At 48.7% G+C, this 124,326-nt stretch overlaps 8 protein-coding genes across 22 annotated transcripts; 3 read left to right on the top strand and 5 right to left on the bottom strand.

Annotated features, from left to right (window-relative positions):
- Window positions 1-4,592: 4,592 nt before the first annotated feature.
- LOC132078702 (oxidative stress-responsive serine-rich protein 1-like) lies at window positions 4,593-9,616 on the bottom strand. Of its 3 annotated transcripts, none has more exons than XM_059480995.1 (4): window positions 9,567-9,616; window positions 8,623-8,743; window positions 6,854-6,964; window positions 4,593-6,211 (listed from the first exon to the last, which is right to left on the bottom strand). In XM_059480995.1, exons 2-4 carry the CDS (start codon window positions 8,697-8,699, stop codon window positions 5,536-5,538), a joined length of 864 nt encoding a protein of 287 aa, XP_059336978.1. In that variant the 5' UTR covers window positions 8,700-8,743; window positions 9,567-9,616; the 3' UTR covers window positions 4,593-5,535. The 3 variants fall into 3 exon arrangements, with proteins under 3 accessions (XP_059336978.1, XP_059336979.1, XP_059336977.1); XM_059480996.1 differs by lacking the exon at window positions 9,567-9,616 and adding an exon at window positions 9,320-9,531; XM_059480994.1 differs by lacking the exon at window positions 9,567-9,616 and having other exon boundaries at window positions 8,623-8,843.
- A 50-nt stretch (window positions 9,617-9,666) lies between these two features.
- Window positions 9,667-15,557, top strand: OSER1 (oxidative stress responsive serine rich 1). Of its 10 annotated transcripts, none has more exons than XM_059480719.1 (4): window positions 9,667-9,728; window positions 11,992-12,108; window positions 13,886-13,999; window positions 14,748-15,557. In XM_059480719.1, exons 2-4 carry the CDS (start codon window positions 12,032-12,034, stop codon window positions 15,433-15,435), a joined length of 879 nt encoding a protein of 292 aa, XP_059336702.1. In that variant the 5' UTR covers window positions 9,667-9,728; window positions 11,992-12,031; the 3' UTR covers window positions 15,436-15,557. The 10 variants fall into 10 exon arrangements, with proteins under 10 accessions (XP_059336702.1, XP_059336711.1, XP_059336706.1 ...); XM_059480723.1 differs by having other exon boundaries at window positions 9,712-9,728; window positions 11,995-12,108; XM_059480724.1 differs by lacking the exon at window positions 9,667-9,728 and adding an exon at window positions 9,763-9,777.
- Window positions 15,558-18,907: 3,350 nt separating this feature from the next.
- Window positions 18,908-48,939, top strand: JPH2 (junctophilin 2). 2 transcript variants are annotated; one of them, XM_059480933.1, is made up of 6 exons: window positions 18,908-19,496; window positions 27,022-27,805; window positions 41,784-41,902; window positions 45,315-46,111; window positions 47,313-47,410; window positions 48,311-48,939. In XM_059480933.1, the coding sequence occupies exons 1-5, from the start codon at window positions 19,118-19,120 to the stop codon at window positions 47,391-47,393; spliced, it is 2,160 nt and encodes a 719-aa protein (XP_059336916.1). In that variant the 5' UTR covers window positions 18,908-19,117; the 3' UTR covers window positions 47,394-47,410; window positions 48,311-48,939. The 2 variants fall into 2 exon arrangements, with proteins under 2 accessions (XP_059336916.1, XP_059336917.1); XM_059480934.1 differs by lacking the exons at window positions 27,022-27,805; window positions 41,784-41,902; window positions 45,315-46,111; window positions 47,313-47,410; window positions 48,311-48,939 and adding an exon at window positions 21,395-21,612.
- An 8,235-nt stretch (window positions 48,940-57,174) lies between these two features.
- On the bottom strand, window positions 57,175-61,417 carry LOC132078804 (thyrotropin-releasing hormone receptor-like). Its single transcript, XM_059481132.1, has 2 exons — window positions 60,632-61,417; window positions 57,175-57,561 (listed from the first exon to the last, which is right to left on the bottom strand). Exons 1-2 carry the CDS (start codon window positions 61,415-61,417, stop codon window positions 57,175-57,177), a joined length of 1,173 nt encoding a protein of 390 aa, XP_059337115.1.
- Window positions 61,418-69,163: 7,746 nt separating this feature from the next.
- OCSTAMP (osteoclast stimulatory transmembrane protein) lies at window positions 69,164-74,214 on the bottom strand. Its single transcript, XM_059481002.1, has 3 exons — window positions 74,049-74,214; window positions 72,119-73,157; window positions 69,164-70,473 (listed from the first exon to the last, which is right to left on the bottom strand). The coding sequence occupies exons 1-3, from the start codon at window positions 74,090-74,092 to the stop codon at window positions 69,991-69,993; spliced, it is 1,566 nt and encodes a 521-aa protein (XP_059336985.1). The 5' UTR covers window positions 74,093-74,214; the 3' UTR covers window positions 69,164-69,990.
- A 5,046-nt stretch (window positions 74,215-79,260) lies between these two features.
- On the bottom strand, window positions 79,261-105,238 carry SLC13A3 (solute carrier family 13 member 3). Of its 2 annotated transcripts, none has more exons than XM_059480929.1 (13): window positions 105,127-105,238; window positions 95,898-96,163; window positions 95,427-95,590; window positions 90,870-90,936; window positions 89,964-90,149; window positions 89,001-89,126; window positions 86,499-86,594; window positions 84,730-84,834; window positions 83,680-83,777; window positions 82,345-82,457; window positions 81,919-82,080; window positions 81,483-81,620; window positions 79,261-80,895 (listed from the first exon to the last, which is right to left on the bottom strand). In XM_059480929.1, the coding sequence occupies exons 1-13, from the start codon at window positions 105,235-105,237 to the stop codon at window positions 80,710-80,712; spliced, it is 1,818 nt and encodes a 605-aa protein (XP_059336912.1). In that variant the 5' UTR covers window position 105,238; the 3' UTR covers window positions 79,261-80,709. The 2 variants fall into 2 exon arrangements, with proteins under 2 accessions (XP_059336912.1, XP_059336913.1); XM_059480930.1 differs by lacking the exon at window positions 105,127-105,238 and adding an exon at window positions 99,434-99,524.
- A 5,731-nt stretch (window positions 105,239-110,969) lies between these two features.
- On the bottom strand, window positions 110,970-112,864 carry TP53RK (TP53 regulating kinase). The gene is made up of 2 exons (XM_059480816.1): window positions 112,468-112,864; window positions 110,970-111,968 (listed from the first exon to the last, which is right to left on the bottom strand). Exons 1-2 carry the CDS (start codon window positions 112,847-112,849, stop codon window positions 111,490-111,492), a joined length of 861 nt encoding a protein of 286 aa, XP_059336799.1. The 5' UTR covers window positions 112,850-112,864; the 3' UTR covers window positions 110,970-111,489.
- Window positions 112,865-117,712: 4,848 nt separating this feature from the next.
- Window positions 117,713-124,077, top strand: SLC2A10 (solute carrier family 2 member 10). Of its 2 annotated transcripts, none has more exons than XM_059480844.1 (5): window positions 117,713-117,728; window positions 119,810-121,207; window positions 122,254-122,376; window positions 122,891-123,026; window positions 123,683-124,077. In XM_059480844.1, the coding sequence occupies exons 1-5, from the start codon at window positions 117,725-117,727 to the stop codon at window positions 123,777-123,779; spliced, it is 1,758 nt and encodes a 585-aa protein (XP_059336827.1). In that variant the 5' UTR covers window positions 117,713-117,724; the 3' UTR covers window positions 123,780-124,077. The 2 variants fall into 2 exon arrangements, with proteins under 2 accessions (XP_059336827.1, XP_059336826.1); XM_059480843.1 differs by having other exon boundaries at window positions 123,680-124,077.
- The last annotated feature ends 249 nt before the right edge of the window (window positions 124,078-124,326 follow it).

The following is a 124,326-nucleotide window of genomic DNA, read 5'->3' as shown; positions in this document are numbered from 1 at the left end:
TTAAGATTTTTTTTTTTTTTTTGAGTGCTTTAGATATGGCGGATGTGTAAAGAATAGCCACAGTGATGGACACTGGCTTTAAAATGCCTAGAAGGTGTCGTTGCAGCTTTCAGGGAAAGAAGCAGCAATGGCTCTTTAAAGGTATTCAATTATTTTTGGAAAGCACAAATTAATTTTTGCCTATTGGGTGTTATGTAGCCCATACAAAAAGCCCAGGAGCCTTTGGTGTGTGCCAGCTGGGGGTCACTTCCAGAATTAGCAAGGTGTGTCACAATTCCAAACCGGCCAGGACACTCAGAGGGCACTGGGGCTTCTGGAGATGCTGCTGCTCTCCAAGCCCTGTGAGCATCCCACAGAGGTTTGCAGGCACAGGTGTGTAGGCATAGGGCAGCTCCAATCCCTGTAGCTTCCTAAGAACATTTTTCAGCAGAGATTAAGATTAGGTGTTTTTTTTGTTTTGTTTTGTTTTTTGTTTTGTTTTGTTTTTTTTGTTTTTTTTTTTTTTTTTTTTTTTTTTTTTTTTTTTTGAGTGCTTTAGATATGGCAGATGTGTAATAAATGGCCACAGTGATGGACGCTGGCTTTAAAATGCCTAGAAGGTGTCTGCCTTGCAACCTTCACACAAAGAATGGCTCTTTAAAGGTATTCAATTATTTTTGGAGAGCACAAATTAATTGCTGCCTATTGGGTGTTAAGTAGCCCGTACAAAAGCAAGTTGTGTCACAATTCCAAACCGGCCAGGAGACTCAGAGGGCACTGGGGCTTCTGCAGCTGCTGCTGCTCTCCAAGCCCTGTGAGCATCACACAGGGGTTTGCAGGCACAGGTGTGTAGGCAGCTGGATACACAGACCTGGATATCTGGATTGTGCTTTATGACACTTGGCTTTGTTATGCCCCATCTCCAGCAATCTGGGAGCCTGGAGATATTTTCCCACCCTTGGAACTATTGCCAGTGCCAGAGCATAACGCCAATCCAGTCAGGGGCAGGTTCTGGTGAGGATGGGGGACAGGCCCTGCAGGCACAGGGAGCCAGCCTGTGTCTCAGGGCTGTGTGAGGGCTCTCATGTGAACCACTGGGGCTGGTGAGGATAGAGACAGGATGGTTTGGAAGAGCTGGTTTGAGTGGGGAAACTGAGGCACGCTTCACCCAGGAGCACTGGGAGGGAGCAGGGCCAAACTGGTGCCCAGCTGCATGAATATAGTGCAAGGAGCAATTTTCTAGGGACTGGGAGATGAAATTAATTATTTGGTTGTTGTGATGTTCTGCTCCTCAGGGTGTGCAGAAGGTGATGAGAGGGGAGAGGTTGGGAAGTGCTGTGCTCTGCCCTGGCTCCTCCCTGTCCCCCATAGGCAACAGCCCCCAATTACAACCTCTCTCCCAAGTCCCTGAACTGGCCTCGGGGTCACCTATGGGGACAGGCTCTTGCTTGGCCTCTCCTTGGGGCGGCAAAACCGAGGGAAAACTGAGCTTTGAAGAGCTGGGCACACCATGTAGCACCATCCTGCCCCTGCTCCGCAGCCTCCCCTCGCTGCAGGCGTTTTTGGGGGCTCCCTGCACTGAAGGGGACACGGTGGGGCAGGAAAGGCAGGGATGGGTTGGCCAGGCGGCGGCTGCTCTCCCTGGATCGCTGTCCAGACGGCCCCATCTAGTGGTACAGCTTGTGATGGATTCGTGCTGCGCCGTGGGGAGCAAAACACGACAGGGTTTATTTACTGCATCCCTCCGGGTCCTGCAGGCACACGGAGCCTCTCTAGGGGACTGTTCATTTAGCTGGGGTTCGGCTTGCTAAACCCGGCAAGGCTTGGAGGGCACGAGGGGTGCCAGCCCCCGACCTTGTGTGACCTTGAGATCATGCCCAGCATCCAGCAGAGCCTCCCTGAGTGCCAGAGGGGCCGGTGTGGGGCTGCCCCATGGGATCTGTGCACAGCCCTGGCAGAAGGTGCCACGGGAGCAGATTGTGGCTGCTGGCAGTTGGGGAATACTGAATCCAGGGGAGGAATTTCAGAGCTGATGCAAAGATTCCAAAGATGAGAGAACAGGAGGATGGAGTCGGTCACGGGACTTTGCAGGCACAGAAGAGCCCTCCCTGTTTTAGAAGGAGAGGGTGGAAAACAGGCTCCAGAAACGGCTCCATTGATTTTTTTTTCCCCCCAGTGGCCTGATTCAGTGTCTGCCAATGTAAAGCTCAGCTTGGATTCGATTTGGCTTCTGTGAGGCAGGAAAGAAATGTCATTGATCCAGGGTGTCCTTCTGCTTCCTGCTTCAGTTTAACTAGTCCTGAAAGCAGAGAGACAAGGACTCGTGCTATGGAAAACACCCAGCTGGGTCTGCTGAGATAGGAAGCAGAGTTGGGATCAGGTAAGAGGAAAGTCCTGGGAGCACTGCAAGTCCACTGGTGTGTGACAGTGTTCACAGGGGTTTCAGATTGGGGAAGAGACGAGGATCTGACTCCATGTTTCAGAAGGCTGATTTATTATTTTATGATATATATTACATTAAAAATGTACTAAAAGAATAGAAGGAAAGGTTTCATCAGAAGGCTAGCTAAGAATAGAATAAGAAAGAATGACAACAAAGGTTTGTGGCTCGGGGTCTCTGTCCGAGCCAGCTGACTGTGATTGGCCATTAATTAGAAACAACCACATGAGACCAATCACAGATGCACCTGTTGCATTCCACAGCAGCAGATAATCATTGTTTACATTTTGTTCCTGAGGCTTCTCAGCTTCTCAGGAGGAAAAATCCTAAGGAAAGGATTTTCTATAAAAGATTTCTGCCACACTGGTGCTTTCTCAGAGTATTTCAGACATATTCTGTAGATTGACTGGGAACAGATCCTGGAGCATCCACGCACAGAAAAGTTCCCCCAGGCTTGTTGGGGCAGGTAGAGCAGAGCTGGGAGCAATAGGGCTGCATTCAGCACTGTTTGTACCAGGGCATCTCTACTCATCAATCAAGCTAAAGGTGCTGTGCAGGCATTCCCAGAGAAGATGCAGTTTTCCAATAAATCCTGAGGTTTCAGGCAGGCAGCAAAAATAACTCACTGCATTATCAGAGTGACATGGATAAGCTGAACTGAGAAGGGTTTGATGGAAACAGTAAGTTTGGGCCTCTCTTAGGGCCCATCATCCACCCCCAGGGGTTGGTCTGTGCTGTGCAAATGTCACCAGCAATGTTCCAGTACATTTGCTGCAAACATCACAATTGCAGTCAAGAACCAAAATATCTGTCCTTGCTCTGCCACAGGCAGCACTAGATGTGCTTAAACACTGGCAAAACCAGGGGTTCAGGAAGGAAACAAAATGAGTTGCTGTCTTTTTTCCCCTTTTCCTTCCTCCTTCACTAGCAGTTGCTCCAGTCCTCCACAGGACACTGTGTGCCCTCAGAACCTGCGCTCAGACTGCTCCCTCCTACCTGGTGTTCTGGCAACTTAAATTCATTTCTCATCCCTCAGTTTCAGGTTATATGTTGGACTTTTTTAACCTCCATGATTTCCCCAATTCCTCCTCTTGGAAGGAAGAGCAGGTGTGTGGCACATTGTCCTGCTCCACAGCTGAAAACATGCCCTCCAATGCTGTCCATCCTTACTGGGTTTATGTAACAGCAGCCCAGACACTTCCCGGGGTTCTGCACACTTTATTCCAGAGCAGCACAGCAGAAACTGCCCCAAGGTGACCTTGAGCAGGCTGCCACTCCACATTTCTACAGAAGGGCCTTGCTGTGCCCCTTCATTAGGCTCCAGATGCAGAAAGGAGTGGGGACAACCAATACCAGGCTTAAATAAGCATTTTTGTGCCTGTGGAAGAGCTGTGCCTCAGTTTCACACACATGGACTGTGGATCAGGGCTCACCAAGAGGCAGGGAAACAACCTTCTGTCTAGCAACAATTCCCATGGTGTTAAAGAGGGCACAGAACCAAAATATGAATAAAAATAGGAGCAGACACCCTCTGCTGAAGCAGAAACACCCTCCACCAGCAGCAAAGATAGCTGGTACTAAATATTTACGTTTACAAGCAAAGTACATATGACACCAGATTTTCTGTAGGGAGAAAGAAGGGAAAGTGGAGAAAACCCAAAGAGTATGTGGGTATTGCAGGAGGGAGCTGGAAGAGGGAGGTGACAGGAGGAAATGTAGGAATCAGTTACATTTAATTTGAGTAAGAGCAAATACTGCATGCTAAATATATACATGAAACTTAAGAGCAAAATTAGTTTTAGTTGTATTCTTATTGATTTTGATTTATTTGGATTTTAAATCTCAGCTTCCTGGACTTGTAAATTTTTGGGATGGTGAGAAGAAAATCTATAGTGATTATCATCTAGAATGTCTGAGCCTTCTCCAGCACAGAATACAAGGCCAACTGTCCACATCTGCTCTTCATCTATTTTTACACAACTGCTTGTGACTCCTTGGCTTGCTGACCACTCATTTTTCAGCATGTAAGTAAAAATTACAGTACTTTACTCAGACATGGTTGTTGAGCATGTACAGCTGACGCTGAAACCAGAGTTTTGTTAGGTTTTTTTTTAAACTAAAAAGGTCTTGAGGGAAGAGGAATATGTGCCAAATTAGTCAGACTTTAAGTTGCTGGGTTTTGACAAACATTTATTAATGCAAGTCTCGGCAACAGAATTTTTTATTGCAGTTATTTTCAACCAGCAGGAATGTCATAGCTCTACAGCACAAAGCCAGGATGATACACACAGCTTGCTCACCCCCTTTCCACACCACTCTGTGTATCAGATGTGCTCAGAAACATCCTGTATAGATGGTTCCATCCTTTCCACTTCTGAGACTGCACAGCCCAAAAAAAAGGTAGCCTGCTCCACTCCCCCCTAAATTATTCCATCTGTAAAGCACAAATAACAAAATATATTTTTACTTCTAAGAGCTTCACTTATCTGCAGAAAAATAGAACTGCTTAAGAGTGAGCGAGTTTGATTAAGGAAGGATCCAAGTACACACGCTCTGGACCTCCCAAAAAAATTGTAAGGAAGAAGCATTCACAACTTGATCCAACTAAAAAAGGAGCCAGCCAGTGCTCAAGGAAAGGAGACTCATCCTATCCAAAATGCTGAATGCCTTCTCATCCTTCTCTGTAGAGCAGGATAAAGAAGATGGAGCTGTAGCTGTGACACTTTTCTCTAAGTATGGAGATACATTAAGAATGAACATTCCAAACACATCAAAATATCAGAAAAAAAATATAAGTTTTTTTGGTTTTGTTTGGTTTTTTTCCAAAACATAGTGAAAACAGCATACAGAGCTTCAATATCCACAGCACAAACCAAAAACCAAACAGAGCTCATTTGATCTAGAGTGCTTTTGTTAAGGTATTTAGAGACTTTAGTGCATTCTTTTTAGAACTAAGCTCAGAAACTATATTTAATTTTTCATTTTATTAGAAAACTAAACTGTATGAGGCAAAGAAACATTTAATCAAACACACAACAGTGAAAACATGGCACTGACAAGGCAATTAGCCCAACCATTGTATCCAACTCTGCTTCAGGATTCTCTATTGCTTACAGTCAAGTATACATCATCTCTGCCATGTGAGACATTTTCTTGGGAATATATAAGTAGTATTCCATGTATCCCGAAAGATCTTCAATAGTCACATCATCCACAAAGGCTCGAGCTTGCTCAGAACAAGACCTGGGAGAGCTTGCTGAGGCTGTCCCAGACGGAGATCTGTTCTGGAGGGAGTGGGCATGGACTCCCAGGACAGCCTTCTCGCACTCGGACAGGACGCTGCGCAGCCCGGAGAAGGAGTACACCTCCATGGTGCGCCACTGCTGGCACTGGCACTTCCTGTCCCTACAGGGGCACTGCCTGCCCTTGCTGAGCATGGATAAGGACTGGAAATCTGAGGTTTGCAAGCTGTTCTCAAAGGATGAGGAGAGAGCAGGGCAATTCTCCCCCAGCTGCTGCAAAGGCTCTTCGGCGGTGAAAGCTTCCAACGGTTCAGTTCTGTCGTTACTGGCCTCGAGGTGAGAATCCTGCCCGTCCTTCGTACCATGTTCTGCTGGGATAAAAACATCTGAGCTGATGACACCCTTCGAGGTGTCTGCCTGGGCTTTGTGTTTCAGCTGGCTGTTGGCTTTCATGTTGCAATAGGTGAACTTGGGAGGGTGCAGGACCGGAGACTTGGAGCGCCGGCGCCGCGGGAGCCTGGCCGATCCTCGGGAGGGCTTTCTCACACACCTGCAGGGTTCAATAGGGGAACAAGTGGGTAACTCCAGATCTACTACAGCTCAGGAAGCTCTAAAATGTCATTAAAAACATTCTACAAGTTATTTTTCTGCTCAGAAATACCAGATGATTGGACACTTACAATCTCTGACACAAAGTGTGGAGGACTCTGAAGAAATTCGGGTTCCCCCAAAGGAAAGATATACACAAGGAACCCTTACTCAAGGTGCTTCCCCCCAGCTCTTCTTACTCAAGGTGCTTTCCCCCAAGTCTTCTGCCTTAAGCAGATGATACTCTGTCATCCCAAATTCAACTGTAGTGCAGAATCTGGGTCAGCTGGAGCTGCTGGCAGAGTCACACTGAACATCCAGGTACTTCAAAAGCAACAAAAGAACCCAAGAGTGAGGTGAAAAGGGGATGCAAAGGTTTAAGACTTGCAGAAAAGTATTATTGATGATATCAATAGAAAAGAAAGTTTTGGGAACCCTCTCTAAGAGAAGATGCAATATTGTTTTTAAAGACTGATGAAATCAAAGAACAACATATCGGTTATGGAAACATTTTGCGATAGAAAGGAAAGATATCTTGAAGCAAGTAATTAACAACAAGTGGCAGTGAAAGCAGCCTGCAACTGTTCAATGTGTCATGTTTTACCCATGCCATGCTTCCTTGGAGCTGACAGGCTGCTGCTTGGCTCCATCCATGGCTGCTCTTGTCACAGTTCTGAGAATGGTCCCGTCGCCCACGGACAGAGCTGCAATACATCTGGGTGAAAAGGGAAATGCCACATCACACAAATGCCTGAACACGCAGCTCCAGAGGCCCACAGCCACCCTCTGTGCTCTGATTGCTCAGCTAAGCCCATCAAATTTGCTCCCTCTGTAGTCAGTGGGTAGAAACAGGGCCTTAGAGGGATTTATACAACCCCTCTTACTATACTGGCCTGGTCAAGTGGCTAAAGATAGGTGAGATGAAATGAAAGGCAGCCAAAATGCCCAGAGGTTGATGTCATGCCCTATTTGTACTAAAATGACACATTAAAGGAATGTAAACTCGGGTTCCAAACGTTCTTGTCAGACAATAGTCATTAAAGACAGTCTCCTACTCCTCTGAAAGCAAAGCCAGGCACTTGGAGCAGCAGGCTGAGGGGAGAGTTGGTGGAGAAGTGGAGGAGGTACAACAGGCAAGGACAGATTGCTGATTTATATAGTTCTCATTAAATTTTTGAGATAAGCATGGAATGATAAAAGCATCTGACCCTAGAGGTCTAGATGACAAACATAAATGCCTCAGCATAAATGCCTCAAACTATAAATACAAATGAATTTATATTTATAGTTATGATGGCTGCAGGTGTGATTTGGAACACAGGAAATTTTAAGAAATGAGGCTGAAATTCAGCAAAGAGCCCAAATACTCTGCCCAAAGTTGATCTTAGCAGATTAGTCACAAGATTTGAGCTGTTCACAACACATGCCTGCAAAACAAGATCTCTTTATGCCTAAGATGTCATCAGGAATCAACCAGAAGCCCACACAGTCTGTCAGTGATACTACATCAAAAGTGTTATGATTAATAACCATAGTTCCTTGATAGAGAACAGCTATTTTTTCCACACTGCTCAGAAGACATCCCAAAGAAGAGGGAGAGAGTAGCAAAGCAAAATAGATTTCCCCATGCAGAGGAAATCCTGAATTCACAGTGTTGATGGCTGTGGGGATGAATTCACAAGGTAACAATGTCAACACAAAACTTCCTCTCATGTTTGTAAATTCCCAAAAGACTTCAAGTGAACTGTCTCAGAGTATTAGACTGCAGAATTTTATCAGCTCTTACACTACATATTACCAGCACACCCAGTATCTTTTATAGTAAGAGTAACTTTTTATGGTAAGAATGTTTGCAGACTCCACCAAATCCCCCTGAAATCAGAAATGCTCAGAGTTCATATTTAGCCTGAACCTTCCCAGTGACACTGGGCTCCCCAGCACACTCTGAGGTGTTGGTGCTGCTTTCCAGACACCTTCCAAGCAAAATTTTGTGTACTAAATAAAGGTTTACATTGTGGCTGCAGACACCAGTGTTTACAGGGACAGACAAACAAATTCTGTGTCACACCAGGTGACTACAGCTATGACAGTTTGAAGTGGATTCACTGCTTTTGGTGAGTCTTTTCATGCTTCCATGCAGTCACTGAGTGATTTCAGTTGAATATTAGTCAAAATTACTCTGTAATAAAGTACTGCTTTGTATATTAGACAGTTATAATGACTGTATTTCATCTGAAGTGATGCAGTTCAGAGAGAGCAAAGAACCTTTCACCAAATGACTTTTTCTTTTTGAAATGTAAAAGAATAGGAAAAAATTACAAATATATAATAAAAACCTGACAAATTACATTGCCTTTTTTGTTGCTCACTTACCCTGCTGCATCCACTCTCAGCTTTTTGAATGCTGTTTGTAGACTCTCCTCCTCTTCATCTTTAGCTTCCAAGTCCATTGATGTGCTCTCAGTGGGTAACCAACCGTGCCATATAGAATAAACTGAAACACAGACATTGGGATATGATACAAGGTTTGAACACAGATACTCTGTACAAAACTGACTGACACCGTGATGGGTGCTCATTCTTCTGTGGGCAGTGTTACTGACCAGACCCACCCTGGGCTTTTCACTGTGAACCCTATGTCAAAAATATCAAAGTGTCTTTTTATCAATGGGTGAATACAGATCCTGGCAACCTGTGTAACTCTGAGCTGTGAGCATGGCACCTGCAGCAAAGCTTCAGAAAGGTTTCAGGAGTCACAGGATGGTTTAGGTGGGCAGGGATCCCTGGAGGTCCCATTCTCTTGCTCATGCAAGAGAAACCCCACGCTGGCTTCCCAGGACCATGTCCAGGTAGCCTCTGAATAACCCCAAGGAGGAAGACTCCAGAGCCTCCCTGGTGCTCAGCCACCCTCAGAGCAAAGCGTTCGCTTTGGCTCAGACAGCGTTTCAGTGCGTGCCCATGGTGCCCGGTCCGGTCCGCAGGCACAGCGAGCAGAGCCTGGCTGTCCCCTCCGTGCCCACCCTTCAAGCATCTCACACCCCGCTGAGATCCCTCCCGAACCCTTCCTCACCGCCAGCACCGCGGGGCCGGCGGGCACTGCCCGGTGTGACAGCCCCGCTGGCCCGGGCGCGGGACCGGGACCGGCGCCAGGCCCGAGCCAGGCCCGCGCTGCCCGTGCCCGCCGGAGCCTCCCCAGCCGCCCAGCGCCGGCCCCGCTCCGCCCCCTGCCCCGGGGCCTGCCCTCTCCGCCCCGCCGGAAGGCCCGCGGCAGCCCCTCCGCTCCGCTCCGTTCCCGGGGTGCCGGGGCCGCCACTCACCCTCACCCACCGCCGCCTGCCCGGGGCGCGCAGCACAACAGGACGTGACGTCACCGCCCGCGGGGGCGCGCCCGGGCCCGCCCGCCCCGCCGGGTGCGCGTGCGCGAGCGGCGGCGGTTCCGGGGGGCGGCGGGAGGCGGCGGGCCCGGCCCGCGGAGCGCGGTGAGTGCCGCTCCCGTCCCTGCCTCCATCCTCCTCCTCATCTCCTCCGGTCCTCATCCCGCTCCCCTGCGCGGGTCCCCCTTGCTCCCCCCGAGACCGGTGAGCGCCGTCCGGTCCCCGCGGCGGGACCTTCCCGCGCTGTTCCCGCCGGCGCCGGTTCCCTGGTGAGGGCGGAGGGCGCCGGGGCAGCCCCGGCGGGCGCGGGCGGTGCTGAGTCACGGCCCGGGGTAGCGGCGGGGGCTGCTGGGGCTGCCCGGAGTGCGGGCGGGAAGGGCTGGGCAGGGAGCTCCGGGCGGTTCAAAATGCAGAATGAAAAGATAGAAAATAAAATTAAACATACACGAGTTGCTGTCCCGCGGCCCGGGGTGTGACCGTCCCTTCCCGTGGCCGTGGGTACCCGCGGGGGATGGAGGTGCCCGAGCCTTGTCACTGCGCTCGGTGGGCTGGTGGTACTGGGAAACAGACGAAAATAAAATGAAAAAGGAACGGTGCGTGTTTTCCTGGGAGGTAAAAACAGTAAGTTTCAGTGTGGTTTTTGATACAGTAAACTTTTAAATGGTTTTCACAGTAATTGATTTTTTTTTAATGTGTGTGCTCGTTGGCTGGTGCATTTGAAATACTTGAGCTTATACTTTGTTATCTTTCAGTGAGACTTCTATTTAAATAAATTCTGCATTGTTTTGAGTGTTTGCCGTGTTGGTGATGAAGGGCAGCACGATAAAATAGTCTAAAAACTGGTAGTCTATTATGAGTAATGTACAGTGATTTTAAAACTCTCATCTTTCTGCTAAGGCTATGTAATACAGGAGTTTGTTGTAAAAAACCCCAAACTTATGTAGCCTGATTTTTTCTTAATTTCAAAGAATCATCTGAGGATGACTTGGGTGCCAAAGAATAAAAGTGAAGTGAAGGCCATCTGTTTTACCATAGCAGTAATATTTGGCTAAGAGAAAATATGAAATAGTAACTTGCTCAGATGAGCATCATGTTGTCAGTGTTTAAGCTTCTTCCTCTCCTGTTTACTCCCTGTCTGACTCATTGGACACCATGTGCCTTGAAATTGTTGTGCTGCATTATCCTCGTGTGAGTGTGTGTCATAATAGCTGTGTGCAATCCAGGTGGAATCACAGCACAGTGAGCAGCCAGAGCAGCAGTGGGGAGGGAGGGAGGGAGAGCTGCCTCTCCAACTGCAGTGAGAGGGAACAGAGATTTCCCCCATCCCTCTGCATGAGTAACTGAGCTGCAGAGCTTCTAACAGAAAAGATCTCAGTGAAGAGAGAGTTCTTTTCCTTGCTACAAAAACAGCTTGTGCAGGGCTTTGCACTTGCCTTTGCTGACGCTCATGAGGTTCCTGTTGAGGTCCCACTGGTGTTTCTGCCATTCATCCCGGTTTGGTGGCATCAGCAGACGTGGTGAGGGGACCCTGCCACATCACCCAGGTCATTAATGAAGATCTTAAACAAGACTGGACAGTCCTGACCCTGGGGTACACCACTGGGGCCTGACCTCCAGCAAACCCAAAGAGCATCACATTTAGAAAGATCTGAGGTCCTTTCTAGCTAGATTAAATGATGTCCAGGATAGATCAAAAATAAAGCAACAAACCAGCCTTTTTTATTATTTTAATTTAAAGCAAGGCTTTCAAATTGCTTTTTGTATTTGTTTGCATTCGTACTTGTTCACAAGTTGATACCAGTAAATTTTAACAACGATTTGTAACAATAATACCATGTTCTAATAGGACTGTGTAACTGTTGCTGGGACCTAGACATAAGGTCAAAAAGTTTTGTTTGGATTAAATCTTTATCGTGTTTTAAGAAAAATCTCTTGGTTTGGATTTTTTAAAGTGTATGTGTAACACTGAGTCCCAGATTTAGAAAGAAGAGCTGTAGAAGGTTGACTATTTCTAATATTGTTGTTCCATCTCTCTTCCACCTCTTCTACAATTATTCTGATATCACTGTAAGACAAGTGGAAGAGTCTGGCTGGGCTGTAATGTATGTGCAAGATGCTGTTGACACTAAATTTGACTTTGAATTGTTAATTCACCTGCAGTTGTACAAGAGACTGTTCATTTCATTCTTGGGTACCATAAAGCTTGTTCTGAGTCAGCTTTCAGAAATGTTCTACTAGAATGACCTCAGCTTTGTGTGCTCAGTGTGCTATTTTGAGCATATTTTCACATATTATGGTGCTGCTGGGCAACTAATGTTTTTAACAAGGATTTGGCCCTTATTTTCTTGTGTCTTTTTTCTGATTGTAGCAGTACATGGTAATTCCATCACCTCCTGGCCATCCCAAGGATGAAATCAGAAGCTAAGGATGGAGAAGAGGAAAGCCTGCAGACAGCATTCAAAAAGCTGAGGGTTGACACAGCTGGGTGAGTAACAACACAGGAAGGGACAGACATAACATCTTACAAATGGACTCAAAGGGAACACCCTTGCTGTGAAATTTGAGGGAATGAGGTAATTGCAAAAGGTTAGGCACAGAAAGCTTTCATTGTAGTTAAACAGACTGAAATAAATTCACTACCTGCAGACTGCACTTCTTAAGGAGTTGTAAATTGTTTGATTGCTGTCAGCTTGCAGCAGGTTTGAAAGAAAACTCACAATCATGATCAGCTCCCAATGGGCTTGAAATGAATTTTGGCATGAATCTGGCTGCCAAAGGTTACCAGTCCATAGGACTAGAACTCTGCTGTTGAAGTTAGCATTTTACCATGGTTCTGAAGGCCTGTCATGAGAATAAAATCACATCTTTTCCCAGGAGAGAAACTTTCTTTCCATGTCAGTAAGGGAGAGCGTTAGATTCAGTGCATGATTCCCACACAAACTATTTTCATTGCTGTCACAAAATTTCTATTAATAACCAGAATCACTAAATGGGAAAGAATGCTTTTTGTGTTGTCTTGCTTTGTGGAGCTCTGACACGTGGCACTTACCTTCCCTGTCCCAGGTGCAGAATACAAGCACCACATGTCTTCTCTTGGTAGTGATAATTTTTACCTGAAATTAAATAAAGGAAGGCTTACCTATGTTTTTTTCTGCTGACAAATGTGCACCATTGCATATTACCTGTAGAATCTGGGATCCCATAAGCTGTTGTCAGTGATGCAATTACACTGTCACTGAAATGAAAGGGCAGGTAAGGCAGCATCAACATGGTAACTAGAATTAGCACAGAGCTGAGATTGTGAGTAGCTGGGCTTCTAAAGTTATCTTTTAAGTAATTAAACTCATTAGTAATGAGTTACCTCTCATTTCTTCAGTATCTCTAGTACCATCCTCCAGCTGGGCATATTTGATTACTTTGGAGCTTTTACTGGTGCCTTTTGATCTTGTGTTCTGTATTTGTTGTCCTTTACATGGAAATTAGTTTGATTAACAGTTTGGATTCTCTTAACCCCATCCTAGATCAGTGTGTGGGGACTCATTTTCACTTTTCAGGGAATCTGTCCTGTTTGCAAACTGATTTAGCATAGGGTTTGGAAAATAATTTTCTTGGGATGTCCAGTGTAATACATGAAGTCACAATTTGAAAGAATTGTTCAGGGATTATTGTGAGTCCTTCAAAATGGGAGTGTGGAATGAATTCATAGCACCAGAAAATTTAGTAAATCTACTAAGGCCCCTGCCTTGAATAGAAGCTGAAGGTCTGACACAACTCTGTGGCTCAAATGATTCAACTTGCAGGAGTATGAGGAGTTTTATGTTGACAGGCTATGTTAGACAGACGCTTAAGTGTTCTTCAGCTAAACAAAGTCTATTTATGTCCAAAGAACATTTATTTTTAGGAAAGAATGGCTTATTTGTCTGTGGAAAAAGAGACGTGTTTCTTCAGTGCTGGTGTTTCTGCCTTCCCCTCTCCTGGGAAGCTGAAATTTGGCCATTGTGTGTGTTTGTCACTGACACGTGGGGTGAACGGCATCTCTTGGTCAGAGGGTCTGTTACACAAACCTTGGAGATGGGAACATGTCAACACTCATCCTTCAACACTCATCCTTCTGATTTGGGTCTTTGTGGGCAGGTCTTTGGAGATGTATTCTAGATGATTTGGAGCAGTATTTTCTGGGAAAGAAGATGGACAAGGGTTTATTTTCATATTCATAGCGTTAACCAGTGTAGGCTGTTAACTCTTCATTCTGTCTCTCACAGATGTGCCACTTCTCTCTCTGTGGGTGATGGGACAAGTCCCAGAGCAATAGTTAGAACAGTGGCAGATGAAACCAAACCTAAGAATGTGTGTGCTTCTAAGGAAACCTGGCATGGGTAAGAGAAGCTTGGCATTATGAAACTATTTCCAATGATACTGCATTGAAAAGGAATATTAAGTAGACAGTTTCTGGTTGGTGCCCCTCTAAACAAGAGACTTGAATTGTCTTTACCAGAGAACTTTATAAAATACTCACAGCAGCTTTTTCTCTTCCTATATGACTGCTGTTCTTCACAGTTATGTGAAGTGAAAGGAAATGCTGGTCACCTGTAGGTGGCTAAACATTGTAGATATTTCTCAATGCAAGTGTGAGCTGCTGGTTTTGAATCAGACAATTATGAATGCATCTCTTTCAATCATTGTTTGACACTGCAGAAGCTGTCATTGTACCTTGGGAACTAGATTAAAATCAAGAATTGGTTTCTAGAGTATCTCTGCAGAACTTCATGCTCATCTGAAACAAAACTATCCTTTGCCCTTGATTCATTAGTTTTGTGCTCTTGTCTTGTGCTTTGTCCTTCTTTTAGCAATTATTTTGTCATGTCTCACATGCTTTACTCGTTTTCTGGCCTTTAAAGCCCACTCTCTAAGATGCATTTCCATGGTGTTCCTTTTATATTGTATTCAACTGCTTGTCTAGAACTGAGTCAAATTCCAAGACAGCAGACTACCCTGAGCAAATACTCCAAACCTAAAGCTTGTGCATGCAATACAAATGCAGGAGAGATTTTGCTCAGTGTTACTTATAACCCAACAATAATTATTTTTGTGAATCTTCATTCCCTTTGTGCCTTTCCCTGGCAGGTCTGTGAAGAAGCCCTCGAGAGGAGTTGTGAGAACCCAGCGCCGCAGGCGTTCCAAGTCTCCAATTCTTCACCCTCCCAAGTTTATCCATTGCAGCACAAAATCACATTCCACATGCAGCCAGCTGGTGCAGAAGAGCCAGGCTGATGCCCAGGAGGACAGCAGTGGGTTTGGGGTGCCAGTCCCAAAGGAAACCCGTGCACATGAACACTGCAGCGTCACTCTGGACGTTGGCCACAAGGGAGCTGAGGAGCCTTTGGGAGTTTCTGTTGCACGGCTGACATCAGAGAACACACAGGAGAACTCTCCAGCTGCAGCTTCTCCAGCATCCAAAACAAGACTAAAGACTACAGAGCTTTCTGACTTCCAGTCTATGTGCAAGCTGAACACGAGTGAGCCATGTGCATGTGCAGATAAAGCCTGCCAGTGCAAACTGTGGCAAGATATGGAAGTGTACAAATTCTCTGGCTTGCAGAACACCCTCCCTCTGGCACCTGATAGAACAGTTTGTGAGGATCGCTCCCAGCCTTTGCCATCAAGAACTCCCTCAAGTTCTCCACGCTCTTGCTCTGAGCAAGCCAGGGCCTTTGTGGATGATGTGACAATTGAAGATCTTTCAGGGTACATGGAGTATTACTTGTATATTCCAAAGAAAATGTCTCACATGGCAGAAATGATGTACACCTGACAGCAAGGAGAACTAAAAACAGAAGTGTGGCTGGTTGAAATCTGTCCTCAGGCACATCATGTGAATATGCAATCCACTCCCTGCTCACTGTGCTTGCAATAAAAACACTTATGTGCATCTCAGCTGATGTTGATTATTTAAGCTGGACAAACAGTTCAGTTTCAGCATTATAATTTAAGCTTGGAATAGATAATGTGGTAAATGAAGTTAGAGCGTACTTAGAGTACTTAAGAGACCCAAACTTAATTCTACTTTGTTTCCAGAATCCTCTTTTTCTTTGTTGGAGAGGAGTCCCTAGATTGCTTGGTGATTAGAGCTCTTGTGAGACACCTGGTGTCATTCAGCTCCTTTGAAATCACTTTGACCTCAGGTTGTAAGGCTCAGGCTTGTGGTTTTGATGCTTGTGCCTCTGATTTTATTTCATAAGGAGTGTAACCATCTCATACTCTCCCCTAGGTACTTTTACTGGAAAAGTGGAAAGCAAACCTTTCACTGAATTTCTGTCAGGCCTTAGAGATTTGTGTGCATTCTCCAGGGAAGTTGCTGCTGTGGTTAACCAAAGGAAAAGTGAGGGCAAGGACTCTGCTCACTGTATTTGTTATGGTGAGCAAACCAGAATTTGCTCATGTCAGTGGTCTTAATTCATACACTGTCTGTCACTTTTGGGTTTTTTTTAGCTTCTTTTTTATTGTACTCTATAGGACCCAATATTACCCTTCCTTCAGGCATTAAAACCCATTGACTGGAGTGAACAGTTGTCAGTTTTAGGGGAATCTTGAGCACTCTCTCCACTCCAGTCCTGCTAAACCATCATCACTTTAGCTGCCCTGTCCAGCTTTGCATTCTCCTGGAATTTACTGCTTCAGAAGCAAGCAGCTCTCCATACATAGTGTGCACAGTGTCTCTTTTATGAGTGTGTAGCAAAGGAGCATCCCATCAAATATTATAATTTGTTGAGGGTAAGAAAAATTGTGTTTGGTTTGTCTTTACTATTTGTGGTACCTCAACTTTCTGAGGTGTAAGATGTGGAGAAGGAATGGAGACAAACATTTTCCTGCAAAATCATTTGGTGTTTCTCTTGGGGGTTTTTTGCAGTTCCTGTGGCAGCACCTGGTATCTCAGAACAAGTGGCTGTGTAAGTTTACCTGTTTTGCCAGTTCTGAACTGTCACCTGCACCATGCAGAATGTACCTGTGTCCCACATCTCCTTCTGTGCTCTGCAATAGCTGCATTTCTGCCACTTTTGTTCTGAAGTCAAGGCAACTTTTTGGTGACTGTTGTCTACAAAACGGGGCTACAAAGTGCAGAATGACTTTATTTCTCAAATAATTATTCTTAACTGCTCTCAGATGCAAATTCCAACCACAGCACTGTCATGGGGCTGAAAGTGCCTTTCAAGAGTGCACTGCTTTTAGCACTTCATTCATTAGTGACCACAGACCTGTGCTGCAGGGTTTAGGATTGCACTGTCCACTGCTCAGTACTGTGTTAAAGTGGATTGAAATCCAGGAGATGTAAAAATAGTAGAAAAATGTGAGCTGGTGCTGACTGAGAAGGTATGAGCAGTGCCACTAGAGGTCAGCCCCAGGCTGGGGCTGGCTGCTGCAGCAGGCTCAGTCTTCAGGGAAAATGGGAATTTTTCTGCCAAAACGAAGAAATAAGAGCAGCTCTTATTTCCTTGGTGCCTCTTATTTCTGTGTGGTGCCTTTGTGCACACAGACTGTCAGTGCTTTCTGAAGTTTGTGTGCATTTGTTGGTGGTCAACAAAAGCTCTTTAAATACCAAAATCTGCATAAGTTATTAATGTTTAAACAAAGTGTGCAATCAGTTCACAACTGTGCTGTGCAATTAGGAAAAGTTGCTAAGTAAATAATTACATAGTCCTGAACTTGGCATCCTCTTGGGACAGTTACGACATCTTTGGGCTTGTGAGTGCTGGAACACCGTGGAATAGAAGCCCATGAGTTGCTGCAACCGCTGCCTTAACACTTTCTCTTCTGTTACCACAAGTTGTTTTCAGATGTTTTGGTCTTCACAGAAACCATAAAGCAAAACCTTCTGGTTTTGCTTTGAGAAAATGTGAATTTATCGCCTTTAATCATGTAGCAAGAACCTTGAAAACTTGCCTAAGCAGTCTAAAAACTTAGTTTAAAACAACAAAAAAATTTTACTTGAGCCAATTTCAAAATCTGACCTTTTTTTAAAGACGACTTTAGAGGGCTGGTTCTGCCAAGTGGCGCTTTTGAGTCATGTTGGAATCCGTTACCAAAGAGCTCATTCCTTCCTGTGGCTGAATAAAAGTGAAGCCCTTTGTAATTAACTTTCTAACTTGGTCCTTCTCACCTGTGCCTGCAGGTGTTCTGTGTTTATGTGCTGTCCATACACAGTTTCTCTTGCAGTTATATATTGTGTGCTTCCTCTGTGCCTTTTCTTCCTAGAAATGCCAATGTGGAGATTGAAAGTGGAAAAACTGAGCCTGAACCCCCCACTGTCTGTGGCAGCTTTGGTGGGATTTTGGGATCTCCCCTGGCAAGGGCTGATAACACCCCACAGCTCCTGCAGCTTCTCAGCTTGGGGGTCAGTAAGGGAGGGTAATTTCTCCATGTTTTTTCTGGGACTGTCTTTTTAGGAGTGGGATGGGTGTGCTGGAAGAAGAGAGGGCTTGGATTAGCCTGTTAGCTGGTCTTTCAGTTCTTGTCCTCTGCCATCTATTTGATGACATTATTATACATCAGGTGTCCTGTCACTACTCCCTGTGTCTGCAGTTGTCTGCCATCTTTTCCACACACAGACTGAATTATGCTGCTGGCTGTTAAACCAAAGGAAATTTGGGAATTTTGTTGTTTGGGAGAGAGGGGTAAATGACTACTGCTGAACGTCTTTCGCTGCTCTAAAGCAGTTCTGGAAGGTCACTCTGGGAGTAGCAGAGGGGCTGCTCTCGGTGATGGCTGTGCTCTCTGTTCCACCTGTGCTCAGGTACACCGGTGTGAGTGTCCCGGCCCCGGGCGCTCCGTCCCCGCATCCCGCGGGGCTCCGGCGGAGCGGGACCGCGGCTGTCGGCCCGGGGGAGCGGCGGCCCCTTCCCAGGCTCTATTTTAAGCAGACATTTACTTTCCCAGCCTCTTCTCCGCCTGGATCCCTGCCCGGGGCGGGGGACGGCGGGGGGGTGGGATGTGTCTCTCCCCTCCTTCATAAAAGGGCCCCGAGGCGGGGGCCGGGCTCCAGGGGGGTTATTTTTGGGAGCAGCTCCTGGGATCCGATGGCCTTGTTAGGGCAGCGCTGACCTTTCTCCCGCCGGGGGAGGAGAGCGGGACGGGCGGGCGGCGGCGGCCGGGCGGGGGAGAGCGGCGGGTTCGGGACCCCCATCCCTTCTCGGCCGCGGGGATCGGGACCCCCATCCCTGCCTCTAGGCGGGGCGGCTCCCCGGGCGGCCCATGCCCGTGCCCGCGGGGCAGGTACCGGCGCGGAGCCGCTGCCCCTCCGGGGGGGCTGGAGCTCGGCCCGCCCTTCTCCCCTCCCTCTCGTCCAGTTTCTCTCTCCTGCCGTGCCCCAGCCCCTCGGCCGGGCCAGGCGAGGCAGGAGCGGCCGCTGTCGGCGCCCAGCCCGTTCCCTCCGGGGATGCGGGAGCCCCGGAGCGCTGCCCCTGGGAACGCTGCCCGGCTGAGGGGCACCGCAGGGCACCATGAGCGGCGGCAGGTTTGATTTCGATGATGGAGGCGCCTATTGCGGGGGCTGGGAGGGGGGCAAAGCCCACGGGCACGGCATCTGCACCGGCCCCAAGGGCCAGGGCGAGTACTCGGGCTCCTGGAACTACGGCTTCGAGGTGGTGGGCATCTACACGTGGCCCAGCGGCAACACCTACGAAGGCTACTGGTCCCAAGGCAAGAGGCACGGGCTGGGAATCGAGACCAAAGGACGGTGGGTTTACAGAGGAGAGTGGACCCATGGCTTTAAGGGACGGTACGGCGCCAGGCAGAGCATGAGCAGCGGAGCCAAGTACGAGGGCACATGGAACAATGGCCTGCAGGATGGCTACGGCACCGAGACCTACGCTGACGGAGGTAAGGTGGCTCCAGAGGGAACGGGAGGGGGATGAACAGTGTCACACCTAGCCCGGGACAACAGAGGCTGCATGTTGGCTCTGCCAAAGGGATGACCTGGTCCTGTTCTCACTAGACAGGCACAGTGTTCTACAGTGAGCCATTGGGGTGCTTCAGTCAAAAGGGGAGCTTGGGCTGAAGCCATCTCATCCATGTGTGCGTGCCCTGATTTTCCCAGTTGGGCACAGAATGCGCAGCTCGCTGTGGACGTGAGGGAGGAGCAGCAGCAGCATTGCCCCAAGCTGCCCTTAAGTGTCTGTTTTGGCAGTTAACACCAACCAACTTGATTGTGTGTAGTCTTTGACTCCTGGTTCCACAGGGAATGGTTATTGCAGCTTCTGGCTGAACCAGCCCAGAAATCCCCAGCTGGTGCAGCACAGCAGCGAGTTGTGAATGTTCTCCTGTCGGATATGAGCCACCCACAGCATCCCAGCACGCCTTCCCTATGCATCAACACTGCCTGCATGCCTCTGACGGGCTGCCTGCACATCTGCTTTGCCAAAGAGTTTTGGTTGAGTCTGTCTAAGCTGTTTAGATTATGTAGCCACACATATTGCCCAAAATCCCTTTGGTTATTTGGGAGGTTTCAACCTCCACTACTATACAGCTGCACCGTGTAGTCACATATTTGTTGTGCTCTGTAAATGCTCAGTCTAATTGTGTTCTTGCATTAGTGGCAATTCTGGGGTTAGAAACATTGCAAGAATTTCTGTGAAAGTCATTTAGTAGCTCTTCAGCACTGTAATGTTCCGGGCTGCCACATTTAGGATAGCTAAATAGATAGGGCGATTTGAAAGAAATACCTTTTAAAATATGGATCAGAATTGCATCTATAATTATCTAGGACAGGCATTGGAGTTTGTTTATAAACCAAATTTAATATGAATCCTCAGAATGAAAAGCATCACATTTATAGATATTAGAAAAATGGACTAATTCAAGACTGGCTTTCAGGGCTACGTTTTTCATAAATATTTCTCAATGAGTTGTCTGGGCTTGTGGCTAACTTTAAGATTGAGAATTTAGTCTTGAAGTTCACCCATTTTCCTTATGCCCTTGGATGTTGTAGGTACAGACACGAACTGACGCATCCCTCCAGCTCCTTAAATTTTTCCCCCGTTCTCTCCTGTGGCCATGGAATGGTTTAATGGGTGCAGATTGTGTGCACAGAACCTTCATGTGAGGCCATAAGAGGAGTAGGTGACATGGGAGGTGTGCTGTGATGAGTAAAGAGCAGCAATCAGGTAACTGTCAGCAGCAGCTGCCATTGGGAATTTCATTCTGGAGATGTCAAGGTCTCCTGTGAATTTATTTCCTTGATGCTTCCTAAAATGCAAATCCTTCTAAGGGTGAAGGGCTACTGGAATTCCAGTTAATGTTCTGGGGGAGAATTTTGAGGGGTAAGACTTGACATAGGGGTTTGGTTGGATATGGGACAGAAGAGTGGGAGAGATGAGCCAGTGCTCTCTCCTGCAGGGATATAGAATATCCTGCTTCTGTCAGCACAGTGCTCCCCGGGGTGTTGTCCCTCACCCAAGAACGTGCCAGCTGCTTGGCCCCTGGTGCCACTGGGGGCTGGCACTTCAGCCCTGATCCGTGGAGATGTGCCCTGCCAAAGCACTGAGCTCAGCCCCACGAGGGTTGTGCTGGGGTGCCCAGTGCTGCTCCGTGTGCTGGGTCATCACACCCGGGCTGATCTGAGCTGTTCATTCAACACAAGAGCTTCTCTGATGGCACAGCAACATGGATAAAACTGCAGTCAGGGATCACCATCCAGCACCACACCTGAAGGACAGGGGTGGAATGGTCCCACTGACCTGCAAGACCTTTTCCTGTTTTTTCTTCTCACCTGCACACAGAAACCACCTGCAAGATCCAAATGTGGCCAGACTGCTAATGGGACCTGTTAATGTTTGAATTTGAGGTTGCCAAGATAAACATCTGGAAAGGCTCTGGATATCTGCTGTCCCTGGAGTAGGGGACATGATTCCCAAGTCCCTTGGAAGCCAGCCACACGAGGAAAAGGGCTCTGGGAATGTGCAGCCCTTGCCAGGTCGTCAGAAACTTTAGGTCATGGTTGGACTGTTTGCAGATTTCAGGGAAATGTAGCTGATTCTGATGTTTTAAAATAGACTTTAACTTTTTATATATACATATATATATATAGACATACATAAAAATTTACATTTCAAAATACACTTAAAATATACTTATAGGGCTGTCTGTGTTTGAATCTTGTGTCTGGCCAAGATTTTAAAAAAGCCCAAATCTGGAGCGAAGCTTTCTGAAATCCCATGTAGATTTTTGGTTTCCAATAAGAACCAGGGTCATGGTATAGTTTAGCCCAGGCACTGTGTGAATTATTTGCTTTTCTCTCCACTACCAAAAGCCCATTTTTGTGGAAGCTATGGGAGACTGATGGCTTTAAAGAGGCTGAAATCAGCCAAGGGGTTCAGAGCTCCTGGTGTGGCTGTGCAGACACAGTGACATTCTGATATATCTCTGTGTGTCCAAGCTGGATATACTGTGTGCTGCTGTCACCAGGGGAGAGCTCAGAGCCCTTTAGAGGAGCAGAATGCTCTGGCTGAAGCAGTGAGTGGGGCTGTGGAAGGCATAGCATGAAGGAACTCATTGTTCTGCAACATAAGCTGTGAGTAAACATGTAGTTATTTGGCTTTGCCCTGTGAGTTGTCCATGCTGCAAGGAAGACCTCAGTTTTTGGATACTTTTGTGCATTTGACTGTGAGTCAAAACCCTGAGTCAAATCTTACTGCAGAAAAACTGCTCACTGAATCATGCTGCATACCCATGGTCCAGCCCAAAGCCTGTCTTTGCTGCACAAATAACTGCTTATATCTATGGAGGGGAAAAAAACATCATTTGCAATCAGTGCAGCCTAAAACCAACTTATTTTTGATGCTGCAATTTGTTCTCTAGGGTGCTGAGGAAAACAGTGGTGTCAATTCACCACGAGGAAACAATTAGACCAGTCAGTGATCACAAGACCACAGAAGAGGAGAAAAGAAATGCAGAAGTGCTTTACTGGGGAGATGAAATGAAATGGGTGATAGGGAGCAGCACAACTCTTCCCTGTAGCAGGGCAAGTGCAGTGGAAAGAGGCCTGGACCAGGACAGAAGGAGCATCCATGGGATTGTGGCTGGGAAAGGAGGAAAGGGGCTTGGGAGAGCCACCATGGTGCTGGCTTTTGTCTGCTGCCTTTGTAGCAAAGCTCCTGCCCAGCCGAGTGTGATTCATGAGTTAATATAGTAATATTAATTAATTAATATAGGAGTTATATATTAATTATAATAGATATTATTTATTGTTATTAATATATTATATTTTAATACATAGTCTATCTATATTATTAATATATATATAAAATATTAATTAATATAGGATTTTTTTTACCCCTCTATGTGATTTTCTTTGCTTTTCTTCTCCAGCAGAACCCATCAGACACTACTGCTGGCACCACAAGGCAGCACTCTCTTTTTGCTGGCCTGTCCTGCACATGGTGCTGTGCATCATTTAAATGTCCCTGGCCACTCACACCGAGTTCCACCCTGCCTGTCATCGCAGTATCTGGGTGACAGCAGGGGACTGTAGGGCAGAGAAGTGATTTGAGCTGTTTGCATTATTTACATGGTTGTTTGTATTATTTACATTCATCACTAATTATATGGGAGCCTTGAGACGGGCTGGGAAGGGGAATTGTGTCACTGCTGGTGATGGGATGGTGCTGCTGGGCTGGAGGGCTCTGGCAGCTGAAGCTTTTGCTTTGGATGGAGCTGTGCACAGTCCCATCCTGCTGCTGGGGTGAAGCAGGGGCTGCTCCCACCCCTTGGGAGTGTTTGGGGGTGAAGGCTGCAGGAATGTAATTTCTATTGATCCCACAATTTAGTCCTTCCCATCCTATGAAGTTACCCAGGCAGCATCACCTGCTGTGCAGAGGTGATGAATTGTATTCCTGGGGGTTGCACAGGAGCCAGTGGTTTTTGTATTAGGACAAATAAAAATGCAGCCAACAAAGGATTATTTGGGCTCTGTCCCCCACTAATCACACCCTGATGAGATGAGGTGTCTGTCCCAGTGCCCTGATGAATCACCAGGGATGGGGAGGCAGGGAAGTGGGTTCCCTATCCTAAACAGAGATTTATTCCACATCCATTGCTTTTAAATTATTTTTACAGAACCTCAGACATGTGTGAGCCCGTGGCACCCTGGCTGACAGCTCTGTGTGCTGCTGTGCCCCCTTGCCTGGGCAGTGTTGGATCTGGGCTGTGCTGGGTCTGGTCTGGGGAGGTGCAGCCCAGCTGCAGGGGGATTTTGCAGAGCCCATGTTCAGTGAGGTGCCTGCCCTGGGCTGTGTTGGATCTGGGCTGTGCTGGATCTGGCCTGGGGATGTGCAGCTCTGCTGCAGGGGGATTTTGCAGAGCCCACGTTCAGTGAGGTGCCTGCCCTGGGCTGTGCTGGATCTGGGCTGTGCTGGATCTGGCTGGAGAATGTGTGGCTCTGCTGCAGGGGGATTTTGCAGAGCCCACGTTCAGTGAGGTGCCTGCCCTGGGCTGTGCTGGATCTGGCTGGAGAATGTGTGGCTCTGCTGCAGGGCATTTTGCAGAGCCCACGTTCAGTGAGGTGCCTGCCCTGGGCTGTGCTGGATCTGGCTGGAGAATGTGTGGCTCTGCTGCAGGGCATTTTGCAGAGCCCATGTTCAGTGAGGTGCCTGCCCTGGGCTGTGTTGGATCTGGGCTGTGCTGGATCTGGCCTGGGGATGTGCAGCCCTGCTGCAGGGGTTTTGCAGAGCCCACGTTCAGTGAGGTGCCTGCCCTGGGCCGTGCTGGCCAGGCAGGCCTTGGCTGTGCTCGCACCCTGCGTGCCCTGACGCACGGCTGCCGGCGCCTCCAGCCGCTCCCTGCCGCCTCTGGCTCCTCTCCAGGGCTGCTTTATGGCCCTGCCCTGGCACACAGCCTCAGCTGGGCAGGAATGGCAGCACGACAGGGACATGGCAGTGCCTGCTTGCCTTGGCTGGGCAGCCGTGGGCAGCACTGTGTCCGTGCCCTGCGTTCGTCCAGGCAGGGTTGGCAGCTCTGGTCACAGGGGCAGTGTTGGTGCTGTGCAGGCTGAAATCAGGGAGCAGAGAGCAGCCTGCAGAGCTGAACCCTGCACTGAGGGTGGCACTCCATCCCTGCTCCCTGGAGACCCATTGGTGGCTCTCCCACCCAGCTGCCTCTGGTGCTGTTGAGGGGGACAGAGGGGGATTTGCTGGAGTGCAGCAGCTGCTCTGACCTGACCCCCGAGGAGTAAGTGAACCCCCTTAACCTGCAAGATTTTCCAGAGTTCCTTTTCCAGAGAATTAACATGGAGGCATTACCAGCTGCAGCCTGATACGTGTGAAGTTGTTCCCATCCTAGGAGAAGGTCTCCAATGTCACCCTGATCATGTATCAGCCCTGCTCGCTGGCTGGGTGGCTGGGGTGGAGCACTGACCTCACCAGGGAGGGACATGGGGGCACTCTGGGGTCTCTAGAACTTCAGCTTGCACTAGGAACACTCATCACCATTTTATGGAGAGGGATTTGGGAGCATGGTGAGGAACATGCCCAGATGCCTGGCATCTCCAGTCATGGTCCTTGACTCCTGACTCGTGCCCAAACCCATGCTTATTTCTCCTTATTTTTCCCTAGAAGATCTTCAAACTCATCCAAGAAAATGGAAGATGGCCCCTTGCTCTGGCAGATGGCTCCCCATGGCTGGCTGCAGCCTGCAAATACCATTTACTACCTGAACCCCCACATTTTTGTAGGGGAGACCAACTGTTTACAGGGACCCCATAATCCCCCGTGTCACAGGGTGGGCAGGGGCTGGCTGGGGGCAGCTCACCCAGGGCAGCAGCTGCTGCTCACTCGGGCACTTCTTGTCTTTCCTGGCCCTCAGCACTGTAAGTTAACACTCCACAGGCAGGTCCAAAGAGGATTTCAACGAAACCTGAAGCTTGGGAGGAGAGATTATGCTGCAGAAGTGGCCTGGGAGACTGTAAAATATGCACTCCCACGATCGCCAAAGAAGGAACTGGATTTGCTCCTTGGGGAGCAGGGTCATCCCTGGGCTCAGTAATAGTGTCTGAGGGGGGAGATTCATGCCTTGAAGATGGGTCACCCCCTTCCATCTCAGCCCAGCCCTGGCTGAGCCTCCCCAGGACCGTGGGAGTGCCTGCTCTCCCAAAATCATGTGTGTTCTGGTGGGTCACTGCTTTTTGCAAACCAGGTTTAGGACAGATGTCTGTGAAAATAGAGTGGCCTTTCCAAAGGCATTTGTGCTCCCCCATCACTCTCTGCCTGTGCCCCAGGCTGAGGGAGCTGCTGGCAGCCTCTGTTCCACAGGGGGCTGCTCTGGGGTGGCCCATTCCAGGTTCTGTAATGCCAGGAGCAGGGTGGAATGCTGCCTTTGTTTTGGGTGGTTTGCTGGTTTCTGAGGCAATTGCATCTATAGACTGATGAGAGTCAGGATGGGAAGCCATCCCAATCCACTGGGCTCAGGGATGCTCTGACCTCTCCTGTGCATGGTGGGTGCTGTGGGTGCTGGTGCCCCACCAGCCCCTGCCCTTCTCAGGAGCTCTTTTTGTGGGGCTTCTGATGCACCTCATTTAAGTCTCTTGACATCCTAGTGAGAAAAATCAGAGTGGGGTCTCCACTCTGCTGGGAGCCTGCAAATGTGCTCACCATTGGGATCAGGGCATCTGGAAAGGAGCAGTGTCCCAGTCCTTCAAGGTGTCACTGCCAAAGTCCTGGTGGTTCCCAGCAGGATCCTGTACCCAAGGTGCAGCCCTGGCCATGGTGAACACAATCCTTTCTGTGTCTCCCATCAAGTGACACCATCTGCCCTCTCGAGTTGGGTCTGGAGGAGTGGGGTTGTGCTTTCTGGGGCAGAGCTGAAGGAACCCCACACAGAGCTGCTTCTCTCCTCCCTTTTTTGCCCATCTCTTTGTGCAGTATGGCACAAACCTTGGGAACTCAGAGAAGCCATATGTCACCACCAAGGAGATGTCGCTTCGGGATTAGGGCAGTCAGTGGACATGTGGGATCCTGACTCAGGGGTCTAGAAGTGGTCCTGGCAGCCTGCAAGGGACAGGCTCAAAGGGACTGTCACCAAGCCAAGGGCAGATGTGCCAGTGCAGCTCACATGCCCACTTGGGACTGCTGCCACCCTCTGCACAGCCCAAACTCCACCCCTGGGGGCTGCCTCCCTCTGCCTTCTCCGGATGAAAATCCAGATCCCGTACAGTAAGTGGGTCTGCAAAGTGTCCCCCGGTGCCTCAGTCCCTTTGCAATGAGCTGCCACCCACCAGCAGAGCCTCTTGTGCTGCCGTCCCCTGCTCCCTGGGCACTGATGCTTTGCATGCCTGGGCTCAGCACAGCCCCGCATCTCATCTCCCTTGGCTGTGCCAGGCCCGAGGCGCTTTCTCACGCTGTCTTGTCTCCCTCAGGCACGTACCAGGGCCAGTTCACCAACGGCATGCGGCACGGCTACGGCGTGCGCCAGAGCGTGCCCTACGGCATGGCCTCGGTGGTGCGCTCCCCTCTGCGCACCTCGCTGTCCTCCCTGCGCAGCGAGCACAGCAACGGCACCCTGCCGCAGCAGGACTCGCCCGCCGCCAACGCCGAGAGCCTGCCCCTCTCGCCCACCATCACCCGCGGCGGCTTCGCCCTCAGCCTCTACGCGGACGCCGAGGCCGCCAAGGCCAAGAAGGGCGGGCTCTTCCGCAGGGGCTCCTTGCTGGGCAAGCTGAAGAAGTCCGAGTCCAAGTCGTCCCTGGCCAGCCAGAAGAGCCGAGTCAGCTTCCTCAAGAGCGAGAGCGGGATCAGCTCGGCCGCCAGCGATGCCACCTCCACCGTCAGCCTGGGCGAGGGCGCCGAGGGCGAGGAGTACACCCCGTTCGAGTCCGACATCGACGCCACCACCACCGAGACCTACATGGGCGAGTGGAAGAACGACAAACGCGCCGGCTTCGGCGTCAGCGAGCGCTCCAGCGGGCTCAAGTACGAGGGCGAGTGGCTGGACAACCTGCGGCACGGCTACGGCTGCACCACGCTGCCCGACGGCAAGAAGGAGGAGGGCAAGTACCGCCACAACGTCCTGGTCAAGGGCATGAAGAAGCGGGTGATACCCCTCAAGAGCGCCAAGATCCGGCAGAAGGTGGACAGGAGCGTGGAGGGGGCTCAGAGGGCAGCGGCCATTGCCCGGCAGAAGTCGGAGATTGCGGCATCCAGGTGGGTGCTTGGAGCTCCAGTACGCAGGTTCCTGTGGGGATGGTCCCATCCCATGTGTTCAGGAGCTGTCCTTTTTCTCATCCCCTCTCCTGTTCCCCTGCAGCCCTGGTCCAGAGGGGAGGTGCTGGACTGCAGGAGTTGTTACCAGCCCTGGCACTCAGCAGGATGGGGAGCATCCAGGCTGCTCCTTGATGCTGCTGTCAGAGCTGCTGGGCATTGATGGGGCAGCCTGAGAAATAGAGGGTTTGGTGGTGATAAATCCAACAGGCTCATGAGCAGCCAGACAAACTGGGGCTGCAGCAGAACACAGTTTGGCCCTGGAGCCCCCAGTGTGGCTCTCGGGGAAGTTTGTGGGATGCACGAGTGTTGTCAATTTTAGCAGCTGAGTGTAATTGCTCCACTGTCCCTCCTGGGATGGAGGAGAGAGGAAATAAGAGTGGCTTCAGGGTCTGCTTGAAAAGGGCACGGGAAATTCTCCTCCTCCAGCTCACATCCCTGCCTGTGTCCGAGCTGTGTTGGCAGCACATTCCCCCTGCAGCATTCCTGCCAGTCTCAGAGCTGACCTGGCAGAGATCAGAGATCTGGGAGCCTTCGCTCCTTTCCTCTTCCTTGGGGAAATGTGGTTGTAACAGTGCTTGAGGTTTCACCTGACCTCACCAAGAAAACCTCACCCTGCACAGGCTTTGCTTAGCTGCTGGGCAGTGGCTGAGACTTCATGGCTGTCCTGTCTCACTCCTTTTAATTCCTGTTTAATTATCAGTTACTTCATTATCAACCAGAGGAAGGAGGACACCTATTCCCAAACTCCATTCCACTCCTTGCAGACACTCCTTGCACTTTACTCTCCTGGCAGACATTACTTCTTCAAACTTTAGTGGGGAGCACAGTTGATTTTTTTTTTTTTTTAATCGAAACCCAGTTGCTTCAGGGACTGGTGGAGAAAACCCAGCAGGATTGCAAGTGAAGCTCCATGCAGGGCCAGCTAGGATAAAAATAACAGGCTGGGGTGGCGTGGGGCCCTGGATCCTTCTGGCAGGGCAGGCTCAGCCCAACACCAGCTTTGCCGTGCCCGGGGAAGAGCGTGTGCCTGTGGTGTGAATAAGGAGGCTGGAGCTGCAAACACTGCTCCTCAAGAGCTTGGCTGGTTTACACAAACCTCTTTTTATTATACACTATTTACACTTTGGATCAAAAGCAGCTCTGCAGTGTTTTCAGTCAGGGGTTGGAATGCGCCCGCTGCCCTGGCCAGGGACTGCATCCCTCCCCAGTGCAGCCAGGGAATAATTTCCTATTAAGGAAACTTTGGAGCTGGAGGAAATAAGACATGGAAGGAAGCTGATTTCCTCCAGGGAGCCCTCAGGCAGCAGCCCCTGCAGTGGTGTGGCTGCTGGGCAGGGAAGGAATTGTTGTGCTGGCTGGCAGTGTGGAACCCCTGGTTCCTGCTGTCCTGTTCCTGCAGCACAGCTTCCAGCTGAGCTGGACCTGCTGGGAGAGGGGAATTCAGGCTGTCTGTCCTGTAAACTTTAACTCAGCACTGCCATCAGTGTTTATTCCTGGTGTATCTTGCTCAGGGCAGAGCTGCTCTCTCTACCTGTAAATCCAACTCATGCTCTCCTCCCTCCTCCTTTCACCTCAGATTTGGGGTAGAGAGTAAATCTACATAATTTTTCCTGGAGAAAATCCTTAGTTTGAACCCCAGCTCTGCCACAACTTTTGCTTTGTCCTTGATCCTTGCCTCAATTTCCACACCCAGGGCAGAGTAATTGCAGACAGATTGTGAAAATGGATTATTACAGTTTATAGAAGGCCTGCACTATCATTAGCATTGCCTGAGCTCATAACTGTGAGGTGGAGCTTTTTAGAGGGAGCATTCATGTTTCTTCTCAGATGGCAGTGTGTACCTTACCCAAAAAAAATGCCTTTGAGGCTACACCCATCCTTTCCTGGGGAGGATATGACATTTTATTTATTACTAGACACTAATTATCAGGACACAGCAGGTGAGCTGTGTGAATTCCCAGCTACCTCTGCACACCTGTGCTGTTGTACATGGATGTTTGAGTTTCATTTGCTTGTGGCACTCGGGGAACCCCTTGCAGAACTAAACTGCTGTAGCATCCAGCCTCCTGCTGTCTGGGGGTGAAATGCCAGTGGAAGGTCAGATTTCTCCCTTTTGCACCATAAAAGGCTCTTTAGGGATAGAAATTCCGAGGAAAACAAGACCAAGCACTGGAAGCTGCCTGGGCCAGTTGCACTGCAGGAATCCCAGGCATGTGCTGAGCCCTGGGGTGCAGGGCTGGGGCTGGCAGCACTGAGGGGTGCCCTGCTGGGAGCTTTGGGCAGGAGAGCAGTGAACCATGGTCAGTGCAGTCACCAAAGCTCCCATGCTGTGTTCTGAGGGTGTGTGAGGCACCAGGCTGCTTCACAGCTCCTGTCCCAGTGCTGTTTCACTTTGGAATTCCAGCCAGGGCTGTGGGCAGTGCCAGCTACTGCCTGTCCTGCTGCCTCTGCAGCGCTGCCCTGGCCTCCCCTGCTCCCTCCTGAATCCTCCTGGGCTGGCAATCCAGCTGTGCAAGAAGCTGAGGACATCATCTCACTGTCAGCTGAGAGAACAGCTCTGTTTTTCATTATTTCAGTGGAAATCATTTGGCATGGGGCAGCCCATCCAGGTCAGCCAGCTTCACCCCATGCAAAGCCCATTGGTGCTGCTCAGATGTTGGGTATAAACCCTGGGCATGTCCCTCAGCAGCTCTGGGGCTCAGCTGGAGGGATGGAGGTGATGGAAGCTGGAGTGTGAATCCTCACCCAGGAGAAAAGGCATCTTGGAATGCAGCCTCTGTGGCAGCTGGCACAAGGCTTTTCTCCTGCCCAGGGGTGGCCAGGGATGGATGTGGGGTTAACACACAACACACACCATGAGGGTTCATTGCCCTGCCCTGCACTGCTGGTGCTGCAGGACTTGCCCTGCTGTCATCCCAAGGGACTCCTGTCAGAGCTGGGACCTGGCTGTTCCTGCAGTGCCAGGTGAGGGCACCTGCTCTGTCACACCCTTCCCCTTCCTTCACTCCATCCTGACTGGCACTCCTTTGAAAATAATTTGGGGTGGATGGGAAGCACAGGGAGAGCCTGGGATCACAGCTGGGGCTTCACCTCCTGTGAGATGAAGTAGACAAACTGGCTGCAGGACTGTGAGGAGGGGACAGCTGCCACCAGGCCATGAGTGAGCTGGTTCAAAGCCATGCTGAGGTGTGAAAGAGCTGCCCTGCTTTCTGGGCACATGGGCTGGTACTGAATAGGGTGCTCTGTACTCCAGGTACTTGCTGCTCCTTGTGCCTGGGGAGCAATTTGCCTGTCAGGTGGGGAGGATGGTCCCACAGAATACAGGGAGAAGAAGCATGAAAATAGTTGGATTTCATCTCTTCAGAACAGATTAAAATAAAATTCAATAAAATAAAGTAAGAGGAAGGGCAGAATTGTCTGCAGGGGGAACCTTTGATTTTTGAAAGCTGTGTGCTCAGTAGCTGGGCAGCTTTTACAGGGGTTTTCCTTCTCTCTGGTGCTTTTTAAGGACAAAATGAGTGTAAATACTGCAAATCCCACCTCTGTCCCATTGCAGCAGTATCTGACGTGGTGTGCTTCTGCACATGCTTGTGCTTCCCAGTGACTTGGACCAAAATCAATGGAGGGACTTGGCCATGTGTCCTGCAAGGCACGGGTCTGGCCAAGCTCTGAGATCCTTTGAAGGGTGCCTGTCCTGGCAGGAACACCTCAATACATCTGCTGGATGTCACGGGATCAGTAGAAAAGCAAGATATTCGAGGCTATAATGGCTGCTGTGCTTCACCAGTTTGTGCTCATGTTCTGGTTTATAGCCCCTGTGTGGTTTATACCCGGAGAGTACAATTACAAGTGAATACATTTTGGATTTATTTTTGTTTAAATGTAATGTGAGCAGATATCTGTAGGAATTTCTGTATTCTGTTCTGAAGTGTGGGGCATCAATTCCTGATTCAGTGGGGTTTGCTCACTAGGATGGGCCTGGGTTGTGTGGAAGCACAACAGAGCTCCAGTGTAAGGCATTACACAGGTATCTGCAGGAATTTCTATATTCTCTTCTGAAGTGTGGGGAATCAATTCCTGATTCAGTGGGGTTTGCTCATTAGGGTGAGCCTGGGCTCTGTGGAAGCACAACATTACATTGATGTGGCTTCCCTGCCACCAGCACATGGGCATTGCTCAGTGTGAGCTGTTGCCTGGTTTTGAAGCCCAAGTTAGTTTTCTATCCATACCCATACTTTGGGGCACATCTTAGCTCTCCCTTCAAACAACAAGAGCCCTTGGCAGCTCCTGTATCACTTTCCAAGGCTGTTGTGCCTGGCTGCGCTCCCAGCAGGGCTGTCTCCCTGCTCTCAGCATTTGCAGGCTGCGTGGCCGGGCAGAGCGAGCGTCTCCCTGGGGAACGTGGTGCAAATGACGTCCCAAAATCGCTGCAGTCAGCACGGGCTCCTGACTAAATAAGGGCAGGCAGAGCAGGGCTTTATCAGCGTGGCCTGAGTGTGACAGCTGAGAGCTGGGGCTGGGGCAGCCCACGCCGCTCCCACTGGGAAGGTGCTTTATTTGGCACAGCTCTGCTCTCGTCCCCTCTGCTCTTGGGGGTTTAGGCTGCTGGTGGGGAAAGCGGGCAACCAAAAGGATATCTTCCCCAGACACCTCTTTGGTGAGGGGTACTGTGTGTCCAGTGCAGTGCTGGGCTGGTGGGCACAGTGGTCTTGGTGCTCCTGGGGCTGACAGCACAGCTCAGCTTCCCCTGAGGCCAGATTTCAGACTGGGATTTTAAGTCTGTTGAATCAGACTTGGGGTTTGCTCTAAAAAGGTAAAAGGATTTTTTTAAATGTGCTTTTAGCCAGAGGCACAGGCATTAGACACCTCAGGAGTTCAGCACATTCCCAGACCTTTAGGTCTAAAGCCAGAGGAGGGCAGGATGCTCATGGCCACCCTGTGAGAATGGGCAGCAGCAGCACCATGGCTCAGGACAGCCCTGCCAGGACAGGAGGGAGCAACTGAGCCTCCTGTGCTCTCCCAGCCTCACAATCTCTGCTCCAGGACTCCACGGCTCTGAGGAAGAATGGGTGTGTAATTAAGAAGCAGCAGCAGGCAGGGACACAAGAGTTGTGAGCAGCATTTCTGCAGACACAAGAATTGTGAGCAGCATTTCTGCAGACACCAAAGATCCCAAATGTCACCCTGAGCTCTCATGGGGCTTAAATGACAAGTGCATGAAGGTGCAGGGGGACCAAGGACTCACCTCCCCATGGGGTGCAGTGGAAGGATCACTTCTAGCAAAGTCCAACCACAGCTGGAGGCAGTGGAATGGCCTGAGCTGAGCACAGCTCCTTGATGCTGGGTATTCTGGCTGCTCCAGGAATTCTAATTGCCTCACAGCCCCCAGAATGGGAATCTGCATCCTGGAACTTCCATGGACAGGGTTCAGAGAGTCAGTGGACAGGAGCAAGGGCAGCCACGTGGCTCTCTGCTATAACTGAGTGCCAGGACACAGCATTGAGGGGATGCTCCTCAGTGCTGCTGTCCCAGTAAAGATGTTTCTCACAGAGCTTGGTGTGTTTATAAAGAGGATAATCCTGTTTCATCACCCTTGCTTAATAGAAACCCAGTTGCTGGCATCTATTTCTGCACCAGCTGAAGCCCAGGGCTGGGACTCTTTCTGTGTGGCACATCAGTCTCCAGCTCTGCAGAAATATTGCTGTTTTCAAACCTGTGCCTAATCTTCATTCCACTGGAGCCATGCAGGGAGAGGGTTTGGGTGAATTCTTCTCTGTTCCTGATCTGGTGTGGCCATGGGGACAGCATGGCTGTCCTGTCTCACTCCTTTTAATTCCTCTTTAATTATCAGTTACTTCGTTATCAGTCAGAGGAGGGAGATAAGCAAGGGGGACACCTATTCCCAAACCCCATTCCACTCCTTGGAGAAACCCCCACTTTACTGCCCTTGTGGCCATTTCTTCTCCAAACTTTAGTGGGGAGCACAATTGATTTTTTTTTAAATCAAAGCCCAGTTGCTTCAGGGACTGGTGGAGAAAACCAGAACTCTGGGGTCCAGAGCCAGGATCAGACACCCACCCCAGCTGCAAGACACCCACAGTGTGTCCCCCCACAAAGGGAGGCTGTGTGTGAGGCTGGAGGGATTCAGTGTCACTGGGTGAGTGATGCTGTGATGCCTTCACCCCCTTCTTGCAGCCCTCTCCCAGAACAGCCTCATCCAGGCTGCCTGCAGCTCCAGCACTGACACATTTTTGGCCCACTGTGCTCCTTGCACGGGATGTGCTCTGACTCCAGAGGAGGGAGCATGGCTTTATCTGCTTTCCACCCACCTCACATGAATTTCCTCAGGCACTCTCATGCCTTATTAGGGTAAGAGGGAACATGCATTTTCAGTAGCTCCAAGGAGGAGGCATCTGCTGGACAGCACACATCTTTCCCCAGGGCTTCCTGGGTTATCAGGGTTGAGGCAAGGGAGGCTCTGTCTTGCAGGGATCCCCTCAAGAGCAGCAGAGATGGGATGGCAGGATGTCAGACCTGGGGATGGGTACAGTTCAGATAGCCAGCCAGGCAGGGAAAGTGGAATTAATGGGCTGTTCATTCTGACCTTGTGGGAAGTCCTTATCTCAACTGCTTACAAACACAGAGAGGGAAAAATGAAGTGCGACTTTAATCTGCAAAAATGACTGTGGAAAATGATAGCATCTCGTTCAATTGATCTGCTGCTGTGTGGAACAAGAGGGCTCTGACTCCCATCCAAATGCTTGCAGGGGCTTTGAAATCATTGGATTCAGCCATGCTTTGCTCAGAGATTATCCTCATTTCAGTGGAATGTGAAATAGCCTTATCTTGAAAAAGAAATAATATTTAAGTAACATGTCCAATTTACATAGAAAGCCTGTGATGCAGAAACCCTCCCTTCTCCTGGAGGAGGGGCATCTTTGTCAGCTTATCCTGGTGCTGAGCCAGAGCCCTTTGGCTTTCTCAGTTCAAGTTTTTTCATTTTGCTCCTGCAGAGCCTGATGATTCCTCACTGAGGGCTGGCAGGGACCTGGGTGCTCTGAGCAGCTTTGGGTACAGGTGCATGGGAGCTGCAGGCACTGGAGCCTGGGACGTGGGCTGGTGCCCTCCCAGCTCCCAGCTCCATCTCTTCTTTTTCCTGGGCCTCAGATCTGTGAACCTCAACTCAAGAGACCTACAGGACTTGAGAACATTAAATTTTGATAATTAATTGAGGTTTTGGACAAATGCAGGATTTTAAGAAATATGCCTTTATTTCCTAAAAAAAAATAAAAATCTGCTTTTGTTTTTTTGACTGGAAAAATCCCCCACAAAACAAATACAGCAGTTCCTCACTCTTTTGGTTTGGATTACTGAAATCTGAAAAACATTTGATTTAAAAGTTGCTAAGACTTTTGGTTGAAAAAACCAACAATCTTAGAGTGAAAACACAGACTTTTCCACCCATTCTAATGCTGGTGGATCTGGCAATCTGGTAAAGCACACTCCTCTTATGGATGGAAAGGCTGAAGGACCCTGATTGCACATGTGCTGTAAAGATGTTTTGGTGCACTGTTCAGTGGGATAACCCAGCTCCTTTCATCTTGCAGTAGTACCTAATTAAATCAGGGTCCCCAGGGCATTTGCTGAGCCCCTTTGGTGAGGGTGTTCTGGAAGCTGGAATAAATCACTGGCATTTGGGCATAGCCCCAAGGCTGTACTGCTGTCAGGGACCTGCTCCTGCTCCTTGGGGTTACGCTCAATCTGCACCCAGAGCAGCAGAGTGGCCCTGAAAACCAGGGGGAGAAGAGGGTCCAGCTGGCAGCTGCAAATCCCCTTTTTCCCAAAAATATCTCTGTGGATGCTCTCACAAGCTGCTCCCAGCCTGGCTGTGCTGATGACAGGCTCCAGCAGGGCCAGGAGCTGCCTGTCCTGCCCGTGGTGCAGTGTCCCTGGGTCAGGGTGCCATCCTGGTGCCAGCAGCCCTTTGAGCTGGCAGGCTCTGGCTCGCTCTGCTCCCTTTGTAGCCAGCTCTGGGCAGCTGCTGGCTGCATCCTGGGGCTGTGGGGGACACAGAGAGCAGCTGTGAGCTGTGCCAGCCCCACGGGCTCCTCACAGGGTAGCACAGCCAGGTCCTGCTGACCACTGCCCACCTCGTCATGCTCAGATCTTGGGGCACTAGGGCTGGCAGAGACTGATGGGGCAGATCCTCCTGTCCGTGGGGCTGGGATGAGTAGGTTGTCCTCTCATTGAAGACAGCTGCAGATCTGTCTGCTGAAAGATTAATATCACTTTAACTGTTCCAAAGGGAAGTATCCCTCAGTGAAAGATGCAAGTGGCTCAGAGCTATTTACAGCTGAGGATAACATTTCGGTATTTTAAAAATTCACCAAGTAATCATAAAGGCTGAGCTTGTTAGGTGGCAGGGAGTTCTGCCAGGCCTTTTCTGTGCTCCTAAAGCACTGCACAGAAAAGGATGCTTTTTTGTGGGCTGAATGGGCTGGTCGTGCCCTTTCTGTGGAAGGAAGGAGAAAAGATCTGATTTATCCAGCCTGGGCATGTACAAAGTGCTACCACTTCTGTGTAAGTGCTGGTACTGAGAGGGAAAAGCCTGGGGCATCTCATGAGCTGCTCTGCAAAGTCAGGATGGTTTCTCTTTTTGGCTTTCTGCTTCAGTAGTACGGAGGTGTTTCCTTTAGGATGCAAGTTGTGTTGATTTATGCTTATTTCACAATTTAGATCACACCTTGCAGGTGCAGAGCCTGTATTATAAAGCTCAGGCACCCCAGAGGTGTCAGAGTGGAAGTAGAGTGGGTACATACACTCCATGTGATGTAGTAATGAAGCAGAAAGAGCAAAAGGAACATGAATGGTGCAGCTGTCTGTCAGGGCAGGACAGCCATAGGATGGGATGGATGGGTTTGACTGAGGGCAGGGAAAGTGGCATGAGAGGTGGACTGAAGAGGGAATTTCAGTCCTGTAGGCTGGTTACAGGCAAATGAGGGTAGCAGAGTTTTGCTGGTACCTGTGTGCATGTGGAGGCAGAGGGAGAGACACAAAGGAGATGGTTTGGGACTGAGCAGGAAGAAAGAAGCTTCAGCTAGAGAGGTGACACAAGTATGAAGATGGTGTGTCAAATGGAGAAGCCAAAAAGTTCTGTCCTAGTCAGGATGTAGAATCATAGAATTCTGGAAAGGACCTTTAAATGTCATCCAGTCCCAGTCCCAGCCCCAGCCCAGGTGTGTGCTGTCAGGTCTGTGTCCCCTTGCCCTCCATGATGTGAGCACAGAAGGGACCATGTTGCCATTAACAAAAAGACTTCTTGAGCTTTCCCTTGATCCCTTCTGAGTGCTGCAAACATTCCTACCAAGACAAACAATTGCTTTAAGTTTCTTCAGAAGGACAAAACAATTCCTGCTGGATGCTGGAGCAGGGATTTGGCTGGGAGTGGAACAGCCAGTTTCCAGGAGAGGAGAGTTCAGCAGAAGACTCTTCCTAGAACTGACTCATTAATTACTTTTGCTTAATGGTCTTCCAGACAGCTCCTAATATCAAGAATGGCAAGAATCATAGAATGGGTTGGGCTGGAGGGGTGTTCAGTTGGCCCTTGCTTAGGGTTTGCTGAATCAATGGGAGAATGGGGACCCTGGAGAAGGAAGGGCAGCACTGGACAGGTCTGACATTCCCCCAGTAAGCAAATGTGAGGGCATAGAGCTGAACTCTTTCCCTGTTTCTAGCTGCAAGGTCATTGCTGCATCTTCAGGCACCCCAGCCCTGTCTGGTATTTGCAGTATTCCCTGCTAATTCCAGTTTCATTTGCAGTCTAATCCAATGTGGATGTGCAAAACCACAGAAACTGTCCAAAGAGCCGGGGTGCTGCTGGGGCTGGGCCTCACCTGTTAGCGCGGTGCTGAGCTGCGGCTTGTGTGTCCCTGGGGGATTTCAGCAGCACTTGGAGGAATGATCCAGGCAGTGTTTCTGGGACATGGCCAGGAAGGACAGGAGTGGTGCTCTGTCCTGCACTAGCACAAAAACGATTAGAGCATTAGAGCCATGCCAGAGGAGCAAATAAAGCAGCAGATGCATTTAACCCTCCCGTCATGCTGGGGTGTGAAGCCCGCCCAGCAGCTGCTGTGACCCAGCCGGGAGGCAGTGGCAGCAGGGCTGGGACAGGGGCTGCAGACATTGCCCACATGCCTCCCCTCAGCTCGGCTCCGAGCTGCTGCTCCTCCTTGCAAAGAATTCACTGGAGCTATTTTTATCAGCACTGCCCAGGGAGATGGCTCAGGGTGCAGTTGGGAAGTGCTCATCCTGGCAGCGCTGCCTTTGGGACAGGGAGCACTGGTGTGGGTTTGTACAGGTCCCTCTTTGTGTTTATTTCCTCCAGCTGGATGTGTTTATTGTTCGTGGCTCATTTTCCAGTGCTGCCTTGAAAAGGGTCTTTTGGATTCTGCTGCTGGCTGCTCTAAAGCCCCTGGGTCTGTGTTTCAGTTCCTGCTGAGCTTCTCTATCTCCAGACTTTCTCCTCTGCTGGTTTTTGCAGGGGCTGTTTACTGCACAGTTACTGGGAGCTAACAACACAACAGCAGCAAATAAAAATGTGTGGCCCTGATTAAGTGTGCCTGAATAGCATCAAATTTATCAAGGCTGGTATTTCCTTTTTGTGAAAGCTCATTTTGCTTTTTGAGAAGATTGTAACCTTGGAAGAGATTTTTCTTCTTGCACGTTTCACTTCTGGGGTTTGAAATCACCTTCCTGACACCCTCAAACCTCCCTGGGCTTTTTCTTTCCTTAGCTCCTGCTCCTGGCAGACCACAGGCTGTGGGATGGGACAGGCTGTTGTGCTGCATGCACTGGGCTCTCCCAGGGTGGCTGGCATTTGTCTCCTGCTTTGCTGCCAGGGCCAAGTTTTCCTCTGTGCTGAGCTCCAAGGCTCTGCCAGCCACACAGATAAATCATAAATTCAGGGATACTCGAGGCCAGCTAGAAGTTATTGTTATGGCTGGACCCTTTTCTCTAGGCTGGGCTTTGTCACAGTGCCACTAAACCCTCAGTGTAGGTTTTTTTGGAGGGCTGCAAACAGCACTGCATCCCTTGGTGCCCTGGACATGTGCGGCTCAGCCAGGGAAAATGAACTTCAGACACCATGCCATGTCTCTGAAAGCCAAATATTCCTCACCTGGCTGCTGCCAGATAAATGATGTCAGCAACAGAGGGACCCAGCACAGGTCGGCATCCCACATCGGCATCCCTGCAGGGGCCAGGCTGGCTGGCAGAGCAGTGCTCTCTTGGGATGCTGACAGGGGTGATGTGTGATCTGCTGGAGGTGCCAGATTTGAAAGGGCAGCTGTGTTGACAATAGTCCCCCCAAATCAAACACCTCTGGATGACTTTGCAAGCAGAGGGACAGCAGCAGAGGTCAGCCATGTCCCATGGACTGAGAGCTGCCGTGGGGCAGTGCAGGATGCCAAAGCTGTGCTGCTCAGCTTCTTGTCACCACTCTGTATGAGCAGCCCAGGAGCTGCCCCAGAGTGTCCCTGCCCTCACAGCCCTCCTTGCAGAGCCCTGCTACTCTTGGGCCTGTGGTGTCTCACAGCAATGGCTCAGCTCCCCACCTCCCACAGCATCCTCAGTGCAGCCTCTGCAACCCAGGCTGGATCTTCTTGGTCTTGCCATCTCTCCTGCAGGAATTGGGAGCTGCCTCAGCCTGCAGCATCTCCAGGCACCAAGGGATGCAGTGCTGCTCACAGCCCTCCACAAGAGAGCCCTGTTCTCTTGTGTTGTCCCCAGGTGCTGAGAGAGAGCTGAGCATGCAGGAGCCATCTGCACCCTCTTGGTGACATGTCCAGCTCTGTCCTTACTAGTGAGAGCAGACCCCCATCTAGTGCACTTCCAGATTACTTCTTTGGGACTCCTTTGAGGAAAGCACTTGCCGGGAGCTGCCTGCTGCTCCCCCAGCTGGGGCCAGCTGGGTGATTGTCTGCCTGGGAATCGGTCAGGATAGCATCTGCCTGGCTCAGAGAGCAACTGAAAGGGAGAATTTTATCTCTTGATGGTGAATCCTATCCTCCAGGAGCAGCAGGACAAAGGCAGAGCCTGGAGCACGTCCTGCCAGGATGAAGAGCTGGATCCTGCCTTGGAAAGCCTCTGGCCTGGGGCTGGCGCCAGGCAGGCTGTGTGCCCCAGGCTCAGCACACCCAGCCCACTCTGATCCCCCAGGCATGGAGAGTACACACACATTCCCCTTGGCCCCTGCCAGATTATAGTGGAATTAATCACACTGATTATATTGCTACCAAAAAAGGAGGTGCTTTCTCTGTTCAGAACTGGCTCAGACCCCCTGCTTGCAAGCAGCAGCCTAAAAATGCTGTTTTCCGCCTCATCGTGTCTCTGGGTTTTTCAGGAGCTGTAATAATTTTGGATAAAAAGACCAAGAATGACTGCAATCCCAGGCAGCTCACCCTGCAGAGAAAGCAGGGAGATAACATGTGAGTGTGGGCAGGGAGGTGAATCATGGCTCCAGCAGAGTGGGATGTCATCCCAGGGAGGGACAGGCTGAGCCACAGCAGCTCTGCACCCTCTTCTCTATCCCAGGGCCCTGAGAAGAGTTTTTGGCCCCTTGTCAAGTCACACTGTTGCCTGTATCAGTTGGGATTGATGTCCTGCTTTCAGTTCTTTCCCTGCAGTTACTCAGAATGGCATATATGTGTATCTTCTCCCTTGAAAGGGTCTCAGAACAGCATTTCTATCATCTTTTCATTGCACCTGTTGAGTATTCAAACTTCAGCTTGTCTTGTCTGCCTACTGCATCTCAGTTTAATGGGAAGGAATCAATCCTCATTTCATGACTAACAGCCCAAAAATTCCTCTGGAGTGTTTTCACTGCAGGAATGAGAACTGCATCTTTCCTCCTTTTTTGTCCTAAAACATGACCAGATACCAACCTGCATCTGAAAAGGGCTCATCAGACCACATTAAAGGTTGTAATTTATGGTGAATTGGAGTTTGAGGAATGCTAACTACTTATCACACAAAAATATGTGGATTTGTACATGAAATGGGGAATATGGGGAGCCTCAGAAAATCTGACAGTGAGAGCACAGGGAAGGCAGCTCTCAGTACAACCTGAGTGCAACAAAGCAGTTGAATATACTGTTCTTCACCCGTCCTGATGTTTAAGGTGCAAGGTTGCTGTTTGAAGTCAGCTCCTTCCCAGCCTGTGAGCAGCTGGGCTGTAAAGCCATCCCTGCTTTTAGCAGGAAGATCACAGGGCCCCGAACATGAGGCATGTGAGGAATATGACAGCCGGCCAGTAGAATAACTCCCATAGCCTGCAGCCCTGAGGAGCAAGGAGATGTGCTGGGAAGGAGTGGAAAGGACTCAGAGAGCCAAGCTGAGAGGGAGACAATAGCTCTGGTGAGACCAGCCTGTCAGGCTGCAGTGAGTAAAGGAGCCCCTGGACAAGCCATGTTGTTTGCTGGAGAGCTACAAGAGAGAAATTTCTGGGAAAACCCATCTGGTGGGCTGAGCAGGGGCACACTGCCTCTGGTGAGGTGCAGCAGCTCAGGGCTGGTGACACACAGAGGAGTTCAGCCACCAACCATGCCTGTGTGATGCCTTGCTCATTCCTCTGAGAGCACAGCAATGAGCCCATTCTGCTGCCTCACTGCAATGTGTGAACATGCTCACATTTACAAATACACCTGCCCTGTTCCCTGTGTGCAGCCTTTCCACCTTACCCTTGAGCAGCTGGGCCCCTTCCATGCTGAAAATCTGCTCTTCTCTCCCTGAGTGCAGAGTTTTGGGTCATGAGGGCAAATTTTGAGTGCTGATGCAGTTGTGGTGGCAGCCAGGGTTTGCTGTGTGGTGGGATGACCTTGGCTCAGAGGGTGCTCACTGTTCTCCCCTCTTCTCTCTGCAGGACGGCTCATGCCAAGGCCAAGGCTGAAGGCTCTGAGCAGGCAGCTCAGGCAGCCAACAACGAATCAGGCATAGCCAGAATGATGGCCAGGGAGCTCTCCCCAGACTTCTACCAGCCAGGTAGGATCAGAGGCATCTTCCAAGAGGGGTCTTCCAATTTCCACGGAGAATCTGTTCAAGTGCTTCACCCACTTAATAACTCCACAAAATGCTCTCCTGTCTATCCTAAATCCTCTTGTGCTCTACAGCCAGCCCCTTGTCCTGGGTGATTTGCTGTCCTCCTGACACCGCTGTTTTACTCACTGTGGTTCCATAGCCTAGAGGAAAACCCCACAGTTTCTCAGCTCCTCATGTTTTTCCATACACTGAAGCCCTCAGAACAGCAGGCAGGACAGGCAGCAAGCTCGGGGCTATCTGCAGCTCTCCTGTAGATACATCCCTTGTGGCTTTTTCTTGGAACAGTGTTGCACATTAACTCACAAACCCACATCCTGTGGGGCCTCAAAACAATCAGCCTCTGCTAATTATGGGCCATAATATCCTATAAGAAAGCACCTCGTACGAAATACTATTTTCCTGTTTCTCTATTAATTTGCTAGTATCACTGGTAATTATTTGGCTGGTAAACACTTGGGAGGTTCCTTCTGTGGGACCAAGCACTGAGGATTGGTAGATGAGAAGTGCCATATTAAAATCAGCATTGTGAATGCCATTACTTTTTCCTGGACTGAGTTAGGGAGAGATATATTCTTCCTGGGAAACTTTCCTTTACAGAGAGGGAAGGTAATAAAAGAGCAAAAAATAAAATTCCAAGTGCCTATGTTTTCATCCTGTCTTTCTTATTTTCTGTATTTATTGCCTGGAGTGAGTGTCCCATGGTTACTGAGGCAAGATGACAAGGGACTATCACAGTAGTAAAACTGGGGGTAGAAGCCAAAGGTTGACTTGTGCTCAGCAAAACCTGACACCTGCCCCTGCTCTGATTTCGGTGTCTCTTCATCTCCTGTACCACTCCCAGCACAGGGCACACAGTGGGAAATGGGAACAACTCAGAGCTGGTGCCTGGTGGGGAGAGTCATGCTGACAGATTTTCCTAAATTTCCCATTCTCTTGCCTTGTCCTGCATCTATGAGCTGGGGAAATGCTGTGCTGGAGGGCTGCCTCTTCCTCCCCAGCACCCAGCAAGGCCTGTTGGAGCTGGCTTTGAGTGGGGAAACACCAGATCACCCGGGCATGGGCATGAGCCAGCCCATGGCACTTCCTTTAACAATGGTTAAATGTTGCTTGATCCTCACATAAGCCCCCCAGCTGCCACTCACAGCTCTACATTCACCCTTTGCACACTGGGGTATTTATAGAACAGAAACAAAGGAAACTGGAATCCCTGTGGGGAGGTTTTGGACATCTATTTTTTCCACCCATGGCAATTGAATGAGACAATTGAAACAGTCCCTGTAAAACACTTGGGGCAGCCTGACCTCCACTCCTGGCTCCTCAGGTGCTGGATCCACTTGCTGCTGTTATGTAGGGCCTCACTTGGGTCCTGGCCTCTCTCAAGCTCCTGATGTATTTTATTCTTCTATGATTCTATTAAACCTCTAAATTCCCAAAGTGCACTAGGATATATCTCTTCTCACACAGTTGCACCATCCAGGAACAAACAGACAGTAGTCCAGCCTTGGATTTTGCTAGGACTGAGAGCTGCTGCTTACACAGCCAGGAGGGCCCAGCTGTGTTTGGTAGCTGTGTTTCTCCCTGCTGTCCTGGCAGATTGACTGGGCTGTGTCTGGCACAGGCAATCCTGCTCAGCAAGCCCCATATCCCTAACAACTGTTGAGCCCTGAATTTCAGGGTATCGTCCCTGGTAACTTAGAGAAGGATGTAAGCCATAACCTTGCTAAAATGTGCTGGAAGATGAAGGTGGGGAGCTAAGGGTGTGCCCTCCAGGCAGTTGGGGGTTTTTGTGTTGTAAATTATTCAGGAGGAGAAGAAAGCAGCAGGAGAGAGCAAGGAGCCTGGAGCTGCAGGCAGCCTATTTTGAGGAGTCTGAACAACTGTTGAAATGGCTTCCAAATAACTCAGTTGCAGCCAGAAATAAATGGCCCTGAATGGGTCATCTGCTGACTGACAGGAGTGTGCAGGCAGAGCAGAGCAGCTGAAATCAGTGCCCTCCTTTTCCCCACTGCCCCTCCAAGTGGAGGCATTGCCTGAATGGACAGGAGGTAGCAGTCATATCATATGCAAATCATACCACTGACTTATGAGAGTAAAAGGAGCACTGAGCCAAATTTCCCAACCAGACTCGGGTCTGCATCAGTCCTTGAGATGGAGGAGATGAGGGGAGAGACCTTAAGGCAGCCAGAGGCAGTGTGGCTCCAGGATCTACAGTATCATTTAGGAGCACAGAGCAAGCCCTCATCAGCATCACTGCAGTTCAGCAGAATGAGGCCAGAGCAGGGGCTTTGTTTTCAAAGAAACTGCTCTGCAATCTCACACTGCACAGGAGGAGCACGATGCTCTTCTTGTCCTCACTTGCTATGAGCATCAGGGTGATGTGTGGGGACCCTTCTCCCAGCACATCTCAGCATGTGGAGCACTGTGGAGGGTTGTTATTCCACATAATATTCCCAGTTCTTTAGTGATCCATTTTGGTGGATATCTTCAGTGTCAGGCCCTGTCTGAACTCCCCTGGCCCAGGCTGGGCTGCAATTTGTAATACAGTTAATAAGAAGTAAAGATTTAATGATAGGTGAAAAAATGAAGTAAGGCAATGTTCTAGGAAGTCACAAGTCAGTGTGTGAGATGAGACCAAAATGAAATCTGAAGCCCTGAGTCACCTTTCGCGATGGTGCCAGGTAATTTTGCTGCTGTTGTGGAGCTCAGGGTAGACAAGAGGGCTGTATAACTTCGAACCCTGTTCCATATATAAAAAACATACTTTTCCCATCATGATGGATGGCACATAGATAATTTGGGGACCCTTCCTTTCCCGATGACACTGGTCATCCTGTATATCATGTGAAGTTACCAGGCTATTTGACACTGTGGAAGCCACATTGAAGAGTTTCCTAACCATTAAATAGAAAAATAAACTATGTTCATTGGATGCTGTATCCTCCTTAGCCCCAGCATGGCCCATCTGTGTGACCATATGAAGCTGGGGCACAGATTTTCATTGCTTCATTATTTAACCTTATCTGCAGCTTCTGCCTGCTCCTTCAGCTCTTCCCAACTGAACAGTTGGGAATAAGGCTTGGAGGAGTCCACGATAAGGAGCCCACAATAAGGCTTGGAGCCTTCAGGAGTTCCTAAATGAAATTCCTAGAGGAAGTTCCAAGAGGAAGTTCCTCCTGGCAGCAGGGTCTGGTTTGGGAGTTCCTCCTCTCCCAGACTCCGGCCTGGGCCCTTGCACCATGGTTCCCAAACCCATTGCTGCTGGGGGCACGGCTGCCAAAGCCATGATGGTGCCATGGCACTGGGGTATGCCGCTGTCCTTTGTTCCATAGTGACTCCTCACACATTCTCTCCACAGGCCCCGAGTACCAGAAGCGGAAGCTGCTGCAGGAGATCATCGAGAACGCCGAGCACACGGTCAACATGGAGGAGGAGGCGCCACGGCCCGAGGCCGCCCCGCCGCCCCCCACGCCGCCCGAGAGCCCCCAGCTCCACGATCAGGAGGAGCCGCAGCCCCGCGCCAGCCCGGCACCCAGCCCTGCCGCCACCCCTCCCGAGGCCAAGCGGGCCAAGGCGGCTCCCCGGCAGGACGGGGCCCTGCGGCCGGGCAGCTGGGCCGAGGCGGGCGGGAGGGCGGGCGATGGCAGCCCAGCACCCTCTGAGGGCGAGGGCCGGCCGGCCTCGCGGGGCCGCGGCCGTGCTGCCGAGCAGATGGAGATCGGGCCGCTGCAGCGCATGGCGCGCGAGCCCGACGTCGAGCACTTCAAGGGCTACCACAGCTACGCCGTGCGGACGTCACCGGTGACCCCCGCCACGGACTATGAGGAAGAGCAGTTCCCCGAGAATGAGCCGCCCTCCCCGGAGCCCCGAGGGGAGCCCCAGCGCCGGGGGGGCACCCCTGGCCCGCCACAGGGCCGCGAGGAGAAGCCATCGGCGGTGGCGGGGGCCAAGCCGGAGCCGCCTCGGGCCAAGGAGCCGCAGCAGCAGCAGCGCCCCAGCCCTGAGCGCAGGGCCCTGGGCCGGGCCGAGCCCGTGGCCGACAGGAAGACTGAGGCCAGGGCACCGGGCCGGACCGAGCCCAAGGCAGGGGCCAAGCGCGGCCCGGCCCAGGCGGCGGCAGTGGTGGCAGCACAGAAGGCGGAGGAGTGTGAAGAGGTGACGTGGGGCATCTCTGGGAACCTCCTGGGAGCCATTTTGCCTTTCCTTTACTGTTGCCCATGAGGTCTGGCAGGACCCAGAGAGATGCAGACCCCCCGGGCCTGCCTCGTCCTCCCCAGCACCCAGCAAGGCCTGTTGGAGCTGACTTTGAATGGGGAAACACCAGAGCACCCAAGCACAGGCATGAGCCAGCCCATGGCACTTCAGAGCTTGGGGCTGTGGTGATGGAGGCTCTTTTTAGGATCCTAAAGCCCACTAGAGAAGTGTTGGCATCCCCATCTCCTGCCGCCTTCCCAGCCTGCCCTGCCTGGATGCTTGCCCTGACATTCATAACCTTCCTGTTTTGACCTCCCCTCTTTACCTTTCAGAGAAGCTGTATTTCAAAACTTGTACAAAAGCAGGCATCTTCCAATTAATTTTATCCACTTTTCTCACCCTCTTTTCCCTCCCCATTACCAACCAACTTGGATGTGAAAGTTTTGGGGAAAAAAAACAGGAAGAGCTCAAGTGTGTTTCTTTTTTACCCATTACTTTTTTTTTGCTGTAGGGGCACCTCATGAGTTGAACTGTGGTGTTGAATCACCAGCCAATTTCCCAGGTTTAAAATATAGTCACTGAAACTTAATTTTGCTCTTAGCAAATACAGCTGGAATCCCAGACATTTTATTAGCCCTCTGAGTCCCATCTTGAAGTCCTTTGGACGTGAATGATTCCAATGTGACTTTAGAAAAGCACAGCTTGGAAATACTTTGGTCTGAAATTACAGCAATCTCACATGGTTTCATTTGTTGGGGTTTGGAAATAGATGATCTTCAAGGTCCCCTTCCAAACCAAAGCATTTTATGATTCTATGATATTAAAAATGACAAGTTTACAAACACAGGCAATGTGGATGCAGAAGGGAGTTGGGAGGAGCAGCCTGACATGGGACCAGGAGTTCATGTTCCTGTGGTCAGGGTCTCCTTTAATCTAATTTAGCTGCAAAAGAAGCCTGATTTAACATCCTTCAAATGAATTTGCAGGGAAGTAGGAATAGGAGAGGATAAACATTCCACTAGTTTGAAATTCAGGCTGGTTGTTAAATGCCAGATTTCAGTGCATTGGGAGGGGGTGATCGTGGTATTTTTGAGCAGCAGAATCAAGCTATGTCTGTCTGGAGCTGTGCTGTGTAATGCTCTGGTTTGGGTTTTTCTTTCAGGGACCTAACACAATCGTGATCTGCATGGTCATCTTACTGAACATTGGTCTGGCCATCCTATTTGTACATTTTTTGACATGATGAGCCTCTTGAACAAGGTAAGAAGCAGAAAGAGATTTTACCCTCAATTTGTAGATGTCACTGGATGTTTTAAGGTTGACTCACTTTTCAGAAATGTCAAAAAATTATTGCATTAAATTATTTCATAATTTCATATATTTTCCCAAAATTAAGAACTGTGTGGGTGGAATACAGTCCCACCATATAGGTTTGCCTTCCCAGTACCATGGGCATGTTTCATGGAGTGAGAATTCCATTGCAAGAGTGTGTGATGTTAAATTTGAAATTTGTTTGCTGCAAATGCTTCAAGAAACACTTTCAATTTGCTATTTCAACATGGCTGCTCCCAGGTAACTTGTGCATTACATTATTTCTTGGCACTCAGACCAGCAAGATGCAAGAACACATAAAAAATGTGAAACTGTGAAAACTACAGCTCTAATTGCACCACTACTAGTTCTGCAGCAGTTAATTAATTGTTTTACTAAAGATAAAGATGAATCAAGATGTGTGTGAGACTGGAGCTTGCTCAGGTCTTCCACTTGAATTGGGATAAGGGTTTACATTTGGATTTGGTGGCAATAAAACCTTGGGAGGTTTCTCGTGCCTGTGGTACTCCCACAGACAGGAAAGTGTCCTGAGCTTGCACAGGACTTGTCTTGGGCTCAAATATTTCAAACAAAATCTGCCTTCAAAGCTGAACCTGGCCCTTGAGCCTCATGTGAACACAAGAGACACTTCTAAGTCCCTGTGAGAATATTGGGCTGCTTTCCCAGGACCTCCTTGGGGACAAAACTGCTCTGCTGGGCACTGCTTTCTGTCATGTTTTTAGTCTCACTCAGCCTGCCCAGGTGGAAGCTTTGCAGGCAGCTGTGGTAAAGTGTTGGTCATGTGTTTTGCTGTCCCTTGACTTTCCCATTTATCTGTGTCTGGGACAGGTGTCGCTGCTGGTGGAGACCTCAGACCTTGGCGGGGATTAAAGCTCAGCCACCTGGAAACACCTAAGAGGAGGACTTGAGATCCCAAGGTTGCACTGCAAACATCAACCTTAAATGAGAGTGTCTGAAGATCAATTCAGTTTCCTGCTCCCAGGCTGTGGCTGGCCTCTGCTATCTACCAAGGAAAAGCCAGGGTTTCTGCACTGTGGTCTCCTCTTCTTTGTATAAAATAGCAGTTGCCTTAAATTATTCTCACCAAAGCCATCAACTGTCCTGCCATGCCAAGGATGAGGGATTTATCTGTAGCTGTAGGAAAATGAGTGAGAAGGTCTCATACGTGCACACTGATGTGTTTTGTAGCTCCCTTGGTTGACTCAGTGTCAGAGATTTTCCAGAGATTGTCATCCATGGCATGGAGATGAAGCAATCCAGCAAGCAGAATGACTCATGAGAGCTGCGCCGTGGCTCGGGGTGGACGGCACTGCTCTCCGTGCTTGGAAGTCATCCAGAGGGATGAACAAAAAGTCTTTCCCCTGTCACCTGGCATCATTTTCCATGTATGGAGGACTGAGAGGGGGAGCAAGTTGAAATTGGGCTTGTTGAAGTGTGACCCGAGTCCTGCCCATGGATGGGGCTGCGGGGTGGGGGGTGAGGGACTGGTGGATCCAAGGCTGTTGGTGCCTGTGGGGGTGCTCTGGGTGGAGATGGGGTCTCTTTTGAGACCAGGCACCATCCAAGCACTCTCCTGCCACCAACAATGCTCTGCACAGAAGCAGCTTGCAGTGGGTTGCTTCCCACTGTAATGGGAAAGGCAGTAGGTGTGCTGAATTTGTCCCTTTACCCCTTTTTTCTATGAAAATGTTGTGAGTTACAGTGAAAAGGAGGGTCTTGCTGAAAATGCCTCTGTACACCTGCAGGTTCCTCCCCTTGGTGTGCCAGGCTGTGGGGAGGGGTCCTGGCCTCTCATTGCACCCAACACACAGATTTTCCAGCAGAGGATGCAGGGTGGCTATCATGGGAGAGGTTACCTTATTCCTGAAAGAAAAAAGGTGCAGAGATGTGAGTGACTGAAGTGTAATTTGGCTGTTGGGCTCAGAAATATGCAGCAGCCAGGCTGTCAGCAGTGGCAGAGAACAGTGGGGCAGTGTAGCTGTTGCTGGTGTGTGCAAGGCTGAGAGGCCTGGGCAATTTGCACCCATTTTCCCAAAGCTGTGACAGGGAGTGACCTTTGGAAGGAGATTTTTCCACCATGATCTGCTCTGATCCTTAGCAGTGCGAGCTTAGAAAGTCGGCACAGATGAAGTTACAGTTTAGTGTGAGGCTGAGTGCTTGGACATGTTTCTTCCTTCTTTTAAGAGCAATGTGTATTTTCTATCCCTTTTTAAGATAATAAGAGATGTTATTTATAGTTGGTTGTGCACCTCTGTGTATCCTGAAGTCCCACAGCACAGGACTGGGTGGGAAAACTTTGTTGGACTGGAAAGAATGGGGAAATGATAGTTAAGGGAAAAAACAGATGCCCAGTCTGCTTCAAAGGTCAATCTGAAAGGATTTCAGAGACAGAGTGGCAGACACACAGGGGTTTACACTCACTGGAGACATGGGGCAAAACCTACCTAATTTATCTACTCTAGTTATGGCATAAGAGAGTGAGAATAATTCAGTACTTTTCTTTGTGAACCAAGTCTATTTTTTAACCTTATTGAGCTCAGGAACATTGCCACAGTAGCAAATATGTGGTATTAAGTGTGGGAGAAGTGAATGTGATCCTTTCCTAAAGCCATGTGGCTGTACCAGTCCTGAGAAAGCTGTGCAGCATCATCTACACTTCCACAGAGCATAGTTTAGTAGCAGTTTGCTTCTTTTATTTTTTTTTCTTTCCTTAAATATAAATGTATTGCAAACCCCAGGCTCTGCTGCCTTTAATGTTTTGTCTCCATTTGCTGGCATTCACTTGCCAACTCTGCAGTTTCAATATCCCAACTGCTTTTATTCACCACCAAGACAATTTCCATTGAGAGACCTGAGGGGCTTTTATTTATCACTAAGCACAAAAATGAATCTTTTTAAACAGTGCTAAGATAATTCCTTCCCCCCTCCTATTTTTTATGCATGTGATATGCACTCAGTAATGTGCTTTCCTCCTTCTGAGAAAAGTAGGTAGATTTGCTTTTATGTGACGTATAACTATATCCATATTGCACTGAGATATGGATATAAACACATAGAGAGAGAGCCCCTTAGGGATTTCATTTTCTTAGATGCAAAATACCAGATTTACCTCAAACTGCATGCTTTCAAAACTGACTAGGATTTTGTGTTATACTTTTCAGGTCTTACAAAGATGCAGATACCTTTCACTCTTCACACAAAAATACCTTCATCACAGATTTTGCTAGCTGTTTACTACAATCTGTGTACTACTGTCCAGAGTTTTCTGTCGGTTGTTCTGCTGGATTATGTGCAATAATAAACAGTTATCTGCTCACTCTATCCATGTGGATTTTTGCAGGGGAATCTCCAAGTTTCTTTCCATGGTGGCACATTCACTCTAGTTTTAAAGCAGAGAGTAATGCAGAATTTCACTAGTGGCATCTGGATGCTTTTTAGCTTTTTCTCAATTATCCATTTCAAAAATTTGCATTTTTTAATTGATGGGGGTACTTAGCAAAGAGAGTTGTTTCCACTAAATGCTTTTAGGCAGCCTTTAAGGACCCTGCAACTCTCCGAGCACACTCCATGTGCTCCCATGGTGCTGGCCTTGGGCAGGGCTTGCACAGGGCCAGGAGGGAAGGCAGCTCACTGTCCCAGAGCCTGCCCAGGCCATGCACATGGCTGCTGACACGTCTTTTTGCTGCCTCCCAACCCCAGGGCTGCTGCCAGGCTCATGCTGAGCTGTGCAACACTGGCTGCTCCCCCTGGCTTTGGGGAGGGGTGATTCTCCACTGTGCCCCAGCCTCTCACTCAGCCTCTGGAGACAGCCTGGGTGAGGAAAGCCAGGCACGAGGCAGAGGGAAATGGCAGCTGGGTGATTTATGGGGGAGGATGGATGAGCAGAGGCCAGCACCAGCCTGGGCATCAGGGCCCTGAGGAATCCAGAGTAGCCAAAACCTCCAATCCTTTTTCTATTTCTGGAGCGTCTCACATGAGCAAAGCCAGACTGTGCAGGGAGGCTGGGGGGACACAGGCTCAGCTGGAGTGCTGCTTCTGTGGGTGTGAGGGGTCTCATGGCAGATGATTTCATGCTCTGGTAGAGACTGAAGGAGCTGAGTTTGATGAAATAATGGCTTTATTCTCCTCTGCTCTTCCTTCTTTATGGTATGGAAGGAACCAGCTACATCTCATTCATCAGTCAGGGGCAGCAGGGTAACTGGAGCCTTGTGCACCTCATAAATCTCAGGCTGATGAATGGAGCAGGTCCTTGGCTCATGTGTTACAGAGGGAGTAGGGAGGGAGGTGGGTCTGCTGCTAAAGCAATGACACATTGCTTTAAAAGTATTAATAAAGGTAAAACAAAATGTCTGTAGCTTCCCCAAGGTAAGGGGGACAGTGCTGGGCTCTCTGCCTCAATAGCTGCTGGTTTCAGGGATAATGTCCCCACAGAGCCCAGCCAAGTGTCCCCAAGGGCAGGCAGGGAGGTGTCTGATATGTGAGAACCAGGCTAAAGGCACTGGCCTGATCCTGTGTCGAAGGGCAGGAGCCTTACCCTCCACTGTGGGAGGGAAGGTGCAATCTGAGCCTCAGTGTCCTCTGACAGTGACCTGCCCAGGCATCCTGGGGACAGCCACGCTGTGCTCCACCATCCTTGTGGGCCATGGGGGCTCTCAGGAGCCACCCTCTCTTTAGGTCTTCATCTTTGAATAAGGGGAGGGTCAGAACTGGGGTGAAGGTGACACTGAGAAGGTGCTGGAATGTGCAGAAGAGTTCCTGTGGTACTCTCTGGCCCAGGAGCCAGGACTGGGTCTGGCTCCACACCACTGCCTTTGCTTCAGGACCCTTCCTGAAGGAAGCTAGCCTAAGCCCCAGGAGCACTAACACATCCTAGGAGCCCTAATGGATCAGGGAACCAGCACCAGGCACCACCAGCAAGGGCATTCCGTGCCCAGCTGGGGCTGGCAACAATGGGCCTGTGGAACCCTCTCCTCTCCTCTTCTGTTGGAAATGCTGGCACCTCACAGCTGGAAAAAATTGCTTTAAATTTATTTCCTCTGAGCAACCACCCACACTGTGCCTGCAAAAAAAAGATCTGCCAACTTGGGAGCCCAGTGGGCCCTTGCTGAGGACCTCAAACCCATGTTAGTGCCAGGACCACCCCAGGGCCTTCTTCTTGAGAGGGTAAAGTTTTTATAGGCTCACAGCTTTTCAGGCATTAATTCACAGTGTTTTCAGGCATTAATTCCCTATTGGCAGAGCAGCCACTGGTGCACTCACAGCATCCCCTGTCTCTATAGAAACAGTACACTCAGAGCCCAATTCATAGGATGGTTATTAAAGAAAATTCATCAATTATAAAGCACAAATTGTCCTTCTTACTTCTGCCCATCACCCATGGCACAGGGACCTGTGGTGTTGCCATCATGTTCCCTCTCTTAGGCAGAATCTGGGAAAGCACCCCAGATTTGAGGCACAGGCAGTGCCCTCCCATTGAAGCCTTCATTGAGACCCTGGCAGGATAGAAATGTGTAGGGCTGGTTCACTGCTAAACTGAGGGTATTTTAGTAAATTAAAGTCACTCCCACAGGACAGCTTTGATCCAGTTTGTGTCCCAGGGCAGTTCTGGAACTCAGATCTTGAGTTGGTTTGAAGAGTCCTGAGGAGCAGCCCCCGAGTGAGTGCAAGCCTGGAGGCAGGTCTGGGGGCAGCACTGGCCCAAGAGCCCTCCAGAAGCCTTGGGAAACAGGAATTGCAAGATAAACAAGTAACTGTGAGTGATTACATTAATATTGCTGGAGGACTATCCCCAGGTTTTATTAGCAGCTCTTTCATTGTGATGTGCTTGAACTAATTAGTTCAAAGAAGCAGCTGGGGCCAGACCACATTGAAAAAGGGCTGCATCCAAATCTTTCCCTAATGTGTGGTCTGCCCTTTCTTGTGGCTTTTAAAAATGTAAGCAATTGCTCAGGATCCTTTTTGGTGACCTGAATATTACTCATTTAAAGGTACCACTATTTTATCTTAGAAACATGGTGGGGTACCACAGAGTAGAAGCCTGCTCTGGTTGCAGGGAGGTGCTGGATTACGCTCAAGGTCTTTACATCCCTTTTTTTAGGGGACTGCTGATATTTTGTTGGTTACACTGTAATTTGGCCCTAGAGCAGGTTGGCTTTCAGAATGCTGGGCAGCATCATAGGTGAGAGGCTCTCCCAAAAAACCACCTGCACAGGCTGGCATAGATGCCCTATTTTCCCAATTTCCCACCACCCAAATCTAGAGACAAAGTAAGAGGACAACCAGATAGGAGCTTGAACTACAGACTTTGGTAAATTACTTAAACTTGTGTGTTTTGCCAGGGTAAATAACCCTCACTAAGATCCCATCCATGCCCTGCATACAGGTAATCACTGTGTGGCCTCCATCACTGGCATCAGCCAAATTCAGGTAAATGTGCTGGATGTGGTGTCTCCTAAACTGAATAAATGCCAGGAGCTTCAGCCAACCTATGGCTCTTCAGCACAGAAACCTCACTCACCACTCTGCCATCAGCTCTTCCCCAAGCCTCTGTCTCCTCCACCCCCTCTCTGCACTGCTCACAAATTCTTCCCCTCACCCCAGGGCTCTGCAGCACTGCCAGATCCCTGCTCTCCTGCCAGGGACTTATTTGTTTGTAATTGAAGAAACCAGATGGTGTTTTACCAGGTTAACAACCTCTGAAAGGGCAGGGGTTAGAATTAATGAGCTTTAATTAGGAGAGTAACAGGTCAGATCATGTTGAGTTGCACTTCAATGCAATAAATTACTTAGGAGCAATAGACTCTTTATTTGCTGGCATGTTTATAAACTCACAGCCCACACTCATGCTGTTGAGACAAATAAATGCTGAGGGTAAAATACAGCTTGAGGTTTTACAAGCAGTGTGAGATGTTGCAAGGTACAAGGTAATGCAGGCTGAAGCTTCAAGGGAGCTCTCTGATTTCTTATGAGGAATCAAGGTTTTTATTCAGACCCTGAATATCCAAAGGAAGTTACTGTGATGAGTTATTTATTTTAATTCCTTTCTGCTAGTGATTTATTTCTCAGCAGAATGCATCTCTAAAGCAGCATCTCCTTAGCAAGATGAGCGGTGACCTTCTGCCTCCACTTCCACCCAAAAGTGTCTCAACTCCTCCTAAAGTGTCAGAATACATGCAGGGGAAATGACCAGGAATTCATTCCTCATCTACAGAGTTTAATGCTCTGCTGCACTTGTTGGAGATCTCGTGGTTCCAGGAGAATTTATCTGCCAATTACTTCTCAAAAAATAATGAAGGGTCATGCAGTACTTGGCAGCTAAGAGCAGAAAAGGGAGAAGAGAACCAGGTTTTAATTGAATCTCAAGTATGAGATGAACAAATATTTCAGAACTTTCAATTAGCTGTTGGCCCGAGGCTTAAATTGAATTAAGAAAACAATGCTTTTAGGGTGTCTCCATCTGGGGGGAGAGTGAAGATAGGAAATGTGATGAGGAGGTGGAAAACATCCTGCTGGGGATACTTCAGAATTCAGCTGCTTCTTGTGTTTGCAGAGACCAAGGCGGTCAAATGGCACAGCCCATGCCTGAGAAGTGCCTTAGGTCAGGATGCAGGTGGGTTTCCAAGCTCTGGCAGAAAATCCTCTTCCCACATCCAGCTCCCTGCACTCACAGCTTCAGGGTGCAGGGCTGGAGGACACAGGACAGCCCATCCCATGTCCTGTGAGAAGATGCTGCCTGTGCTCAAGATCCCAGGAGGGCACCAGCAGTCACCCAGGGATCCCCTTCGCCCTGCTCCACCTTACCCTGGTCCCTACTGCTCTGGCTTGTCTGCACATGCTTTTATCAATGGCTTCCTCTGAGCTGCTAAGGAAAAACCTCTCCTAAGGAGGGAAAAATAGTCTGTACTACAATAAAAAGATCATTACAAGCAAATCCTCACGTTAGCAGAAACTCCTCCATTTTCTTCAAGAAGTAAATCACAAATCTCTGCAAAACTTTCTTAACAACAATAAATAGGAACTCTGTTCCTAAATTCACATTATACAACATACACAAAACAGTACAAAAATTAATCCTTAAATTCCAAATGCATTATGTTTAAAATAATTGCAAAAACACAATGTTCTCTTCCCTCATCCTATATCTAAATAGCAAGGGACAAAATAAATATCTACATTTTAAATCTAATATCTATAGTCTATATCTAAATATCTAAATAAATAGGGGCAACATAGATGGTTTAATAACATGCAATATAATAATCATACATGCAAAATCTCCCTACACACAAAAAAACCCCTGGTCCTGGACAGTTCCAACACACTGAGGGGATTTGAGGTCTTGTGCTGACTCACCCAGTGAAGCGATTTTCTGTAGATGCAGAATGGTTAATTAACATCTTGTGCCCTTGAAAATACCATGCACATATTTTTCTGAATGGATGCAAAATTTTAGGCTCTTTTAACACTATAGTTTGGTGAAAGTGTTGACTAGTGAGGCTGCATTGGCTGTTAAAGTAGTACTTCACAGTCACTTGAGGTTTACTGGTGGCAGACACTTGTTTTATTTGGCAAGAGCCCTAGGGTTTGGCTCATTTGCAAGCTTTTTGATTTTACTCATAGTCCAGATAGTCTCTTGCAAGTCTGGGGCAAGTGTCCTTGGGCTGGTCTCCTGGATGCTGCAGGGTATGAATATCTACTTTGCTTACAAGGTGACAGCAACAATAAATATTTGTGTCATTAATCACAAAACACTTAATGGACTTCACAAGTTCTTCCCAGGAAATAAGAGAATTTCTTCACCTGCCATTGAAATGCACCTGTAGCTGGGGCAGAGAGAACACTGCTCTGTGGTAATGACTACACCACACTGGGGCTTAGAGGACAAGAGTATAGCTTCCAGCTGAAACAACCAGAGGAATTTGGATAGGAAAGGTGAAGTTATCCTAAAGAAACTCAGACCACAGCATTGGAAGTATTTCTGATACATCAGGGAACACTCATTATTAGTTTGTTCATTATTAGTTTGTTCATTGTCCAAATCCATCTGGTCTGGGCCTTGGTTTCTGTGCTATTAGCACTGCAGTGTTTCCAGAAACATGACAGGAGGCTCATGACACCCAACTTTGGTTATTCCTAATGCAGGAGTCTCCTCCAGAGAGTGCCTTTACAGCCAATGGCCTCATACCTTGGAGGCATTGATCTCCTCTGTATGGATGTGTATTCCTCACAGGAGAGCGTTGAGATCAGAAAGTGCCTGATTGTTCCCATTAGCTTCAGAAGGACTCCAGAGGAGCAGCTTCCATGGGGTGTCTGTGTTACAGGCAGGTCAGTTTGGGTAGGAGAGACTCACTCTAACAAAGTGTATTTTTTCCTTGAATGCCCTTCTGTTCCTGGGATTCCTTTCTGTGCTTTGGCCCAGCTCAGCACTTGCACCTAACACAAAATGGGGTGGCACTGCTACATTTAACAACAGATGCTTTAGAGATGCTAAATATTGACACGTGCCTAATGCTTCACCAAACAAGGATAAATCAGCACTAAGGAAAGGCAAATTAATTTGCTTATAACAATACGTTTTGTTAAATGCCCTGAAGAAATATTGAATGAAGCTTGCCGCAATGCCAAAGCAATTCCTCTTGGCACTCTCCCAGCACAGTGTGCACAGCCACACAGCTCCCACTGCCTGCATTGTTTCAGGCTCGCAGGATTTGTTTATTCTTCTTTGCAGGTGCAGGGAGCCTGCTCAGATCCTCCTGCTCGGTGAGGTTTTGCTCAGAGCTGTCGTGAGAACAATCCTTCACAGCACTGTAGTACACCGGGGTGGTGCAGGGGGCAGGGTGCTCTGCACTCTTCTCCTGGCACTTGTACAGCTTCCTGAAGGCAGCCCTGAACTTCTGTGACATGAGGTTGTAGATGATGGGGTTGATGGCGCTGTTCAGGTAGATGCACAGGCGGCAGAAGAGGAGGAACCAGGTGTTGAGGTACGGAGGGTCCACGAAGGAGTTCACCACCACCAGCGTGCGGTACGGCAGCCACAGCACGGCAAAGAGGGCCACCACCACAGCCAGCATCTTGGTCACCTTGGTGGGGGACATCAAAAAGAGAAACAGCCAGATGGGACTAAATCTCCTGCAGAACTTTGCCTCCAGCAGAACTTTCCCCCCAGCAAAACTTTCCCACCTGGAGCGCTGCTGCAGACAGCGAGTTTCTCTCTCTAAGCATTTAAAAGAAACACCCAAGCCATGGGGTTATTTTTCACTTTTTTCTCTCCATTTTAATCAGGGAATCATCTTGCATAAATAAAACCAGAAATGATAGGTTTTCATCTACCATTGAAGAGCCTCTAAATCTCTTTAGAGAAAGTATTCACCGTCCTGGAAACAGGCTGGGATAACCATAGGAATGTCTGTACCAGAAAGCAAATTTGAAAATTGTACATAACAGTAAATGAATGGGGAAAATACTTGTCTAAAGGCGGGGACCTTGGTTTTAGGGGTGCCATGGGATACACTTCATCTCCATCCCTAGGGTTTCCTGGTTTCCTACACCACCCATATGGCTCCAGGGAGTAGGCTCCTGGTACAGAGCAACCCCGGAAGCAGAGGAGACTGTTAGGAATCTTATATTACTTGTGCTGATTTAGGGCTAGTTAGCTGCTTACCATGGGTAACTTTAATTTTCAGCACACTAGGGGAGTACTACATAATCATATTGGGCGCAAAAAGAAACTGAGAACTCAGAAGTGAGCAATAACTGCCCTCAGCTCAGCATAAACTTGTTTAGGAAATTGGGGTTTTTCTGAAGCACCAGTCATCCTAGTAATTTCAACAGCTGTTTCTTGACAATCTGCTAAGTGACAATCTTCCTCAAACAAATTACTTACAAAATACACACATTCCAAAGAAGAAAATATGACTAAACACTGATGCCTCATGCAAATCTAGGCAGTGGTGTTTCAAACATCAGAAGGGAAGTTGTGCAATAATCCAGTTATTAGTATGAAAATAAGTACTGGGATCACATTTAGAGTCTCTCAGCTTTTTTTGGAGTGCTTTTTTACTTCATCAAAAGAAACTATGCCTTTCTGTTATGCCGTGAGTAGAAACTGGGAGTCACTGTTTGTGACAACAAAACTTCTCCTAGAAGAGAGGAACTGTTACCAAGCTGTGGCTGAAATAGAAGGGTTTGCTTATGTGGATAAATGGAAATGCGAGGACACTTCCAAAAATAAGCTCTCACAGTGATACAGTGAGTGCTGAGGCTGTTGCTAAGATTGAAGCTTGTTCCCTGCCACAGTGTTTTGCCTTTTGGGAAAGATATGAGAGAACGTACAAGTGGTGTCTCACAAACCTCTGTCCAGCCTCTGCCCCTGTCCAGGGAGCCACAGACGCTTCTCCCCAGCCAGTATCCTCCCTCCTTGCTCCTGCTCCATCATTCCGAGTTGTACATCCTTTTTTTAGGAATCCCACTCCCTCTAGTGGTCCCTCTCCGGGAGGAGAAATACGGACTTGGAGGTGTTCATAGAGGTGATAAATACAGCAAAACTCACACCTTGTGTTGTCCTGCTCCGGATTTAGGTGCTTTTGAAGCCCCGGCGAGAGAACAGCAGCATCTTCATACCCCAAAAGCAGTGCAGTTCTGGGGGGCTGTGTAGGAGCACAGCCAGAGAAAACCTGTCTCAGCCATCTAGGAGAAAATGGGCACCTCTGAGAGAGCCCCTTTTGGACCTTTCCCAGGGAACTCTGGGCATGGGGTCTGGAAGAGCCAGTTCCCCTATAAAGAGAGGCCAGAGCAGGAATGCTGATGTGAGTGCCTGTCCTCTGTTCAGAGGCACCTCCAGAGCTACTCACACACACCAGCTGGAAACCCTGGAAAACTGCTTTACAGTTTAAAAACTTTGTGCCATATTTATTCTTTATGATAGCAGCACTGTTATGTCAGGCCACTCAGGGGAAGTCTTTGCATGCTAGGATATTTTGGGAGGTAATGAGAATCTCCAGTAAACTCCTGGTGTAACAGTGAAGAGAGCACAAGATGTTTCCAGGAGCTGGAATGCCTCAGCAGCCACTTGTCCTAATGGTGCTGGATCACACTGTGCCCCTCCATGGCACAGCACTGCAGGGGGAGCAGCACAGCCCCTCCAGCCCCTCCGGCAGCTGCTCTGGAAGGAGAAATCCATCAACCAGCCAAGAGCCCTTGCTGCCAAACACCCTGCCCGAGGCTCCTGCAGCAGCCTGGGAGAGCAGGCAAATGCTTTAGAAGAAGTCAGAACTTGCTTTAAACGTTTCAGAAAAAAAGGAAGGAAAATCTGGACTGGAAAGACTTAGAAGTTCATGAAGAAGTACACGTTCTCTGAGCTGTTTGCTTCCCCTCTGTGACCCTGATTCATCTCTCCTGGGAATGGAGGTTCCTCTGCAAGGCAGGCAACAAGTTACTGAGCTGGAAACAGGACAGGCTGAAGTCTACTTTGGGCTATCTGCAAATCACAACACAGCTAGTGATTTCAAGGACTCAAGCCAAACTCCCAGATTCAACCCTTTCCTTTAAAAGGAAAGCTGAATGGGCCCTGCCTATTCTGAATGGGACTGTCCCTTGTCTAGATACTGACCTGTCCAAAGGGATGGGACACAATGCTGAGATTGTCCATGTGAACAGAGCAGTGAGGACAGAAGGAGGTGGAAGGAGAAGGACATGGGGAGAAGCAAGCAGCTGAGAGACACAGGAATCACCAAAATGCAAGCACACCACTGTGACACCGAGGTGACTCACCTAGCTGGCTGCAGCCAGGACTCCAAGGGAAGACAGTTCTCCCTTCTCTTTGCTCCTTTAAGTCTGAGTTCCCATGCACAGGACACTGTCTGAGAGGTGACCCAGCCCTCTCCTCCTCGGGGTGGCAATCAATAATTAATTAGCCAGCAGAAGTGCCTGCACTCCTGCCTCTCCCCAGCTGAAGCCCTGTCCTGCTCTACCAAGCCCAACCAAAGCAGGGGGAGCCCATCCATGCCACCAGACCCCAGCAGGGCTTGAGTGGCTCCTTTGCAGCAAACCAACCCTCCCCACTCCCTCCAGCAAGGCAAACAAAGCACTGTGGCACCTCTTTCCCTGCCAGAAGCCCCTCAAAGCCCCGAGCCGGGCACACCCAGCCCCTACCTGCCTGCGGGAGCTCAGGGCGCCCCTGGTGCCCCGGCAGGAGAGCCGGAGGGAGCTGCCCAGGTGCACGGAGCCCAGGGAGGAGTGCTGCTGCTGCTGCGGGGCGCCGGGCAGGGGTCTCACGAACAGCATGCGGGCAATGAGGCCGTACAGGACAGTGGCCAGCCCCAGCGGGATGACATAGAAGACGGCAAAATCCAAGAAGTAAATGGGCATGTAAAGGTTTCTAGAAACCCGGTAGCCGCAGATGACCTGCGCCCCGTCCGAGAAGGTGACCTGGGTGGTGTCCACCAGGAAGAACCACATGAGGCAATAGAGGGAGGTGAAGAGCCACAGCGAGGCGATGATGCGGCGGGCGCGGGACACGGTGCACAGGAGCTGCGCCTTGATGGCGTGGCAGATGGCGATGTACCGCTCCACCGTGAAGGCGGCGATGGACCAGGCCGAGATGTTGATGCCCAGGTACTGCAGGTAGGTGATGCAGAGGCAGCCGGCGTAGCCGTACACCCAAGAAGCCACCACTTCGGAGATGTTGGGTAGCCCGGCCGCCAGCAGCACGATGAGGTCGGCCACGGCCAGGCTCACCAGGTAGCAGTTGGTGGGGGTCACCATGTGCTTGGTGCGCAGCACCACCAGCACCACCATGGCGTTGCCCGCGATGCCCACGCCGCAGATGAGCAGCACCAGCAGGATGGTGACCACCTGCAGCTCCAGGGGCTGCCGGGGCATCCTGCCCAGGCTCTGGTTGCCGCTGGCCGAGCCATTCTCCATCGTGCCCGCATCCATCGGCGGAGCCCCGCGCACCCTGCGGCGGCAGCGGGGACCGGGGCTGCCCCGAGCCCCCTCCCCGCATTCCCGCCCACCCCGGCTCCTCCCTCCCCTTTTTTTTTTTTTTTTTTTAAATTTTTTTATTTCCACGATTCACCCCAGGTCTTGCAGCCGCCCTGCTCCTGGCATCCCCCTCCCCTGCAAACTCTCAGCCTGCCGGGGCAGGGAGCGGCTCCCCGGGACCCTCCGGCCGGGACTGTCCGGACCCGCCAGGCTCCCGGGGCTCTCCAGCTCTCCCCTCAGCCGCCGGGACCCCCGGGAGGAACCAGCCCTCCCCCGGGACAGCCCGCAGCCCCCAGGGCCACCTCAGTGCCCGGGACCCCGCATCGCCTCCCGCCCGCCGGGTCCCAGCGCGCCCGGAGCCGGAGCGGGAGGAGGAGGAGGAGGAGGAGGAGGAAAGGAGCCCAGGCAGGGGATGGGAGCGCAGGTGAGAGATCCCAGGGTGGGGTGGAGCACAGGCTGAAAGCAGCCCAGCACTGAGTGGGACCCCGGAGTGTGGGTGCCTTTGTCCCCAGCCGAGGCTTCGCTGTCCCCCAGTGTGACCGTGTTCACAGGGGTCCCAGGATGAGGGAAGAGATGAGAATGCTGACTCTGTGTTTCAGAAGGCTTGATTTATTATTTTATTTTATATATTATATTAAAACTATACTAAAAGAATAGAAGAAAATGTTTCATCAGAAGGCTAGCTAAGAATAGAAAAAGAAAGAATTATAACAAAGGTTTGTGGTTCGGACAGTCTGAGCCAGCTCACTGTGATTGGCCATTAATTAGAAACAACCACATGAGACCAATCACAGATGCACCTGTTGCATTCCACAGCAGCAGATAACCATTGTTTACATTTTTTCCCCCAGGCCTCTCAGCTTCTCAAGAGAAAAAAATCCTAAGGAAAGGATTTTTCAGAAAATGTGTCTGTGACACCCCAGGGCAAGTGGAGCTGAGGGTGAGGAATCCTTTATTTCTCATCCTCAGGAGGATGGGAGCAGAGATGCCAGTGAGATGAACAGCCTTTCCCGTTTGCCTGGGACTGGAGCAGAGGAATGGCACCTCTGAACATGGGGCAGTGACCTCCTTGTGCTGTCTTTCCTTTCCCTGTCCCATATCGCCATGATATTTTCTGAAAAATCCCTTTGCCAGGACCCTGAAAAGCTGAGAGGCCTCAGAAACGAAATGTAAACAAGAATTATCTGCTGCTGTGGAATGCAACAGGTGCATCTTTAATTGGTTTCATGTGGTTTTTTTTTAATTAATGGCCAATCACAGTCAGCTGTCTCAGACTCTTGGCCCAGTCACAAGATTTTATTATCATTCCATTCCATTCTATTCCTTGCTAGCCTTCTGATGAAATTCTTTCTTCTATTCTCTTAGTATAGTTATAATATATAATTTTCTTTTAATATAATATACATCATAAAATAATAAATCAGTCTTCTGAAACATGGAGTCAAGATTCTCATCTCTTCCCTCATCCTGGGACCCCTGCAAACACCACCACAGTCCCAAACAAGCACAGTGTCACCTCTGAGGGAGAAGGCTGAACCAGTCCTGGACTGGGAGATTCCAAATCCTTCCAGCAATGAGCCTGGGGTATCTGGTATCTCCCTGGTGGTCAGGTTGGGAGATCCAGTGTCTCCCTGATGGTCAGCAGGAAACACAATTTGCTGCCAGCTCTATGCTTGCTCCTGACATCTCTGCAATCTGTCAGAAAATGCACTTTCAAATTGAAAGAGCAAGTGTGCTAAGGGGCCCCTAACCTGTGGAGTGGAGGAAAGGACAAGGGGAGAACTCTCCTTTTATTAATTAGATTTCAATTAAAGGCAGAAGTGTGCTGTTAATCCCAGACACTGAGGCACATATCCAAAGTGTGAAGGATCATTCTGATGCTGAGTTATTCAAGTCCAGCATTTCACAGGCAAATTTTTAAACCTGGGCTGCACAAACCTGGGTGGATGAAATGACTTTTGCCTCAGCCCAAGGAGCAGCACTCTGTCCCCAGGCTTTGACATGCTGTGGCAAATAGCATTTTCCCCTTTGCTTTGGGAAACTTTATGCTGCTCTTTGGCAGACAATAATCCATGTAGGCTTTTACTTCTTCCCGTGATATTTCCTTCACCTATGGGTCAATTTTAAAGGACAATTATTCTCTTCTCTTTCCATTTGGTTTCCTTAGGGCTCCCCTGGCAGCCTGCACCAGGTCCTCCTTGTCCCTGCAGCCTCACACCCTCTATGGCCCCAGGTTTGGGGCATGGCAGCTCCTGTCCCTCACTGCCCTTCCGTGGGAAGGACTGGCAGTGTGGGCACGAGTGTTTGCTCACACAAGCCAAGGGCTTGTCTATTTTGGTGCTCTGGAGTGACTCAAAACCAGACAAAAGTGCAGCACTTCATCCACTGCTGCTGTCTCACAGTAGTGCTGCACATCCTCAGGATGGGGACTGTGTCACAGAACTGTGTGTGGAGGAGGAGGAGAAGGGACAAATCTGGCTCAAATGTCCTGAGAGGGGGGTTGGGGTTCATTTGCTTCCTCAAACCCATTCCAGGAATTGGCTTTGTGGGATCAGGAAGCAAAATTAAGACAGACTCCTACAAGTAGAGGACAAAGCTTTGTTTTGGTTCAGACCTGGAACGCTGTGCAGCATAATTGCAGGTAATTATTTCCCTGGCTGCTTTGCTCTGTGGCACAGACAATCCAGCAGTTATTAGTGCAGATAACAGCAGCATTAAAGCACCCCACTGCAGCAGCTCCTCCTGCCTGTGCCTGAGCTGCTCTGTGTCCATCCCCAGGCTGGGGCTGGGCTGGGGGAATGTGTGCCTGCCCAGTGCACTCACTGGGGGATTCTGTGTCAAAATTGTGAGGTTTGCTGTGATATCTGTTTAATATTCCCTGTACATACTCCTTCAGTAACTGTGATGTTCAGGATGTGACTGAGGCATGTATTTAAGAGGCTACCCAGCTTGACACTTGCAAAAATATTTTCTTCCAGGTTGACTTAAATGTAAATGTTTTGATGGCCAAAGACATTGATTTTTTTTTAACTAAAATTCCACGTTTTGTTCTTTTAGCACACATCAGCATTTCCTTCTCTGCTGGCATCACCTGGCACTGCCATCTATGAATACCTGCCACCACCCACTCTCTGAAACATCAGCAAAGAGAAATCTTCATTTTCCTGAGGTCCCCAAATGGGAATGGCCATGTCCCTGGGTGCTGGCAGGGCTGTTTTTGGAAAGGGGTGTTCGTGATGGTGTTCACAGGGGTTTTGGATAAGGGAAGAGAGGAGGATCTGACTCCATGTTTCAGAAGGCTTGATTTATTATTTTATGATATATACTACATTAAAACTATACTAAAAGAATAGGAGAAAGGATTTCATCAGAAGGCTAGCTAAGAATAGAAAAGGAAAGAATGGTAACAAAGGCTCTGTCTCGCACTCTCTGTCTGAGCCAGCTCACTGTGATTGGCCATTAATTAAAAACATCCAACATGGGCCAATCACAGATGCACCTGTTGCATTCCACAGCAGCAGATAATCAATGTTTACATTTTGTTCCTGAGGCTTCTCAGCTTCTCAGGAGGAAAAATCCTAAAGAAAGGATGGTGTCTGTGCAGCTCCATGGCCAGGTGAGCAGCACTGTGCCCAGGCTGGGTGCTCAGGCAGCTCCTCACTGCCTTCAGGATGTCCATGAAGTTTTCTTGCAGCTCATCCCTCTCACACAGCCTCACTGGGCAGCTCCCTTAGTCCTATGAACAGAAAAAACTCTGAGGTTTTGTATATTAAATAAACAGAGCTAAAAGAAAGTGATCCTCCTACCTAAATCCGTGAAAAACTTCTTTCTGTTCCCTTGGGCTTCATTGCTACAAATATTAAATCCATAAAACTTCTGCTGCTAGAGCTGGGGCACAGAGGTGGCAGTGTCCACGTGGTGCCAGTGAATGTGGAGAAGTGCAATTACAGAAACCACAAGTGATTTTGAAACCCTGGTGACAGGGTTTAGGCAATGGCCAAATTCTGAGTTGTGAGTGGTGGTGGGGAAGTGATTCTCACTCGTGCACTCTTGCAGCTCAGCAGGGAGCAGGCAGGAGGGTGCTGGTGGCTCTGCTGAGCAGCCTGAGGGCTGACAGGTGCCAGTGGAGATGGGGAATGGGCCAGTCTGACAGAAGCAGCAGGGATTGCTCAGTCAGAAAGACAAAGGAGAGAGAAGTTCTGTCAAAATCACCTTCACTGTTTCAGAGTCACAGGCAATGAGTAAATTGCTTTGGAGTTTTCTGGGTTATTGCCCTCAGACATCAAGCAAAAAAGGCAGCTGTCAAGGAATTAAACAGATACAAAATTGATCTGGGTTTGTGTTTCATGAACACAAAAATGTGGAAAAAAAAAACCAAAACAACAAACTCTGGTGGTTTTCTACTGGTTTCTGTGAACAGCCCTAGAGGGAGCAGCTCACAGACCTGGTGGCATCACACCCATGCCAGCAATGTGGAAGGGAACAGCTTTATGGAAAATGCTGAAGACTGAAGGAATGGAAAACAATTAAGAGGAAGGCAGTGGTGTGGATTTCTGTGGGTGAAACCATTCCAGGTTTGAAGATGAGAATATCTTCAGGCTCTTCTCTCAGGTACCAACACAGGGGACACATTTCCCTTGTGGCAGGGGGTACCTGATGGACCTGGAGGTGCCAGGGGCTCCAACCTCTCATTGGAACATGGAGCCTGGGAAGAGCTGTCCCAGGAAACGGATGCTTCCCCATGCTCATATGAGGACAGAGTTTGTTAATTCTGGGTTCAGGGAGCACAGGCAGCTCTGTGGGTCCTCTCAGGATCCTCTCTTCCCTGTCTCACTGGCAGTTTCCTCCTGGTTCTGGGTACCTTCCTCTCTGGTTTGAATAATCTCTTTTAAAGGGTTGTTGCTGTTCAATCTGTGATGCACTGTGTCTTACAAATGCCTTCAGGACACAAAGAAACTGATGATTTTTCTTCAGCTAATAACTGTAATTTGAGCTTTTAAAGAAAGTGAAGTGAGGCCATTTCACAAACAGGAAAATTATCCCTTCACCCTTCCCTTGCTTCCTTGCTGTGTTTGCAGCCTGAGACCTTAAGGAAAAAGCCTCTCACTGCCCCAGAGTTACCAAACAGATGAAAAGAGGTATTGCAAATGAGGGGCTTGGCCTGGGCCAGCCATTCACAAGCCTCTCATTTCTGAGTATGTCCCTACTAACATTTTGATAACTGCATCCTTCAAACTCTGCTTGCTCCAGGTAGTTCCTGGAAGGGCTGGGCAGCCTGAATAGTAAAAAAACCCAAAATAATAAACCTGCAGCAACATACACTGGACTGATTTCATAAGTCAATGAACCAAACCATTGGGCATTTATTCAGCTCTGCAGAGAATATCAGAATGGGAAAGGATGCTCTGTGCAGGTTTGAGTGTGTGTGGGACACAGTGTATTTTATACAGCCTGTGAAAACAAACATTGTCATCCCAGGGGATTCCTCACCCTGTGTCACCAGCAGTGCTGCTCTGGGCTGGCTGTGGGAGCCTGGAGGTGCCCAACATCCAGGGATGGCATCACCTGCACACCCCATGGCCCTGCAGGACCTGGGCATCAGCCACAGCAGCAGGGCAGGGCTCACCAATAAACCCTGCCACCTGCTCCAGTGTGCTCAATCCTCCAGGAAATCTGCCTGGATAAGCAAATGGAGAGAAGCAAGTGGAAGTGTTGGCTTTCAGGGCTGCACAAAGAAATGGAAGCACTGGCAGCTCCACTCTTTCTGGATCCTTGATGTCTGTAAGAGGAAATTGTGGTTTGGGCAGCCAAAGCTGAGCCTTCACCAGAACCAGCAAGGCTTGGAGGTGTGCTGTGGAAATGACACATCTTCTGATGTGCTTTTGGGGCAGTGTCTGTGACACATCCCACCTCAATCTCCCATCCCAGCAGGCAGGGGAGGATGTGCCTGCAGCCAGGACAGAGATTGGCAGCTCCCAGAACACTAATCTGGGTGGATGAATGCTGGAGGGGCATCCTGGGGGGATAACAGCCACAATAATGCTGAGGGGAGATAAAAGCTCTTCGTGTGATATTACAAAGGAATAAAAACTCTGGCAGAACAATTAGACTGTAATTATGGGTTATTTCATACTCTGTGACATCTGAATGTCAACACCATAACTCTGTAACAACAAGCACTTGGTACAGCACATTCTGCACACCTGATGAAGTACTTTCTTGCTTTTATTAATGTTCAGTAATATTTCCTTTTCTAAAATTTGGCGCACGGAAGTGTCTCTTCTCCTTTGCAATTACAGATAGGATAAACAAAATAAAAATGGGGTTTGCTTAAAAATCAGAAAATACTTCTGGAGAAAGGTTTTTGTTTATTTGCCTGTCTGCTGTGATAGATGCAGATTTGTGGCTATGAATGAGATATTTCCTAGAGTCTGTCTGAGCTGGATTATTTACACTTGCACCTCAGTATATTAAGGCCATTCATTCTTGCCTTACAGCCAGCCATAAAACGAACTTAGCATTTATTTTACCTAATATACCTGAGGCTGAGGAAATAGAGTCAGTTCACCTCCATCCCTTCACTAAAACACACAACAAAATTCCAAGGGAATCAGGGGCCTCACGGCCTTGAAAACAAAGGCAATGAGAGCCCTGATGAGCAGGAGTGAGGATGTGAGTGTGGAGGGGCTCTGAGGGATGAAAATCCCTCAGCAAATAACCAGACTTGTACATTGGTTCTACTTAATAAAAAATATGTGAATAAATTAACGTTTCCTGCTGGTTAATCTGCTCAGCATTTCTCTCTTGCACCATCAAGCAAACCTTGGCAAGGCAGCTCACCCCTCCAGTGGGCAATACAGCTTTAAAATGGCAATGTTTTCTGTGTTGTCACACCTTTATCTGGCTGAGGAACAATGCCTCTCAGGAGGGCAGAGCAATTTCCAGCAGCTCTGCCTCCTGCCAGTTCCCCTGTCTGGGGAAAACATTAAATACAGCCCAATTCAGCACCAGGGACAACATGGCTGATGTCAAAAAGATAAGTCTTCCTGAGGAAAAACTCCTTTTCAAGTTGTTCTTGTTGGAAGACAGCATGCTGCTGGGATGGTTTGCTGTCTGAAGGCTTCTCTCCTCCCAGCTGTTTGAACCCCAGCTCCAGATAATTTTAGGTATTTAGTGGAAATCTTTTTACTTTCACCCAAACCATAGAGCACAGGGCATTTTCTACAGAAACACCATGACAAAGCCCCGCAGCTGCTGTAGAGGCACAAAGATGCTTGGATTAATCATCAGAACAACAGGGCATTGAAAACCCTGGGGAGATGAATTCACCAGGGTTTTGTAAGATAGATGCTTAAAAAATATAATCCAAATATACTTGTTTCAAGTACCTCAGAAGATGAGAAAATTCAGTGCATCTGGCAGCAGCTACCGCTTCATTTCTGTCATTTAATCTCATTGAGGTGCATTATGTCAAATAATTACCTTAATGAAGACTTTAATGGAAGAAGGGAGGAAAATAATAGATATGCTTCGAAGAAATGAAGCTGTGAAGTTGTTTAGTTTTTAACCTGGCAGGGATTTATCTCTCCTTTGGTTCCTAAAGAGGTGTCCAATCTGCCTCTCTAGGAAAAATAACACATTTCAGATGCTGCCCAAGTGATGCATTTATTAATTTGGATACAATAACGTATTTTCTCTGCTTGAAACAGACCAACATTTAAAACCATGGAATCCAACCATTAACCCACTGCCAAGGGACCACTAATACATGTCCCCAATTCCACATCTTTGTGTCATTTCAATCCCTCCAGGGATGGTGACCCTACCACTGCTCTGGGCAGCCTGTGCCAATGCTTGGTAAACCTTGAAGAATTTTTTTCCTAATATGAAATCTAAATCTCTCCTGGCACAACTTGAGGCCGTTTCCTCTCATCCTATCACTTCTTACTTGGGAAAAGAGATCAACACCCATTGACCTTTATTGACTGTTCTCATTCTCTTCTGAGGCCCAGCAGCTATTTTATTTCTATTTTATTTTGAACAGCCATTTTTAAGAGATTTTGTAAAGCTATCCTGTGCTGATTTCCACCACCCATGCCCAGTATGAGCCTCTTATGGTCATATTGATCTTGAATTTACTTCAGCAGGTTGGAATGACACTTTCTTTGGTGAATAAACTACTAAATCTATCTGGTGTACCCAGGTTTCTGTGCACAAAACCTGAAAGAAAAAGTCATTGAAAATTAAATTAATCAAGTCAAATGACTTTACCTGGAGGTATAACTTAAGAAAGAAAGGAAGTATGTACTTCTTCCAGCACAGATGTGGTAGAGAAGGTAAATGAGCTCCTCCCTGACCCCAACTCCCATCTATTTCTCAGTTAGCCTTGCCTAGTGCTGCAGATATGCAACAGCTCCCTTCAGACCTTCTTATAGATATTAAAATGGAAATGTAGCCCATTTTCCTCAAATTAATGCAAAAATGTGACATTTCAATTTTTCTTTTTTCTTTTTTAGGGTTGGGATTTTTTAAGGCTTTGTTGGTTTTTTTTTTAGTATTTTTTCCCAAGCTCCGAACACTTCCCGAACTCTGGAAAGCGAGACGCGCGATCCCGCGGCCGAAGCCCGTGCTGTGGTACCAGCCGTGCAGCCATGCCCCTGGCTTCCCCAGGCACCCTTGGCAGGGCTTTGCTCCCTGCCCTGCCTCCTGGCCAGTTTCCCGTAGAGGTGCAGCACTCTCTCGTCCTCGCGGCCCGGGAAGAAGGAGGCGGCGATGCCGCGGCACAGGCGGCGCGCGAAGGGCTCCAGCAGCGCGGAGCCGTAGAGGATGCAGAAGAGCAGCCCCACAACCAGCAGCACTGAGGGGCTGGGGGGCCCGGGGGGGCTGATCCTGCACTGGGCAGAGCTGAAGATCAGCTGGTGGTGGTAGGTCTTGTTGAAGTCCCTGAGCAGCAAGGCCTCAGGAGGACGCCAGAAAAGTTTGTATAGAAAGGGGACGATTCCCATTTCAGCCTGAAAAAAGGAGAGTTGAAATGTAAATCCATTTTGGTATGAAGAAACCAAAATCGACTGGTTACTACAAAAACATCTGGGGGGGGTGGAATCACTGTTACAGCACTAGAAGAAGGACGCTGAAGGGTGTGATTGTTGCTCTGAATTTTTAAGATTTTCCAAGCCTTCTGATGTTTACATTCTTGTAACAAACTTTCTCACACACTTTCTGTAAATAAGTTATTGTTTTACATTCTTTTATAGAAGAAAAGAAATTTGATAGACTGTTAGTTTGTCCAATGTCATTGGAGAAGTGGCACTTTCATTCTCCAATCCTATGTCACTTTTAGAAATCTATAAATGTTAGAGTCAAAAAATAAACTCCCCTTTTTTTTCCCACAGAAGTGTGTGTGTGTGTTGTGTTGTTTTGTGTCCTGTAGTGACATGTGATCACCCCAGGCTGAGTAACAGTGCAAAGTGCAGGCACTGAGCACTGGGCAGGCTGAGAGCCAGCCCTATGTGTCATCTTCATCCATTGGAACAGACATCATAACATATATGAGATTTATGGTGAAAGACACCATGCAGACCATGGCATTAGTGGCTAAATATCTGAATATTAGAGGCTTTTTCTAAGCCCTGTCTGTTTTCCTGTAAATCCATCATAAGCAGGTATCTGCAGTAAGGATCCTGGGCTGGGGAAGGAGGCAGGCTGTGTGGCAGAAGAGGAAAGTTCACACACCAGGCCAAAGAATATTGAGTTAGAAACTGGTAAGGTTTGTGGGAAGGATTGCAGAGGGCAAAGACAAAGCCAGCAAGCAGGGATTTCTACTGAAGAAACAGCCCATGCAATAGGATGAGGAGACATTCTCAGTGTTCATCAGCTGCCCCCTTCCTTTTGGACTTGCACCCCCTCTGCAATGGGGGGACAGTGTCCAAGGGACTCCCATTCCTCCACCTAGCTTAGGGAAGGAGCCTGGAGATGTCGCAGACATCTTTTATGAAAAATCCTTTCTTAGGATTTTTCCTTCTGAGAAGCTGCAGTTTCGGCAACAAGATGTGAACAATGGTTTTCTGCTGCTGTGGAATGCATCAGGTTTTGTCTGATTGGGCCATCTTGAATGTTTACAATTAATGGCCAACCACAGACCAGATAGCTTGGACTCTCTGTCCGAGACACAGATCTTTGTTATTCATTCTATTCTATTCTTAGCTTAGCCTTCTGAGGAAACCTTTCCTTCTTTTTCTTTTTAGTATAGTTACAATGTAATATATATATATCATAAAATAATAAATCAAGCCTTCTGAACATGGAGTCAACATTCTCCCTTCACCTGAAAACCTCTGTCACCACTGTCACATGGAGACACAAGGACATCTGGCTGCCTGGTCTAGCAGTGCCTTTGCAGCATGAGGCCCTATTTGCTCCCCTCCAAGCTCCCAAGGGGCTGTAACTTGGAGAGTGACTGCTGCTATCTGATGCACTGGGAGGAGCAGCCGAGGTTGTGCCACTGCCTCCTTCCCCAAAGCCTGTTGCTCATCCTGCTTGCTGCTGGGAAGGGAAGTCAGGATTGTGTAAATAAGAGTACAAAGACTGCAATCCCCACCACCCCCTCCCTGAAGGGACACGGGGTCCCCACACAGGGCAGGACACCCCAGGACTCACCTTGTATTTGATGCTGAGAGTGACAGGCACCACAGAGAACTGCGCTGCCTTTCTCACCGCCGTGTCTGCCACGCTGAAGGCAAAGTGGTCCATGGCCACCAGCACCAGCATCAGCATCAGGGCCACGGTGACCAGCATGGCCTGCACGAGGCACAGCACCACCTCTTCCCTGGTCAGCTTCAAGCCTGTTGGTCTGATGAGTTTTTTTGATGAGCCCACCAGGAGATGAGCTGCTCTTCTGTCCATGGCTAAACGTTCCAGCTTCTTGGTGATGTAAAAATTGTCAAAGCGAACGTTGGTGAGATAATTTTTCAAATACCAGGTGGACTCAAAGCAGAGATAGAGCATGAGGAATCCAGCAGCCAGTCTGTTGGCTGCTCGTACTGAGTCTTTGACCAGTACCTCAACAGACAAGAACTCTCTGCTAATTTTCTCACCAGCAAGGTGCATTTTTTGGTAAATCAAGGAGCTGTTCTGCAACAATGAAAAGCGAACATGTCCATTCATAGGCTTATAAATGGGATGAGTGGCTTCTTGGACTGCATCTGCAAACTCCCAGGAAACTTTCTGTAGCAGAGTAGTTGAGTTCAGAAGGCTGTCAGAGGAGTTCTTGCAGATGCACTGAATGACCTGCAGTATGGTTTTCATGTTGCTTATGATGTTGGGCGTTATGTTCACCACTGCAATCATGATGCAGGTGGAGAAGAGAAGCTTCCGGCCCTGCTTGGTCCCTAAGGTGGGCATGATCATGGTGAAGACACAACGGGCAGGATGCACCAGAAAGAGAGTCAGGAGAAGCAGCAGGCTGAGGGAGATGGCCATGGCAACGGAGAGGTGCCAGGAGTACTCCAGGGAAGCAAACATCCAGTTGTAAAAGAGGCCTCCTATCACTGCTGTAATACAGGAGCACTGCAGGAACAAGGTCCATAGCTCTCTGCTGTCTGCTGGGACAGGTTTGGAGTAAATCCCCCACAGCTCTGCCATAGTTCTGTGCACCTTTGAGAACAGAAAGTCTTCACAGTAAACACGGGCTCTCATCCTGGAAAAACAAGTGCCTGTGTGTTAGCAGAGGAAGTCCATAAACACTGATTAGAGGCTTTCTTGAGATGATAATTTATGGGGTTTTATACTGTCCTCCTCTGGGTGCCTCTGGTCTCACCCTTCTCTACTTCCCTGCTAACTTCCCCGAGTAGCTGGGGCTGAGATCTCCCCTGGAAGCAGCAGGACAGGGAAGTTCGAGGTGTTTATTGAAAAATAAATACTAATTACAATGCAACTGCTCCTCTATTAATGCAAGCACAGGAAAACATTGTGTTATTCTATAAAAACCATAATAGACTCATTCTGAGGGGTCACCTCATTGGCAGTGGTTGAGGCTTTAATGCTTATTTAGAGGATGTTGGAGGGAGAAAGAGGAGGCCACTGGCTTTGGTGGAAATTGTTAGACCAGCTCTGTATTTCAAAGGTTTAACATGGACAAGAGGCAGTTGAGTGGTGCTCTCCCTGCCTCTTAAGAGGAGGCCAAACACAAATCCACATGTTCAAGGGTGACAAACAAGAAAACAGTTTCACACTGAAGCTGCAGTGCTAGAGGAAGTCTCCAAGGACAAGAATTTGGCCACTACAGACTGGATGAAATGTCTCATAAAGCTATTCAAAAGTCAAATGGAAAGAAACATTTGGGAAAGAATATAATTTCTCAGGCCTCACATCTGGAGTGACTCTCCAGAAACCAGAAAACCTGGAGGGGAGAAGAGCCTGTCCTGAGTTTAAACCCAGTCAGGCAATCGCTGTCTCCCACTGCTGGACAGCAGCCTCAGCTATCCCTTGAGGGACAATTTTAGCTAGGAAAGGGGGTTTTCTGTGAAAAAGCCATACAATAGGTATCAAGACAGAGAGAAAGGGAGGGAATAAAGCTTTCTCTACATACCCAGTGGCAGTGAGGTGCCCCAGACTTGCCCAAGGACTCTCCATGTTCCAGTGCCTTGCTGCTCTGAGAGAGGATCCCGATGTGGCTGTGGGGAGAGGCAGGGTAGGAAACCAAGGCAGCACCAGAGAACCAGGACTCAAAACCCAGGATGTTTTAAGGCAATTCAGATCAGCAATCCCTGAAGTGTGCAAAACCTGGTGATGAAGCCTGGGGAATAACAGCACTACAGAACAGTGCCAGGATGCACAGCACTGCTCGGGCTTCACACTTTTTCTGGTCTCACCCTTATTGCAGAGAAGGCTTATTTTAATGACACATAGGTGAAAAAAAAAAGAGACAATGACACACAGGCTGACAAAGATGGAACAAGGATCCTGGAACCTAGGGTGTCATCATTCCATATGGGGAAATCAGATGACTACTCCTCCCACTGCCCACCAGCAAGCAGTGAGCAGGGCTGGCATCTCTCTCAGGGTGGAAGGGACCTTTTCCTCTTTCAGATATTCTATATCTATGCCCTATATGGGCACAAAAGGCACAGCAGGATCCAGCAACCCAGCTGGCAACTGCTCATCTGTTCTGACAGGCTGCTGCTCCCTGCTGAAACTGTGTGTGGGGTTCACAAACGGCTTCAAGGCTCATTTCACAGTCCTAGCAGAGAAAGTTTTAATCTTGAACCTTTCTGAATTCCTGATAGCCAGCAAATCCACTGCAGAGAAACCCAGCCACAGTCAGGATCCCCAAACTGTTGAGAAGCTCCCAGATGTGCAGGCCAGTGTCGCAGACATCTTTTATAAAAAATTATTTCCTTAGGATTTTTCCTCCTGAGAAGCTGAGAGACCTCAGGAACAAAATGTAAACAATAATTATCTGCTGCTGTGGAATGCAACAGGTGCATCTGTGATTGGTCTCATGTGGTTGTTTGTAATTAATGGCCAATCACAGCCCAGCTGGCTCAGGCTCTCTGTCCGAGCCACAGACTTTTGTTATCATTCTTTCGATTTTTAGCTTAGCCAGTTTTCTGATGAAACTTTTTCTTCTATTCTTTTAGTATAGTTTTAATGTAATGTATGTCATAAAATAATAAATCAAGCCTTCTGAAACATGAAGTCAGATCTCCCTCTCTTCCCTCAACATAAGACCCCTGTGAACACTGTCACAGGCCAGGTTGTGCAGTCCCCAAGGGACCAACCTGCCAGGCCCCAGGATGTGCCCAGCAGAGCTCCAGCCATCAAACCTGCTCACCTGGAGATGAGGAAAAACCACAGTGTTTGCTCCTCATTTATGAGCTCAGGGGTCACAGGAGCCTCCCCTGCCCCTTGGCCAGACTCCCTCATGCTAAGCCACCATTTGTGGGCAGAGGTGACAGAGCTCCCCCAGCTGCCCCTGAGCCCATCCCCTGTGGGACCCACTGTCCCAGCCAAGCCAGCCGGGAACCGCCGGGACCCGGGATGTTCTCATGCTCCCCTGGGTGGGAAAGGGCAAAGGGCTCAAGGTCAGCCCTGTCCCAGCCACCCCTGGGGACAAAGCACGTGCGGCTCTGCCCTCCAGAGAAAGGTGGGACAGCAGCACCGTGGCTGGATCCCACGGCAGCGGCAGGAATGGGAGGGCAGGGAATGAGGAGACAGCAGGCAGAGCAAACCTCTGCCCTTGTGCCCTCTCTGCTCCGCTCAACAGCTCCACTTTACAGCTGAGGGTTTCATTTTTCCTGTGTGGCTGGTGGAGCAAAGCTTTCCTCCTGGTGCCCTGGAGCACAGGGGCCAGATGAGAAACTCTGCCTGGCTCCAGCGGCAGAGGCACCAGCCAGGCGGGCAGGAAAGAAAGTGCTGTTTGTTTGGAGCATCCATAGCAATTGCTTGCTCAGGCCATGAATTAGGTCTTTAATTCAATGTGCACACTCGAAGGGACTAACCCCAAATGACCCATAGCTGGATCCTGCAAGGCTCATCAGCTTCTTCTACAACTAAACTCCTTTTTTGCTCTGCTTCAGAGCGAACTGGTATTAGCACCAGCCCCTGGGACCCCATCCAGGCTATGCAGGCAGCTTTCTGGGGCAGAAAAAGAAATACATTTAGCAATAGGCTATAAAGAACAAAACCCTCTCAAGTCCACAACGTTGTGGTGTTTTCTGAGCTTGCTACACCGTCTGGCAAAGGCACCTGAGGTCTGGGGAGACACTGAGCAGAAACTCTGGCAGCACCAAGAAGTGCTTGTTTGCATCTATACTTTGATTTTTTCCTCTGGCTCTACTCAAAATTGTTGTCTGCCAGCTGGACCTACAGCAAGGGCATAAACCTGGGGAAACTTTGATTTTATATACCATGAATGACTTGTATATGAGCTAGAAACCTAAATGCCTAACCTTGCCCAGAATACAATGAAGAAGCTTGTTTTGCCAAAAAAAAAACTCCAACAAAAAAACACAGCAGCAAAATCCCCAAGTACCAGCGTGTGTGTTCATGGGGATACCTGGGGTTGAAGGCTGGGAGTGGGAAAGGGGCAGGACTGGGACATGGAAAGGCAGGACCACGCATTGCAGCAAAGCAACTGTGACATCTTGTGGTCACACTCAGCCCAAGGACCCTGAGGCTGGGATCATTTTGGTTCTGCAAAAAACCACTCTGTGGCTGGAAGAGTTCTAAGATAAGGAGCAATGCTGTGTCCTCCTGGGATGCTCCAAGGTGCCTTTTCCCACCTTGTTTCATTTCCAGATGATATAAAAGGAATTTGCTTTCTTGACGAGCTCCAGTCTCTGTAGAGCCCAAGCTCTAAAATTTTATAATATCACCGATTTTGACCTTTTAGCACCAGGTTTAGGAGCCTGAGCCTCACATGCCTGTGGGCAGCTTGCTGGAATTGTGAGACAGCAGAGGATTCCTTTGGTGTCATTGCCAGGAAGCAGAGCCTGGATTTACCTGGATAAAGGATGAGCACTGAGCTTGTACCCACCAGGACAGAAGTTTTCAACTCAGTTCTGAGTGCAGACTGGCGTGGGCCTGTGCCAAGATATCTGCAGGTTCAATCTGTGGTGACAGTGTCACCTTGTCATGGTGACAGGGATGGGAGGGGTGCAATGCTGTACCCCAGGCAGAGGGTGGGGTAAAGGAACTATACAGCTGGAGAAAGAAGATGAACAAAGGGCTAAAATAGAATTATTTAAGTCTGAAGATAATTCTCCATGGCAGTATCATCTGTTGATCACATTATTCTGCCCATTTGAGAAATTAAGGGCGTAGGAAAGGTTAATTAATTAGGGGTGGTTCTTTGTTAAAATCACTTGCAAATGAGCAGCTTACAGTAACAGAGAGCCAGATCATGTCTTCTTAGGTAACTACTGTAGAAATATAGGAAAATCCCAGCACTATCCTTTATAAGGGATAAATGTGATAAGGGAAACAAAGCTGTCTGACCTGCAGTAGCTGAATTCCCTATCATGCTGGACTTCCATTTGTTTCACCACTCTTTCCCTGCCTCTCCTGAAATTCCAGCATTGCTGCTGAGTGCAAACTGATGAGCACAGCTTTGGAATCACTCCCTGCTGTAAGGACCCACAGAGCAGCTCCTCCATGTGAACAGTTTGTAAAGCAACTTGAATGCTTCTGGGATAAAAGACAACGATGAAATGCTTTCCTACTACAAATAAACCAAAATTATTTTCTTCTGAGTGTCTCAGGAGAACATATGGATGTTAGTCCAGGACTTGATGGGGAACATCAAAGGAGTAAAGCAGAGATATTCTGGATGTTGAATTTCAATGAGTGGCATTTCCTGTTAATTAAAATTCACAAGGAGGCTGCTAATGTGAATGGCTTTTGTGATGGTTGTTGGATTTTTACATTCCTAGAGAAATGGTGCATAGGCAAGCAAAGTTCTATTAAAATAACACAGTCAAAGTTATAGAAGGTTACTACAGCACTTGAAATACTCTTTCCTGGGAATTTTCATATCTCTACACATATCACAGACCCTTCAAGACTAATGGGGTTGACTTGCCATTAAAAGCTGCTTTTGGCAAAACAGTACTAGCAGCAGCAAATGGAATCAGAAATTATTCATGCAGGTCTGTTCACCTTTGAACCCCAGAAATACTAAATCTTAAAATCTCTGCTTAAAAAAAATAATTAAAACTCAAGCATGCCAGCCTAGTCTTACTCTCACGAGGCCTGGGTATAAAAGAACAGAATTAGGTAATGCTGTTGTCCACATGCCTTAAATCAGATCCTCTGGGGAGCCCTGGGAAACACAGGGGCTGCTGACAGAGCTGGCAAACAGGTCTTGGACTAAAGAGGTTTAGGATCCAGGTGCTTCTTACACCTTTCCCAGGTGTGCCAAGGCCTTGTTGTGGACCTTGGGTAAATCACTGGCCTCAGTTTCTCCCATTGGCACAGAGATCACAACCCTGCCCTGGCTGCATTTGTGAAATTCCTCCTGATCCCTGGATAGACAATGGCACAGGCATGCCAGCACACTGAAGGTGATTTTTGGAGACTACTACACAAACTCTGTAGTTTCAGCTCTGCTTTCAAGCCAAAGAAAACCATCCTGGATTCGATCACTGGGGATGCACCAAGTCAGAGCTGAGACCATGAGCAAAACTGACCCCAAAGGTGACCCCAGCACCTGAGAGGGAGCTGGAGTGGATGTTACCCTTTGGAACTGGGTGATCCCAAAGCCCTTGCTGCCTGTCCTGCAGGCAGCTCTGTGCCCGTGGCTGACAGCATCCCCTGCAGCAGCAGCAGCAGCAGCAGCAGGAGTGGCTCAGGGCAGTGGGACCACGGGGCTCCTTCCTGCAGGCACAGCCTGTTCCTGTTCCCTGTTTGTTCCCAGTTTGTTCCCTGTTCCCTGGCCTGGGACAGCAATCCCGTGCTGTTCACAGACAGCTGGCTGAGAAAGCAAACTGCAGGGAGCAACTTTCCCTTCCCATTCAGCCCATCTTTGCTAAGGCCTGATGAGGAGCATCCAAGCAGAACGACAGTGCCCAAACCCAGCACAGCCAAGCAGGGATTTGGGGTGCGCTCAAAGGCTCTTGAGCAGAGCAGCCCTGAGATGCTGGGCCAGGGGTTTTCCCACTGCTCCGGTGTTTAACAGGACCGCACTGCCCTCCTGCTCCTCCTGGGGAGCCACTGCCCAAATCAGGGATGGAGCTGGAGCAGGGAGAGGCTCAGGCTTTGTTTTTCTCCCCTCGAACTACAGGGCAAACAGGACCATGTGATGTGCTAACCAATGTGCTTTATTTTAAGTTTTCCACAATCATTATTAAGGATTTTGTTTCAACATTGAGGATTTTTTTTTTTAAACTTGATTGATCAAAGTTCCACATTCAATTGGTTTTGGCGATTTCAGTTCATCCCCCTCAAGTTCCCATCTGCCACATCACCCCAAGGGGACCCCCACAGGGTAATCCCTGCAGCAGCAGCTGGTGAACATCTCCCTGCCAGCCCTCCTGCCTGGCCCTGGGGGTTATCAGCAGCACAGGAGCAGGGGGATGCACTGGATCCCTACCCCGGGCCAGTTCATCTTGTCAGCTCCACCACTTTACATTGTCAGAGAAACCGGTCCCAGCACAGGTATCCAGTCACTCACCTTCCACAAAACAAGAATCAGATCCTTTATCATTCAATCATCTATTTCAATGACTGATTATTTAAGTTTAATATTTTATATTCTTACAGAAAATAAAATAAAAATAATTGGATAAAATGGTGATTAAAATCACAGTCAATTTGCAATGCTTTCATTGAAAGTACCCAAGCAATCTGATTTAAAAAGACGTTAAGAATCAAAGCCTAGTTTTAAAGAAATGTCAATAATATTCCAATGCAACTTGTCCACTGACCTGTGACTCAGCGGGTCATTTGTGAGTGAGTCAATCTCACAGCCTAAGACTGGCCACAGTTACCACAGTGAGACACCACTGATGTCCAAAGTTATGCCAGGAATTAATTTGGTCCCAAGCCCCCATCCGTGCACTCAGTGCAAAGAACCAGGCAGCAGTTGCTGCCCCAGGTTTTCAAACATTGAACATGTTTGGAAACAAACCGTGGCCTTCCAGTTTCCAAAGCATGGAGCAATGCACCGAGTCCTACCCACACATCTCCTGAGTCATCCCTTCACACACAAACCTGAGGAAATGCTCCTCATCCTCCATGAGAGAATTACTCATGAGATGGCAACAAGACCCCAGTCCTACACCCTGCCACAAGCACCCGGCCACCACCCTCTCCCCGGCCAGATTCTGATACACTCACTCACGTTGGGCTGCACATCAATAATCCAGTTGCCTCCACCCTGCTGCCAGGGCTGCTTTCCAAAACGAGGTAGGGTATCAGAAACTGGAGCAGCAAGGCTCATCAGCTCTCATGGGGGGACAGGCATCTATCTACCCAAAGATGCTCCATGCTTACAGGTTGTCCAGTTAACAACCATCTGTGGCAGAAGGACTCTGGGAGAGTCGGATTTGTACCTGCAAAAGGTGGGGAAAGATCTCCAGAGAAAATAACGAATGGATGTTGTGACACTGACCAGAATTTCTAGAAATAAAATTAAACCAGAAGGTCCCACACAGTGTGAGCGGCCACGTGGCTTTTCCTCCTGTGCAAACTCTGACGATTCCAGTGCCCCAGTCCTAAGTGAGTGAGTCCTTCCCCGGGGGTGGCTTTGTTCATATTTTATTTAGTGCACTTAAAGTGACATTTTCTACAGCTGTCACAAGTGAGGTGGCATTTTCTGCATGGATGTTGGCCCATGCAGGGAAGGTCCCCAGCTGGAAGATGCTCTTGGCCCATGTGTTCATAGCCAGGCTAAGAAGGAGAACTCCCATAAGATTCATGAGCAACCCAGTTCTGGCCTACAAAAGAAATACAAAGACAGCTGTTGAGTTTAGACTGGACATCTACAGCATGTGAAGCACGAAGCTATTTGAATGCAAACATTATAAAAATGGAAGGTTTAATTGCTGTTAATATTAGCAACATTTTAAGCAGGCTTAAAGCCACAAAGGCCATTCTGCAGCTGGTTACCAAGCTTTGATCCATCAAAAACATTAACATCTGTTTAGCCTCAGGAATGTGAGCAGGAACTGGGACTAAGCCTAATTTTACTCATAAGCTTTGTTTCACTGAGCTGGGGAAATTTTCCTGCATCCAGAGACCTATGAAAGTTGAGCTGTTGACACTAGAGAAACAGGACAAGGGGCTGGGGGACGCTGACCACACTCAAGACCACTTTTGTCACCATTTGGAGCCATGGTGGCTCCAAATTTCAACTTCATGCAAGCTCCTTCCATCCTGTGCCTTCAAACACTGTTGAGAACAGTATCAGACTTCTGTCTTCTCATTTTACTACATATTGAGTACTAACAATACAGAAAAATAAACCTTCTTTAAACACACATGCTGATTGTTTTCATCATTTTATGTATCTAAAGGAACTTACCATATCCTTGACCATCAAATGTCCAGAGGAAAAGGCAATTGAGTTGGGAGGTGTTGAGACTGGCAACATGAATGCATAGGAGCATCCAATAGTTCCTGGTATCATTAAATAGAGGGGATTCACTTTCAGACGAATGGCCTGGAAAACCAGAAGGGAACAGAAATCGGACCTTGGGGGTTTGAGCTGCCAAGAGATGAACCAAAGGATGCAAATAGCCAGCTATGTAATAAATAATCACATCTCTCATAACAAAATCTGAAGGATTTTTTTCCTTCAGTGCCCACATTATGCTACAGAACTTGTTGCTCTCAAGGGTTTCAAAGAGCCTGAAGCCCAGGAGCAGGAAAATTCCCCAGTGCCTGTCCCAGCACAGACCCAAGGGGCAGGGCAAGGAGGGGGCAGAGCGGGAGCTGCTCTTGCCATGGGATGACCTTACCAGCTCTGCCAAGACAGGCAGGAAGATGATGATAGTGGCAGTGTTGCTGGCAAACTCTGTGAACAAGGCGATGACAATCGTGATGAGGATGACAGCCACGGGAGGTGGCACACCCTCCAGGGGATGCAGACGGCCTCCTATCCACACAGACAGGCCAGACTCCTGCAGGAGGGAGAGAGAAAACAGGAGTCATCCTCCTGCCTCCCTGCAGGGGAACTGGTCCTCTCCTAGAACTTGTCCTCAGGTGTCTCACAGCAAGGAGTTGTAGCCTCCTTAAATATTTCCTGTGCATTGTTGTCACTTGGAGTTGACAAATATGTCCTTTGAGTGTGATGACTCCATTGTTGCAAGTTTTCCAAAGCCGAATGGGAACACCAAGTGACCCCCTGATAAGCTCCAAGCCTGTTGGGCAGGATGGTGCCTCACCTCACAGCCCTTGGCCATGGCAAAGCCTCCTCCAAGCAGCAGGATGATGTTCCAGGGCACTGTCTCCTGGGCCTTCCTCCAAGTCAGCAAGGGCTGGGTCTCTGTGTTTGGTGCTGGACAAAGAGGAGAGGCCTGTGTCAAACATCCACCCAAAGAGGAGCATCAGTCATGGCCTGACTAAATGATAGCACAAGTCTGACAGCAGTGCTGAAGCTCACTGAGCATGAATTGCTTATCAAATACACACATGGAGTGTCTTGGGTTAGCCAACTAAATGAACATTTAACTTAGTATCAGATATTTTAATAAAATAGCATTCTAGCAATATAGTTTTCTTTGAGGCTTTCTTGATTTAATATTTAATATGGGGTTAATTTTCTCTCTGTGACAGACATAAACATTGCCTTCAACAGATGAGGGTCCACAGAAGGAGGAAATTTTCTGCCATTTGAATTAAAGATGTTATTAATTTTCCATTTTTCATTCAACAGCCAGTGAGTTTAACAGCAGAGAGCTCATCTCCCCTAAAAGCCATTTCTTAATATGTGATAAAGTGAGCTCTGTTGTATGGAAGGAGGCACTAATGGGACTGAAATTTTCTGTTGAAAAAGAGCACATATTTTATCCACAGGAGGCCTGATTAAACATCTTCCTGTGTATGGACAGCACAACAAATGTGCATAACTCAGAGCAGCTGCTACTTTGTTCCCACAGACCCCAGGCGATTCTCCATCATCCACAAAAGGCCTTCATCTACTTCTCCCCATTCAGATCATCTCTTATGAATTAAAATTTGTATTTCATTGCTCCTCAAGAGGAACGACCCAAGACTTCAAAACCTGCTGGAGAGTTTGAGCTTTAGGAATTCAAATTATTCCAGAAACAGAGGAAGAGCATCCATATCTGAGAATGGACAGCTAGCCCTCTCTCTGCCCTCTCAGAGGTCCATGCTCCCTTGAAGGAGCCTTTGGGAAGTCAGACACTAAACCTGTGTTCCACCATCAGATCTGCTGTGTAAATGAACACCATGGGTAAATGAACACCCATTTCAGGTGACTTCATCCCTGAAGTCACCCTAATGACCATGGCATTAACCCTGACATTAACATGAGCAGCTGATGATTCCTGCCATCAGCAGCAGGGCAGTGACTGCTGAGCCTCTGCTGGTACTTCAGATTTTTTTAAAAAAAGCCTTTCTAGGATGAAATGGCCCCTTGAAGCCACCCTGCTCCACCCTGCAGCTCCAAGGGGGGACAGCACTGCTCCTTGCCCCATGCCTGCCCTGTCAGGACACAGGCAGGCATACAGTCCCTACCTGGAGGGTCTCCTACTCACCTTTCAAGTCAAACCACCACCTGAGGGAGGGTTTTTGTGAAGGGAAGAAGAACAGTATAATCACAATGGTGATTCCTGTAACTGCATCTGAGATAAACCTGTCCAAAAGCAGCAGAAACACTCGTAAGAAGCACAAGCCTGTAGAATTACAAAGTTTATGAGAACAGGGATTTACCAAAGAAGATTACAAGTTTCCATCAGGTTTGAACAATGCTTGTTGTTCAGAGTTGTTTTTTAATTCCCTGTCGAGCTAATTTTCTACCATGGGCTGTGAACCCCCCAGAAAAGCTGCCCTACAAAAGGAAAAACCAAGACCTAATCCCCTCCACAGTGATGTTTTGGTTTTCTGATTGCAGAGTTGTAAGGACAAGTTTCCTGAGCCTGTTGCAGGGAGGAAGAGAGCCCAAACCATCTTATTTACATGAGCTCTTTGCAAAATGCTCAAACTGTCAGGTGAAAGGGAGGATCCATCCAGTAAAAATAATAACTGATGAGGGAAAGGTCCATAATTACTTTGTTATATTAAGGAAACATTTATCAAACTAGGATTTTATGTGAAAAAAACCCCATCAAACTATGAAGATCTCTTCTTTTAAGAAATAACAACACCCTCTGTGAGCTCTAGCATCCCCTAACTTCTGCACCTATTCATCTTCACAAGGTATGGTTGTCACAGGGGACACAAACTTGGCAAACAGACAGGATAGCACTCAGAATCAGCTCATGCCATCTCTCTTCAGTCTTCAAACCACTGGTGAAATCAGTGGATTGCCTAAGGAACCCAGTATTTCACTGCAAATATCCTATAAACAGCATTCCCAACATTAAATCCTAGGGATGGCCTCAAGCAGACACATCACAACTTCCCAGCAGCTTCATGCACCTCCTCTAGGAGACAGAAAATGCAAATTTGGCTCTGCTACTTGATTTAATTTATTCCAGGAAATCTGAGCAATAGTGTTAAGCAACACAATCAGAAACTCAGGAATGTCAATGACCTGGAAATGTTACTGCAAAATGGCAGAGTGGAAGGAAAATAAAAAGTCTTACCCTGGTGCAAACAGGCTTGCCCAGCCTGGAATGAATTTGGGGTCCCTGGAGAACAGCATGATTGCAAACATGCAGAAGAAGAAGAAAATTGCCTGTTCTGCAAACCTGAAATGAAAAGAAATGAGGTTAAAATGCTGATGTGCTAAAGGGGCGGATCCAAGCTGGGACAAGTACCCAGCTCCTGCTGCAGCACCTTGGCTGAGAAGTGAGGCTGATTTTCTAAAACCAGCTACAGTGACACATTGGAACAGACTGTAAATCTATTTGCAAATACTGGTGTTTGCCAGCAATAGTGTCTCATTGGCAGACATTAAGGAGAGGCAAGATGGGGATCAGGAATGTCCCAGCAGGGGGATGCAAGGCTGACCCTCTGGGTGTGGAAGGGCCAAGCAGCTCCTCATGGTCACCCCTCTGACCATGTCCCTCCAGGACACCAGCCAGGCATGGTGGCACTGCAGCTCAAGCCACTCAAAAGGATGATTGAGATTCAAATCATACATGAGACTGCAGGAACAAATTCCTCCAAGGTCAAAATCTAAACACTGTCCCTTAGACACATGACAAACAGCAGGGTAAAAGGCAATAGCATTCACTAAGCATCTAGTGGAGTTAAGGTTTAACCAAGGTTTAAGATGATGCCTCAAAATTCTATTTAAAATCTCTCTGAGCACAGGCAAGGGCACACAAGCCCTTGGGAAGAGGCTGCTTGAGCTGATTTTTAGTTATGGGGTTGCTAATCAAATTGGTAGAGCTCAGCTTAATGGACTTTCCCACTCCTAGATCTCAAAGTGGGACTTTGATTCTTTCAGAGACATTTTGCAGGCTGCTTAATAATGTACTGCATGGAACAAATAAACCAATTGCTTTCATTTACAGCGCAGGCACAGAGAGCTGCCTTTGAAGAACCACTCCATGTTCCACACAACAGAAATAATTACAATGTTGATAGCATGACACAAACATCACTGGATATTCACAGCACTGCCCTGAGTATGAAAATATTATTTTACAGATGGGGAAACACAGACCATTTAAGGAAGAACTCTACAGTTTCAACAGCCTTCAGTAGTATTGGCTGCCCAGAATATCAGTGGATGGTTGGACATATGCAGGGTTGGATTTCAGCTTTTCCTGCTTTCCCCTTTTTCTTGGCATTTCTCAGAGTCTAAAACTCATGTTTCTTTCTGCTGGTGCCTTACTCCAAAAATATAATCCCCATCATTGCAGTTTGTACCAGCTTTTACTTTCCTCACTTGACTAGCATAGTTGAGGGAATTATTCAGAAAAATAATTTGTTCCATGGCATGGATCTGATTTCTTTCTGTATACTTTCCCTGAGCTTTAAGATTTCTTTAAGTATACCCACAATCCATATGATTCATATCCATAATTTGATTCAGCAAATGCCTCCTGTGTGCACAAACCCTTGAAATCCAGCTTGTGTTGGTTGGCACCTAACTCACACAGAACTGGGTTTGTTCCTGGAGTAGAAAAATCATAAAGAGTAATTAAACAACCCAGCATGAATTCCCTCTATACCAGGAATGTTGTTCTTCAGAAGATTTGAGTGCAAGCTGCAATTTGCAATTATTCATGCTAGCAAAGGTGAGGGGGCTGGAGCATGCAAAAAGCAAAGTTCAGCAGGTTACAGACTTAGCAGAAATATAGGTATAATTTTCTTCAAAAAGCTCCATTCCCCACTCTTAAAACAGGATATTTCCAAACCCACTTCATTTCTTTCTCATTTCTATCCCAGCTTTACAACTCACTTTGTTGGACCCAGTTTCTGGTAGTCCTCCTTTATCACCTCCTTGGCTCGGGCTTCTGCATCCACTCTTATATTTGACTTTTTTGTTTTCCAGCCCCTGCCAAGAAACGCAATTATATTTTTACATGCATTTTTACAAGCCTCTGACCTAAGTGACACATAGACACATAGGAAATAATACATTTTCTATGCAGGACTCAGTGTCCTTTTCCAGCACCTGCTCTTCAAGGTTCAAAGAGCTGCACGTCTCTGGCAGCTCACTTTGTGTTATCTTCAGATTATGAAGACTAAAATTGAAAATCTCTGCTGACATAATGGTAATATAGCTTTATTTTATATATCCTTTGTCTCTGCATTCATACAAAGGAGTCCCTGCAGAGGTGAGGAAGTTTCCTCTCATTTATATTCTGAACTGTTTCCTCCAGCATGGGCTGTGATTGCCAAATGAAAGTCCCAACATTGCTGGATTTCCTTGTCTTCCTTCCAAGCAAGTTACCTACTTGGACAGAACGACTAGGAATAGGGTGACACAGAAAATTAATCTGTCCCTTCATTTTTCAAGTCACTTGTAATTTCCTGGGTGATCCCAGGATGCTGCTGGGGATCAACAAAAAATGTGAGGAATTTCTAAGTGGCCGGGAATGTTAATGTGCTCCTGGCTAAGCCTCTTAGCCTGGCTGCACGGACTGCTCACAGTTTGCTCCTTTGTAGCATGTGCATACAAATGATATATTCATATCTTGCACTTCATCTCCCATCACATCTCATGACACTGAACCTGGTTTCTAGCACTGTGACGTTGATTAAAACTGCAATCCCAAATTTCTGTGTCAGACACATCTGCCCATCCCCATGGTCCCTTGCCTGTCCTTAATTCATTTATTGTTTCAAAGAGTGGCTGGATGTTCTATAGAGATGAATGGTTGATCATGCAGAAGCTGCTGCATTTCAAGTTCCTGGCTCTTTAATTTCTTGGTTTTTGGGAGGTGGTATTAACAGCAGCCTCATCTCAGCTCCATTCCCCACAGCCCTCCACTCTTAAAACAGGACGTTTCCAAACCCACTTCATTTCTTTCTCATTTCTATCCCAGCTTTACAACTCTTTCTCATTTCTATCCCAGCTTTACAGCTCACTTTGTTGCACCCAGTTTCTGATAGTCCTCCTCTATCACCTCAGCCTTTTAATGCCTTTTGGATCCAAGCAAAGCCCAGGTGTCCCCCTGGGCTGCAGACACCCAGGACCTGCCCACAGAGAACTCCAGGCACCATCCCCAGGCAGTTACAGCCCAAGCAAGGTTCCTGTGGAGCCTTGGCCGTACTTGAGGAGCTTTGCAGTGTCCCCTCCACCACGGGGGAATTCTGGCATCCGTGCTGGCCCAGCTATCCCAATAGAGCTCGGGGGAAGAGCCAAAGCAAACACAGAGCATCACGTCCCTGAGCTCCACAGCAGCCCTGCCTCTCCCTGGCTTTGGCCTCTTCCCTCACCTGAGGCTGGGGATGTGCCATGTGCCATGTGCCATGCCCAGGGACGTGGGAACTCAGCCCTGCACAAGCCCTGGCACACGGTGAGAGCAGCCCAGCCCTCAGGATTGAGCTGGCCAAGCACCACACAGCAGCACCCAGAGCCTCATGAGAAACCCCACCAGCAAGTCAAGGACAAGCCTTTGGCATTTTCTGGATTAAAACTTTCCCATTGATCTTTTTTTCTCCCTATGTCTGAGACAATGTAAATATTTGGACACCTGTTCTTCTTTTTCCCCTCTCCCCACATCTGCATTTTAAAGTCAAAACAACAATTAAAGGCTTTTCTAAATATCACGAATTCTGTATGGTCCCTGGAGGAAGCAGGACTCTGACTTTGTTACCATCACTTGTGAGAGTGTGGAGGGGGAAAAGGCTCCACATGAGCAGCAGAGCAGAGCTGCAATCGCTGTGGGCTGTGCACACTGAGGGGTTGCATGTGTCCAGCAAAGATTTACTGGAAAAACATGTTATTCTCAGTTACAGATTAACACCTTGTTGTAAAATTAAGCCCTGTTGTGAAGTAATCTGTTCTAAACCCAGGTTTTTGCCCCAAGAAGAAATCCTGTTTCTTTCATGGGCAACCAAGATTTTATCACAGTCTTCAAAGCTAAATCTGCTTTTCCTTCTGTCATTAAAAATCTGACATTTACCCTCCATAGGCCAAGGTCAGGCAGTAAAACTACCTTTAAAAATTATGCATTTAACTGAATGAATATAATACATATTCTGTACATATATTTCAGTTGGATAAAGTATATGTAACTATGAGATATCTTTAAAACCTTCCTATTATATATCAGCTTTTTAAAATAGATGACTTGTTATGGGATGGGCCTGCTAGAGTTAGTTGTAAATTCCCCCACTTTCCAGGAGATGATCCTGGGTGATATCAGTAGATTTAGGATGAGAAGCATGATGAAAACACATTATAATGCTAATATAACCAGACTACATAGATGTATAGTGAATATCAACATACCTCAGGTTAATTCCTCCATACAGGATAGAGATCCATAGCCATCCCATGAGAAGAAAAATCAGCATTAAAGGAAATGCAAACATAAACCAAGAACCAAAGTTCACCACATCACATTCTGGAAAATAACTAAGCAAACGGGAAAAATCAAGTTAATGCAAGATGGGAAAGCAACCCTTCCATCCACGGGTAAACAAGCATCTGAAATCAGCAGTGCAATATCCCACAAACCTGCCCCTGTGCATTTAAAAACTATCCCTGTGAGTTATCTGGACATAAGGAAATGTGGGAGTGTTGTGTTGGAGCAACTCACAGGACACCCTGGCACCCCCATCTCACCCAGCCCAGCTGGGCAAGGAAAGTTCTGGAAATCTCCCTCCAGCTGGACAACGCCTTCATGCAAAGATCCTCCTGAACACCCAGGATTAAATCTGCTACAGAAACTGCTGGGCAGTCTGGACATGAACCGGGCAGGGATGCTGCAGTGCCCAGGACAGGCCATATGTACTCAGCAAAAGTAAGAAATACCTGTGGGCACCTGGGCTGGCAAAATCTCTGCTCCTGTGCACACAGGAGGAATATTTTATGACTAAGAAGTGGTGTGTTCATTATTTTTCTTTCTCCCATACAGCAGTAGCTGTAATTGCTCACAAAGCACTACATCAAAACAGTTACCAGGTTAATTATAGGTGTGGAGTCAAGTCCCATTAAATTCAATGGGATTAAAAGCATCAGTGGGGTGAAGCACACATGCTCCAGTCTGGCTGACAGCCTGCCTGCCTAGGCTGGAAACCTGCTCATTAAATCTAAGGCTGGTGCACTCCCTGCTTTCATTTCCCAAAACACTCTGGAAGGGCATGAATTTTCCAAACCAGCACTCAGCACAGAAAGGAATTTCCTGCAGGGATGAAGAACATGTCTGTGTCCTGCAGGACTCACAGGGATCCCCAGGACAGCCTCCCATACCTCTTCAGCTGTCCCAGAAGGATGAGGTTTGGTGCAGTTCCTGTCAGCGTTGCTGTGCCTCCAATGCTGGCTGCATATGGGATTGAGATGAGGAAACCTTTCCATATGTTTGTTTTGTATTCCTCCTCCTTCTTTAAGTCTGAGAGAGCATCACTGGAGAGCTCCTTCTCCTCCGCCAGATCTTTGCTTTAAAACAGTCCAAAAGAGAATCCGGTGAAAGCCCTGGTTTAAATACAGTGCAGCCACTTCAGAGCCTTGACAGAAGGAAAATTCCCAGCTTTTAGAAATCCAAGCTACCAGTGTGGTGCTCAAGGACACCTTAGCAGCTCAGTGCTGCAGAGGGGTCTGCTTGGTGAAGTGCCACTGGGACTGTCAGCCTTGCAGAGGACAGAGCACCCCCAGACCCATCCATAGGAGCTGAGGGTGCCTGTGCCTTGCTCAGCCCTCAGCAGCTTGTAACACTGAGCATAAAGTCCACAGAACTGCCAAAAGGAAAAAGAACTAAAATTTGATAGATTTGAGGGAAGAAACATCTTTTCCTGTGTTCCTGAAAAGATGTTTCCTCCCCATCCTTGTTATCAAAGCAGGACCATCACCAGTGTGTAAATCCTGGGGGGTTTTACATCATTGGCTTCACCCATTTGATGCTCCTGAGAAAACCAAGGCACAAATCTCCAGCAGGAGACACCTCTGGCTGTGATTTCACAGTGGCTGAAAAAATTCTCTGTAATGATTTGGACATGCAGAGGGAGGCTGGACACACAGAGCAGGGTTTTTATCATCAGTGACCGGGGTGTTTGGTATAATCAAAACATTGCAATGATTGAATTTCAAATTCCTAACACTTGGTCTAGCTCAGGGGATAGTTCTTTCTCAAGTCTAATACAAACTTTATAGTTAACTTACTCCTCAGTACTTGCCAGAAACTGCATCTCAGTAGGTACAGTGTAAAGTTTATTCTGCTGTAAAGATGCTGAAAAAGAAAGATGAGGACTTTAAAACAGTTCAAAGCATCTAGAAAATTCTCCTTGAACCAAACAGAGGGCCAGAGGAAACAGCTACCATGTTAGAGGAGGGGCTGTGCAAATGAAGAGTGAGCTTACACCATGGGGATGGGGTCAGGAGCTCACACCTGGCAGGCAGAGGGAGCCCTCCTCCTCCTCCTGCCACTGCTCCAGCCCCACCACAGCACCCAGCTTCTCCTCCAACACCCAGGCACTTGGTCCCTTCACAGCTTCTGCCAAAGGCTGGCCTTTGGGATCTCCTAACACAGCCCAGACTTCGAGGGTATCCCTTACCAAGTCAAGGGTTTGGGGTGGGTTTTCTTGGGGGAGGATTAACTTTAATCATTCTTATGAAGGAACACTGTTGGGCTTTGTTGTATCTGTAAGGCAGGTTCCCCAAGGCACAGCAGGAGCACTGAGCTTCATTCCCATGGGGTGAGAATTTTACACCCTGCAGACATCTAGTGCAGTCACCATAATGCTGTAATTCCTTCTTTAATGACAAGAGTGAGGCACATTTGGGATTAGGTTTTCTACCAGCTCCTCCAAAAGCTGCCCTGACAGCAAGGACCATTCCAAGCCCATCATCCTCTCCACAAATGCCAGGCCCTGCAGGCTGAGCAGCCAGTCCCAGTACTATGGGAGCTGCACACCCCTTGACCACACTAACCCATGGGTGAACTCAGAAATCAAAAAATAGAAATGCAATACAATCATTCTCTGTTACCAGACCTGACATTAAGGCTCGTGGCATTTGAGGCCATGGCTTGGCCTCCTGAGGCTGGGAGATGTGCTACCACACCTCATTTTCCATGTTCCTCACAGGATTGCAGCACTTGTGAGTTTTATCCGCCTTCAGCCCAGGTGGCCCTTCCCCACACCTGCTGGCTCTGCTGCCTTTCCTTGTCCTCTCTGCATGGTTTTGGGTGCAGAGGTTTGTGTGCTGCACTTCCCTGTGCTCTGCAGACAGCTGCATACAGAGCCCAACTCCTGCTACTGCCACCCAAACAATCCCCAAATTTCCCTGCACCCCTTCTTAGTCCCAAACCCCAATCCCCTTCCAATAATATGACCTAGATAGCAAAAGCATGGAGAGAAGGCAGTGGTCAAAGTCTCTGGACTCACTCACATGTGCACCAAGACACCGTGCTCATTCCAGCTCAGTGAACCAAGGATTTCTGCAATGTCATGTTTTACACATGGCTAATTTACTGAATTGGAGGTAATTGGCTTGGACACACACATGCTGAGCTTTCACCCCAACCTTGCCACGATGAAGGGATGTAATTAGAAGGATGAACATTAACCCATGGTTGACTGTTGGTCCCTCAATGGATTTAGCCCAAAGGCTCTTACACTTCTGTCCCACTGAAGCCCAGTCCTGGCTCTGCAAAAACATTTCATTCTACTTCAACATTTAAATTTTTTTTTCCCTGCTAAGCTCAGACTACCAGCCCATCTGAGGAGGACCATCTGTGAGTGATTTTTCAAGGAAGGATTGCAAAGGTAACCATGCAAAGGAAAGCCAGGCATACTGCTGAGATTTTCCTATGAAATTTATAAAAAAAAAGGAATTGAAAGCTAATAAAGGTCCATAAGTTAGAAAAGGCCAAAGATAACAGAGTTTGGACCCAGCTGTGCACACCTCTCACAGAGCTGTATGAGGATTCTGTGGCCAGTTCACCAAAATATCTCATATACCTTAGAGGCAGAAATGCTTTTCCTAGATAATTTTTGCTTTAATTACATTTTTTACTGTTTCTAAAAGGTTGAAAAGACCCAAAAAGGACTATTTACACTGACTGAGAGATAGAGGCAGCAGTGCTGTGGCCACACCCTGCCAGCACTGCCTGGGATTAGGCAATCAAACCAGGCAGCACTGTCCAAAAATGCACATTTGCCAATTACACCTTTAGAGACATAATTTCCAGGTCTGTGACTCAGTTACACCTCAAGCACTGAATGCAGTTCATCTTGAATTTACAGAATATTCTCTATAAAGAAAAAAAGAATGGAGATATTTTCTTGTGATTTTTGCATGAAGATGTTTAAGGTGCTCAGAGAAATGAAATATTGCCAATGAGGGGTTAGTGGGCAGAAGCAGAGAGAGGTCAGGTTCACAGGCACAGCAGCTTCCAAATTGTCACACACCTGTTGCTGGAGATGTCAGCAGAACTGCTGGGCTCACCTCCAAAAGGAAAGTTCTAGAAGCTGAAAAATGTCTGTTGGATTTAAATTTATAACCCTGCTTTGATCCACCAGAACCAGCCGGGACTTCAGCCACCCAACCTCACTGCCTGCTCTCCTGCATCAGAGGCCAAGAGTGTGAAAATGACAGCTAAAACTGAGTGTAATGATTTGTTCAATGACACAAGAATGTAAATATTTGCTGATCTGTAACATGCTGCACACACGGCTGAGCATGGACATAAGTGACCAAAATCTTGAGATTCTCTCATCAGGAAAAAAGTGCCACCAACCGATCAGACATCACTTAATTTCAGGCACCATGTCTGTAAGTAGAGTCCTACACAAAACTGGCTTTCATACAATTGTTGAATTTTTTTGCTGTGAGTCAAATGCTTTGAAATTTTACATATTCTTTATTATATTTTAAATTGTTATTTTTAACCACCCAAATATTTTTTTTTTTGCCTCATGGACTCTACCACGGTGTTATGAAACCAAGTCAATTGGCAAACGGATTTTATCACCTGCCATTGGACAAGTTTTCTTGCACATACAGCTCCTTTCACAAATGAATCTTTTTTGGAGCACAGATCACAATTCAGATATATCATAAACATTCAATAAACTATGAAATGAGTACACCTTTTTCTCTTCTGCACATCTCCACTCCTAAGTGTAACATCAGATTCATCACTTTTGACTGACTTTAGGTTTAGGGCTTCCTTCAAGGAACTCAGCTTTGCTCAACCATTCAGAAAGATTACAGAAAAGGATGAGTCTACCTTGGGACACTAAAGTTCAAATAAAAAGTCTACATAAAAATGTGGATTTTGATGTACAAAATGTACATTTTACAGGTGATTCCTCCTTTGCTTGTATCATAAATAACTTTTGAAAGCCTTTATCTCAAAAAAAACCACACAAAAACCCACAAACATAATCACACCATCACATGCTATTTGGAAAGCATCACTTTATTCATTCTTCTACCTGCATTCCCCTCCTTTGCCTTTTCTGGTTTGTCTTACCACTGCAAGTGTGAGTCAAGGATGTTAATTCTGTGCTTAAAAGTGTCTAGGACAAGGTGAGGAATCTTCCTTTTATGTGTTCCCAAACTCTACTGTACTTACAGCCACAACTACACAGTCAGATTCAGAGGCTGGGGACAAAATGTTCAAAGCAGACTGACAAAACACAGAACAGGAAATTATAGAAAGGAAATCAGTGAGGTTGATTTTAATAGATGCGAATAGTCAAAAATTCATAAAGCAAACATGATAAAGCAACCTGGAGTGCAAATATCTCATAATTGCTAAACATCAGTGATGAATGATTAACTATATCTTTATTAGATGTGCACGTTTGACTTTTCTTCTGGGGACTCCTTTATCTGCCTTAGGACTCAGCAGGAACTAAGAAGCCATTGCTTTTAAATCACAGATGAATTACTAATTAGTGCAAGAAGAAGCAGAAGAAGCAGCAGAAGAAGAAGCTGTGACTGCTGTTCCAGCTATCAGCAATAGCTGCAAAGGGGATGTCAGGATGTCATTTCTGGATTGCTGTTTCTCATCACTGTCTGCCAGAAGCCCAAAGTTCTGGTGAATGGCTTGTGAAGAAAGGGCTGCAGAAAGGCCTTACCTGGCCACATACCCCTGACCTATCCTCAACCTGCTCAGCAACAACACCAAACATTAACACGGAGATGGGAAATATCACAAAGCACTTTATGGACAGATATTTAACCTGCCAGCCTTCCCCTGAGTCTTTGCTTTCTCCTCCAGCTCAGGCTCCAGTTCCATGTGTGATCAAGCAGGAAAACAACAGAACACAGCTGTCCCAAGTGCACAACCAACAGCTCTGCGTGCCACAGGGAGGGACCCCACTCATCACCTGCCCTATCTACAGCCCTCCCTGGCTCCAGCCATCCCCACAGCACCCCTACAAACCCACCACCACTGTGCCACAGAGCTGGACTTTAACCTATGCCAGCAGCAGGTTTATGGAGCAGGTTGGCTGGGCATCACCTCTTTGGTTTTCCAGGCCACTCATAAGCACTGCATGGCATGAGGAAAGGGCAGATAAAAGGGAGTTGTCTGCCAATATTCTTCCACCATGGGAATAAAGTGTGCAGTAAAGTGGGACCAGCCTTAGATTGAGTTGCAAGCTAATGAACATGGTATTTGTGCCAGTGAAGTCAATAAAATGGGGCAGATTTAAGGGCAGCAGGGCAGACCTCAGCTGGCTTATACTACTGCCCTGTCTCAATTACCTTGGTTTTCTTCATTTTCCCTGTTCATATCCTTAGATGTGTCTTTCTCCCCAAAGAGGCTTTTTAAAATTGCATTTGCAATTGGAAGCATCATAGCAGTGGAGGCAGTGTTACTTAACCACATGGACAGGAAAGACGTTGTCAACATCATCCCTAAGATTAGTCTGAAAGAGAAAAAAAAGGAAAAGCTGAATTTCTTCAGTTTGGCAAGTTCTCTGACACATTGGGAGGAAAAGCTCATGTGCAGAGATAACAAAACCAATACCAAAAAGGATTTCTGTGACTCTCCTGAAACTGGATGGAGCACAAGCATGGGGCTGAACCAAATGATGTGCTGCACTGGCCCTGGGGCAAACAGCTGAACAAATGGAGAAAAGGGGGTGTGGACAACCCCCAATATAGCAGCAGCACAGCAGAGCCTCTTCCCAAGCCCCTGCAGCTCACATCCCCCAGGCAGAGCCCCATAGTCACCTGGCTGGCTGGACTCCCACCAGCATGAGCACCCGGAGGGCAATCCTGCGGTGTAAATTCCACTCCTCGATGGCTGAGGCCATGATTAAACCACTGAGGAACAGGAAATTGGTGTCTAAAAAGTATTGTGGGCAAACTTTGTTAGATGGGAGGATCCCCAGGAAGGGAAAGAGGACGATGGGCAGCAGGGCTGTCACAGCCAAGGGCAGGGCCTCGGTGCACCAGTACAGGGCCATCAGCAGGATCACATAGAGGCATCTTCCTTCCTGCAAAAGGAGGAGAGGAAAAGTGAGATGAGACATCTTGTCACTTGGAAACACTTAGAGAAGCAAAATATTCCAGTTACTCTCTTAAGGATACAGTACTTCTCCCAAATAATTTCCATCAAGTACAACATCTTCCCCCCTACATTGTGTAAGGGGCTCAGGACTGATCCGAGACCACAGCAAAACCAAAATCCTCCTTGATTGCCTGATCTTCCCATGTGCTTGCAGGCATCAACCAAGGAATCTTTGGAGACCAGGAACTGCCCCACAGTACTGAATTAGGGCTGGCATTGCTGCTGACATGCTCAGGTGTGTGACCCATTTAATGTTTGTGCTTTCCCTCCAACTTCCGCAGACCGTGCTCTGCACAGCTATGCAAAAACAGCCTTGAGAGATGTATGCCCCCCACATTTGCAATAGGCAGCACTCAGGGAGGTTTCTTTTCTTGGATCAGAGTCTCCTAAGAGATTTATGAGAACCCATTCCATGGGAAGGGATCCCAGTCCCTACGGAAATCAGTAAATCAAGCACCCCGGTGTCACAGCACTTCCTGCAGGCATCACCCTGGCCTTGGCCAAGGCTGGCAGAAACCCACGGCCCCCAGGCCACAGTGTGAATTCACCCATCCACCCAGGAGGCACAAACTAGACCAAAGCCATTTGTCACCACAGCCACAGCCAAAACAATGAGCAAAGGGAGGAAGTCGGGAGAACAGCCCCGAGCCCAGGATGGGAGAGCCCAGGGCAGAGCTGAGCTGGGTCACAGCAGGCCTCAACAGGGACATTGTCAGCAAGCACAGGCAGAGTGCCACAGCACTATAAATAACTGCTGAGCATCACTTGGAAGCCACAGAGCTATTTATTTTATCACTTTTCCAGCTTGTTGTGCAGGTTGAATTGCTACTCAAAGGCACCTCTGTGCCTCTGCTGGGACCTTCCTCCCCTGGACCAAGTCCGGGCCTCTGAGGAGGAGATGATGGCTCTGCTCCCTGTGGGAACTGTGGGAACTCCATTTTGGGGATTATGTGGTCCCAGCCCCATCATTTGAGGGTTCAGCCAGGCACCAGAGCAGGAACAGCACAGCCAACACCTGCCTGTTCACCTACGAACAATTTGCTGCAGGCCTGGGCTGAAGGAGGTCAAAACCAACATGGATTTATGTTCACCACATCTGCAAGTGAGGGTTTGAAAGGTGGACAAAATGACAGATTTCCTGATTTTGTTTTAGCAGCCAGGCTTTGCATTGACAAGGGGTCCTGCTAGCAAGGCCCCAGTGAATGTGGAAGCATAAGCGCAGCAGAACTGAGTGTAACTGATTTTTTTTTTATACATTAATTGTAGCAGTGTCAGCGCCTCATATGAAGTGCCCAAGATCTGGATTTCAAGATCACTTTCAGACCTAATTTTAGATGCCAGTAAAATGACACATGAGAGTGTGTGAAGCAAAACCCTCAGGCTCAGCCCAGCCCTGGCAGCTCTCATGGGCTCCCTGCTCCTCACTTCCCCCAAACCAGAAGGACCAGAGCAGCAAACCTGGCAGTGCTAAACTTTACAAAAATAAAGAATCATGTTTTCAAGTGTTTGCCACTAGATTAGTGATTTAATTCCTGTGCCAACTGATAATTCCTCTTTACTATGGTTCTTTTTATATGCCAAATAAATAGCTTTGCTCTCATTAAGCTCTCTTCCATTTGATTTCCAAAGGCCATATGGATAATTTTTTTTCTCCCACTGGCAAAATATTCTTCAGTTTCCTGCAAGGAAAGTTGCACCAAAGTCAGCTTCAAAATAAAGACACTTTAGCTCTTACTGGAGTAGAGCAACTGAAAATATTTAACAATGATACAAGAGCATATCAGTGAAGGCTTTAATTGACTTTACAAAATAGATGATGTACAATTTAGAAAACTAATTATAAGTAATGGATATTTATTCTCCAGTGTATGGAAAATGTTCTGGAAAACACTGCAATGAGACACAGCATCAATCTAATAACTCCTCTTCACTGCAAAATCAAAAGCCAAGGGGTAAAAATGAAACAGGGCAGAAGGAACTGCTGTGTGAAAGGCTTCCCTGAATTTTTGAAATCTATATGGATCAACAGGAAACCACTTGAAAAAAGCAGTAGCACTGTTTATCCAATTTATTCTACCCTAAAAGAGGACAAAAAGCAGCTATATTGGTTTTTGAGATAGGACCAGCATTGAAGAAAAAAGGAACGAGACCAATCCACAATAACTTCAATTTCAACCAAGCGTTCCCCAGAATGAAAAAAAAAAAAAAAGTCATCAATAAAATTGAATCAAACTCTATATGAAATGGAAAGCTTTTTGATTTCAAGATATTTTGCAAATGTTAATTAATTGATGTCCCCAGTGTTTGGTATGTTTGGTTGGTACACAAGCAATAAATGCTAACAAATGTCAGGAGAATGGTCCTGGACAGGCTGGGCTGAACTCGCTGCTCTGTGTGGCACCATCACCTCCACATGATCTTCATCCTTCCATCTCTTGGCTGCAGCCTTGTCAGGAGTCCTTCTACTTTTTGTATCTCCCTGCACCTTTGTATTTACATTTTTCAACAGAATTCTATCAAAGTTCATGGTGGCACATATGAACTGTAAAATGGATCTTGTGATCAGGTTAATTTTACAGCCATTTAATGATTTCCAGGAAAGCACTTGTGGCTCTGGACTGCAGCAGCTCCTCTTCCTGTTGCTCAAGAGCCTTGGGATCGACCTCTGCCCCTCCAGACACAGATGATGTCTTTGCCACACTCCAGCACTGGGGATTTTCCACCCTGGGGACCTGCTGGGCTGTGGCAGAGGAAGCCAAGGCACGAGGCTGTGTCCTGCAGTCTCAGGGCAGGGCAGATGAGGTGCCCCAGGGAAAGGAGGCTCTGGCAGGGAATGTGGGTCAGGGGAGGCGAGCTGGCTCACCCAGGCACAGCCTGAGAGGGACACCAGGACCTGCAGCTGGACCTTGTTCCCCACCAGAACCAGTGCCCACAGCTACCCCATGAGGTAGATTCAGTGCTCAAAGCAGCCCTGCCTTGGCACGGCCAAATTCTGGGTTTTCTCCATCACCCCCTGAATGCTGCATGGTCATCACAGCCCCATCAGCCACACAGGCTCCCCCCAACCTCTAACCAGGTAAAAGAGGGGCAGACAGGGCTCCTGCAGGACCTTGATAGCAGCACCAAGAGAGATTTTGGCTGAATTGGAGCTTATCAAGCCCTTTAATCCCTCTGCTATCACAAAGAAACATCCTACCTGTGAAATGCAGAACAACCTGGAGCAGAAAACAAGCACTGAGAGCTCTCATGGCACAGCTGTCACTGTGCCACCAGCCCCACTGTGCCGAGGGCCTGTTCTCCAGCAGGATGGAGCTGGGAATCTGATTTCCACTAACCCAGCTCCTGCAAGCATTATGTAATCTGGACTCAGCCCAAGCCCTGTTTACCAGCCTCCCTGCCAGTGCAGTCCTTTTGCTCCTGCTGGCTATTTGCAGAGTGGCTAGAAAGGGGCTAGTAACACAGGCCACAAAGCTGCAAGAGCTTCAGGGAATCCATTTTCCTCTGCTAAAATGACATAAAGCTTAAACACTTTTATTTGAACTTCCTGAGGTATTTTGTAGTTGGCAAAAAAAAAAAAAAAAAAAGTCTGTTTTAAAATGAGACAGCTGAAGCTCAGATAAAGTGGGCAAATTGAGTGTATGTCAAAAAGTCACCAACTCATCAAACAGCAGCCTGGTAGACTCTTCACTTCTCTTGTCAACTTTCACACATCCCATGCACACAAATACCACATTTACCATCTTGGCTGTGGGTAGCCAGTCCTGTGGCTGTGTTGAGGTAATTACATATTATGATCTCCTACCTTTTTTTTTTTATTTTAAATACTTCCCAAGGGAGGCTACACATCAGCCTGGCATGTGGTCAGCATCCCTGGTGATCTCCATCTGTACTGAGGCTTGTAGAGCCACACCCACTTTATTGGTACACAACAAACTCTTCAGACTCTTGAAAAATTATTTTGTGGAAGTTGTCTGAACTTATAGATTTTAAAGTAGCCAGGGTTAGATGTATGAAATTTTAAATTTTCATTTAGTTACTGTCACAGTAAAAAAATTATCAGTCAGTTTCTTATGCTGTAGGATTGCACTATCAGAACTTTGCTCAGTATAGAACAAAAATGCTTCATTGAATATGGCTTTTTCTGCACTGTCCATCTGGCAAAAGATTATAACATTTGTGTTCATCACTCTCAACACCCTGCCCAGGGATTTCTTCCATATCTCTTTTCATAAAACCACAGAAACAATTAGTTTGGAAAAGACCTTGACAATCATTGAGTCAACCATTGCAGACACAGGCAGGAATCAGGCAGACATGTTTTTTATCCAGTTGTGTTTTCCAATTAATATTAACTCCTGTCAATAAAGACTAAAGACTTCCATTTTCCCCAACCCAAGTATTGCTGCTTTCACACCTTCCCAGTGCCAGCTTGCTCTTTGCCAGGCTGACCCTCTCTCTGGGCTGAAGCTCACAGAGGATGTGGTAAAATGGAGTCACTGTACCTTCAGTTATCCCCCTCTTTCCCCACTGAAGTTCTTGCTCTCATCTTTTAACTGACCATTGCTTCTAGTTCTGTGAAACTGGCTTTCCCAAATCACCACAAACACTGCAGAGATGGACTTTGTGTATGAAATGCAAAACCAGGCTACAATCACTTATTTCTCCTGCCAGGCTGCTCTCTGGACTGTTCCCTGCCTGTCCATGCTCCTGCTCTGCTCTCCAGCCAGGATCCAGCTCCTCCAGCATGCAGGACAACCCACTCCCATCCCCTTTGTCTACATTTGCATCCCCCCTCTGCCCACAAAGACACCCTTCATGCTCTCTGCTCTCCAGTGTGAGCAGTGTCACTTTTCTTCTGCAAGATCCTAAAGTCTCCTTGCGCTAACCAGGAGGACCCATCACCATCATCCAAGTTCATTTTAAATTGCTCCATGGCCACTGAGGAAGTCAAGTAAGTTTTCTGAAGGCACTGGGCCCTATTTGCCTGCCCAGAGCTCCTTTTAGCAGATTTGGCTGCCTCAGCTGTTACCAAGCCAAGAGGCTGTAGACATTGAGTTCATTAGAAGCTGTTGGAACAAGCTCTTTGCACAGCTCATTAAAAGTGCCCCCATGCCCCTTCCAGCAGAACAGTTCCTCCAGCCCCTCCTGCCCTGCCCCAGCTCTTTGCAATCATTCACAGCCCTCCGAGCAGGGGAGTCACAGGCACTTCCACTCACGGGACAAATATTCAGCCATTTCAGCAGTGACCAGAACAGGAGGTGACACACAGAGCCCTGAGCAGACAACTGGCTCCACACAGAGCATTTCCTTCTGCTGCCTGATGTGGTGGACACAAAGCACTGTTCCACACACAGCTTGGGCAGCACACCCTGAGGTCTCAGCAAACACACCCACAAAGCAGAAATTTCATTTCTCTATTTAGCAGAAAGGAGGCTGAAGACAAAACCATTTACATCAGCCTCCCTCTACACAACCACCACCTACAGAGGCCATCAATTAAAAACAAGGCAATTAACATAACAGCAGCAGGGACAGCCCTGTCACCATCCCTCTGTGAAGGGACTCACATAAGGATCTGGAGAAAAACCATTGCAGAGTGACAGCTGGCAAGAGCTCTAATCACAGTTTGAAGATATGGATGCTGGAGTCCATCACCAGTGAGCAAGAGCAGATCTGATGGATGATTTGTCTCTTTTGTGTTTCCAGAGGGATGTCACTTAAGTGTAGGGAAAACCCACTGCACCCACATCACAGGGTATCACTCAGAAAGGACACACTAACCCAAGGAGCCACAGCCTGGTGTGTTCTATCAGCTTTAAGGAATGAGGTCTTGGTCTCCAGATCCAAGTAAAGTGCTGCCCTTGAAACCAAAGCTGAAGTGGCTTTTTATGGTAAAATCCTTTGGGTGACTAAAATTGCAGAGCATCTCAGCAGGGAGTAAATGGCGACACGATGTGAGAACAAATTTTTAACATCGACAGAGAGGAAATTACTGCAGAGGTGCCTGTAAGACACCTTCTCACAAGGGAATGCTCATCCTGAGACCAGCAGAGGCTGAGCCTCACTGCTTCTCCTCTCCTACCAGTTCCTCTTGCACCCTGCCAGGCAGCATTCCACCATCCCAGCAGGAGCACAGGGCTCTCTCCAGCTTGTCCAACAGCCCCGTGTTCCAGATACACAGGACTCGGCAGCATCCCGGCTGTTCCAGTGACTGCACATCAGCAGCACTCCTCCTGCCCCAGCCTGCTGTCCCTGCGTGCCCTCCCTGCCTGGGACAGGCTCCCAGTGACTCCAGCACAGCCCAGTCAGTCGAGTTCTCGCTGGCCACCTGCAGCAGCTCTCACGAGCTGCCTGCCCAGGAGAGGCCAGGCTGTCCTGCAGTCCCGTGGCAGGACAGACAGACGCCTGACCAGGCGGTGCAGCGAGGGCACGCAGCCTTTGCCATCACGTGCCAGGACAACTTCCACACTCTGCCACCCCTGATCGCCTGCCTGCTGACCCTGCTCCTGCCCCTTGCTGCTCTCACAGTGTGGTTAAAAGCATAACCTGCTCCTTCCCCTCCCACAGCCCCTCGCGGCTCGGGCTGCGGACAGGGGGTCAGGCGAGCTCCGGACGTCAGAACTTAATCCCCTGTTGATGCAACAGCAAGTTTCTTTTCTTGCTGAACAAGTGAGAGAGTTTAGTGTTGAAACCCTGGATGAATCATTGACCCCTGAACATGAACAGATACAACTGTGTACAGGAGTTAGCAGCTACAGGTTCCCCCCATGCCAACTCTGGGGAGAACTTGGGGAAGCTGCAGTTTGGACTTGCTTGAAATACTCCCTCATGTGAGCATCCGGTTTTTGACAGGCATCAGCCAGTGGCACTGCTACCATCTGTGATGATTTAAAATCCATGGAGAATGAAGAAAAGACCCCCAAGTTGAGCAGCAAGCTCTGCCAGGGTCTCCTTCCATCACCACAGTTGTATCCCTGCTTTGCTGCCTGTTCAGCTGCAAACATTTCCACTTTCTCAACACCGTTTTTTGTTCAGCGTTGATCAGACCACCCTATCCATGAGGTCCTCCATGGACTGCACCCTAGAGTGGGCTACCAGCTCACTCTGGGAGCTAAGTAGGAGTGAGCAGCACCATTACACCACAGAGATATTTTTTAGTTCTCTACACATACAGAAATCCCTTTCCTGAACATCCAAATCCTTGTACAGCCTGTGGGACACTACACACTTCAACAGGCACACAGAGCACCTAGATCAAGGCCCTTTCCACAGCACTGGGTTCATCTGTGATTTCTTCTCACTATTAACCACTGCACAAAACCAGACATGAGCTTGCACTTAGCATACAGTGCATCTCCTCCCTCTCTAATCCTATCTCACAATTTTACCAAGTGCCAAAGTCAAACAAGATGCTATTAAATACACTTGAAGTCATTTGTTCACTTATTGAAAATTAATGCAGAAATGTAACTCTTCAGTTATGAATCTGCAAGGGAATTTAGTACCTGCTGTGCAATGTGTTTTCTGTTCCTTGAGGCAGACATTTAACACAGCTCCATTCATAACTCAGGCAACAATATAAAACAGAGGAAAAAAGTGACATTCAATCCAAAGAAATGTCTCTTTTAATATATGGTGTCATTAAATAAAGCAATGGTCAATCTATATTATTTTTAAATTTAACAGGTGTATTTTGTATCTCAAAGGAGAAGGTTTCATCTGACAAGCACTGAACAGGCAGAACTTAGTGCCAGCTTTGTGTCGTTACAGCTCCTAAACTATTCTATGTTCACTACATACTGATCATTACTTATTTTAGGTCATTCTCAAATGGATCTGAGTCAGAACATGAGGGTGAAATCTGGCTCATGCTGAAGTCAATGGTGCAAAAAAAGTCCACAGGGCAGTGAAGACATCCACAGTGTCTTCACTGCCCTCTGGACTTCCACCCAAGGCTCAGAGGTTCCTGGTGCACAAGAGCCGTGCAAAAAAATCCTCCAGCCCCCAAAGCCTTGCCGCAGATTGCTTTATGTGCAGCTCATCACATGCTAAAGCACAAACCTTCAGAGGAGACCAGTTTCCACCTTTACAAAACACCACTTATCTTACTCGCAAAGCCTTTTCAGATACAGCACCAAAGTCCCCCTGAGTGTCACCCACAGCGGGGCGGGCACTCCGGAGCAGCCCTGCAGCACGAACTGAGCACAGCTCCGCGGGTCCCTGTCCCACCGCCACTCCTATCGCTCAGGGGATGTGCCAGCGATGCCAGGCAGACTCCCAGCACCGAGCACTCAGTTCTACCCCAGCTCTGGGTGATGCTGGTCTTGCCTCAGTTTCCCCAGATGCCATTTGGGCACTACTGATAAAAGCTACAGGGCGCTTGGGTACCAGCAAGAAGCACTGATCATTGCCACTGAGCTTGAGTGGACACGATCCTCCCACCTCCCAATGTCTATATAAGAAATATCAAACAGAATTCACGTTATCTATCCCTTCTTCCCCCTATAAACCCGACATGACCGCAGGACGCCCCATCCATTCGCACTTTAAGTTGCTGGAAAAATGTGAGGAGCTGTGCAGCCCACTCTGCTCCATGGTCAGGCAGCAGGGTGACCCTCTGGAGAGGCGGATTCTGCTGGTGCTGAGGCAAGCGGTGGCACGGAGCCCCCAGGCTGTGTCCCCGATCCTCCCAGGGTGGAACGGCGCTCCTCACACCCGGAGCTCCCGGTGCAGCATCCCCGGCGCGTCGCGCAGTCTGTTTGTGCCGGTGTCCCGCAGTCTGTCTGTGCCCGTGCCCCGCTCCGTGCCCGCACTCTGTCTGTGCCCATGCCCCTCGCCCCGCAGCGGGCTCCCCAACCTGCAGTGCCCATCCGGGTGCCCCGGCGGTACCTTTGGGGGGAGGCTGAGCAGGATGGGCACCAGCGCCAGCGGCGCGCACAGCAGCACCACGAACCTCCGCACGCTCCACGCCTTCTTCACCAGCGCCCCCAGCGCCGCCATCCCGCGCCCATCGCCGCCGCCACCCCGCGCCGCCGCTTTATCCCCCGGGACCGGCCCTCCCGGTGGGCGGCACCCCCCCGGGACCCCCCGCCCTTCCCCGCCCCGCCTCGCCCAGCGGGAGGGGCCCCGCACCGCCCCACGGCGCTGTGCCCCGCTATACCGCCTCCTACCCCCGGTACCCGCCCTTTATACGGCCCCTAGATCCCCCTCCTTCCCCCCATCTCGCCATTTCCCAGCCTTTTTTCTTCTTCTTTTTCTTTGTTTTTCTTTATTAAAAATAAGCAAACACAACCAAACAAAAGGTCAGCGGCGCGGAGCGGGATAGAGCCATGGGAAATAGCGGAAAAGCAAGAGGAGAAGTCTTGGCTCACACAAGTGTGAGCTCCAGCAGGCAAGCGACGAGCCTTGACTGTACCCTGGGTGTGCTGTCGGGCTGGACCTTAAGGATGCTTCACGAGTCAAAAAGAAAACACAAAAGCTGCCCAATTTGAGCTCCGAGGGTGGATTTTCTTGCCAGCTCTGTCCTGTATTGGGGCCATCAGAAAGAAGATGGGGGAGTAGTGGGGCAGGACAGGATCCCCTCTCCTGACCACAGTGAATCTCAGCAAGTGCTGCAGAAGCTCCTGGTCTTGTCTGAGTGCAGTGAGAGGCAAAACAGCTCAGGAAACTGAGCTGCTCCACTATAAAGATGAGCAAGAGATCAAAGCCAAGAGAGCTGCTTTTTGCACAGCCTGGATTCTTGCAATTGAAGGCTAAACAGAGCTGAGTGGTGGGGAGAAAAATGGGAAAGCAAAGTAACACCCTCAGTACCTTAGGAGCATAGTCTGAGTGCCATATATGACAGAGAAACCTCTCCATTTCACAATTAATCAGCAATTAATCAGCTCTCTGGAGAGTTACTCCCCCTTGATACCATTCCCTAGGTCATCAAGGAAGCTGGAGTCAAATGCATTGGTTTAAAAAGCAGATGTGAGAAAACCTCATCCCCCTTACACAACCCGTGAATCACTGGCACATAGGGAACAAGAAATCAGAATGTGGTGGTACAATCAGCAATAGGACTGTGCTCCTGGTCTGCATCCACCTCCTCCCTCTCCTTAACATCATAAATGCAATCTTGCACAAACAGTAACAAATCAGTTAATGCCCGCAGCCATCCCGGGCAGGGGCTAAAGGGTGGCGACATCACCGCTGCGGCTCCTTTCAAACAGCAGAACGGACACAAAAGCTTTTGCCGGGCACTGCCGGGGGCCGCTGGCAAGGCGAGGATCCGGCATCCGCCTGGCGCCGGCCCCGCTGCCCTGCCCCGCTGGCAAATGCACCTTCTGCGGGGCCCAGCAGAGAGCGCAGGGCTGGCCCAGAGAGAAATCCAGGAGGATTTTCATCTTGCTTCTCCTGAAGTGCTCAACAACACGGATACAAAGTTTTCATGGCCAAATAAATGAGGAGGAGATTGCTGTGCTGGCTCGATGCTACAGCAGGCTGTGGGAGGAGAAGCTGCTTCATGACTCGGGTGGTGGTGCATGATGGAGAGGATGGACAGAGGGATGAGTGAAAGCAAAATTCAGGCCAGTAAAACAATGCATCTGCTTAAAACAGGTTCAGCTTACCCAAAATACCCATCAGGCAGAGACTGGGAGCCTGTGTTTGAGTGTGTGCCACATGCCGGACCAAAGGAGCTCTACCAAACCTCTCAAAATCAACCTTGAAAGTTAAAAAAAGCTTCAAAACAATAACAACGAGCACAGTTTGTTCTTTCCCTTATAAGGATACTCATTTCTGGCAGTGTGCAGGGTCAGGGGACAGACAGCATGATCCCTGTGAGTGGTGGCTCAGGCCGGGACAGCCCCAGCCCCTTCCCCAGCCCCTCTGGGCTCAGTGGGGCAGATGCTGGCTCAGCCTGCAGAGCTCCCCAGCCCAGCCCATTGTGCAGGGGCTGCACGCTGGTCCTCCTGGCCTTCAGAGGGGAATTAACGTTTAATTAGTTTGTTTTCTTGTAAACCCCATCTCTACAACCCCCATTTCCAGTGCCAGCAGCAGTTGCAGCTGCCCTGTGCCTTCTCTCCATCACTGGGCTCAGACCATTCCTGGGCTATTACTTTAAGTTTAGTTTATTGGCAAAAGAAAGGTGCTGTGAAGTGCCCAAAGGTACCACTGTGGGACACAGCTTGTGCTTGGGCCAGGGAGGGGCTTTATTTATCTGTAGTGACCCTCACAGAGTGAACCCTGGGTTACAAATGAGCTTTTATGCTTTTATTGCACTAACGTGGTTTTCTATCAGCAGTGATGGGAGAAGAGGCTTGCAAAAGGTTATCAGTGTTCTGCATCTTGCAAAACTGGAAAATATCAATTTCCTGCAGACATCAAGGCTTAGACTATAAAAAAGCTCACTGAAAAAAGCTACACCATATATCTTGTATGCATAGTTTTTACATATACACACAGTAACTGCTATCACAGAGCAGCCCCTGTCCAAAATTCATGGCAACAGCATTCCCAGATTATTCAACAGTGTCTCCATCCCTGTTTCTTGCTTGAATGGGATTTTTTTTAATGTTTCTTTTTCTTCTTAGTGCTCCTCTAGGTCTCCAACTCATATTTATATCTCCAAAAATCCCCTTAGTTCAGTTCTGCCTCCATGGCATCAGTGGGCAAAACAGAACTTGGTCTTATTGTCAACCTCAAGTCGGGCTGGTTGCCACTCCCACCACAGAAACCACTGATGATGTCAGATACCAAAATAAACAGAAAAGGTAATGCCATCAATAAACAGCATTTTCCTCAGAAATACTACACTGCACTTTGTGCTGACAAAACATCTCTATTTCCATTTAATTTGTCTTTCCCTCTTTCCTTTCATTCCTCTTTCCACATCTTATCTGCACCTCCTTGTATTCATGGCATTTTTGAGTGATATCCAGGTGTAGAGCAAGGTCAGGGAGGTGCTGGGAAGCCTCTGGAAATGAAGCTGTTCCCAGCAGGCCTGGAATTGACACCCTGAGACAACAATTCACTTTTAAAAGCAAAAATATTCAAGCAGGAGAAAGACCCAGTGATCATCTGCACATCCAGTACACAGCTGTAAATACATTCTGCTCAAAGGTGTTCCCTGAACATACAGATTTTCCTGCTGCTAGTGATGGTGGCAGAGAGACCCCCAGTGGCTTTGTGCACCACCAGCCACCACTTGTCACATCCCACAATCTCAGGGTCCCCCCAACAGGCAAGCAAGAAGGTTTTGTGGGGGCTGAAGGACAACACAGCCTTTGGGAGAACAACCACTCTGGATAGGACATCACCACTTCCACCAGTGTGGGTTGCAAGGACTTTGTCAAAAGTCAGGCAAACTCTGGAGGAATATTGGTGGCTCAAAAGTGGATTTGCAGCAGATAAACTATTCAGGAAGAAAAAAACCACAAAACCACAAGAAAGAAACTAGGAGTCCTATTTATCTTACAAGAACGGACATGCACTAGATATAAAGCCTGAGTGTTAATAATGCAATAGCATATTATTTAATAACAACAATAATAGTAATTCAAATCTCTGTGTTTATGAGCACAGAGATGCACAGAAAGCTAACACAGCAGCATGTCAAGCTATTCCCAGCCAACAAAAACTGGAACCACCACCTGCTCTGTGAACCAGTGGTTTTCATCCAAGGAGGTGCTGCTGCAGACACAGCTCATCCCAGAATCACAGAGTGAGTTGGAAGGGAACCCAAGGATCATTGAGTCCAGCTCCTGAGGGGCTGATACAGCTGAGGCTGCAAGATGTGAACACTTTGCATGTCCAGTGTCCTTTTTGCTGGACATAAACCTGCTGAGATTTTTCAACCTTCAAACAGCAACAGTTCAGCATTCTCTATAGCAATCCATCTGACACACCCGGCTGAGCAAGAGGAAATATCAACAAGCCCTAACACAGATGTGCAGAAAGTAACACTTATATAACAAGGAAGGGTTTATCACGCAGTGAAAAAACAAAACATTTTGCTTCTCATGACCAGTAATGTCCTGCTTTGTTTTGCAGCTCCATCTCGGAGCTGATTTCAGCAGAGGCCAGTCCAGCAGTCCCTGCTCGAAGGGCAGTCCCACGCATAGCTCCCCGGGAGGACTGGCCTGACCTCAGGCTGCCGACCCGGCTCGGGGCACCGCGCCGCCCTGAGCACCTCCCGCGGATCGCCTTTGTTTCTGCTCCGCTGTCCCGCAGGGAGAGCCGCATTTCAACAAACACCGTGATAGCTGGAAACACACTTCTTCAAAGGGCTGTGCAAACAGAACTCAATCGTGGCATCACCGGGAGCGGGGACAGCGCTGTTTGTACAGATGGGGGATGGCAGGCAAGGGGGTCAGGCATTCGGGGCTCACACCCCTCCTTCGGGACTCGTGAGCTCAACATCCATCTGCTCCCCACCGTGCCACGACGCTCCAGCAGTCCACGGGATACCCGGGGAGCACCGATCCGAGTGTCGGTGTGCGCTCCGGACTGACCGAAGAGGAGAAGATGCAGCAGCAGGGACTTTTCCGTTCTCTCCTTCGCGCGACACGGGAAGGAGAGCCGAGGAGTGTTCGGGGCACGCAGGCACTGAACAAAACACGGCAGCTTACCCGGGCGTTGCAGGGAACGAGGGTGCCTGGCGCGGTACCAAAGCTGTGGCTGGGCGGTGGAACCCGTGCCCCACACGCCGGGGTCGGGCACTCGCCCAGCGGCTTTTCTGGCAAGAGGTGAAATGCGCGCCGGGCACGGGCAGCCCGCCGCGCCAGGACACTTGCGGGCGCGGGACGCGAACCGGCCACCTGAGGGATCAGGGGCGGCGGCGCTGCGGCGGCGCCACCGCGCGGAGTGAGGCCGGAGCTGCGGAGGCGCGTGGTGGTTCTCGGCGCCGCCTGTTCTGTCCCCTCTGCTCGGCTGCGCTGCTCCAAGGGGGCAGGAAAAGCCCTCAATCCTTCTGCCCTGCCTGCCAGAGCAGCTCCTCACAGCTGCCTTCTCTCCTTCTCTGCCCCCTGATCAGTACGGGACTGGCCCGTGGCTGTGCAGAGGCGAGGGACTGCACTCCCTGTTTTTGAAGAGCAGTTTCAGAGCATAAGGGAGTGCACAAGAGCACAGAGGATCTTCCCAACAGATAAAGACTGCCCAGCACAGCAAATTGCTCAGCAAGAAGTGGGAATGCACAGGAGAACAGAGGATCTTCCCAATGAATACAGATTGCCCAGCACAGCAAATTGCTCAGGAAGAAGTGGGAATGCACAGGAGAACAGAGATTCTTCCTGATGGATAAAGACTGCCCAGCACAGCAAATCGCTCAGCATAAAGCTCACCATTTCTTTCCATCATTACCTGCAGACAATGATGCTCCCACATTCACACCCCAACCTGCTCACAAAGCTGATAATCTCCTAACCCATCCACTGTGGGGTGTGCGAGATTCTCCTCTGGCACACCTTCCGTTCACTCTGTTAGATACAGTAAACCGGAAAAATGAAGTAATAGAGAGAAAACATTACATAAAAAAAGACAATTACCACCTACCTCTGCCAACAGCCTACCTGGACAGGCAACAGCAATACCAGCAATCCCCCTTATAAAGCTCCAAAAGAGGAAATTTACAGCAGGCTTCTTGCTTAAAGTAGAAGTTTCTCAGTAGAAAACTACTCTGGATTAACCAATTTTATATTTCTTTCAGACAGTGCTATTGACTGAGAGTAAAAAAAGACAATTTACTACCAAAAGAAAATAAAAGCAATTTATATTAGTGTATTCCAGCATTGCCCATGTTCCAGAATTCAGTTCTGAAAATTTTCAGGATGTGTTGAGTCGTTTATAACAGATTTAAACCCTTTGTTGTAAAGTCTCCTGAGAAAAACAACACACTTGTTTTTCTCAGTTACTTTTTGTAGATGCTGTTCTGTAGTCTCTGGAGTAAGAACCTCCCACAAATTTATGGTCTACAGGCCAAGATTGCTCTGGATGGTTCTAACCACACACAGACGAGTAGAATGACACTGTGAACTACTTTGTATTAGAAATATTTAACATTTAGGACAGAAGTGACCTCTAATTGTTTCTCTCTTGGCCGTGCCCCAATCTCACAATTACTTCGGTTACTTGATGACACTTAAAACTCTTTCAAGTTTATTTATTTGAAGACACAGTTATCAAAATACTGATCTGTGAAATAAAACCAACTAGAAATATAAATAACGCTCTTTGTAAAACCTACTATTTCTCCATCCCTAACCCCACTCTCTTCTACCCAATCATGGATCTCTTCCTTCCCCTTAGCCGAACCTCATCCAGCTTTTTGATCACAGGACCTGATTTTTTAGACGTGGCTGCGTAGGTCTTTAGCAGAGCTTGGAACATTGCTTCAGTATCCGGATGAGTGCTAATGAAGGCTTTTTCCAGAACATACAAATCAACACCTTTATCCTCTGGAAGGCCTGAAATAAAACTGAGTCCAAAGTCTATCAACACCAGGTCCAGGTTCTCCGTGGGTGGCCTCAGGAGGAGATTGGCAGTTGTGAGGTCCCCGTGGATAATATCCTCATCGTGCATCCTTGCTAACAGCTCACCCATCTTCTCTGCTAACTTATGGAGGCCGCTGGCATCACTTCCACTCTTTTGTACAGAATAAATATGATCCTGAACAGTAATTGAGTCTACAATATCTTCAAGGTAGATGGAGTTGGTGACATAATCCACGAAGTAGACCGCTGGCGCTGGAATCCCTATTTAAAAGAACAAATCAAATGCCAGCAGCTAATTTACATGATTCCCAGCTTTACTTTAACAAAACACAACCAATAAAAGCTTTAAGCAGAAATGCCAGTTGAGATCACCCCCAGCCACTGGTGATTCACCCCTTGGAGTGGCCTGGCCAACACTCAATCCAAGCCATCTGCACAGCCCCGCGGCTTTACAAGGATTTGGCAGCTCAGCCCCTCCTGGGGGAGCCTCCCCGATAAAACGCGCTCTGGGACACACCGAGGGCAAGATGAGCTTCAGGGGCACCCCGAAAGAGCAGAGCGCGTCGCCCCGGCCTCGGAAGGAGCCCCCGCATCCTTCAGGATAGCGCCAAGTGCCTGAGATCTGCTCTGAGCGACCTGAGGATCCGGGGTGCTGGGTGGGGCTCACATTGTAAGTCCGTGTGTCCCGCCCCGGGATGTGTCTGTCTGTCCGTCCGTCCTGCCAAGCAGCCCCGACCCTCCCGCCCGCCCCCGTGCCCACCTGCCCGCCGGCACCGCAGCAGCGAGCGCGCCTCCTGGGCCATGCGGCGCCGGCTGAGGCGCTCCTCCAGCGCGGGGTGTCGGTAGCGCTTCGGGACGCGGAGCTTGGCCACGGCGGCCCGGCCGAGGAAGAGCCCGCGGTACACGTGCGCCTCAGCGCCCTGCTGCACCAGCCGCAGCCCCGGCAGCGCCGGCGGCGTCGGCGGCTCCTCCGCCACCACGGCGTCGCCCGCCCCGCACTCCGCACCGTCCGCGGCGGGGCCTGCGGTCCCCAGCTCGGCCGTGGCGGGGTCTACGGGCCCCACGTCGCCCATGGCGGCAGCGCCCGCGGCCCCCGCCACGACCGAACGCGCACCGCCCGCCTCCATCCGGGCCGCCGCCATCGCTGCGACACACAAAGCGCATGCGCGGGGCGCCTGTTCGGCAGTGTTCGGCAATCTCCGGCCATCCTCGGCAGCGCTCGGTGAGAGGTGACGGAAAGCTACGAAGTGCCGAAGCGCCGCCCGGCTGTACCGCTCGGCCGCCCCCGCTATAACGCGCTTTGTCCCGCTTTCTTCCAGGGGCTGTCGGCGCTGCTCCTTCCAAACCTCCAAACCCCTCCCTGTGCTTCCCGCCGGGAGCCCTGCTGCCCTCTCCTTGCCTCTGGGTAACTGCAGCATGGTGGAACTCCTTCCTGAGCATCCTCGAGCCGGCGCGCCCTCCCGTGGATTTGCCGGTGCAAGAGCGAGACCTGAAGCCGGCCCGCAAGGGAGATGTTGGACGTGTTTCTTCCCGAGGTGGCAAGTGGGAGCTGGTGGTTCCCCCGAGGTTCTCCCAGCATCACTGTGGATCCCCCCTCCAGGGTTCCAGGGATGTGCCATCATCCCTGCGACACCGCAGTCGCAGTGTCACCCCCGCCACTGCAGCATCACCGCGGGGGCTTCACCTCTGGGACATCACTGACTCTTGTTCTTTCATGTGCCAAAAGCCCCTGCTGGAGCCCGTGCAGACGCACTGCAGCTGCCCAGGTGTGGCTGGGAAGGAGAAGGGGCTTGCCCCTAAGGTGCCAGGATCAGCAGCCTGCAGCAGGTCGTGCTGTCACCTCGGGTGCCCACGCTGGGCTCCACCAAAGTTCCTGCCCCAGCTCTGCCATGGGCCACTCATGCCGTGGGTCAGGATCCCCCTTCCTCCAGCAGCCAAGCCCCCCACTGCCATCTTATGAAAAAAATGGATAAACCTCATTATCCTCAAAAACCTCACCAGAGCAGTTCTTTGGGTTTTATGGCACCCTGAAAACCCACTGCCCCACTGGGTGACCTGTGCATGCTGCAAATATGTTCCTCAGAAGATACAGGAGAATTCAGCCCAGCCCATGTCAATATGTTTTCAATTGTTGCTTTTGGAGGTGCCTCAAGTCCATTTTGTCTTTGTTTTCTCACCCACAGCATTTGTTTCCTTTTCAGAACATTTATATTTTATTAACACATTCCACACAGCTTACATGTCATTGCACGGTGGGATCATGCCTGGCAAATATTTATTTTGCTTCAGTGACAACTTTTAAACAACCTTCCCAAGGTTTCAATGATACAGATAATCCATCCTGCAACTCTGCCCACCCGTGGCACCCTCCTGCAGCTGTGGCAGGGCTTGCCCAGGGAATTGGGTGAATTCTCTGTGGCTGGAATTTGCAAATGCCTCAAACACTCAAATAAAGCAGATTTTCCCTGTGTTGTGAACAGATTTTATCAGAGCATCTGTGCACAGATACCCCCATAAACACACATATACAGCCTATAAGTGCACACACATAGCCTTGGGTTCATTATTCTGGCAAACATGATGGTTTTCTCTCATGCTGACTAAAACCTCCTCCAGAGCTTTCAAAATATGAAAGAAAATATTTTTGCTTTATTTTCCCCTTTATTTTATTTATTTAAATTTTATCTTCCCTGTGATTTCACTTATTCTTTTCTCTTTTAAAGAAATAAACAGTTGACATAGCCCTTGGAAACTAACTAGAGCCATTTACAATATTTATGGTATCACCCAGTATTTTTATTGGAATATGGAATCACCCCAGAGAACTGCTCTGACTGGTAAATGGTTTCATTATGTAACTTTGTGCTCCTGGTGACAAGCATTTACAAACTCTCCTTTCACAAACAATGTAATTAAGTTTAAAAATTGCAGCTCAGCAAACAAAGCTAATGGGAGTCAAGACAGGTCTCATGGGCTCGTCCCTGCTGTCCTGCAGATCCCTTGGCATCATGTTCAGCCCTTGAAGCAGCTCTCCCAGCTTATTTAGAGATGGAGCCTGCCATCCTCTGAGCTGGACAGATGGAAAAAGGGATGAGTTTGATTTGTTGAAGGGTGCCATGCTGGAGGCATCCCTAAAATGTACAAGGGAACAATATTTCTGGTGGGATCAGCATTGCCAGGGAACCCCCTGGGTTAGGACGTCCTAACAGAAAACACCTGCAGCCTGGCATCAGGAGGAGAAACCTCTCTGGGATGTAAATGAACGTGCAATAAATGCAGGTTCCTGTGAGCTGGCTCCATCCAGGCCACTTCTGCCAGCTCAGGGACCATCATTTCCATCAAGAACTGAATTGAGTTTGGTCAATTTGGTCCCCTGAGCCCCTTCCTAAGGGTCAACCATAATAGAAGAAAATACTCTTGAGAGTGTGGTGAGGATTCTTTCTCCTGTTGTATTTGTATTTCAATTTGTGATTTTACAGCCTCTTTCAGCTGCTGCAGCTCAGAGGTAGAAGGTAACATTTCCAGCAATCGCAGGCAGGTGGTGGTGCCAAACACAGGCTGCGGTTCCCGAGGCAGAGCTCTCAGGAGCACATTCCTGCGGCTCAGCCCTGGGATGGATGTGTCAGCCCTGGGGATGATGTTTCAGCCCTGGGGATGGATATCTGAGCCCTGGGGAGGAGCTGTGCGCCTGCCAGGCAGGAACGCGCCCCGCAAGCCCGGCAGCCAGCAGCGAGATAAGGATCGAGATAAGGATCGGAGGGGAAAAGGCACTGCCAAGAGACACGGAGGGCAGAGGAGGAGGAGGAGGAAGGCATCTCAGAGGGAAGCAAGGACAGGAACGTGCCTGCAGGCATGAAGCAGTGGTGGATCCAACCCCCCCAGGGCGTTCTCAGGTGGAGCTTATGGACAAAGGTGCTGAGGATAAAAAACCAAAACAAACCCCAAAAAACCACCACCACCACCACCAAGTAACAACAACAACAACAACAACAACAAAACCCAAACAAAACAACAAAAAAACCAAAACAGTTTTTTTTTTATTGAAAGAGTGATAAAGCTCTGGAATGGTCTGCCTGTGGAGGTGGTGGAGTCACCATCCCTGTATGTGTTTAAAAAAAGACTGGATGTGGCACTGGGTGCCATGGTTCAGTTCAGGTGTTGGGGCATGGGTTGGACTTGATGATCTTGAAGGTCTCTTCCAACTTGGTCATTCTGTGAATTCTTTCAGCAGGCCCAGAACACCCACTGGCTACAGAAGGTGTGATAAGAAAGCTGTACTTTAAGGACCCCAAATAAAGATGATTTTTTTCCCCCCCAAATTATCCCTGCTGCACATCATAGCACATTTTCACCCTTTTCTCCTGAGGGCAATAACCCACAGCCTCCACAGTGTCCATGTGCATCTGCATTTCTGTACACACTGATGTCATCTTTTTGTCCTCCTTTGGTAAACACACCATAAAGCTCCTCCTGTGCTCACCAAGACCTCACTTTCTTGTTCTCAGTGCTAATAATATTTCTTGTCCTGCCAGAGACCAAGAAGCCTCCAGAAAATGTTCAGGTGGCAGAAAAATAAATGCTGAGTGGCCATAGAGAAAAATATAATTTATTTTCTCACACTGAAATAATCTCAGAAGGAAGGAATTGTTCAGGCAAATTGGAGATCATGTAGCCAAGAGTGAGTTTGCCCTGAGGCTGATGAGGACTCCAGGTTCTCTCTGGCTTTTTGCCTGGCACGGTGGGGAATAATGAATGAGAGACATCTCGTCCAGTTCCTAACACAGCTCACCCAAAGTGCCTTGGCTTGAGCTCTGGGGGCCAGAGATCATGGGCAAGATCACTGCATGCCCTGCATCCCCAAATGTGGAACATTAGCCCAGACACAAACATATAGTGTTTGCTGTCTGCCATGAACTGGTTCAGCTTTCAAGTGGCCACCCTGTTCTTAGCAGGTTTCTGTGACTTTCCAGCCAAGCTATCTAAAAACATGAATAAACTGTCAATCGCTTGTGCACTTTCTGGAGGCTTCCTTGTCTAGAGAGAGCTGCACAAGAGCAGCTCTGCTGGCAGTGAGGAGATTTCTGTTCCTCCAGTGAGACAGGCTGGGGACAGAGCTGACATTCCAGCCACCAGAGCCACATCCTCATTTCTGGACTGTGAAAAATGCGTATTTTATGATTGGCTTTTTGCAAATATTAAAATGAATATTATATGTGTTGTGTTAGAAAGTAATGCTGTATTAAATCTCTTAAGTAGCGTGTTAAATACAGTTTTAGGTTATAACAAAATGTTAAAATAGAAACTATGCTATGTAGGATTTTTTTTTTTTTTAAAGAAAGGACTTGCACTGAGATAGCAGTCACAGGATATCTGAATCTTTCAGAGAAAGAGAATTTATTGCTCCATTATCAGGAGGAATTAATTTCTTCCCACCTCTCTGGGGCAGGATTATGAGGAAGAAGCTGACACTGACCAGACAGAATCCTGTGTTTGAATGGAATTTATGCATCATGTATGAGGTGTATGAATATGCAACAGGCTGTTGCTTTTAAGGGTTAATCCTCTGTTAACCTGGTCCTTTTTCAGACTTATGCTGCCCAGAAAAAGGTACCCGGACATCTGTAACTCTTTGTTTCTATTGTCTCATATTGCCCTAATCCAAATTGTCCACATTATTAATACTCTAACTGTATTACTATTTTTATAACCATTTTGTTACTATTGAACTTTTGAAACTTTAAAAACAAGCGATCGGCGTTTTTCACAAGGATCTAATCCCCGCGCACCTCCGTGTCCCGGCCACCCCTCCGGCCTCTCCCATCCCCGGGGACCCGGCCCCGCAACCGGCTCCGCTCCGGGGCGGTGCAGCGCCCCCGGGCCGGGACCCCCGCCCCCGAGAGGGGCGGGCAGGGCGCCTACAAGCCCCAGGCTGCCCGGCCGGGGGCAGGGCACAGCGACGTGGCTGCGGCCGCTCCGGCCCCGCTCCGCCCCGCGGCGCTCCGGGGCTCGGCCCCGCCATGGGTGAGTGCGGTGCGGGACGGGACGGGACGGGGGGCGGCCGGGGAGGGACGGGAACGCGCTGCCCCGGGGAGACATTTCCAAAAAAAAAAAAAGTTTTCAACTTTTCCTAAAGGCTTGGGTGCATCCCCCGCCCCTTCCTTTCTTTCCGTGCTGTTTTTAGCGGTCCCGGCAGCGCGTACAGCGAGCGTCGGAGCCAAGGAATTTCCTGTGGTTCGTTCCCGGGGCTGTCCCGGGAGGGAGCGGGTTCGGGAGCATGGAGGGAGCTGGGTTTGCTGTGCCGTGCCGATTGTTGGCCTCAGCATTGGTGTGAGCAGAGCCCGGGTCAGCCCCGTGCCGGCCCAGCCCCAGCCTGGCCGGACAGCCGGTCACTGCCCTGTCCTGCAGCACGGTCCTCCCACCGCTTTGCTGTAGGGAGAAAATCGCCTGGCACAGCTCCTTGCTCCTCCAAACCTCGTGTGGAGATCGTGAGAGTCCTCAAATTCCCCAGCTATATCAGAATAGACGATACACTAACTGGATTTCAGTCAAAGTTCATAAGCCCCGAGTGCTTATTGAGTTAACAAGACATGCAGCAGAAGTTGATGAAATCAGCCATGGGACTGTCTGTGCCTAATAGAATTTGTGGCCTGAAGCTAATGGAATGGCCACTTGTGCCTTGTGTTCTCAGCAGATATTTTTTCTAATTGTCTGCATAACATGGACAAGGAGTGCTAAAAGCAGCTCAGATGGTCACACAGAGCATGGTGGGAAGGACTGGGATAGCTGGGATGGCATAAGTAGCACAAATGAGGGTTGGAGAATAAATAAAAATAATTGTATTTATATACAGCCGTCACTGAGAAATAGCCTTTATTGATAATGGTAATTAAAGGCCAAGCAGAGACACTTCCCATTAAACACAGCTTGTGACAGGAAAAAAGTCCTTCAGCAGGGTGAGAAAAGTTTCCACAGTCTGGTGGTTGTGCCCACATTTTTTCCATGTACAGCCTACCAAAAGTGTGAGTATTTCTAATTAAATTAAAGAATGCAGATAGCATTTCATGCTGCAATACAGCACAAACCGCAAAACTAATCCACTTCACGTATGCTTCAAAAGTGTGATTGAAAGTGAGGTCAGTGTCACTTCTGTCCCCAGAGGTCCCCACATCAGCTCTTGCCCCAGTGCAATCCCTGCTGGTGGAACATGGCTCATGGTTCATACATGGTCACCCCCTCATCCCCTCCCCATGGTGAGAAGCATGTGCAGCACCTTGGTTTTATAGGGTTGTTTGGGGTGGGTTAGTTTGAGTTGCTTTTGTTTCTGTTTTTGTCTTATTTTAGCTAAATTTGCATATTTGGGAAACTGGCACACTCAGCCCTCTGGGAAGGGCAAGGTCACAGAGTCACTTCTTGTGTTTGAGGGTGGCGACAGTAAACTTTTCAGCTCACAGTGATGTTTGTCCTGTGGGCCTGGACCAGCCTGAAGAGACTGCAATTGATTTGGAGATCCTGGGAGCTGTGGGCTGTGGAAGGAGAAATGAAGAAATCAGGGCCACCCCACAGAAGGTACAAGATTAACTAAAGGAGGAAATAGAGGAAAAATAAACTTTTGAGCAGGGCTTTTAACCACACAATATGAAGTAAGAATGCAAAACCTGCAGGGAGAGCTGGTCATACCATATGCACTGAAATGTGAAAATGATAATGCAGAACCAGAAAGCAGAAGCTGCATTTCCTGCCCAGAACACAATTTGTAGTTACAATCAAGAGATACCACAGAGGATCCTACTGTACAACTCCAGGCATTGCAAATCACTGTCCTGCACTTAAAAACAAGTCTTAACTCTGTTTAAAAGTCCTCATTTCAAAGTTCTGCACCCCAAATGAGTACCCCTGCAGTTAGTGGAAGTCTGATGGGTTGTGTGACTGTCTGCAAGTGCATCTATACATGTGACTTAGTGACCTGTGGGGGAATTCCACATCATGACTTTGTTGATGGAAAACTGTGGTTGTCCTGGGAGAGTTCTTCCAGCCTGTGCATGCTGACAGCTTGTTTTATAGCATCAGAAAACTGAACCTAGCACTGCTTGCTTGTTTTCCAGGTCGTGCACTGCTGGTCCTGCTCTTGTCCGGAACAGTGTCTCTCCTGGGTGGGCTGATATTTGGATACGAGCTGGGGATAATCTCTGGAGCACTGCTGCAGCTGCAGGCAGACTTTCAGCTCAGCTGCTTCCAGCAAGAGGTTCTGGTGAGCGCCGTCCTCATCGGAGCCCTCCTCGCCTCCCTGGCCGGGGGCATCCTCATTGACCGCCATGGCCGCAGGAGAGCAATCCTGGTCAGCAACCTGGTGCTGCTGGTGGGCAGCCTCATCCTCACCCTGGCCAGGTCACTCACCGTGCTGGTCATTGGGAGAGTGACTGTGGGCTTTGCCATCTCTGTCTCATCCATGGCCTGCTGCATCTACGTCTCAGAAATGGTGGCTGCTCACCAGCGAGGCCTGCTGGTGTCTCTCTATGAGGCAGGAATCACCGTGGGCATCCTGCTGTCCTATGCACTGAATTATGTCTTTGCAGATGTGGATGAGGGGTGGAGGTACATGTTTGGGCTGGCCATTGCCCCAGCAGCCATGCAGTTCCTCAGCATCCTCTTTCTCCCAGTGAACCCAATTAAATTAAGCTCATGGGACTCAGACTGCCAGAAGGGCCTCATCCCATTGCAGGACACAGAGGGCAGAGCAGCAGCCAAGCGGGACCCCTATCAGGAGAAGCAGTACTCATTTCTTGATCTTTTTAGGACCAGAGATAACATGAGGAGGAGAACTCTGGTGGGCCTGGGGCTGGTGTTGTTCCAGCAGTTCACTGGGCAGCCCAATGTGCTGGGCTACGCCTCCAAAATCTTCCACTCGGTGGGGTTCCAGAGCAACTCCTCAGCCATCCTGGCCTCTGTTGGGCTGGGAGCCATCAAGGTGGTGGCCACGCTGGTGGCCATGGCCTTGGCAGACAGGGCAGGCAGGAGGGTGCTGCTCATGGCAGGCTGTGTGGTGATGGCCATGTCTGTCACCACCCTGGGCCTCACCAGCCGCATGGCTCCTCTGGCCATGGCCAGGGACTGCAGGGCAGCCATGGGCCCCAATGCATCCCAGAGCCTCAGCCAGCACCCCCTGACCCCACCTGTGCTCCCCCAGGCTGCTGTGTCACCTGTCCCAGCTGTGTCACCCATCCCACCAGCGTCAGGTGCTGCCAGAAGCCAGGCAGGCCCTGGTTTTGCTGCCACAAGGAGCCTCACAGAAGTTTTTGCCCGCACCCAAAGCAAAGAGGTTATTTCTGATCCTTCCCTCACTCAGAAAAGGGACTTGGCAGGTCAGTCCAGGAAAGGAGCACTGGAAAGCACCAGCCCTCCCCTCAGTGCTGCTCCCTGGGAACAACATACGGCCTTAAATTGGATTACACTGCTGAGCATGATGGCTTTTGTGAGTGCCTTCTCAATTGGATTTGGGCCAAGTAAGTGTGGTGTTTATCCCTGCATTAACCCAGAGAATGAAACTAGGGCTGGTCTGCAAGCTGCCTGCCTGAACCATTCCTTGTGTATCTGCTGTGCTGAGCAGCTCACTGTCTGGGAACTGGAAATATGTCCCCTCCTGTCCCCTCAATCATTTTCTAGCACTGCAGCTCTGTCAGCTACTGCACTGGAGTAACTTTCTCTTCCATGCTATTCACTACCCTTGTAAAGCTGTTTTTTTCTCTGAAGTTCAGTGGAAAATCAGAGCATCCTACAAACCCTACAAGCACTACATAAAGTCCCTGTCATCCTGGTGAGGAGGAAAATACAGGGCTGAGGACAGAGGGACTGAAGGGCTTCTGCTGTGTGATTATGAGAGTCAGTGCAGAACTGGAAGTTGAACCTCTTTTGAAGTTTCTCAATATCAATTGGGGTTCTTTTATTCCATTTATTATTAGTTTTTTTTCATCAGATGAGATTAAAGATTAGTTCTTGCTTCCATGTAAGTTCTACTATTTTCTGGCATTTAATTGCCTTGATGTGAGAAAACAGCATTTAACTCAAGAAAAGAATGTTAGGTGAGCAAGTCTCATGGGTTTGATAGCCACCCTGCAAATTATTTCAAGCAAAATAACCCCAGGATGAGAGAGACTTAAAGATATGTATTGCTTTAACTCTGATTTTAGCCCAAATGCAATGTTGTCTGCCTAATTCCACCCTTTTCTCATTTCTTTATAAAGAGCATGACCTGACAGCAGGCCTGTCAGGTCTCTTCATCTCCTGTGCATGGAATGACCAGCTACCCTGCTTTCTCCTTTACTCCCTGGGCCTGTTTATTGCTATTTCATTCCTGCATGAAGCATTGAGCCCAGGAGGTTTGAAGGGTTCTGCTGTGATCAGCCTCTGAGATCGATGAATGTTTGACACCAGCAGCAGTGGGTGCTGGGTGAAGCCAGAGTTTAAACCCCCTGCTGGAATCCCCCTTGCCCATTTCCCAAACAAATTGCTTAACTCCACGCTGTCTTTGTGATCTCTCTGATCTGTGCAGTGACCTGGCTGGTCCTGAGTGAGATTTACCCTGCTGGGATAAGAGGAAGAGCCTTTGCCTTCTGTAACAGCTTTAACTGGGCTGCTAATTTACTGATCAGCCTCTCCTTCCTGGACCTTGTTGGTAAGTAGCCCCTTCCCTCTGGTTAGGGAAGGCCACCATAAGCCATTTGGAGATTTAAGTGGCATTTTGATCCGTGAGGACTTGAGGCTGGAATAGGTGTGACCCTTTGCTACTGAGAGCAGGAAAGCCAGGCACCAGCAGCTCTGCTCAGAGCCTCTCATTTATAAAAATCACCAGTTGCCCACTGGGCTGCACTGTAGCACCACAGTTTGAAGAAACACAGAGCCTGCAGCTTCCACACAAGCAGCTTTACAGCCCTGCTCAGCAGGCACTGCTGGTCCTGGCCCTCAGCTGCCCTCTTCCCCCTGCTGCTGGCAAAGCCTGGCATGTACCAACCTTTCCCTTTGCCAATTCTCAGTCCAAACCTTGTAGATAAGGAGTTCCTCAACCCTCTTGAAATCTTCACAAAATAAGGTGCCCCTGTCAGGCACCAGTAACCACCTCACAGTAAGCAACCAGTTTCCTTTGTACCCCACAATGTGACTCCTACACTCACACACCTGAATCTCTGCAGATGCCATTGGATTCTCTTGGATGTTTCTCCTCTATGGGCTGATGGGAGTGATGGCTGTTGTGTTCATTTACCTTTTTGTGCCTGAAACAAAAGGACAGTCCCTGGAGGAGATAGAGCAGCAGCTCTCCAGGAAAAGGTAGGTGTGCTGCTGTCCCAGCAGGAGTGCTGCCTTTGGGGGCTGCCCACTGCCAGCCCCTGGCCTCTGTGGCATTGCTACTGAGGAAATAGAAAATGTCACATTTGTGGCAGGGCTGTGGGACAGGATGGGAGAGCTGCAGTGCCTTCATCAGCAGCTCACTGCCCTGAGCCTTGCAGGAAGCTGCAGGACCTTCATCAGCAAGTCACTGCCCTGTGCTGCTGGAGGGCAGTAGTGACACTCAGGAAAAATGAGTTAAAAACCAGGACTCATGGTTGAGGAGACCAGGACCCCAACATGGGACAGGAAGGTCAGGTCTGGGAGGAGGCAGGAGGGGAGGATAGTCCTGTCCTTTCACTTTAAAATAATTCCAGCTGATCCTTCTCCTCTATGGCGGAGACATCTCCTGGAACATGGGCTCCCACCTGATAATTTTCACACAACGTTTGTAATGGACTAGGGAAGATCAAGATGTGGTTTTGCCATCCTGGTTGTGATGGAGGTGGCAGGGCAGGCACTGCTGGAGCAGGGGAGATGGTGCTGATGCCAAGGGGAGGGAGCACACAGCCCTGGGGCAGGAGGGGTGGCTGCTCTCAGCCCCTGCCCAGCTCCTGCTGCTGCAGCTGCTGCTCCTGACCTTCATCACTGCCCAGCAGGGTGTGGGAAGCAAATGTGTTTAAGCAGAGACGTGGAAGAGGAGCCAGCTGCACACACGCACTGTACCAGAGAGTGGAGCACTCCAGCAGCGCATGAAACCAGCCCACAGCATCGAGTGTGAGGAGCTGCACCAGCAGAGGAGCAGGCTGGGCCACCAGGACACTTCTCTGGGCCTTGAACTGGTGACTCTGGTCAGTGACAATTCTCCCTGCAGTGCCCTGGATCTGGGAACACACCAACAGCATGTCCTTTGGGTCCTTGGAGAACCTCTGTTCCCAGGCGGGGAATACATCCTTCCTTTGATATATTTTAATTTTTAATAATTTGTGTCTCCTAGCATTTAAGAGATTCATGTTTTTATACACAGCAATTAAAGCACGGCTTTTGCTGACAATTTCTCCATCTCTGAGGCTCCTTTGTGAGCAGGGTGTGTTATTTTCCAGGTCTCTGGAACCCCGGGATGGGGCTGGGAGGGCTTCCCGCACTGCCCCGGCCCTGCCGCCAGTGGGCAGCCGGCACCACCCGCTCGGTCAGACCCGCAATGCCCAAAATCAGAGCCCCACACCCCCGGAGCCCCTTCCCTGCCTCCCCGGGGCCTGGCGGGGCCGGGCAGGAGGGATTTGCCAGCGGGAATTGGGGGTGC

This window comes from Ammospiza nelsoni, chromosome 12 (genome assembly GCF_027579445.1).
Source record: "Ammospiza nelsoni isolate bAmmNel1 chromosome 12, bAmmNel1.pri, whole genome shotgun sequence".
NCBI lineage: Eukaryota > Metazoa > Chordata > Aves > Passeriformes > Passerellidae > Ammospiza > Ammospiza nelsoni.
This window is presented reverse-complemented; position numbering and strand designations above follow the sequence as displayed.

What these genes read in the sequence shown, in the direction of transcription:
- LOC132078702 (XM_059480994.1), bottom strand. Translation starts at nt 8,828, where the DNA reads ATGAGCACCCATCACGGTGTCAGTCAGTTTTGTACAGAGTATCTGTGT. An exon ending in CTGAGAGTGGATGCAGCAGG is followed by an intron (nt 6,965 to 8,622) that starts GTAAGTGAGCAA and finishes CTTTTCACCCAG; the next exon opens with ATGTATTGCAGCTCTGTCCG. An exon ending in TCCAAGGAAGCATGGCATGG is followed by an intron (nt 6,212 to 6,853) that starts GTAAAACATGAC and finishes TGAACCCTGCAG; the next exon opens with GTGTGTGAGAAAGCCCTCCC.
- OSER1 (XM_059480719.1), top strand. Translation starts at nt 12,032, where the DNA reads ATGAAATCAGAAGCTAAGGATGGAGAAGAGGAAAGCCTGCAGACAGCA. An exon ending in CTGAGGGTTGACACAGCTGG is followed by an intron (nt 12,109 to 13,885) that starts GTGAGTAACAAC and finishes TGTCTCTCACAG; the next exon opens with ATGTGCCACTTCTCTCTCTG. An exon ending in TCTAAGGAAACCTGGCATGG is followed by an intron (nt 14,000 to 14,747) that starts GTAAGAGAAGCT and finishes TTTCCCTGGCAG; the next exon opens with GTCTGTGAAGAAGCCCTCGA.
- JPH2 (XM_059480933.1), top strand. Translation starts at nt 19,118, where the DNA reads ATGAGCGGCGGCAGGTTTGATTTCGATGATGGAGGCGCCTATTGCGGG. An exon ending in CCCAGACTTCTACCAGCCAG is followed by an intron (nt 41,903 to 45,314) that starts GTAGGATCAGAG and finishes TTCTCTCCACAG; the next exon opens with GCCCCGAGTACCAGAAGCGG. An exon ending in AGGCGGAGGAGTGTGAAGAG is followed by an intron (nt 46,112 to 47,312) that starts GTGACGTGGGGC and finishes TTTTTCTTTCAG; the next exon opens with GGACCTAACACAATCGTGAT.
- LOC132078804 (XM_059481132.1), bottom strand. Translation starts at nt 61,417, where the DNA reads ATGGATGCGGGCACGATGGAGAATGGCTCGGCCAGCGGCAACCAGAGC. An exon ending in CCCTGAGCTCCCGCAGGCAG is followed by an intron (nt 57,562 to 60,631) that starts GTAGGGGCTGGG and finishes TCCCCCACCAAG; the next exon opens with GTGACCAAGATGCTGGCTGT.
- OCSTAMP (XM_059481002.1), bottom strand. Translation starts at nt 74,092, where the DNA reads ATGGAGAGTCCTTGGGCAAGTCTGGGGCACCTCACTGCCACTGG. An exon ending in GGGCACCTCACTGCCACTGG is followed by an intron (nt 73,158 to 74,048) that starts GTATGTAGAGAA and finishes TTGTTTTTCCAG; the next exon opens with GATGAGAGCCCGTGTTTACT. An exon ending in CTCTCAGCATCAAATACAAG is followed by an intron (nt 70,474 to 72,118) that starts GTGAGTCCTGGG and finishes TCCTTTTTTCAG; the next exon opens with GCTGAAATGGGAATCGTCCC.
- SLC13A3 (XM_059480929.1), bottom strand. Translation starts at nt 105,237, where the DNA reads ATGGCGGCGCTGGGGGCGCTGGTGAAGAAGGCGTGGAGCGTGCGGAGG. An exon ending in CTTCTGGGACAGCTGAAGAG is followed by an intron (nt 89,127 to 89,963) that starts GTATGGGAGGCT and finishes CCGTTTGCTTAG; the next exon opens with TTATTTTCCAGAATGTGATG. An exon ending in CCATGGCCAAGGGCTGTGAG is followed by an intron (nt 82,081 to 82,344) that starts GTGAGGCACCAT and finishes TCCCTCCTGCAG; the next exon opens with GAGTCTGGCCTGTCTGTGTG.
- TP53RK (XM_059480816.1), bottom strand. Translation starts at nt 112,849, where the DNA reads ATGGCGGCGGCCCGGATGGAGGCGGGCGGTGCGCGTTCGGTCGTGGCG. An exon ending in GCTGCGGTGCCGGCGGGCAG is followed by an intron (nt 111,969 to 112,467) that starts GTGGGCACGGGG and finishes TCTTTTAAATAG; the next exon opens with GGATTCCAGCGCCAGCGGTC.
- SLC2A10 (XM_059480843.1), top strand. An exon ending in CTCCTTCCTGGACCTTGTTG is followed by an intron (nt 122,377 to 122,890) that starts GTAAGTAGCCCC and finishes GAATCTCTGCAG; the next exon opens with ATGCCATTGGATTCTCTTGG. An exon ending in CAGCAGCTCTCCAGGAAAAG is followed by an intron (nt 123,027 to 123,679) that starts GTAGGTGTGCTG and finishes ATCACTGCCCAG; the next exon opens with CAGGGTGTGGGAAGCAAATG.